This window comes from Cricetulus griseus, chromosome 2, assembly GCF_003668045.3.
Source record: "Cricetulus griseus strain 17A/GY chromosome 2, alternate assembly CriGri-PICRH-1.0, whole genome shotgun sequence".
NCBI lineage: Eukaryota > Metazoa > Chordata > Mammalia > Rodentia > Cricetidae > Cricetulus > Cricetulus griseus.
Genome location: NC_048595.1, coordinates 232,972,741 through 233,116,919, shown reverse-complemented (window position 1 = coordinate 233,116,919; position 144,179 = coordinate 232,972,741). Strand labels below are relative to the sequence as shown.

The following is a 144,179-nucleotide window of genomic DNA, read 5'->3' as shown; positions in this document are numbered from 1 at the left end:
AAATACTGATCCACTACCAGAGGCCCCATAAATTGTCCAGAACTCCAAACTGACATCCACATTCAGGGGGTCTGAATCAGTCCTATGCTGGTTTCTCAGCTATCAGTCTGCAGCCTACCTTCATATAGAACCCAGGACCAGCAGCACAGGGATGGCACCACCCATCATGGTCTGGGCCCACCCCCATTGATCACTAATTGAGAAAATGCCTTATAGCTTAATCTCATGGAGGCATTTCCTCAGTTGAGGCTCCTTCCTCTCTGATGACTCTAGCTTATGTCAAGTTCACACACAAGATCAGCCAGTACAAAAGGCAACACACTTGGCTAAAGAGTGAGTGAAAACACACCCCAAGGAAAAGGAACACAGATCATAGTTCTAAGTGAATGGGGGGATGGCTCCTGATATGTTTCTACACTGCTCTTAAAAGTTAATCATATTTGATGTATTTGCTAGATTATTCATTTATTTTTGAAAGGCATCTCATTATGTAACCCGATGACAAACTTTTTCATTGCTGTTTCCAAGAGGACAACTCAATGAATCAAGACAGGGTTCATCAGAAATGACAAGTACAAGGAGCTTTGTCAGGCCCTTCCGCTTAATAGCTCCGTGTCAGCCCCTGCTTCCTACAGGACCAGCCTTCTCATCTGTCCCAGGAAGGAAGGAAGAAAAGATTGCTGCCTCCAGAAACATTTTAATTTGTCTAGCTACAATAATTAGATCTTTATTCATGGGCGTATGTAGCTAATCACAATGGCATGCACTTGAATTGGGTTAAGGAGGTATCTTTGAAATGTCATTTGTGAAGTTCATTTGTAATTTGTAATATTCCCCTGGTCTGACAGTAATGAGGTTTGGGGTCATCCAGTTATTAACTCTTCTCCTCCTCTTCAATGTTCATTTGGAGCTGTGGTCCATGACACGTGGCTCTCCACCTTGGCTTCATGTGAAGTCTCCAGGGAGGCTTGAAACTCAAACAATGACAGCACGTATGATGCCTGGCCTGTCTGCACGAGGTGAGGCCCCTAAGCAAGGGCACGCCACTTGCTTTTGTTCTTAGCATTTGTCTTCTTATGTTGTGGTGCGAAGTATGGCTAAGGAAATACTGTGCATTGTTGAAGATGGAGCAGGTGTGTGCATTTTAAGATTGAAAATGGGGGAGCAATAAATGCAATTATTGAATTTACACTGCAGGCTGGTGGTGGAGCTCAGAGGTAGAGCACCTTTAGGTGTTGCCAGTGGGAGGATGTCCTAGGGCTCAGATTCTGACAGTGTGGGTCACAAGCCCACAGGGAGTCCTAACTGAAGGCAGGAAGGGGGTCAAGAAAAATAGGGTAGTAGTAAAAGGTTTCTGTTTGCACAATAACCAAAGCTAATTAAAACTCAGAGTCCACAGTGTTCCCATGGGGGCTCATGCATGTGTTGTCCTGTGACTATACTGTGCCCTCTGAACATGCAGCATGAGTCCTTTGCACGATGCACGTTCTTACAACAAGCAAGAACCCTATCTGGAATCCTTCCCCTCAGATTAGAGACTATTGTTTATTTTGAATCACAATGGTTCTTAGCATCACATAGAGCTTCTACTCTTATAAAAAACATAGTGTTTTAAATACAGAGAAAGACGCTTAATACTTTCCTACCTTCCCATCTCCACACACATCAAATCAGTATTTGTGAATTGTATTGGTTGGAATGTTTGGTTTTTAAAACTGCTATTTGAAGGCTCAAGAGATAGCTCAATTGGAAAAACTGGCATGGGGACCTGGGTTCAACTCCCAGAATACATATAAAAAGCCAGTCATGATGGTATGTGTTATAATCCAGTGCCAGGGAAGCAGAGGCAGGCAGATCCCTGTGGTTCTCTGTCGAGCAAGCCTAATCTACTTGGTAACTTTCCAGCAAGTGAGAGACCCTGTCCCCAAACAATTGAGCAAACAAGAAGCAGGCCAAAGCTGAGAATGACAGAAACAACTGGCTGTGACTGCTGGGTGATACAAGCTGAGGCACACAGTCTTATGGTTTCTTTCATAATCCATAGCATGTAAAGACTTTTAAAAATTATAACACTTCAGTTAAAATGAATAGGCTAATAAATGGCAGGCTCCATAGAGTTAGTATCAATTTTGTCACCAATCTATGCTGTAAACAAGAGCTGTAGAGACTACAGTGAGAGGAAACACTTCAGCAATCAAGAGCATAAGCACTTGGCTGTGGCCTTGTAAAAAGTACCACCACCCAAGCTGTTGTCATGGTTTCACAGATAACAATGGTCAGGAGAAGAGATGAAGAGTTGGTGTTCAAGATCCAATTATGGCACCCAGAAACAATGAGCTTCACAGGTAGCTTAAATGGAAGGTGATGAGAAAATGTCATCTAAATCTTCAGGCTTCTTAGAGTGGGCTTACAGGGAGTGTCCACGGCTGAGCGGGCATGTTCCAGAAAGAATGGGTCTCTGCAGTTCTCATTAGAAACATGGACAAGCTGTGGGGAGCATTCTGGTAGCCTGCTTTTCTGTGTAGGCAGAACATGGGCATTAGCACATGTATCTCACACCAAACCACAGCCATCCACAAGTCCCACACTCCCAAATGTCCAGAACCATCCGTCTCTTCCATCATAGCCCTCACACCCTTATGCCTTCATGTATGTACGTATGTATGTATGTATATCATGAACAGAGACACATGCACACTGAAACATACAAGCACACATGCACTTGTGCACACTGTTCAGCCATCTCTGATGCAGGCAATGGCAAACTGACCCATGGGCTACAGCCCACCACCTCATTTCATCTTACATAGCTGGGGAAAGGCAGAAAGGGGGCATGTTGTTGCTGAGTAGGGCCAACTCTCAGACCGCCAGGGTGTTGCTGCTTGGTCCATAAGACTGATCAGTGGCATGGGGCCACTGCTGCTGCTGCTCATGCTGCTTGTCGTACTGGGAGGAGGAGAGCTTGGAACCTGGGGACTGCCCACTGGCTGCAAACATGATGGCTGTGCCCAGGGTACCAGCAGGGCTGCTGGAGCCCAGAACTGGGTGGTGTACAAAAGCCTGGAGCTTTCACAGGTCCTGCCCCCAGACTCTGAACAACAACAAGATATCTAAGATGGAGAATGGTTCGTTTTTTGGCTTAAGTGTCCTCGAAAGACTTTTTCGGTCCTTGCTGCCACTGGGGGCAGAGTTAGTGGCCATGGTTCTTGTTGATGCTGGAAACCAGGTTGATGTCCATGGTCCATGCTGCCAACAGAGACCGTGTTAATATCCATGGTCCATGCTACAACTGGAAATCTTGTGGAAGTGTACGATCCATGCTCCATGCTGCTGCCGGCTGCTACGGGCAAGGAAGCTTCTTTTGCAGTGGCATTGATGACTGCAGAGTCAGAACTGAGAATGAGAGACATTGAAGATTCTATGACAACTGCCCCCAGCAAAAAAGAAAGAGAGAGAGAGAGAGAGAGAGAGAGAGAGAGAGAGAGAGAGAGAGGGAAAGAAAGGGAAAGGAAAAAAAGAAAAGAAAAGAAAAAGAAACAGTCCAGGCAGGAATCTATTAAAGAGAGTCTTTAAAATTGTGATAACAATGCAAAGTGTAGCTCTTTACACTTGATGGCTTCTGGTGGGAGGTAGGGAAGGACTCAGTTTTCTTTAAGAGCTGGCAACTGGGAGTTTGACCATGCTCCAATGAGTATATGGCCAACACAAATTGGATTTGTTGGGAAGGTTTTTAGAGGGGACAAAGGTGGGAGGGTAGACCTGGGAGAAATAGGAAGTAAGTGTGATCTAGGTGTATTGTATGAAATTCCCAAATAATTAATAAACATATTATATTGGGGAAAAATTAAAAGCTGAATGACATTTTAAGGCACATAACATTTTGGTTTCCATAGCTGAACACAGAGTTGTAGTGCCACAGTCACACCTATTTGGTGGCATACTCTCTCTCTAGCCTTCATATCACAGTGGCTGGCGTGTCCCAGCACCACCCCTCCAGGAGACAGAGGATTGGAGCAATCATACCATTCCTGCAGGAGCTATGCTACACCTCTGGGGTTCCAGAGCAGACGGGATTCCATTATTCGCTCAGTTCTGAAGCACTTTGCAAACCCATTGAAGATCTGGTATTTTATGATGATAGACACAGGTCCAGAACTCAGGGGAGATTTAAAGGGAATATAACTTTTGGGTTGTGCTCCAGAGGGGCCTCTGGGAAAGGAAAGCCATGGTGCAGAATATCACAAAGAGCTATAGGGAGAAGAGTTGCAACAGGGGCTGTGGTGACTGGCATTACTCAGGCTGCACTTGTCCTATGATACAGGGTGTTTTCCCCACCTACCTCAAAGGTACAGAAGAGCTTCCAACGTCTGTGATCATCCCTGGGCAACAAGTCTGTGGGACCAAAAGAGTTCCATTCTTTGCAAGTACCTCCAGCTCCCATGAAGGGATGTTGGCCTCATTTGCTCATATGTTCAGGATGCTGCTGAAGGGGGAGCAGTAGCTTAAATTTAAAAGACATTTGCCAGGCGTTAGTGGTGCACACCTTTAATCCCAACACTCGGGAGACAGAAGCAGGCCAATCTTTGTGAGTTCGAGGCCAGCCTGGTCTCCAGAGCGAGTGCCAGGATAGGCTCCAAAGCTACACAGAGAAACCCTGTCTCAAAAAAAATTAAAAGACATTTGAGTTCAGACTGTAACTATTCAGATGGACTCGATCATAACAGTTGGCTCTCTGAACTTGGACTTTCCCATAGTAAGCAAACACCATTGCATGCCTGTCTAATTACAGAGAGATATCATTGCTGTCACTGCTGTTATTAATATGGTCATTATTTCCATTGATTATACTCATTTCCCACTGTAGATATGATTTATTATCACAGTACAGTTAAAACACACTAAGAACCTAATATTTTCATTGTCTCATTAAATCACCACAAAACCCTATCATCTGAACACTTTTGTTAAGTTAAAGTATGTTATGTGGGTCTCTTCTTTTCATGTGTATGTGTATTTTGCCTACATGTATGTCTGCACACCATGTGAGGGCAATGCCCACAAAGGGTCTCTTCTTTTCATGTGTATGTGTATTTTGCCTACATGTATGTCTGCACACCATGTGAGGGCAATGCCCACAAAGACCAAAAGAGGGTGTTAGACTCCCTAGGACTGAAGCTCCAGATGTATCACCCTGAGGATGCTGGGAACCAAACCTGTGTCCTCTGGAAGAGCAACCAGTGTTCTTAACCACTGAGCCACCTTTCCAAGTGGGCCTATTTTTAGTTTAATTGGAATAAATATGTCATTGGGTTGGAATACGTTGATTTCCAAGACAGGCATGTGCGGATAGAGTCCCTATGTATGTAGCCGCTGCTCACTTTGGCTCTGGTTAAACATTCTATGTGCAAGTGGAATCACTATGGCAACGACCAGTATCACCCTTGGAGAACCAGCCTGGGAGACTTCCCATACTAACACTGCAGATGAGACCTTTGCGCCCAGAAGTCCTGGGGCCTGGTACTGCTCAGTGAAGTGGTTAATTGACTTGCTGGATCACAGACCATTTCCTGCTGAACTGTCACTCTCCTCCAGGACCTGGTCATCCCCTTGTCACAGTACATAACCCCTTCAGAACTTTACAGTTGAGAACCAAGCCTGGGGCTCTGCAGGGAGTGACAATGCAGCCATAACATATCCAAGAGTGACTTCACCTGGGGCATCAGCATCTCCTGAGGGACGCGGTGTAAAGTCAGCAGGCCCATGGCTTCTGGAACTCATAGATGAGGCACTGACATCTTATAGATGTGGACCAAGATGCTGCCACTGTCCTACATTATCTAGGATAACCGCCTCCGCAGAGGGAAATCCAGGAGGCCTGCCTTCAAGAGCCCGTCCCTGAAGCACCATTTAAGCCAGTGTTTCTCAACCTCTGGGTCTTGACCCCTTTGGAGATCAAATGGCCCTTTCACAGGGATTGCCTAAGACCATTGGAAAACACAGACATTTACATTATGAATTATAACAGCAGAAAAATTACATTTATGAAGTAGCAACGAAAATAATTTTATTAGGGGGGGGTCATCACCACACCATGAGGAACTGTAGTAAAGGCTCGCAGCACTAGGAAGGTTGAGAACCGCTCATCTAAGACATCCACTCACTGACTTCTGAGGGGAGGGGCTTTCAGAACATACCCTGAAGAGTTTGGAACCCCGTATCCTGTAGTCTGTAGTAATGTACCCCATAGCACAATTCCTTTTATAGCAGAGATATTTGATCATTATATGGATGAAACAGGGGAGTATCATATTAAGTAAATCAAGCCATGACCAGAAAGGCAATATCACATTTTCTCTCATATATGAATTCTATATTATATATATGACATACATTTTACATAGTCATATATGAAATCATATATATTATATATATATATGACATATATTTATAGCCATATAACATGAAAGTGGAAATGAAGACTACCTAGGAAAAGGAAGGGGACAAATGGAGACAGAGGAGGACATGAGGCTGAATACTGTCAAAGGATTTAATGCAAATGAATGCAATGTCATAATGAAATGGTGACTACATAACAATAAAAAGAGGCAAGAATACAGTAGATCCCAGGTGATTGCCCAAGTGATGTTTCCAAGCACATATTCATACAGTTAACAACATTGTAAGGTCTTTATCCAATGGTAAAGTGACATGTCCATGACAGGGACAAAATCTGAAGTAATGCTAAAATAAAACTGCCAATACTTCTACCCCCAAAGCAGGAGCTTGAACTAGCAACACAATTTTTTTAATTAAAAACAACCAAAACAGCTGAGGTCATTTGAATGCAAACAGCCCCCATAAGCTCTTGGGGAATTGCATTATTTGGAAGGATTATGACGTGTGGCCTTGTTGTCACCAGGGATGGGCTTTGTGGTTCCAAAATCTCAAGTCAGACCCAGTGGCTCACTCTCTCTGCCTGATGCTGCCAATCCAGGTGTAGAATTCTCAGCTACCTCTCCAGCTCCATGTCTGCCTAAGTGTTGCTATGCTTCCTACCATGATGAATATGGACTAAGCCTCTGAATTGAAAGCCAGCTTTCAATAAGAGTTGTTGTGGTCATGGTGCCTCTTCACAGCAATAGAAACCCTAAGACGGCAACCTAGAGAGTTATCTGTCATTGACACACTGAGAGTTAAATAACATCAAGGACCTCACTGGCCAAGTGTAAGATGGGCACAGCAGCCCTTAAGACAGCATGTACTGGTATCCCTGGCCATGCTGTATCTTGAGAGTTATCTTTCTCATGAATCACTCACACTGCTCAGTTCCTCTTATGGCCCCTAGAAGGTGCTAAGAACTGAGAACAAACATTTGAAATAGTCCCTGCCCCGGGGTAGGAATGAGAAGTATAAAACACCAGTATCTTTTCAAGTAGACAAGAAACATATGGGTAAAGGAAAAGCTGTGCAGTCCCAGCCCTGAGCAAGGAGGCCTGACTTCATTATTTTTCCATTGGGCGGGGGATGGCAAAGCATGTGTCAACTGAAACCAGGAAGAAGACAGTAGCATCACTGGTGAGAAGCACTCAGGGTAGAGGTCTGTTTGAGTGTTCAGTCATCACAGGCTTAGCTAACCATGGTACAGGGCCCAGGGGAGTCACGGGGGACTCCTCCCAAGGCATGTGAAGCTGGGAGGGCAAGGGGTGGAGAGTAGGGCCTGCGATCCAGATGTAGAAACACCTCCCACTTCTGTGTCCTTGCAGTGAGAGGGGACCAGGGCACTATCCTGCTTGACTCTCCCGACAACTAAGTGCTCAGTTTGAGATGACTGGGCTACACAGGACTCCCTTCTGGGTCCTTCCTTAACACTGGAGAGAACAATGATACCTGGCAGGTTCAGACTGCTGCCACCTGCTGGCCACTTGAATTTGCACTTCCTCTGATGAGCTCCCATGTACGCCAGGCCGGCCGTTCTCCCATCAGAACTAAATGAGCCCCTGACCACCTGGGAAAGATGCAGGATTCCACAGTAGTTGTTATTAATACCTTGCAAGCAGGAAAAGTCTACCAGATTTATCATTTTCAAGATCACAGGCATGTTGACAAGAGAAGCAGCAATCGGAAGACAGGACATGTCCGGGAGTTTTCAACTTGTTGACTCAGAAACCAGGTGGCTCTGAAGCCACAACTGGTTTTGTCTACAGCTCCCGTCAGTTTCTCTGACCTATGTGCTTCCCTACAGAACTGGTTGTTCAGAGGAAGAAGGACCACATGTGCATGTCACCAAGCTCACTGGCTGGCACCTGAAGACCCTCACAAAGACTAGCTATGCCTGAGGCTGTCTCACTATCTTGGCCATAGTTATTGTGACTAAGGAATAAAGGTATTGCAAAGCCTGGGGCTTCCTCACCTGTAAAAGAGAAACAAACTTCCTAGTAGATGAAGCTAACAATGGCAAGTTCTGCTGTGATGTCACCAGGGATCCTGTCAAGGAGATTGCTCATGAAGTCTGATACTAAGTCAAAGACTTTGAGAGTCCTGTTCTGATCCTGTGCGTCACCTTTGCCAAGGAATCTCTTTTTGAAGCAGTTCTTCTAGGCTTGGAGAACCTGGCATGGTTCCTAGGAAGATCAGGACTTTATCCTTCAGCTTCTACAGGAACTATTCCTTTAACACAAACAAATGTTTCTTATAACTACCAATGGAGATTTCTAAGAAGGGCTCTGGCTGCTGAGCCTGGTTCCCACATACCTTGAAATACACACTGGAGTCAGAGATGGCACCCCAGGGTTGAGGCAGCAGAACCCCACACTGTCAGCTCAGTCCCAAGCAGCCCGAGGCACAAGCATGCATAACCAGAAAGGCTAAACCCAGGGAAACAAGGGACTACATGGGAGAAAGTTGAGTTCTCTGAGGGATAGTGGGAGGGGCTGAGAGAAAGCTCACACCACTTTCACTCGCAAGGCACCCAGCTCCCTGTGTTCAGTTTAATCAAAAGGTGTCTACAGCTGTGGAATATTGCTAAATCTGTCCCTGAGAATAATGAACATCTGGGCAGAGACCCCTCTGTCAACCCTTTCTTCCAGGACACTCAGAAGTCCCTGGACAGATAAAGTAATTCAGTTTTGAGCATTTAAGCGGAAGAAACTGTCTATTTCTTCATGTTGTGTGTGTATGTGCTGTAAGCAAGGACACAGTAAAGAGTGTGGCTGAAATGGCCACTCTGTGGGTGGGGAGAAGGTTTTTGTTATAGGTAAGAGAGGCGTCTTGGGGTGTCTCAGCCAGAGGCATCTGGGAGAGCCAGACAAGAGCAGGAAAGCAGCAGACTGGCCATGGCCATGGCTACAGAAGTGGGGTGTGGAAGAATCATGAGGGCTTTAAGGAGGAAGAGTGGGGGGAGGGAGGCCTGTGAACTAGACCCACCTGGGAGTTTAGGGTAGAAGAGGAGGTGAGAAGCGCCAGGATGCTACATGGACTTTGAAATGCAAACAGTACATGTGAATAGAGGCCAGGGAGTCTGGAAAACTATAGTATGCAACCCAGGTCTAGCCAAGGGGACTGGCCCATGGGCAGGCAAGATGTCCTTTCACAGATCCCCAAAGAGTGCTGCTCCTGTGGACCAGCTTGGACTGAGCAAAGACTGGCATCCTAGGATTATCCACTGCCTTCGGGCAAGCTGGGGTTCCCTTTGGACCTGACATGTGTACGTCACACATTTGCGTTTGTACAATGGCCATGTATGTGCAAGCACATATATGCATGTGACCATGGGTGTGTATGGACACCAGAGGACAACCTTGGGTGTCTTTCCTTGGATGTTACCCATCTATTATTTTTTTGTTGGCACAAGGCTTCTCAGTAACCTGGGACTCACCAAGTAAGCTAGTAGCTGGCCCACCTGACTATTTCCTCACCCTTGGGCTTACAAGCAGGCAAAACCATCTCTGGCATTTTCTACATTGGTTCTGGGGCTGGAATTCAGGGTCATGCTTGTACTGCAGGCACTCCACCAATTAGTTAGCTCCCTGGCCCTATTTCTGTAGAATGTCTCCTCACCACATGAGAAAACAAGGATACACATAATTTTTAATGTCATTGTGCTTGGCTACAACTAAGCAAAACATTGGCTTGGAATATCTGTGTGGTGATATCTTGCTTGTACAAATAAAGTCTGTCTGAAGTTCAGAGAACAGAGCTTGCCACTAGCTAACCATAGAGGTCTGGAGGTCTGTACAAACAGACAGGAAGTATACTTTAATCAAATGAAGTACTCATTTGATTAAAATATTGCTTGATTCAGGAGGGAAGGGATATTATGTGTGGAGGAGAAGCCATAGTCAGCCCTCATACACAAACACCCCTCGGTGTCTTCCTGTTCACCGTGGGATGGAGGGGAAACTTCAGGAAAGCAATTATGTCGCACAACCTGAAAGCATTTTCTACTAAACACTTACAGGGGCAACCTATATTTTATCTAGGAAAAAAATGTAGAACAGCTCCAGTCATTAGATACAGAAAAATGAAGCTCCGTGTGTGAAAATTTCACTTCACCCTTTGTTGTTGTTTGAGTGTGAAGTGTTCCCTCTGGGATCCTGTATTTGAATACTTGACTCCCAGGTGTGGTGTGCTTTGATACATTTTGGAACCTTTGGGGAGGGCTTGGCTGGCAGGTGTGGGGCCAGTGGGTGAGATGCCAGCTCTGCTCCCAGCCTGAGTTCTCTCTGCTTTCTGATCTCTCTACATGCGAGGGTGCAGCCTCAAGCTTCCCTCTGCCACCACAGACCCTCTAATCCAAAGTCTTCCCTTTGGGGAAGCAAAGAGCACAGCCCAGACCATCAATAAGAAGCTCTAGGGGACTGGATTGATGGCTCAGAGGTTAAGAGCACTGACTGCTTTTCCTGAGGTCCTGAGTTCAATTCCCAGCAACCACATGGTGGCTCACAACTATCTATAATGGGATCCAGTGCCCTCTTCTGCCGTGCAGGCATACATGCAGGCAGAACACAGTATATTAAATAAATAAAATCAAAAAAAAGGAGAAGAAGAAGAAGCTTTGTAGCTAATTTGGCAACACCATCCATAGCGCAAATGTGCTCACATGGGGCCCTTCCTAGTTACAACCTGTAACTATTCTAACCCAGTGGTCGTGAATCATGGGAGTGGGCACAGGTAAGCAAAGAGGAGAACACAGCAAGATCAACTGGAACACTTCGTTCGCAGTTGCACAAGGCACCCATCCATCCACAGAGGTTGTGTGGTGGTCAGAACAGAAGCCCCGGGAACACAGCATTGAGCACTGGCTTGGTTCCAAACAGAGCTCTCCACAGGCTGACCTGTACCCAGGGATGAAAGTCATACTAACCAAACATAACCCCCAAACACGGGTCAGAGTGTGCTCACCTTCCTGGGTAAGGAAATGTGGAACCCAGAGCGCAGGCCCCTCCTGCTGTTCATTCCGCTGCTGAGGACCTTGGCAGCCCCTAGATGGCGATTGTGAGCAGGCAAAGGAAAGCTGGGTGGGTGGATGAGCACTTATCCAAGCCCTGAGAGCTGGAGCCTGCTGCTCCAGGCTTTAAATGGCTCTGTTTTAGGTCTCTGAGCTTTAACCACCTGAGTCCTAGGTACACAGACTGGCATGACCACTCTAAGGTGTGTGTGTGGTGTCGGGGGTGGGGGGGCGGGGATATTGTAATATGAGAGGAAGTACAGCCAGAGGCATCTGAAAGAGTCCAGAGCAGAGATAGAAAGTAGTACACTGAGCATGGCCAGTAGACTGCTCTTGGCCACGAGAAGAAGCTGGGAGCAAGAGAGGAAGACAAAGGAGATCGATCGATCGGTAGAGAAGGGACCAGGAGAGCACATAGTCAAGATAGCAGGGTTATAGGGGAATGAGAATTCAGGGGAGGGAAGCCAATGAGCTGGAGAAGTTTAGGGTCGTGGGGAAAAAGCCAGGATGCGGGCATGGACTCTGTAACAGCTGCTTGTGACAGGAGAGAGCCTGGAGTCCAGTATAAACTCTGGTCTGCTAATAGACACCACAGATAGCCATTTGTCAGAAGTTTCTTTTGGATATAACATTAGTCCTGTAGCAGCTATAGTAATCCTGGTCTCTCAGCATTAGTGCAGTGAACAGTAGTGAGCAGCACTGTGTAGTACTGAGCTGCAGTGAGCAGTAGTGAGCAGCAGTGTGTAGCACTGAGCTGCAGTGGGCAGCAGTGGGCAGCAGTGAGCAGCACTGAGCTGCAGTGAGCAGCAGTGGGCAGTAGTGAGCAGCACTGTGTTGTACTGAGCTGCAGTGAACAGCAGTGGGCAGCAGTGAGCAGCAGTGTGCTGCACTGAGCTGCAGTGAGCAGCAGTGGGCAGCAGTGAGCAGCAGTGTGCTGCACTGAGCTGCAGTGAGCAGCAGTGGGCAGCAGTGAGCAGCAGTGTGTTGCACTGAGCTGCAGTGAGCAGCAGTGGGCAGCAGTGTGTTGCACTGAGCTGCAGTGAGCAGCAGTGGGCAGCAGTGGGCAGCAGTGAGCATCACTGTGTTGCACTGAGCTGCAGTGAGCAGCAGTGGGCAGCAGTGGGCAGCAGTGAGCTCTGCAGACAGCACTGCCTAGACTAACTTACACAAGCACCCAAAGTGCCAGCCTGGCGCATGGCCTGTAGCTTCTGTACTAAGGGAGGTCTCAAGTCACATGATCTCAGCCCTTAAAACAGACTGTTTCATATGCACATAGATACACCGGTAGATAACTACACAGTTGCCTGTTTGGGGGTACTTTAGAGATGTATTTGTTTTGGTGTACTCTAGAGATAGAGAAGTGCCTGTTGTGGGGTACTCTAGAGATAGAGAAGTGCCTGTTTTGGGGTACTCTAGAGATAGAGAACTGATGGACTGGATATGGACTACAAAAGGGGGTTAATGAACCATTCCACCTTCTTAAACTCTTTCTATCCATGACCCCTTTTCTCCTGAGAAATTTTGGCACAATCCCAGATTTATAAGCAAATAAAACAGATATACTTTCCAAGCATCAATTTATAAGAAATTATAAAGTGACTCATATAGCAGGCAGAGAAAAGACTTGTTTTCAACAAAATATCAGTCACTCAATTTTACCAATAAAGACTCGGGAGCCAGATGCTGGGGTGGAAACCTGCTAGCTCAGAGAAGCAGAAAAAGCAACTGGCTGACCTTCCTCTTCTGTTGATGTCCCAGAAAGAGAGCTTGCTCTTACACCATCTCAATCAAAACTCTTCAAACTCAATGTTCCTCCCTTCTACCTCTGGGTATCTCTCTATCTGTCCACCTGACTTCCTCTTACTCTGTATGTTTTTTTTTTTCTGTCACCTGGTTGTTTGCTCCATCTCTTAACCTATGGTTGATTTTATTTAATCCTGTTTACAATATCCAAACAGAAAGCTCTTGGATTAAAGGTGTGTGCTAGGGCTGAGCCACACCACAATTGGAAACAGGTTCTTCCAGTAAATAATATAATCTCAGGGTCACAACAACAGAAAACCTTTTAAATGTTTTCCTTCCTTGTCTATCAGGCTTCTTAGAGCCATGGCCCCTGCAACTCCAGACATAGTCCATGATTCACAGGGTCTCCTGTCCTGGGCCCACCGCGTTCTCATACATCTGATAGCCACAGTCTGCTCACTACCCAAAGGCCTGCTATTCAGAGTTCTCAGGAAAAAATCACACACACACACACACACACACACACACACACACACACACACACACCCCAAAACCAAAATCCACCCTGTAATCCAGATCCATATATAGTTACTGGGCTATAATCTCCATGTACAGAGACTGAGGCAGGAGAATTGCCACAAGATTATAGGCAATCTGGGCTACAGAATAAGAGCATCTCAACATAAGAAGTAAAAAGTGGGATAGAGGGGCACGGGGAGGTGGCTTACTTAAAAGTACAAGGAGCCATGCATGATAAATCCCCAGAATCTAAGTAAAGGGGCCAGGTATGGTCTGCCACGGACCACCCCAGCCGGGAGTCCCTGAGATGAGGGTCCTCGAAGAATAGGTGGGTAAGGATTTGGCGGTGACAAACAGAAACAAACACAGAGGCAGTTTGAATCTGAGTGTATTTTTCAGTTCTCAAACAAGGCTTTTTTTATAGAGATATTTTCTCAGAGGATGTTTTTGTTAAACAAATCCAAACATATGACATTATTTGCCACACCAAATCCAGTAGATTCTGTGTGACAAGTTCCACAGACTGAGGCAATAACTTCAAAAGAAGAAGGTCTCCTGGAAACAGTTGTGGAACTCCCAGCCAGAGAAAAATATTGAGCTATGAAACTCGTGGCAATTTCTGTTTGTTCTTCTATTCATATTTTTCACATTAATGAAATGTTCCTAAAAGTCTATGCTGACATTCTAAACAAAAGAAACAGACAAGAAGCCATCCCCTGGTCCTGCAGCAGGCACCCGAGCCTCATGTGAGTCTGGGCACTGCTCTGCCTCCCCCAACTCCCCCTTCAACCCCTGCTCACTTCTGCCTGAGCCCACCCGGACAAGAGTGGACCTGCCCAGACCAGAAGGCCCACCCTGAGTGGACACACCCCACCCTTGTCCAACCACCGCCCTATGCCATCAGGATGCAGCTAGAGGCTGGGCCCTCTGCCTGCCACCAGAGAGAGGGAGAGAACCCACCTGCACTCACTGGAAGAAGGGATGGGAAGAAGACAGAGTAAAAACACACTCAACAACAGAAAGACCAATATGACACCACCAGAATCTAGGGACTCCACACCAGCAAGATCTGAAAAGCCCAACACAGAGGATGAACAAGAGATGGACCTCAAAAATTATCTCAGCAAGGTGATAGAGACCTTTAAAGAGGAAACAAGAAAATCCCTTAAAGAAATAGAAGAAAAAAACAAGCAAAATTTACATGAAATGGAGAAAAAGACAAACCAAAAAATTCAAGAGGTAAACAAATATCTTAAAGAATCTAAAGAAAGCCAAGAAAAAATAACCAAACAAGTGAAGGAAGCACTCGAAACAGTTCAAGGCATGAAAGCTGAAATATACACAATAAAGAAAACACAGAATAAGGGGATGCTGGAAATAGAAAGGCTGGATAAACAATCAGGAACTAAAGATGTGAGTATAACCAATAGAATTCAAGAAATGGAAGAGAGAATCTCAGTTTTTGAAGACTCACTAGAGGAAATACAATCATCAACCAAAGAAAATCTCAAGTCCAACAAATCCCTAACACAAAATATCGAGGAAATATGGGACACCATGAAAAGACCAAACCTAAGAATAATAGGTATAGAAGAAGGTGAAGAAATACAGCTCAAAGGTACAGAAAACATATTCAACAAAATCATAGAAGAAAACTTCCCCAATCTACAGAAGGATATGCCTATGAAAGTACAAGAAGCTTACAGAATACAAAACAGACTGGACCACAAAAAGAAATCCCCCCCGACACATAATAATCAAAACACCAAACCTAAGGAATAAAGAGAAAATATTAAGAGCAGCAAAGGAAAAAGGCCAAGTAACATATAAAGGCAGACCTATCAGAATCACACCTGACTTCTCAATGGAAACTTTGAAAGCCAGAAGGTCCTGGAATAGATATCCTACAAACACTAAGGGAGCATGGATGCCAGCCCAGACTGTACCCAGCAAAGCTTTCAATCAGTATAGATGGAGAAAACAAGATATTCCAATGACAAAACCAGACTTAAACAATACATATCCACAAATCCAGCACTACAGAAAGTTCTGGAAAGAAAACTCCAACCCAACAAAGATAACTACACTCACAAAAACATAGGCAATAGGTAATCCAATTTCACCAAGCACGAAAAGAAACAGGAGGACAAAATACACACACAATGACACCACCAACAATAAATCCAAAACAAACAAGAACCAACAATTAATGGATGTTAATATCCCTAAATTTCAATGGTCTTAACCTGCCCATAAAAAGATACAGACTAACAGAATGGATATGAAGACAAAATCCATCCTTCTGCTGTATACAAGAAACACACCTCAACTTCAAAGACAGCCATTACCTCAGAGTAAAGGGTTGGGAAAAGATTTTCTAATCAAATGGACCCAAGAAACAAGCTGGTGTAGCAATCCTAATATATAACAAATTAGACTTTAAACTAAAATCAATCAAAGAGAGAAGAAGGGCATTTCATACTCATCACAGGTAAAGTCCATCAAGATGAAGTCTCAATCCTAAACATCTATGCCCCAAATACGAAAGCACCCACATTTGTAAAAGAAACATTACTAAAGTTCAAACCACACATAAAACCACACACACTTATAGTAGGAGACTTCAACACCCCCCTTACACCACTAGACAGGACCACCAGACAGAAACTTAACAAAGAAACAAAGGATCTAACAGAAGTTATGACCCAGCTGGGTTTAACAGGTATCTATAGAACATTCCATCCAAAACACAAAAGAATATACCTTCTTCTCAGCACCACATGGCCCCTTCTCTAAAATTGACCACATAGTTGGCAACAAAGTAAACCTCCACAGATACAAAAGAATTGAAATACCCCCTGTATCTTATCAGATCACCATGCTATAAAGCTAGAATTCAACAGCAATAAAAATTGCAGAAAACTTACAAACTCGTGGAAATTGAATAACACCCAATTGCACCATTCCTGGGTTGAGGAAGAAATAAAAAAAAGAAATTAAAGACTTCTTAGAATTTAATGAGAATGTAGACACAACATACCCAAACTTTGGGATACTCTGAAAGCAGTGCTAAGAGGAAAGTTCATAGCACTAAGTGCCCACATGAAGAAACTGGAGAAAAGTCACACTAGAGATTTGACAGAACAACTGAAAGCTTTAGAGCAAAAACAAACAAACTCACCACGAAGGAGTAGATGCCAGGAAATAATAAAACTGAGGGCTGAAATCAATAAAGTAGAAACTAGGAAAACATTTCAAAGAATCAATGAAACAGAGTTGGTTCTTTGAAAAAATCAACAAGATAGACAAATCTCTATCCAAACTAACCAAAAAAGCAGAGAGAGAGCATGCTAATTAACAAAATCAGAAATGAAAAGGGGAATAGAACAACAGACACTGAGGAAATCCAGAGAATCATCAGGTCATATTTTGAAAACCTGTACTCCACAAAATTCAAAAATCTAAAGGAAATGGACAATTTTCTGGATAGATATCACTTATCAAAATTAAACCAAGAACAGATAAGCACTTTAAATAGACCTATAACCCCTAATGAAATAGAAGCAGTCATCAAAAGCCTTCCAACCAAAAAAAGCCCAGGGCCAGATGGCTTCACTGCAGAATTCTACCAGAAATTCAAACAAGAACTAATACCAGTACTCCTCAAATTATTCCACACAATAGAAGCAGAAGGGACATTGTCAAACTCTTTTTATGAGGCTACAATCACTTTGATACCCAAGCCACACAAAGATACAACTAAAAAACAGAACTACAGACCAATATCCATCATGAATATCGATGCTAAAATACTCAACAAAATATTGGCGAATCGAATCCAAGAAGACATCAGAAAAATCATCCACTATGATAGAGTATGCTTCATCCCAGGGATGAAAGAATGGTTCAACATACGAAAATCCATCAATGTAATCCACCATATAAACAAGCTGAAAAAGAAAAACCACATGAGCATCTCACTAGATGCTGAAAAAGCCTTTGACAAAATCCAACATCCCTATTGATAAAGATCTTGGAGATAAAAGGAATAACAGGAACATATCTAAACATGATAAAAGCAATATACACCAAACCAACAGCCAACATTAAACTAAATGGAGAAAAACACAAAGTGATTCCTCTAAAATCAGGAACAAGACAAGACTGTCCACTCTCTCCATATCTCTTCAATATAGTACTTGAAATTCTAGCTAGAGCAATAAGACAAGGAGATCAAAGGGATACAAATTGGAAAGGAAGAAGTCAAACTTTCACTATGATATGATAGTCTACATAAGTTGTTAGATTTTTGTATAAATTAAAGATAAAGAAGAAAAGAGGCAGATGAGACATAAGACTAAGAGACATATTAGACATATTAACCAGTTTATTATAGGCCCGGCAGAGTAGAGAGACTAAGAGAGAAGAGAAACAGGGTTAATGGCTGACCGCCATGGCCAGTCACCATAGAGAGAGAGAAGAGAAGCAGAAGCAGACAGAGAAGAGGGGAAGAGCATGTAGAGAGAGAAGTGTAGAGAGTGAGTGTAGAGAGTGTAGGGAGAGCATAAATGGGCAGGGATCTGTCTTTTAAAGGGGTCCTCTGCACCTGCATGCAAACTTAGTTCCCATGGAACCTTGGGCTGACCAGGGTAGTGCCTAATCCACCAGGTAACACAGGCAGGCCAGCATAATGCCTGAACCTTTCATAAGTGACCCAAAAATCTCTACCCCTACAGCTGATAAACACCTTCAGCAAAGTGGCAGGATACAAAATTAACTCCAAAAGTCAGTAGCCCTACTATATACAGATGATAAATCCAATGAGAAAGAAATCAGAGAAACATCCCCTTCACAATATCCACAAGCAACATAAAATATCTTGGGATAACACTAATCAAAAAAAGTGAAAGACCTGTACAGTAAGAACTTTGAGTCTTTAAAGAAAGAAATTAAAGAAGATACCAGAAAATGGAAAGATCTCCCATGCTCTTGGATAGGTAGAATCAACATAGTAAAAATGGCAATCCTGCCAAAAGCAATCTACAGATTCAACGCAATCCCCATCAAAATCCCAACACAGTTCTTCACGACCTTGAAAGAACAATACTCAACTTTATATGGAAAAACAAAAAACCCAGGATAGCCAAAACAACTCTGTATAATAAAGGATCTTCTGGAGGCATCATCATCCCTAACTTCAAGTTCTATTATAGAGCCATAGTTCTGAAAATAGTTTGGTATTGGCACAAAAATAGACAGATAGACCAATGGAATCAAATCGAAAACCCTGATATTAACCCACACACCTATGACCACCTTATTTTTGACAAGAATGTTAAATCTATACAATGGAAGAAAAATAGCATCTTCAACAAATGGTGCTGGCACAAATGGATTCAGACATGCAGAAGATTATAGATAGATCCATACCTGTCACCATGCACAAAACTTAAGGGCAAATGGATCAATGATCTCACCATAAATCCAGCCACACTGAATCTTCTAGAAAAGAAAGTGGGAATTATCCTTGAACAAATTGGCACAGGAGACCAATTCCTGAACATTACACCAGTAGCACAGACATTGAGATCTGCAATTAATAAATGGGACCTCCTGAAACTGAGAAGCTTCTGTAAGGCAAAGTACACAGTCAGTAAGACAAAATGTCAGCCCACAGAATGGGAAAAGATATTCACCAACTACACATCGGACAGAGGGCTGATTTACAAAATATACAATGAACTCAAGAAGCTAGCCATCAAAACACCAAACAATGAAATTAAAAAGTAGGGTGCAGAACTAACTAGAGAATTCTCAACAGAGGAATCTGAAGTTGCTGAAAGACACTTAAGAAAGTGCTCAAAAGGGCTGGAGAGATGGCTCAGAGGTTAAGAGCACTGACTGCTCTTCCAGAGGTCCCGAGTTCAATTTCCAGCAACCACACGGTGGCTCACAACCATCCGTTATGAGATCTGGTGCCTCTTTTTGTGTGCAGATATACATGGAAGCAGAATGTTGTATACATAATAAATAAATAAAATCTTTTTAAAAATTAAAAAAAAATCCTTGGCCATCAGAGAAATACAACTCAAAACAACTCTGAGATACCACCTCACACCTGTCAGAATGGCTAAAATCAAAAACACCAAAGACAATCAATGCTGGAGAGGATGTGGAGAAAAAGGAACACTCATCCATTGCTGGTGGGAGTGCAAACTTGTAAGACCACTTTGGAAATCAATATGGTGGTTGCTCAGAAAAATGGGAATCAGTCTACCTCAAGATCCGGCTGGATTCCTCTCTTGGCATATACCCAAATAATGCATGCCCATACAACAAAGACATATGTTCAACCATGTTCATAGCATCATTGTTTGTAATAGTCAGAACCTGGAAGCAACCTAGATGCCCCTCAACTGAAGAATGGATAAAGAAAATGTGGTACATTTATACAATGGAGTACTACTCAGCAGAAAAAAGCAATGGAATCTTGAAATGGCAAATGATGGAACTAGAAGAAACCATCCTGAGTGAGGTAACCCAGTCACAAAAAGACAAACATGGTATGTACTCACTCATATATGAATTTTAGACATAGAGCAAAGGATCACCAGCCTACAATCCTCTTCACCAAAGAAACTAGGAAACAAGAAGGACTCTAAGGGAAAAATGCATGGACCTCAAGAATGGGAAGGGGCATGAACTCCTGATCTAATTTGGAGCATGAGCTGCCAGAATGAGAGGAGGAGTAGAGGAGAGGAGAGGAGGAAATGGAGGAGCAGAAATATTGAGTTGGGGGAAGAATAGAGGCGAGCAGGATGAGAAATACCATAGGAGCCATTATAGGTCTGAGGAGAGATCTCGCACTAGGGAGATTTCGTGCCTACAAGGATGGCACGAACTGACAATCTAGGCAGTTGTGGAGAGGATAACCTAAATGCCCTTCCCCTATAATGAGACTGATGACTTGACGACTACTTTTTATGCCATCCTAGAGCCCTCATCCAGTGGCTGATGGAAGCAGAGGCAGACACCCACAGCTAAACACTGAACTGAACTCTGGAACTTAGTTGCAGAGAGGGAGGAATGAAGATCAAAGAGGTCGGTACCAGGCTGGTAAAAAACACAGAAACAGCTGGCCTGTACAAGGGGGATCACATGGACCCCAGACTTCTGTCTGGGAGGCCAGTACAAGACTGATCCAGACCCCTGAACATGGATGTCAATTAGGAGACCTCTGCACTCTAGGGAGCCCTGGTAGTGGATTAGTATTTTTCCCTGGTGTAAAAAGGGACTTTGAGAACCCATTCCAAATGAAGGGATGCACTCTCAGCCTGGACACATCAGGGAGGGCTTAGGCCTGGCCCAGGATGATGTGGTGGACTTGGGGGAGCCCCCATCGAGGGCCCTACCACACCAGGGGAGTGGAGGGTGGATGGGGTGCAGGGTAGGTTGAGAGTGGGGGAAGGGGGAGGGTAGAGAGAGGGAGAAGGGATTGACATGTGAAACAAGCTTGTTCCTAATTTGAACTAATAAAAAAAATGAAAGAAACCATCCCCGATGGTCACTAGCCATGACCTCATCTCAGGAAAAACCAGCGCTTTCCAAATCATTCATGTCAAATAGTAAAAACTTTCCCAGCAATAAAATTTTATGTGACTGTACATGTGTCATCAAAAGTGAGATTAAGTGTCTAGTAATGAAAGCTTTTAATAAGAAAGAGTTAAAATAGTTAAAATATCTCAATACTTCAAAAATTCACAAGAACTAGGTAGTAGATGTTAAACAATAACTGACCATAAAAATATATTAATTTGATTTAAGAAATATGTGGACAGCCCTATGTTTTAATTAATCAAGGACAATTTTGTGTTTTGATTAACCTTGGGTGATTCTGTTTTGGATTCCTGTGTCACTGTGCCAAGTAAGAATAATGTCGTATGTTTGGGTTTGTTTAACAAAAACATTCCCTAAGAAAATATCTCTATAAAAAACCTTGCTTGAGAACTGTAAAATACACTCAGATTCAAATTGCCCCCATGTTTGTTTCTGTTTGTCACCGTCAAATCCTTACCCACCTGTTCTTTGAGGACCCTCATCCCAGGGACTCCCATACCTAGCTGGAGTAGTCTGTGGCAATTATTGTTACTTGGCACAGTGACACAGAAATCCAAAACATAGAACCATCCAGGGTTAATCAAAACACAAAATTGTCCTTGGTTGATCAAAACACAGGGCTGTCCTTGATTAACATAGGATCATCCAAAGCAAACCGAATATTTATTAAATCAAATTAATATATTTTATGGTCAGTTATTGTTTAACATCTATTACCTAGTTCTTGTGAGTATTTGAAATATTGAGCTATTTTAACTATTTTAACTCTTTCTTATTAAAATCTTTCTTTACCAAACACTTAAGCCCACTTTCACTGACACATGTACAGCCATATGAAATTCTATTATTGGGAAAGGTTTTCATTATTTGTACTTATGTGAATGACATGAATGATTTGGAAAGCTCTGGTTTTTCCTGAGATGAGGTCATGGCTAGTGACCCCATCTCAGGGGATGGTTTCTCATCTATTTCTTTTGTTTAAAATGTCAGCATAGGCTGTTAGGAACATTTCATTGATGTGAAAAAAAAGGAATAGAAGAACAAACAGAAATTGCCATGAGTTTAACAACCCAATATTTTTCTCTGGTTGAAAGTTCCACAACTGTTTCCAGGAGACCTCCTTCTTTTGAAGTTATCGCCTCAGTCTGTGGAACTTGTCACACAGAATCTACCAGATTTGGTGTGGCAATGGTCACACATGCTTGTGATCCAGCTGGTTCCCTGGGCTTTCTGGCCAGTTTTGTGTGCTAGGGAGTTCTCAACAAGTGAGAAGACCTGTCCAGAAAAACAAAAAATAGTGGATGACACTCGTGAGGAGTGACACTATGTAGTAGTCTTCTGGCCAGCACACATACATGTATACCCATAAGTATGCACAAATTAAAAAGATGGATGGGAAAATATTTAAATGGTAGAGTGTTTATCTGGCATACACAAGGCCCCAGGTATAATACCAATCCTGAATAAAAAAAATCCTGGGGAAGCAATCATCCTCCAAAAGTCTTCCTCCAGCAGAGACCCCACAGCCAAACATAAAGAGGAGAGAGAGCCTAAATTGGAGATCTCCATCAGGTTCCTTCCCTCAGAGCTTGGGGAAACCCCATGGAAAAAGGGGAGGAAGAATTATAGGAGTGAGAGAAGTTGAGGACAGTGGAGAACACAGCCCACAGAATCAACTAACCTGGGCTCATAGGGGCTCACAGAGACTGTAGCAACCATCAGGGACCCTGCATGACTCTGTTGGGTCTTCTGCATACACATTATGTTTGTGTAGCTTGGAGTTCCTGTGGAACTTCCAACTGTGGAAGGGGGATGTCTCTGACTCTTTAGCCTGCTCTTGGTACCCTTTTCCTTCTACTGGGTTGGCTCATCCAGCCCTGATATGAGGATTTATGCCTAGACTTATTGCTACTTGTCACACAGTGTTGGGCTGATATCCCTGGGAGGCCTGCTCTTTTCTAAAGAGAAATGGAAGAGGAATGGATCTGGGGTGGGGAACTGAGAGGAGAGGCGATAGGGGAAACTGTGGTCAAGATGTATTGTGTGAGAGAAGAATGAAAAAATCTGGGGGAAGGGAAGACTGCTCTTGCACAAACCCAACCACATTGCATTACCATGGAGACAAGGTAAGTTACACAGTGTGTGGCTGCTGCTATTTCTCAGTTATTTTAGTAACTTCGTGGTTAGAGAGATAGAGTCCACTTTCTTAACCCAAGTTAAATCTTTTGCTAGCCATATGAGTAGTTTTATATATGAACCTTCACCCCCAGAAACAGGAATGGCATGTGGATGAGCCAAACAACATCCAATGCCCTTCACTTGCATCAGATTCTTTAAGAGTGACACAGGTAAAAGCCAAAATAATCTCTAGGTTCTTGGTTTGGGGTATAGGTCAGTGGTAGGTAGAGCTGTGGCCTAGCACATGTGAGGCCTATACTGCTTTCCAGCACTATGTGTGTGCACACTCACACACTACCGGCTACCATTTGACTTGAATAATCTAGCTGTGTGTTTATAATTAGGTGTTTTATAAAATTCACTCCAACACATATCCTGAAGACTAATGGTGTTTTCTGGATGTCATACAGCCTCACTCTTTTTCCTTTGCAGCATGGAGAATTAAGATTGATTGCTTGACCCAAGAAGATGCGTGCAAATGTATGGACAGGGAAAAATCAACCTCATTCTCCAATTGGCTTTTTTGTTCCATTGGTTAGTTGATGGGTTTTCTTTGCTAATTTTGTGCTTCCAAGACCACAGAGACACACAAGACATACAGAAGAAAGTGAAGAACACTGAAGTCCCATCCAATGCTGGCTGATCATCAGATTACTCTGCGTGTCCTCTGCCCTGAACCCTGTCCCCAAACTTGAACTGTCCTCCAAACGGCATGACTTAAGTAGCCTGAATTGACATACCTGTCCTCCAGAGGGCGCATAAGCCCCACAGACTGGGTCCCATGTCTCTATAACAAGGTGAATTTAGGTAATGTTCCTACTGACAGCCCAGACTTCTGATCTTAGATCTGTTTGTAAGTGGTGTGGATAACTGCCAGGAAAATGAGCAAGCCTCAACACAACCTCAGAGTTGGTCGGCCTGGGCTGTGGAAAGAGCCCAGCCACATGGTAAGGAAGCAGTTGTCACTAAACCGCACATGGTGAGCCTGTGGCTCAGAGAGGCACAGACCTTCCCTTGAAGTCACACAGCCTTCAGCTACCCTGGCATGGCTCACAAAGGTAAAGTTGTCCACTGATGCAGAGAGAAGACATGGCACATCAGGCCAGAGGGCCTGAACAAAGAAACAGGGTGGGAGTGAGGAAGAGTGAAGGACCTGAACAGGATGCCACGCCCCACTGTTTGGTTAATCCTCTCACCACCTCTCTTAGACACCTCAATGCACAGCACACCTAAGCTTGATGGACTTAAGTAACAACCATTGCACTGGGCTGACCTCACGGCTTCTGTGGGTCAGGACTTGGGAGTACAAGGGGCAGGTAGCTTCTCTCTGCTCTGTGTGGTCAAAGCTCAGCTTAGAGGGATCAGAAGAGGGTGACCCCAAGGCAGGCTTCCTGGAAGGGTTGTCCCCTCACAGACGGTAGGATTTCACACAGCTGTCAGGCAGAGGTACTCACGTGGCTGCTCCACGATTCTGTCCAGGCTGCACCAAAGCCTGGTGGCCAGGTTCCAAGCATGGCAGCTCAACTGAGAAAGGGCAACCTTGGCGGCATTGCCGTGATGCAGCCTCCAAAGCGCAGAGCCTGGACACTGAGGATGTGGCTCCGTGATAGGGCGTTTGCCTCAAGTTCAGAGAATTGCCTATTGGGGGAAGAAATTACAGAGCTTCTCCAAGGTTCAAGAAGAGGAAACAGACACTGCACCCCCACAGCATGAGTGCCAAAGTCACACAGGAAGAAGACAGTGAGACTGGAGATGGTATTGAGGAAATAAATCACCATACCAACTTTAACTTAAAGTGACCACTTGTGAGTACAAAGAGGCACAGGGGATTACACAGGCATCCTGAAAAGCATCAAACACAGTTGGGTATCACACTGAAAAATCCAGGGGGGGGAATGGACAAATACTTTAAACAACAGTACAGCACCTGTAGAAAGTATAAACACATAGACTAGTCCACGGGTTTCTATAAGTCATCGAGAGCCTTCAAGCCCCATAGACAACTAGATGATTTTTATCTTGTCAACAAAAATGTGAAGCTATAATTTAATGAAAATATTATGTGGTTTATACTTTGTAAAAGTTTATTTAAAAAAATAACAGATTGATGGCAGGAACTGTAAAATTAGGAGCCTGCCCTAATTTTCCATGAAGAGAAGCACCAGAGTCAGGGAAGCATGTGGCTTGGGTGCACAGACCCAGGTGCTTTCCTTCTTCACATCAGGTCTCTCTCAGGCTGAATGGTCTGCAAGTCACTCACTTAATGTGCTGGCAGTCTGTGAGCACAGCTGATCACACTTAGCCCACACCCAAGTCCATTTTTGCTTCAAGAAGACCTCAAACAAAATAATAAATAAATAAATAAATAAATAAATAAATAAATAAATGAAGACCTCAAGCAAAGTGCAAATCACAGACCAGAGGTGAGAATGAAATCTAGTCCTTTCATAATCGAAACAACTATAAATGCAATTCTGAAAAGAAAAATGGAAAATTGAAAATATGAGCATCCTGAGAAATGCTTATATCAGGCTTCTGTGTACATGTGCAGTGTATACATTTTTGTGCACATATTGATATGTGCATATATATGCCAGAGGAGAACATCAGATGTCTTCCTCTACTGCTCTCCACTTATTCCCTTGAGACTGAGTCTCTCACTGAACCAGAAACTCCATGATTTAACTAAGCTGGCTGGCTGGAGAACTCACCTGGCTCCTCCTCCTCCACTGCTGGGACTACTGGCATCTGTGATCACACCTAGCTTTTGCATGACTAGGGAGGCCTCAAACTCAGGCCCTCAGGCTTGCATAGCAAGCATTCTAATCCAACAAACTCTCCGAAGTCCTAATTTGCATCTTACTTTATCTCCGTGCATTTGGAGTCTGACTCAGCAAGCATATGCTAAGGGCAGAAGGCATAAGGCTGACAGGGCTGTGCATTCTACCCTCTGGTGGACTGAGGTTTAGTGAGAGAAGGAGGCAACTACATCATGGTTTCTTAAAAATGCCAAAGACAACAGGAGGCATTGTTACCACTTGTCAAAAGGTTATTTTCCGTCTCACACTAAGGGCTGAGTCTCAGCCCTCTTACTAAGGGCTACAGTCTTTGGGTAAGAGTTGACTCTATAGTGAGACTTGTTTCATGACCTCTGGTCCATGGGTCTTTTGTCCTTTCACTAGTCAGCAAGGCAGGAAGCTGCTAAACATGACCCTCAAATACTGGCCAGTGGCCTTATTCAATAGCCTAATCCACACTCATGTCTTTCTTGAAAAGTCTTGATGGAGTTTGATAGTCTGGCTGTCTATCTGCAGCAGGCTTTCTTTTGGGCCACCAATCAGCTCCCAAATCATGACACAGAGACTTATCTGTTATGAATGTTCAGCTTTATCTTATGCTTGTTCCACTAGCTCTTATAACTTAATCTGTTTCTCTTTATCTACATTTTGCCTCAGGTCTTTTTACCTTTCTTTCATTCTGTATGTCCTACTCCGCGCCAGGCAGCTCCCTCTTTTTCTCCCTCATTCTCTCCTCTCTTGGGCCTAGATACCTCCTCCTACTTATTTTCTCTGCCCAACCAGCCCTGCCTATTCCTCTACTAACTATTGGCTGTTCAACTTTTTATTAGAGCAATCAGATGCCTTAGGTAGGCAAAGCAACACATATTTCCATAGCTAAACAAATGCAACATAAGCAAATGTAAGGAACCTTTACATAGTTTAAAAATACAGCATATACAAATGTAACTCATTGTTACATAGTTAAACAAATGCAACATAAACAAATGTAACACATGTTTACATAGTTAAATGCAGCATAAACAAATGTAACACATCTTTGCTTATTTAAGATTATATTCCACACCTATTACACAAGCATTGTATCCCTACAAACAATGTAAGCAACATTTCGCAAATTCTTTTCAAAGAGTCTAATTGGATCAGCCATACCTGCCACTGGGAAGGAAACCTGTTGTTCCTGGGAATCAACAGAAGCCTTGGAGGGCATGAGGCTGTTGTTCCCACTGTGGCTAGGCAGCTCCCAGATTCACTGACACCTGCAGGGCAGGGACATTGGGACACATCTGTCTCCTGGCTGCTGACATTGAGTTTTGATGCCTGGAATGGGACCCAAAGTTCTAACATTCTCTGATGTCCTGAGCATCAAGCCAGCTGTGAGCACTGGACATCCCTGTCCTGGGTGGCCCTCTTGCTTCAAACAGGCTTAAAGTCACTCCATCTTAGGTTGGACCAGGACCTTTCCCCTGCTTTTCTATCCTTACCTCCAAATCCCAGGACCTACATCCTCTCCGACTCCCCCTCGTATACCATAGCTCCTAGGTGCACGGACTAGTTAGGTGTCTCTACACTACTGTGAAAATAGTTGTCTTAGAAAGACTGGCATTTGGAAATAGTCACAAGATCCTCCACCTTCCATGAGGAGGTGAAACGCCTGGAAACTCCCTAGGAGCCAGCTCTGAGACTTCCTGTCCTCTGTTCTTTGCATGCATAGTGTGTGTCCCTAGGTTGTCTGATTGATACCCTCATAATGTTTATCTCACGAAGAACTAGAGACTTACTCAGCGTGGTCCCCTTCCACTAGTTCCTCCCACCTACCCTGAGTCAGGCTGATGGAGTCAAAAGATCCATGTGGCAGCAGGGAACCTGTGTTCAAGTAAGCACAGTGGGGTCCTCAGTGGCAGAAAGGGAAATTTCCTTGCTGGAGTCACTAGCCTCCTTCGTGACAACAGACGTCCTGGGCCCTCTAGCCAGCACCTGCGGTCTCAGCTCCAGCTTCAGGCCCAGAACACAAAAACTACCTCGGGTCCGGCTGACCTTCTCATCCGGAACAGGTGCCAGGGATCAAGGTAACCCATGGTACAGGGCGAGCGATGCCAATTAGACCTCTCTTCCGAGCTCCCGCTGTCCAGGCTTCTGAAGCAGGAAAGGTTCCGAGAGCAGCGGTGCGGAGCGTAGGGCGGTGACGAGCAAAGCCCCGCCCCGCGGCTCGCAGGGCTGCCCTGCCCCTGGGTCCCCGCTTGTCCTCCGCCCTCCCAGTGGCGCGCATTTACCTGCTTGCAGGCAGAGGGAGGCGGGGCGGGAGCGGGGTGCGCGCCCGTCCCCGGAGCAGCCGCTGTCAGTCACCGCTGCTGAGCGCCAGCGAGGACGAGCCTCTGGCCCAGGCGGCCCGCGCCTGGCGACCCGAAACACAGTACCCGCGGCCCAGCGACCCCGAGCCCAGCGTCGGGCCCCTCCTGCCGGGCTCCCGGGCGCCCATTGGCTTCCAAGGCGCAGGCAGCACTGGTGAGTGATCGTCATCAGGGACGCGCGGGGCGGCCCTGGAGCCTTTGTCTCCGCGCCCCTAAGAGCGGGAGACCTCGGCACCGAGCCTGACTCTCAAAGAGACGAAGGGAAGGGTGCTCGGTACTGGCACCAGAACTCTGATCCCTCCCCAGGCCAGGAGCGCCCGGGTCACAACTGACCAGAGGAGCAGGTGTCCCCGCAGGTGGCAGCTGGGCGACCTCTCGGACCGAAACCACGTCGGCAGCCCCATCTTTCTTGGCAAGTGGTGGACGCAAGTGTAGACTCAGGTCCACAGCGGTGGGGACTAGGAGCCTGCAGGATAGCCCGGAGTGGTCTCCGGCCAGGCCTGGGGACCCCGGGGTCGCTGAAACTCGAGCGGCCTAAAAATGGTGAGGGGAGGAGTTTAGAGGTGGGAGGTGACCTCGGTCTAGAGAGACAGCCGTCCGCGTGCGGAGAGGGGTCCTGATGGGCTCCGAGGGCGCCCAGGGGCCCACCTAAGCCTGCCTTGCCTGCTAACCACACACCTGCTGGCCCTCGTGCGAGCCCTGCCCTGCTCTGCCCTTCCCCACAAGGAGAAGCAGTTCCTCTTCGAGCAGAGGGCGGCGACAGGCACTTGTCCAGGCTTCCGCCTTCTCCGGGCCTGTCTCGGGCTCCTAGGCCCTCTCCCACCCTGCCCACCTGCTGGCCCCCGCGCTGTGTCCAGCCCGGCCCCGTCTTCCCGCCCTAACTTGATCTCTTGGTCCTGCTGAAGCGCCGGGTCCCAGTAGCCCCCGGGGGACAGTCCTCGTGTTCATGTTCTGCTTTGGTGTGTTGTAAACGCCTCTGGTTTTTAGGGGATGTGCGTACCCTGTGTGGGATTTTGAGGTGTTTCTCTAGTCCCCTGATTTGGGAGGTGGAGCGAGGCTTGGACAAGGGTTTGTGATTCTCTGAGGAATCAGTTCTGACACTTGACGCTTGCCAGCAGGACAGCTGCTGAGCCACACAGCACACCACACCACATGAGAGTGGATCTGTGCCGTTGGGGACAGTCTTGGAGCAGGGCGTGAGAGCCTGTCGGGTGGGAGGCATCAGACACTGGACAGGCATCGCCTCTGCCTGCGCAGGACACCGGGCATGCAACTAGAACATTTCTTTAGAAGAAGGCAACCTTAGGGAGGTCTCATTTAAGACCTGTGGCTTTGGAGATTATGTCTAGATGAGCTCAAAGGACCACTCACTCACTACTCATGGCTCTCCCAGAAGAGCTTCCCCTGCCACCGGCACCTCTGGGATGGGTGGGGGCACCCGTGTTAGAGGATGGGATCCTGGGAAGAGGCCAACCCAAGTTGGAGTGCAGGATAACCACATAACAGGTGCACAGCCCCCCAGCTCGTGTAGACATTCCCAGATTCTCGGTTGGATAAACAGAAACCTGAGAGAGAAAATAACAGTTTAAAATAATCGTGAATGTGAGGTGCAACGCCTAAGAATTTAATTGTTCTGAAATGCGTACTTTTATCGACTTGAGATTTTTTTAAAAATGTGTCAAATCCACTTTTGATGTCTGTCTAGATATGAAGTGTTGGTTCTTGGTGGAAATGGTGTGTGTGATTTTTTTAAAAAAAATCTGTGAACACAGAAAAAGAACATAGCCCCATCTTTCAAGGATGTTCCAGTTTAGCCTGGATTTTGGAGTGCTAAAGCTTATTTTGTTTGAATCTTGGTTTCCTCTTCAGGCTCTTTATGTTTTTAATGCTTAGATTATATTTATTTACTTATGGGTATAGGTGGGTGAACAAGTGTGGAGGTCAAAGGATAACTTGCAAGGGGTCAGCTTTCGCCTTCCACCATGTGGGTTTCGCCCCTCTCCAGGTTCTTTCCAATGTCAGCAGCTTCCCCTGCCTTCCCAATAGCAGGTGGCATTGACTGACCACTCACCAAACACCAGGCTCGATACTGAAAACTGTTGACTCCTGCATTTAAGTTTTAACTGAAGTGGGAGAGCTTCATCCCCCCCCCCTTCCTTTCTTCTTAAATGTCCACCATTAGGGGATGGAGAGATGGCTCAGTGGTTAAAGATGCTCCCCTGTCCTTGTAGGGGGCCCTAGTTAAGTTCCCAGCACCCACATCAGTTGGCTCATCACTGCTTGTAACTCTAGCTCCTAGGAATCCGACACAGTCTTCTGGACTCTGAGGGTACCAGCTTTTACAACATGCAAATACCCCCACCCAGATATACATATGACCAAAAGTAAAATTTTAAGGCCACAACTAGCTAGTGGCCATGCCTATTAAAACATCCAGGTTCCATCCCCCAGGTGGCCTGACCATAGAGACACCCATCTTAGTTGGTATCCTTTGCTTAGCTTTCTTTATTGATAAGGAAGAAAAGCAAGTGTCCCTGTGACCCAGCGTCACATTAATAAGCTATTGCTTGCAAAGACAGGTTCTTACCAGTCCCCCAGAGCACACTAAAGGAATCTGGGAGGTCCTATGCTGCAACAAAGAGATAACACATCAGAAGTCCCTGTGCCTCCCAAGCACATGGGAAAACTGCTAGAACATTCTTCCATGAAGGCTTTAAGTCTCTATTGAAATCTGTGGTGGGCAAATTTTAGCCTAGAAACAAAGTCCATAGGAGATGCTTGTTAGCGATTCTGAAGCTACCAGGAGCTACACTCAGGAGGTGTAAAGATTAAAGATGCCGCACTGTGGCTCTGAAAGTTCTTTTGCTCTGGGCTTTGTGAGCTCTAGGGGAGGAGAGAAAGGGCAGGGGAGTGGATGGTTGGGACGTAGGTAGTAGAGCACTTGCTTAGCGTGCCCAAGGTCCTGAGTTCGATCTTCAGCATCACATGAAATCTGGCAGCCCGGTACATGCCTGTCACCCTCTAATTGTGAGATGGATGCAGGAAGATAAAAAATTCAAGGTCAGCCTCTGCCACATAGAGTTTCAGGCCAGCTGAACAACATGAGACATGAAACCCTGTCTCAAAAAAAAAAAAAAAATGGGAAGAATGGAATCAGCTCAGTCTCTGGGACATAAGGAGTTAAATGTGTGACAGAAAACTCTCTAAGAGATGAACCAGCAATGGATTAATAAATAAGATATGAAAAGAATTTCAACAATTAAAGCAAGGATAAGATGCAGTTTCACATTTCTTATGCCAGTGAAAATTCTCAAATCCTGACTGTGCCAAGGACGAAGAGGTGGGGAAAGGAGAACTCACTTTATTGAGTGGGAGTGCTAGCAAGAAATTAACATTTTACCTGAAGGATAGATATCCATAATATCCCTAACGCTATCCCCAAACCCAACCCTAACCCCCTAACCCAGCCTTCAAGGGAACTTCCGGGATGATGCATATGACCATGGATGTTGACTGAAACAATCTGCTGTTTGGGGATAAGAGAAACCTTATTGCAACTACAAGATCCCATGTTCAGAGTGGGGGTGGGGTAGGTGGGTATGATTACAGCACTCAGGAGGATGGTGAGTGTGTGGCCAGCCTGAGCTACATAGTGAGATTCTGTCAGAAAAAGGGGGAGGATGAGAGAGGTAGGAAGAAGGAAGGGAGGGAGGAAGAGAAGGAGGGAGGGAAACGAAGGAGAAAAGGAAGGAAAGAATGGAGGAGAGAAGGGAGAAGAAGAAAAATAATAACAGAGATCACCCACACATGCGCCCTTCACCTAGTCTCCCCAATAACACCTTCCAGACTACAACATAGCATTGTAACCAGAAATTTAACCATAATACCAACCGTTAACTGTGCTCAGATTATACACTTCACCAGTATCCACCCCGACATCCCTATGCCTGTCTCTGTGCATCTAGGTGTGTCCCTAAGATCCTCTCTCTCTCTCTCTCTCTCTCTCTCTCTCTCTCTGTCTCTGTCTCTGTCTCTCTCTCTGTCTCTCTCTCTGTCTCTCTCTCTGTGTGTCTCTCTCTCTGTCTGTCTCTCTCTGTCTCTCTCTCTGTCTCTGTCTCTCTCTCTCTGTGTCTCTGTCTCTCTCTGTCTCTGTCTCTGTCTCTGTCTCTCTCTCTGTCTCTCTCTCTCTGTCTCTCTCTCTGTCTCTGTCTCTCTCTCTGTCTCTCTCTCTGTCTCTCTCTGTGTGTCTCTCTCTCTGTCTGTCTCTCTGTCTCTCTCTCTGTCTCTGTCTCTCTCTCTGTGTGTCTCTGTCTCTCTCTCTCTGTGTCTCTGTCTCTCTCTGTCTCTGTCTCTCTCTCTGTCTCTCTGTCTCTGTCTCTCTCTCTGTCTCTCTCTCTGTCTCTGTCTCTCTCTCTCTGTGTCTCTGTCTCTCTCTGTCTCTCTCTCTGTGTCTCTCTCTCCTCTCGTGTGTGTGTGTGTGTGTGTGTGTGTGTGTGTGTGTGTGTGTGTGTGTGTCTGATATCACCTGACAGCTAACACAATCAAGGATGAGGCACTTTGCCGTCTCAGCATGCCTTATGCTACCCTTCATAGCTGTAGCCAACTTCCTCCATTCCCCTCCCTGAGTGCAGGCCACCGGCATTCTGTTCTCTCTGGTGCTGTCATCCCTGACAAACTGATGGGGCACCTCCTGCTCTCGGCACCTTTCCTCTGTTCGGGTTCAAGTTCTGCCATCACACAGGTGGTTGAGTGCACATGCTGTGGTTTATTCTGTGCTGTTTCTGTGGCCTTGCATGGTGTAGAAGCTCCCGGAAAGAGTACTTGGGCCCTTTCAGAGTGGAGCTATTGCACTCAAAGCTGCTATGAACGTCCACCATCAATTGTGTGAACATAGTTTTCATATCTCTGGGATAGACACCCAAGAGCGCAGTTGCTGAAGCTCACGGTAGGCACTTGTTTAATTTTATGAGGAGCTGGCATCGAATTCCCAGGGTGCTGCAACACTCCACCTTCCCCCGCCCCCAGTACTGCCTGTGAGGCCTGATGGCACATGCTTTCAGGACTGTCACTGGTTTGGGTTTTGGTTTGCTGTTCTGACATAAGCATGGGGACAGTTCTTGGTGGTTTTGATGGTGTGAAAGATTTCGTGTACTCATTTGCCACCAGCAAGTCCTCCCCAGTGAAAAAGCTACTTGTTTCTTTCACTTTTGATTTGGATAAGTTGTTTTTTTTTTTTTTTTTTTTTTTTTTTTTTTTTTTTTTTTTTTTTTTTTTATCAGTATTTACCTTTGTTCATTCTTCTACCCTGTCTTCTGGCTCCTTCCTGCTTAGCCTGTGTTTTCATCATCTCCATGGGATTGTTCAGAGAAAAAGTTGGTTTTAATTCATTATTTTGGTGCATTTCAAGGTTTTCATTGTCCCTTTAATGGATTGTGGGTTTGGGTTTTTTGCTTATTTGTTTTTGTTTTTTTTTTTTGTTTATTTGTTTGTTTTCTTGTATTTGTTTGTTTGGTTGGTTTTGTTGTTTTTTATTTCGTTTGTTTTGTTTTGGTTTTGGTGTAAAGTCTTAAGAAGTATTTATCTAGCAGGGCATGGTATTGCATGACTTTAATCCCAGCACTTGGGATGCAGAGGCAGGCAGATAGATCTCTGTGTGTTCAAGGACAGCCTAGTCTACAGAGTGAATTCCAGGAAAGTCAGAGGTACATAGTAAGACCCCATCTCCTAAAAAGCAAACAAAAGGAAAAAAAGAAAAACAAAGAAAACCCAAGAATTCCTCACCTAATGTCCTGAAGAGTACTGCTGTTTTGTTTTTCTTTTTGTTTCCTGACCACTTTTAGTTTTTCATTTCACAAATCAGCCTGTGATCTATTTTTAGTAACTTTTGTGTAAAGTATGAAGCTTAGACTGGGCCTTTTTGTTATACTTTCGGAGTTTGATGAAAGACTATTGGAAATAGTTCATGGAATTGCTTTGGCCACTGTCAAAAATCATTTCCACGTGTTTTTGTTGTTGTTTGTTTGGGTTTTTGTTTGTTTTTGATGGTTTAGTCTGGACTCTCTGCCCTGTGTGGCTGCACCTCCATCAGGACCAGGGCGATGTCTTCATCACTGACTCCATGTGTGGGTTTGAGTCCTGCAGAGACAGCTCCTTCACTTCCTCCTGTCTCCTTCTCCTCCTTCTGTTCCTCCTCTTTCTCCTTCTCTTCTTGCCACACCGACTACTTTTCATCCCTTTCTCCTTCTTCATAAAAGCCATATGGATGGGAGAGTGCGAAGATACTGGCTCAGTAACTGGAAGCATTTGTTCCTTGTCTTTAAGAGGATCCAGGTGCAGCTTCCAGTGCCCATGTGATGACTCTGATCTCCGAGAGCAACACACACACACTCACACACTCACACACACACTCACACACTCACACACACACTCACACACTCACACACACACTCACACACTCACACACCACATACACACACACACACACTCACACACCACATACACACACACACACACACACACACTCACACACACACACACCACATACACACACACACACACTCACACACCACATACACACACACACACACACACACTCACACACACACACTCACACACACACTCAGAGAGAGAGAGAGAGAGAGAGAGAGAGAGAGAGAGAGAGAGAGAGCTTACCTTCCTAGCAGGGGTGCTATTGTCATTCTCAACTCCAGCGAAGTCCTGCTCTGGTCATCCAGTCCTGTCTTCTCAAGAGGAAGGGACCAACCTGCTAGCTTGCATTTTTCTCTTATGGTTGTCTGTAACCACCTGCACTCCTTTCCCTGAAAATTCTTATTGAATGCATCATCCTTGGCCTTGTCCCTGGCGGCCCTTGCATAGTCCTGGAGACTGATTCAGGAATGTAGTCTTTGGACTTCTGGTTTAACAAAAAGAAGGAAATGCACAGTGATGACCCACACATCTAGCTCTACTCAACTCATCTGAATGCATTTACACATGCATACAAACACATGCGTCATTGTCGTCAAGATACCCGTGCATATCCCTATCAAGCTGAATTTTTGTAGAAAGAACTCCAGGAGTTGTTGATAAAGTTTTATGTTCACAACGTATTTGCATTTTGGTCATTAATGTCTAATTCTTCATGCATACTAAGTCATATTTCTGTCTACCCATGCCCTGCTGTATTTCATGGAGCATACTCTGGATACTCACATGCTTTCGTTCTTCACACACCTGAAGTCTAAGTAAACTTGCTAGCCAGAAATTATAGAGATAAGTGTCGGTTTCTTCCATATGGCAAAGGCACAGTTCTTTCATGGACGTTCAGTTATCTTCTCAGCACAAGATACTGTACAGTGTGTCTCAGGCTACAGCAAGAGAAAGTAGATGGAGTTCTTGCCTTCATGTGACTATGGTTTCCTTAGGAATTTCAGAAGCTCATGAATAAATTTCCTAATGCAAAGTACTTGCTAAGTGCCCTGCAATGTGCTCAGTCACAGAGTTTCTGAAGCAGAGAGACTGCACATGGCAGCAGAAGAGACCCAACTGCCTGGCTTCTCAGGGGCCTGGAAACCCTTGGCAGGCCTAAGCCACAGGTCCAGCTCTCAGCAGACATTAACTGATGATAAACTGCAGGTGGTCTTTGTTTACTCCATTCACTCTGCAGCTCTGTTAGCCTCTGCTCTCCTAGGGCCTCCTGCATCCTCCCAGAGTTCCTGGGTGGATGTCCTCACAACTCATGCTGGACTCCTCGTTCATCTCTGGCAGAGATTCGGTGGTGTTGGTGGAGGTGTGGTGTCCTTTCCCTGTTGCTAGGCTGCACTAAAAGGGAGCTCTCAAGGTCGAGAATGTAGATCAATTGGGAGAGTGCTTACCTTGCATACATGAGGTTCTCTCCCCAGCACCACATGCACTGTTTACTGCGCTCCAGGTTTGTATTCCATCACTCAGCAGAAGGATGCAGGAGGATCAGGAGTTCAAGGTCATACTCTGCTACATGGCAGTTTCAAGGCCAGCCTGGCATACATGAAACACTGTGCCCCCAAAGGAAGCCAGGACTGTGGCTATCTACCACATACACACCTTTTTGATAGAATGGACACAAGCACTCCATTCTGTGCTTACATTCTGGAATAGTCAATATGTTTTATTCACTACAACAGCTACCACAACAGAGTCCTAGTGTCTGGTGCATAAGCAAGTGGGCTTTACTACCAACTGATCTCATCCTACAGTAGGTGGCCAGCAAAGCCTGCACTGTGTAGAAACCAGGCATCTAAACCTGCTTCCTGCTCCAGAAGCCAGATGAAGGGTTAGGGCGTGGTTTGTTCAGTCTAAAGTGTTGACTTAAAAGACCAGGCAAATTAAAGGAAGCCAGTAGCACAGGAAACAAAAGAAAAAACGATTCTCACATATTTTAGGAGTTAGACTTCCTTTGTTGTTGTTGTTGTTGTTGTTGTCTTGGAGTTTTTGTGGTGGTGATAGTGGTAGTGTGTGTGTGTGTGTGTGTGTGTGTGTGTGTGTGTGTGTGTGTGTGTGTGTTTGAGATTGGCTCTCATGTAGCCCAGGGTGGCCTCAAACCCATTGTGGAAGCCAGGATGGCCTTGACCTCCTGATTCTCCTACCTCCAACTCTCAAATGCTGGAATTATAGGCTTGTATTACCACTAGGCTTCTCTTGTGTGCACATTTGCATTGTATGTGTGTGTATGTGTGCACATGTGTGGTGGGCAGGGACAACATGTAGGGGGTGTGCATTTGTGTGGGAGAGGGCAAAGGTTTGGAGGGTGTGCATTCACACATGTATTTGTAGGGGGTAAATGGGGTGCATATTTTCAGAGGCAGACAGCATGTGTTGGCTGTTATTCCTTATTCTGGTTCCTTCAGTTGTCTGGTGACATATACCCTTGGAGTATCCTGAAGTGTGGTTGTGGACATTAGTCAAAGTTGTCCTAGAAACAGCAAGAATACACACCATATTCAGAAACAGGCATGGTGTATACACTGTACTATATGTCACTGTACATTGCCATGTTTGATAAGGGAGATAGATGATGGTCTTAATCACATCATTATCTTCATGTGTCCAGACCTATTGCTGCTGAGAGAAAGATTTAAAGCAGATGCTAAAAGCCAGCCCTGTTTTCTCCAGACTGCTTGTTGGGAATCGTTTTAGAAGGGGAGATAGAACACAGAAATGCAAAGATCAGTATAAGGCCTGATAGCAAATAATTGGATTAGATGGATAGATAGATGATAAATACACAGATACAAAGATGGGAGGAAGGATGGCTAGAGCATAGAGAACTCATAGGAAAGTAGGTAGAAAGAAAGAGGGGTGAGAAAAAGAAGGAAGAGAGAATAGATTGGTGACAGGGAGATGGATAAGAGGTAGAGATACATACATAGCTGACCAGAGAGATAGATAAGTAGCTAGAAATAGATGATTGATAAGTAATATAAAGAGAGAATGATGATAGATACATACATACATACATACATACATACATACATACATACATACATAGCAGATCAGAGAGATGGTTAAATAGCAGAAATAGATGATTGAGATGATTGATAAGTAATGTAAAGAGATAGATAGATAGATAGATAGATAGATAGATAGATAGATAGACATATATGCACACATACATAGTAGAACAGACAGATGAATAAGTAGCTAGAAATAGATGATTGATAGGTAATATAAAGAGAATGATAGAAGATAGATAGATAGATATCACACACACACACACACACACACACACACACACAAACTGATACCTCCCTGAGCCCCAGTCTCCAGGACCTAGTGGAATGGTCCTCCCCACACAGGTAGAGTCTGCAAGACTTAACCTGCACTCCACATTCAGAGGTTGACATCTGACCTCTTTCTATTGGGCTAACTTGAGTATTGGGTGTGTAGATGGGGGAGGGAGCCCTGAAGCGTGAAGGTCTGCCCTCCAAGCCCCACCATCTACCCAGCTTCCTCTGGGGAGTTTCTTTCCAGGCACTGACTGCCTCTTTGAGGTATTCAGTGATTATACCATTTCCTAACACAGAGTTCCTGTACTCACATTGGGTTACCTCCAGATAAACCTGAGGAAAACTGAAAAATCCCTGAAGCTGTCTGTAGCTCATACAGTGTGCCGGGCCTCCAGAACAGCCAGGTCTGCCTTTATTCTATGATAAGGTGGTAGAAAGCTCATAGAACTTGCTGAGAGTGAAAAACAGACAGACCGTGCAGGCCTGCATTTCCACCATTCAGTGGTCAGACTGTACAGGGACTCATCAGGAGGAATGGCTGCCTGTACAAGACAGTTCCAGAGACGGAGAATCGGGGAGAATGAGCCTTAGACCAGCAGTGTTAGTAGACTTCATGAAATAATGAAAAGCAGCAACAGCTGTGGCAGCTGCAGGCTGCACCTTGCTCCACGTCACAGCCTGCCTCCTTGTGAAAGTGATCACATGTCTCCCTGGTGTCACTGGTCACAGCTGCGCCAGATGCTCTGTGGACTGACCTAATTTTGGATGCTTCTGCTTTAGCGAAGTCTGGCTGGAGTCTCAGGGGAGTGTGCTCCCTCCACTAACTAGGAGGGGGAAAGTAATTCATAGATGCATCCTTCCCCCACAGCTGTGAGTGAATTAACATATGTTGACTGAGAGACACTGGGACTGGGACTTTGCTGAGTGCAGACATTTTAAATCACAAGGGATCCTTTTTCAGAAGGCACTGGCCATCTATGGAGAAGGGGGCTCTCCTTGTAGCGCTGTACTTAGGGGTCTAAGCCTAACCCTGACAGTGGCCACCAGTTAGCACATCTGAGGTGCCAGCCTCCTGCTCCTTCCCTCCTCCTCCTCCTCCTCCCCCTCCTTCTCCTCCTCCTCCTCCTCCTCTTCTTCCTCCTCCTCCTTCCTTCTTCCCTCCCTCCCTCCCTCCCTCCCTCCTTCCCTCCCTCCTTCTCCTCTGCCTCACTGGGATCTGGCATTTAAGGTTGTCAGCCCAATGTGAGGGAAGGCAGGTTTGTCTGCCTTGGAGACACCTGGAACGTGTCTCCTTTGTACTGGCACCTCTGTGACAAGTCTTGTTTCCTGGGGGGAGGCTCCCTTAGGAAGAGGGTGTGCACTGAGGTGCAACTCCTTAAACAGAGGTCCCTGCATCAGACAGGTCTCCAACCCTCAGCTCCTGCTCTCTCCCCTGCTGTGTGTAAGGTTGCATGGATCACAGCTGCCCCTGTTGTCCCTAGTCCTTATGGCACTTGTCCCTGGTCCTCAAAGTACCCAGACCTTAGTTGTCACAGTTCCAAACCCCAGGTTCTCACAGTACCCAGACTCTGGTCTTCACACCCAACCCCTCTCGCCTACACATTGTTTAGGTCTAATGCCATGCCACAACCCAAGGGATAGTCTAAGACCCATAAAACATGTAGATATTCTCTCTCTCTCTCTCTCTCTCTCTCTCTCTCTCTCTCTGTGACTGTGTATATGTGTGTGAGTGTGTATATGTGTATATGTGTGACTGTGTATATATGTGTAAGTGTGTGAGTGTCTATGTGTGACTGTGCATATGTGTGTGCGAGCATGTATGTGAGTGTATATATATGTGTGAGGGTGTGTGTGTGTGTGACTATGTATATGTGTGTGTATGAGTGTGTGTATATGTGTGTGAGTGTGTATTGTGAGTGTGTATATATGTGTGTATGTGTGTATATGTATGTTAGTATGTATATGTGTGTGAGGGTGTGTGTGTGTGTGTGACTGTGTATATGAGTGTATGAGTGTGTGTGTGTATGTGAGTATATATGAGTGTGTGTGTGTGTATGTATGTGAGTATATATGAGTGTGTGTGTGAGTGTGTGTATGTATGTGAGTATATATGAGTGTGTGTGTGAGTATATATGAGTGTGTATGTGTGTGAGTGTGTGTGTGAGTGTGTGTGTGTGAGTGTGTATGTGTGTATGTATGTGTGTGAGTGTGTGTGTGAGTGTGTGTGTGAGTGTGTGTGTGAGTGTGTGTGTGTGAGTGTGTGTGAGTGTGTGTGTGTATGTGAGTATATATGAGTGTGTGTGTGAGTGTATGTGTGTGTGAGTCTATATGAGTGTGTGTGTGAGTGTGTGTGTGTGAGTGTGTGTGTGTATGTATGTGTGTGAGTGTGTGTGTGTGAGTGTGTGTGTGTATGTATGTGTGTGAGTGTGTGTGTGTGAGTGTGTGTGAGTGTGTGTGTATGTGAGTATATATGAGTGTGTGTGTGTGAGTGTGTGTGTGTCTATATGAGTGTGTGTGTGTGAGTGTGTGTGTGAGTGTGTGTGTGTGAGTCTATATGAGTGTGTGTGTGTGAGTGTGTGTGTGTGTATGTGAGTATATATGAGTGTGTGTGTGTGTGAGTCTATATGAGTGTGTGTGTGTGTGTGTGTGTGTGTGTGTGTGTGTGTGTGTGTTAGAACTCTGCTCACCTATCTGCTTTCACAGCTGTCTCTATCACTGATCACTTGGTGGACACTGTGACATTGAGTGTTATTGTCTCTCACCTTGTACTTGGCCTCCAGCCTCATGAATCCCATGTCAGCACTGACAACATGCAGACAGCTTTGCTGACACCTCCTCAGGAAACGCTATGTTTCTAAAGATACCCCTGTCCCTCAGCATTCTCTGCAAGTTCACACCTATCCTTACCGAAATCAGAGCACTGTGAAGGCACTGGGAGCTGAGCCTCCCAAACCCAGTCCCCATGTGCCAGGAAGATAATCGGACCACACTCAGAGAGGCCAGGAGCTACCAGGGATGAAAACAGGCCTCTCTCTAGACCATTTCCTCCTGCTCGGTCACTTACCCCTTTAAGTGGATTCTGTTGTCTTTACAACACAGACACATACACACACATGCGCACACACATGCACACGCATATGCATTCACACACATGAACACACACGAACCTCATTTGGATCCTATGACTGGGATCAAAGGGCATGTACAGATTTTGTAATTTGGAGAAACACATGATCACAGTTTACGAAAGTCACAAGATTAACAGTTCACCCTGCCAAGATGCTTGCATTTCTCAGACTATTTCCGTTGCTATGAAAGGCATTTCTTCATCATCTTGATTTCATCATAGCAGTAAGATCATAAAACTTCAGTATCCTGACATTCAGTTCAGCCTTCTAAAGTATCTCCACCCATTTAGGCTCAAAGACATTATTTAAACCTCACATGGCACACAGAAAATACTCAAGAAGCTTAGATTCATGGCACCAGGCACACATAGGGTACACAAACATACATGTATACAAACACTCATACACATAAAACCAATTTTCTAAAAATAAAATGTTTCCTTCTTGTTGACATCTTTCGGTGATTTTTCCTGTGAAGGAGAGCATGCTGTGAGTGGGTGTGAAATGCAGAAGCAGTCCCTCAATTTGTCAGAGTTCTTTTCCTAAGTCAGTCCAAGGCTCGAACCCATCCAGACCCCTCTTTTTTGTTAACACCAAGTTGTTTGGTCTGTCTGTGAACTTGAACAAAATCCACGAAGGCAGCACACTGCACGGGAGTCAGGCACGGGGGCCCAGCTGGGCTGAACAATCCTTCTGCCCAGCTCTGCCTATGATGAGTGACATGTGGACTTCGGTCACTCAGTGTCACTAACTTCACCCGTTTCATGCCTAAAAAGTAGGCTGCATAAGAAAGTGCCTTTCAGAGCTGGGCGGTGGTGGTGCACGCCTTTAATCCCAGCACTCGGGAGGCAGAGGCAGAGGCAGGCAGATCTCTCTGAGTTCAAGGCCAGCCTGGTCTACAAGAGCTAGTTCCAGGACAGCCTCCAAAGCCACAAAGAAACCCTGTCTTGGGGGAAAAAAAAAAGAAAGAAAGAAAGAAAAGAAAGAAAGAAAGAAAGAAAGAAAGTGCCTTTCTGGGAGTTCAGCTAGCCCAGTACATGGTAAGTGAGGTCAAGGTGAGGTCCACCCAGAGTTCTCTGCTTCATATCTTACTGCCCCTTCTTTCCTTTAAATGCCACTGTCACTTGCTGCACTTTTGTGTATTATGTATGTATATGTATGTGCATGTATGCATGTATGCATAGGTGTTTGTGTGTGTGCATGTGCAGAGGCCCAGAGCCCATCACGGAGTGCCTTCCCCAGTACCTGTCCCCCTTATGTTTGGAGACACATTCCCCCATGGAGCACAAAGCTTACTAATTCAGCTAGCCAGTGAACACTTGCATCTTAGCCTTCCCAGCACTGGTATTGTAGGTGCACAGTGCCACACCAGAGCTCTCTAAGTGAGTGCTTGGCCTCCAAACCCAGCCCCTCATGCTTGTGCAGTCAGCTTCTGCCCACTGAGCTGTCTCCCAAGTCCACTTGCAGCATTCCTAAGCCACATCTTAGGAAGAGCGGCTCCCAAGTAAGTTGCATGCCTTTGTGACAGACTCTCGGGAGACAGGCTGAGCCATTTCTTCTCCAAGGTCGCTGTGGGGTTTGATGGCTTCTTACTGCATTCTTTTCCCTGATTGTGATCTGAAAGCCTCTGGAAACTTCCAGAGAATTCTGGAGGGAAGTCACTCAGTAAAATGCCACATGCACTTGTAAAGACATGGCACCCATTAGGAGATAGAGGCTCCAGGCCAGGTCTCCCATGAGACTCTGGTGACATCATGTTGTGGCATTCCTTCCTCTGATTAGAATCAGGAGATTTAGATAAACAACTCTGGGATGCAGTTGTCTTGTTTCAGAAAAGACAAGTTTATGTTCATCATTGAGGCTCAGACTATAGCCCTCTTGAGGTCACTATAAGCTGTGACGAGTGCATGGGCCAGCATATTAATGGCCACGAGTGCTGATGTTGAGGAGGCTAGGCTAGAGGAGGGCTGAGGCCACAGACAAACAGCTGTATTGGTTGTCACTGGTTCACCGTGCCCAGGGTGTGCGTGGCTCTTGTAATTACCCTGCTGTGTCTCAGTCATGCTGGACAAATGCCCATAGTCATAGCAATGGTGTGACTACCCACCATTTGGAGAGAGAAATGCCTGAAGATAAAGTTGGGGCTGGCATGGAAGGGAGAGCCCAAGCCAGTGCCCTGTGTATCTCTGTGCCTGCAAACATTACCAGCACTCCAAGGCACCACCAGGAAGTATAGTGCCGTCTGGGCTTTTATAGATAAGGAGAAACAGGTGCTGAGTCCCCAGAGCAAGTCAGGAAAGGTGGGACCAGAGGGCGCTGCCCTGGCATGTCTGTTCCTGGAGCCTCAGGTGCTTCCTCTTAGCTCCTTCTCAACCCAGGGTGGGGCATCCGTGCAGCACATGCCTGGGATGCAAAGCATACCTGTCACCCAGGTGGCAGGGTGGGACAGCTCTTCCTCATGAGCAATTCAGACAAATATGACTTAGGAACTACCAGAGATGGCATGGGCCAAAGAGGAAGGAAGCATAGAAGCAGACACCTGAGTGAGGTGCCCTTCCCAGTTCAGATATCAGGCCCCCAGGGGTGCTGTCCCAGCTTGTCTGGTCTCACAGACCTAGAAGCTTCTAGGGGACCCTGTTATTTTCTCCTGGAGAGCTCTATATCTTCCCATAAAAGCTGCCGAAGCTAGAGCATCCTCTCTAACCACAGACTTGAGGGTAGGCAGGTACAGAAATCTCAAGCTGTAGTCTATTGAGGTGGCTTAGGGTGTGAAGAAGTCCTGAATTCCATCTCCAGAGCTCACGGCATGATGGTGTGCACATGTAATCCCAGCGCTGGATCCCTAGGGCTCACTGAAGAGTCAGACTAGCCGAATCAGTGAGCCGAAGGTCCTAGAGGGACCCAGTCTCCAAAAACAAGGTGATTGTGCCTGAGGAATGATGTCTGAAGTCTATCTCTGACCCCCACACACAGATACATGAACATGCACACACGCTTGCACACACACACACACACACACACACACACACACACACACACACACACACACACACAGCCCTCGAGCTGACCCAGCCTGAGCAGGAGGGAGCTGCCATGTGGTCTCTATTGAGCTACTGCACTATGGAGGCTGTCCTGAGGGCAAGCCTGCAGCCTCGGGACCCGGAAGCCTGCTGCCTCACTATGGTGATAGTTCACTGCAATCACATGATGCTCTTAAGTTGGAGACCCAAGGAATGAAGTGAAGCAGATTTTCAACAACTTGCACTTTTCTGAGTGGAACTTTCCTCTGCAATGAACTTCGATGACCTTCAGACAGCGTTCTGTGCTGTAGATGTACTTCAACCTAACAGGTCTCAAAGACAGGCTAGCGATGCAGGTGTTAATACCCTGACACTCCAAAGCAGAAATCAATCCCTGCATCGAGAACCTGGAAGAGAAGCCATCACTGAGACATAACTCTCAGGTGGGAGGTGTCAGCCAAGGATGTGAGGGAGTCACATAGGAAGCACCTTGGATCCATGTGCATGCAGAGAGAGAGAGAGAGAGAGAGAGAGAGAGAGAGAGAGGAGGAAGAGAGGGAGAGAGGGAGGGAGGAGGGAGGAGAGAGAGGAGGGAGGGAGGGAGGGAGGGAGGGAGGGAGGGAGGGAAGGAGGGAGATAGAGAAAGGGGAGGGAGGGAGGGAGGGAGGGAGGAGGAAGGAGGGAGATAGAGAAAGGGAGGAGGGAGGGAGGGGAGGGAGGGAGGGAGGGAGGGAGGGAGGGAGGGAGGAGGGAGGGAGGGAGGGAGGGAGGAGGAAGACTAAGCTTGCCCCTGCATGGGATGATGAGGCAGAGCTAGAACCAGCCAGAGAGGCAGAGATATGACCTACCCTGGCTGCTGCTACCCAGTGGGAAGCAGTCTCCAGTCCAAAGAGATGGAGACAGGGTTGCTAAAGAGGAAGATTCAGGGAAAGAAGAGCCAACTGTCCCCAACACAGTAGGACTCAGCTCCCTCTCTAGGGAGCCTTAAATGGATGCAGGTTTCTGACCCTCACACAGCTTGAGGCTGTGTGGTGTGGTGTGTGTGTTTGTGTTTGTGTCTGTGTGTGCATCTGTGTATCTGTGTATCTGTGTATGTTTATGTATGTATGGACATAGTATATGTGTGACTATACGTTTCTCTGTGTGTGTCTTTTTGTATGTGCATATGTGAGTGTATAGCTGTGTGTGTGTATCTGTGTATGTGCATGTGTTATATGTTTTTGAATATGTGGCTATATGTCTGTGTATGTTTGTGTATATCTCTGTATGGCCTGCATACAGTGGTGTTTAGCTAAAGTTCGGGTGATGCTGTTAGCTATTTTCTATGTTCTAAGCACAGGGTGTTTCAAGAATGTGCATGATAGAGAATGATTTCAGAAGTGCTGACAAGATTGTGAGGAAGAGGAAGGGATGGGACACAAAGAAAGAAAGAGACGAAGACAGAGTGAGACAGACTTAGAGAGGACGGGGACACTGAGGAATGAGCCCGGTCACTCAGCATTTGTTCCCTCTGAGATCTTTTATTTTATGTGTGTCCCCTGCCCTATTAGGTTTCTTCCCCGTTTTTCTTTTCAAGTCAAGGAAACAGAGCCGCTTGCACCCTCCATGTGTGGCTATCTGTATCCTCATTCTGGGTGGGGCTTATTTTATCTGCAAGAGGACAGGCATGCCAACCAAGGTATCAGCTGAGAAAATGCCCCATTAGTCCAGGCACAATGTCAGTCCATGGCTCTGGGGCTTCTGGAGGGGAGATAGGAATTTCCAGGGCAAGGGCCTGCTTAGCCTAATAGCATAGGGGATGGAGACTTCTTGCTGTAGACTCTGGGAGGAAACCTCTTGTCCTGCATCCATCCTTCCTGCAAAGGGACATGATACCGCCCTTCTGAAATGTTTCCTCTCTACTTGTATTTCCTTTAGTCAGATCTTCCTATTTCTGAGGCATTAGTCTCTCTTTCCAACTAGACTCTGCCCAGTATTTCCTCCAATGAAATCTTCTGACCCATACAGTCTACAGTACCTATCCTTCAGTGGAATTCTTCTAGATTAGGTGTCTGTCACCTCCCACATACCGCAGCATCACAGGAGTGTGCCATGGTTCCACCCTTGGCGCTGGGCACTTTTAATCCAGAGGATCCATGCATTAATTCTCTTGTCAAGCATGGATTCCTTTGGTGCCCAGCAAAACAGTCTCTAGGAGCATGTGGTCTAGGGAAACAAAGCAGAGTTGCTGGGCAGAACAGATACCTACAGGTAGCTAAATCTACAAGGCCTGGCAACCACCAGTCTCTAGAGACAAAGTGCAGGAGATGTTGAAGTCACAGTTTCAAGGACTTGAACAAGCAGAGAAAGGAACCCCTGCAAAGGGATTTTAAGCTTTTGCCAATGTTGACTCTCTAGGTTTCTCAATAATAAAGAGATGTGGAATGGATTAGTCTACAGATACAGAGAGAAGTTGTGTTTATTCGGTGACTAGTTGGGACCTAAAACAGTACTTGATAAAAGCAGAAAGCCCCTTGCCTGGACATGACCACATACAACTGCAAGGGATGCTGGGAAATGGTCTCCACTTGGATTCCTGTGTTGGCAGATAACCACAGTTCTTTGTCTCAAATAATAAGAAAGGGGTAAAGGACTGGGAGAAATTCCCTTCCATGTATGCATACCTAGAGCTAGTATATATTTGTTTACTTATTGTGTGTCCATGCACACGTGCGTTATGTGTGCATGCATGTGCACATGTGGGACTCAGAGGGCAGCTAACAGGAACTGGTTCTCTTCTTCTACAATGTGGATCACAGGGATGGAATTCAGATTCCCCACCATGGTGGCCAGTGCTTTTTACCCACCGAACTATCTCAGATGGTACCAGGATCTGTTCTTTGAAAACATCCACAAGAGCAGCTTTCTTGGGAAACCTAAGAGTGCTGTCTTTTACATCACTGATGGGGAAACTCCTTTCTGTAGAGACAGACTGGAAGTGTTTTAGGCCAGAGGTCTCCATTCCAACTTTTCAGCTCAGCCACAGCAGTGAGAGAGTGTGGAAGGCAAGCTAAGCAAAGACTCCAGCCAGGAAGATTTAGGGATGTCAGATGCATGAGTCATGACTTGTTGACCCTTTATCTCCAGGGATTATCTATAGGAAGAAAGACAGGATTACTCAGGAATTTAGCTTAAGTAAAATGAAATGATGTAAAGAATTAGACCTGCTAAACCTCAGACCAGCTGTCCACCTCCGGTTAGACACCTTCTCAACTATGACACCAACAGTGATAAGCAAAATTCTCAAAAGTCACTCCAGGTTTTGAGCGTGATGTGACTAGAAAGATGACCGCAAACTTGCTCTCCCAAGTGTGACTTCCTCAGCCCTGAGAACAGAGCTGGCAGGGCTACTGATGCAAGATTTCCCAGTTCCAAAGGTTTACAGAAATGTGAAAGATAAAGCATATTGTGGCAAAAATAATCCCAATAGCTCCATGGAAACACCTATTTTAGGACTGCTTTCTTGAACATGAACTCAGAAAGAAAAACACATTGTGCAATCAACAGCATGTCATTTAAAAAAAAAAAAGGAGCTAAAAACACTTGAAATGTGTGAAATAAATACAGCTGTTGATGTCCAGCAATGCACAGGACATCTATGTCCTGCCACATACACAAGTATGCTCTACAGAATCTCAGCACACCCTGACATGCAATGGACACTGTACAATACACATGAGTAGCTCCTGGCCATTGTATATTTGCTATCTGGAGCAGCTTTGGGGAGGACAGACAAGATGGTGTGGATGGCCAGTCTGCTGACCACCTGTCTAGAACTGATCCCAGTGAGGTCATTTCTTATAATAAACCTGTTTCTGGGAGGTTCTCATGGAGTCCCCTTTGCTAGTATGATTATGTTAATCCCACAGGTGTGAGGACAAAGACCACCGACCCAAATCTTGGCCAAATTAATTAAAGCAAGTAATGAATTAAAGCAAACCTTTTTATTCATGTATACAGGCTGTCTCTCCCTAAAAGTGGGGTTCAAGAGATCAGCACTGGACATGGGTAAGATAAGGGTTTTTATAGTTCAAGAGTAGGCGGTTCCCAAATAGGGGATTTGGCAGATAGATACCTGGGGCTACAGAAGCTGAGCATACGCTTAACAGGTTGATCATAACCAACACCTGAAACGTAGACATGGTTGCAAGGCCATCGCAACAAGGTGGACATAGCAAGATGGTCACAGTAACCTTTTGAAACAAAATCATTGTTGCCGTTATCTGAAAAAGGCAGTACAGAGCCATTTGTAGTTAAGGTTACAGGTGGGGCATAGCCCAATCCTTGAGAAACAAGAGATTTAATCAAAAACAGGAGTGAACCTAGTTTGTCTTTACTATAAGATGGCTCTCAAGCCCCAAACGGAGGCATGCTGGTTGAGCAACTGCACTCTTTCGTTATTTCAGGAAGAGCCCTATGCACATTTTTGTAAGACTCAAAGGTCCCTTGGAAGTTCGACAGTTCTTCCCATCTCTCCTTCCTCACCCCCCCATCCCCAGCACTCAGTGGGCCTCCCCGCTGCTCTTCCCTGCTCTTCAGCAGGCTTTGTCTCTTGCCTGATGGCATTATGTAATGCCAGAGTTCCACAGTGTACCAGCATTTCTGCCCTTCATCCCTGCCTGTGGCCATGGCAGCTGGAAAGCTATGTCTCAGCCTCAGCAATATGCTAAAAGCAGAAAGAAGACAGTGACCCAGGAGGCTAGGCCTGAGCACCAGAGGCAGACAGGAGCACATTGCCCCTCATACATCCTTACCCTGACTCCAGCCTGATCACTCCCACGGCTCCTGGGTTTTCCAGGGCAGGAAGGGAGCATGGATCACTTCAACTACACAGGAAAGTGAGGCTCAAAGGGGTGGATCACACCCAAAGACACCCACTTGGAGGCTCAATCAAGACCCGGTCTCCCTTTTCCTACTTGTCCTTCAGAAAGTCCAAGCCCCTTGCAAAACATAGGTGGGTAAATACTGAGGAGTCTGGTACCCAGATCATTAATGCCTCCTACAGACTGGCCAGTGGCTCCCCTCCTGCTTGCTCCTCTAGGGTAAGTTCAGATACAGAGCTGATTGGGGAGCACATAATTTGAAAGAGAAGCCACAGTTGAGACTGGGCTGTCTCCTACCATACTGGGGTGACTGACTGTCCCAAAGGGTTTGTGTCAGCCTCCACTTGACAGGGGAGACAATCCTAGTATAAACACTATTCAAGACTGCCCAAAGTCCTGAGGCTGAAAGCTGACCAAGGTAGAATAATATCACAGTCTCCATGTTATCTGGAGGTCCCATTCATCCCTGTTCTCTATGTAGAATGTCCTTAATTATCCAAGTTATCTTAGTTATGCTCAAGCCTGAACATCCACCAGGCTTCCTGCAGAGTCTATGCTTTCACCAGTTTTTCTCTTTCTCCAATAATTACATTCACTGCAAAATTAAACCTAGAATAAAGCTGACTGCAGACATAGTTGGCTCGTCCCAGTGGCACTGTGGTGGCAGCAGCTGTTGGTTCAAATTCCCAGTCCCAGTGAGGAACCCACAACAGTCTTTAGTAGCTGAGCATGGCCTAAAGGCAGCCATGGAATTTAACCGGGCTGTCAGTGAAAGACCCCAACTCAAGCCTAGCCTGATACCCACCAGCATGTATTTAAAAATCACTCTGGTCACACACAGCTCTGGGACAAAGAACACATGAAATGGTCAGTCATGATGACCAGTCTCTGGAAATTGTTATTATTACTAGTTTCTATTATCTTCAACAACTGTCTGGTTTCTAAAAATTGTCATGGATTACCCTGCTCCAGAGCACCCAAGTTTTGAAAATAAGTATAAGTCACCCTGTTCTCAGAAAAACCACTAGCTGTCCCATGGCCTTGCAGGTGTAAAAACCAAAATAACATTCCAAACCCCTTGTGGGCAAAATTGTAAGTTCAGTTCCCACCCAATCAGTAAATGACTCATGTATGTTACAGCCAATCAATATGTTGTCACACTCCTGCCTAGTGACCAAAAAGACATAAAAACTGCCTGCTTTGGAAACTCGGAGCCGTTCTCTTCCCAGGGAATAACCCCAATGCGTTGGAATAGAATCCTTTTGCTTTTGCATTGAACTTGTGTCCTGTGAGTGACTCTGTGGGGTGCGTCTCCTGGAGTTGGACTTCACTTTGGGGTCCAACACCAATCATCCAGACCAAAAAGCAAAGGGCCTGCAGGCTTCATTGTCACCACACTCTAAGCAAGGACACAACCCTGGAGGCCAAGTCTCATGAGGTCACCAGACGCCTGTAGTCACTTTATGTCACTTGTCTTTCTTCTCCTATCTCGTATGCTATGCAAGGAAGGCTAGTCTAATCTAACCAGTTTTATTTATTACTGTTGCTGTTGCTTTAAAGACAGACCCTTACAATGTAACCCTGGCTATTCTGGAACTTACCATGTAGCCTAAGCTGGCCTCGGGCTCTTAGAAGTCTCCCGCAACCTCCCAAGTATGCCACCACTCCTAGCTATAATTAAGTTTATTTAAAAGTCTGGTTTCTGATTTTGTTATTTCAGTAGTGTTTGTGTCTGGCAGCTTTGGGATCTTGAAATATTGGTCCCATCATCATCCCAGGTATCAGTTAGAGTCTCACTATGATAGAGCTTTGGCTTGATGGGACAACAGCTAAGCTTGCAGGGTCTGTGCCAAAGCAGTTCTCCTTTGTCTAGAATATGTAGGTGGCTCCACAGTTCCAATTTGAGACAAATCTTAGAGGCTTGCTCTTGGAAGAAGGAAGCATCACAATTAGGTTTAGCTGACCCAGTATATATGTGGAGGGAAAAGTGATGGAATGAGAAAATGGGGATAGCTGATGGACAGAGACCAAGAGTGGAGGATCTCAGGGTGGTTTAAGATGAGGCCCACTGGGAGGATCACGTGGGTTTGGCAGACAGTCCATAGCTTTTCTATACCTGGGTCTGGGCAGAACAGAGCCTGGCAATGCTAGTGAAGGTTGCTCTGTTTAGTTCTGAATAGACCCATCCTAGTCCCTAGGTAGGAAAGTAGATCCAGACATGTCTATTGCACTGTTACTTTATTTATTATGTTTTTGATGTTACTTTTTTTAATTGCACGGAATTACAGGTCAAAGTTCAGAAAGACAGTTTTGACAGTGCATAAATTTGCTTGGGTCAGGCCCCAGGAAATGGAAGATTCATTTTTCCCCCATTTTTCCTCTCCATCCGTTTTAAGTGCCCCAAAGTCCCAAGTCTCAGATCTCCATTTCTCAAAGAGAGGGTTTCTTCAAGAAAGTTTTTCCAGTTTAAATCAAGAATATTGATAGATAGACTTGAATGCTGAAATCACCTACCAAGGCAGCCTTGCATTTTAAAGACCACACACACCAAATGCAGAAGTCACCTGATTCTTCCTAATTGGTAATCATTTCCAAGACTGAGTCTTTCATTTCACCAGCACATTGGCCACCTCCACTGAAGTGGCCTCAAATGAACCCTTTAAAAGCCCACTCAGAGCCATCTGGAGCTGCTAACGTCCTATACACCAGAGGTTCTCAACCTTGCTAATGCTGCAACCCTTTAATACAAACAGTTACTCATGTTGTGGTGACCCCAACCATAAAATTATTTTTGTTGCTATGTCATGCCTGTAATTTTGCTACTGTTATGAATTGGAATATAGACATCTGATATGTAGGTATCTGGTGTGACCCCTGTGGAAAGGGCTGTGACCCACAGGTTGAGAGCCACTGATCTGCACCCGATCCTGAGTGGCTTTTCTTTTGTACCTGGCTCTGTTACCACCACACCTGTGGGTCCTGTACCCCAAGGTGACTGCTGCCCTGTAGACAGAATTGTAGCATAAGTTCTTGGTGTTCTGTTTGGTTGTATAGTTGAGCAATGCTTTATTCCATAAATTAGAGTAAGTGTTCCGAGGGACCCACAGAGATAGGTGCAAGGGCAGATTCAGGACAGTCATGTTTTAGTTACACTCTGTAAGACAGTCAGGGAGCCAGACAGCCCCAGGCTGTTTGTGTTGTGCTTTTACAAGGAGTTAAAGGACTGGGGGATGCTGCAACCACTCACCAAGTGCAAGCTGCTAAGATGGAGAATCTGCCCCATTGTCTCTCTTTCCACAGAGGTCAGAAAACAGCTCCCTTTAGGCTGGGACACTGGAGCTCCAGCCTAGTGACTCCATCTCAGCACTAATCCAGGCTGTGGGACCACTGAGGAGACACGTCCCAATCTGCAATGGCGTCAACATCAGCTTCTTTTCCTCCTTCCTCTCCCTTCCCTCTTCCTCCCCACTTTTTTTTGTTTTGGGGGTTTCTGCATGTTTTTGTTTCTGTATAATTGAGGAAGGAATTCATAGGACACATGTGAGCTATGTAGCTGAGGACAGTCTTGAACTGCTAATGCTCCTGCCTCCACATCCCAAGTGCTGAGGTTACATCTGTTCCTACCATTCGTGGCTTAGCCTCTTTAGTTGCCAAAGCGCTCCAGGTGTGGAGCAGAGGTAGAGTCGGGTGCTGGGCCCTTAACCTTCATGAAACGAGTGAGTTTTAAAGAGTGAATATGCCTTTCACTCAGGCTGTACTACATTAGACTGCCTTCCTACTTTGACTCCTTTTGCCACCTTTCTTGGGTTTGACAGCAGAGTGAGAACTTGAGTGCTCATAGCTTTAAATGACCCTTAACTGATTTCCTGGAAGAATCAGGTCACAGTCTGAACAAGTGACACTCTGCTGGAGGGAGGGAGGGGTTACCCGTGGACAGAAATTTTTTTGTTGGGGATGGATTTGACCAAATTCTTCAGCTCTGTGCATCCTTTGAAAGAGTATGTTTGCTGCTGAAGCCAGGACTAGAGGACGCACTTGTCTTTATCCAACTTTATCTTCCCTGCAAACTCTGTTCATCCTTTGGATACTAGTACAAGGAACAGCCTCACTCTGGCCCTGCCATCCATGGCCATCCTGCTCTCCAGGGGGAAGCATGAATGTCTGTCCATCTCCTTCCATTTGCAGAGCATTTTCTGACATCTCAGCTGATCTCCGCACCCGCCCCCACCCTCCTCCCCACTCCCACCCCACCTCCACCCCGTGTTATACTCAAGCATGAGATGGAGCTCTGGGTATGTGCACTTGCGTTTGAATAGTCAGCAGGGTTTCTTGAGTGGGCAGACATCTTTATAGATGATCACACACTCAAATGTTGGTCATAGGGCAGAGTTGACGAGTTGGTGTCATTTTTTTTCTAGACCTTTCTGTGAAATCCCAAGAATAGCATTTGTTGACAACTTCGATGTGTCTCTTGAATTCTCAGTGACTGTGGGATGTTTCTCTGGTTAAAGAACAATGTGAAAACTCCAGAAGTGTTAGCCCTCCAGCTGACTAACACCTTTTCTTTCTTTCTTTCTTTTCTTTTTTTAAGCTCTTGAGGATACCGCTGAGTGACTATGGGAAACCACGCTGGAAAGAGAGAGCTAATGATTGAAAAGGCCAGTAAGGTAAGACCGGCTGAGGCCAGCCCTCCTGCCCTGTGGCTTTGGTCCAAACAAAGATAAAGTGCAGTTTTAACAAGAACAGTTCCCGAATGGCTTGGTGAAGGCTGGGTCCTTGCTGTTCTGTTGTTATAGATGTTGTTACTCATCTATTCAGGATTGCTGTCAGTGGGTACATGGTGGCCTGGAAAGACGATGGAGGAAAGGAATACAGTCGCACAGAAAGTGGGAGGGAAAACAGAAAGGGAGAGGAGAAGGATGCACCTGGGAGCCATTGGGCTCACTCTAGGCTCAGATAGTGTAGCTGTAGTTTAGTGAAGGCAGGGTTGGAGCCAAGGGGCACCACAAAGTCACACCATACAACAGAACTCACGGTTTACAGGGGGAGGTGCAGAAATGGCCTCTGCGGGAGAGCTGAAGGAAAAGAGGAAGCAGGGGCAAGAAGGGCTTGCTCCAGCTGACTAACTGAAGCACATGCGCACAGGAAGTGCCCTACTTAGTGGCTGACGCTGATGGCCGTGTCCTGTTAGGTCCCTGAGAGCAGGCCAGTGTAAATGCCTGAATGCTAACAGCGGGGTCCTTGCTTCCTTGAAAAAAGTGTTCTTGTCTTTCAACATACCTTTGTCAGTAGTATTCCCAAATTCCACTCTCTCCTTCACCTCAGTGTTGAAATCGTGAACATTTAGACCCGTTCGCAATCTGTGTTAGTGTACATACAGCACCTGCCTGTTCCGTGGAGCCCTGACATCGGCTTGGGAAGCTCGACCTGAGTCTGGGGGTGGGCAAAGGAGAAGTAATTGGGCTGTTTCCTCAGCCGGGTGCTAACTCAGACACCTGCCTTCCGAATTCAGCTGTCGGAAATGTGGGTAGATCGGGGCCTTTGCCCGCGGAATAGCAACATCCCTCCCTCCCAGTTCCCTCCCAGGGTCTTGCTCTGCCCTGGCTGTGCCTCTCAGTCTCTCAGCGGTCCACACGCAGATACTCAGCTGGGACGTGCAAGGCTCCTGTGTCCACCACATATCCCACTCTTGTATGACCCAGGTTTTCCCTGAAATTGGGGTTGTCCCTCTGCCTTCAGAAGTTCACGCTGTCCATGGCACACCAGCTGCTGGCAGCCCAGCCGCAGTTTTCAGTTCTGTGTCTTCCCCACACCTTCTACAGCTTGTCACAGAACGTTTGGAAAGCACAGATAGGCAAGACAGAAGAAAAAGAAATTAGGAACTATACCCTTCTTCCAGCCAGACAAACTTAATTGGGCACACCAACTTCCTCTCCCAGGTGGGGTCCCCGTCATGCTCTTTCCTGGGGGAGTTTGACCAGTGCTGTCACTGGTATCTCTGAGTCCCTCCCTGCTCTAGATCGTCAAACAGATTCCCAAGTGGCCACAGAGTACACTGGCCTACATTTCTGTTCATTCTTCATCCTTGAAGAATCTTTGTGAGTCCCAGGTAATATATTCTCTTTGTTACCTTTTCATTGTTCTGATAAAGCATGACCGAGGCAACTTGCAGAAGGAAGGGTTTATTTGGCTGATATTTCCAGAGGGTTAAGAGTCCATGATGGCGGAAAGTGTGGTTGCAAGCATCGGGCACGCAAGCAGGAACCGGATGCTGGGAGCTCACACTGAACACAAACACAAAGCAGAAATGAACTGGAAATGGTGTGGGGCCTTTAAACTCTCAAAGCCCACGTCCTGTGCCCCACCTCCAGTGCTCACCTCCAGTGTCTCACCTCCAGTGTCTCACCTCCAGTGTCATTGTCATCAAAACTACCCCAAATGTCCACTTGCCAGTTTTCTGAGCCCCCTCCCCTGCCCCCACCACCTAATTCACAGGGGAAGAAAAACCATTCAAATTCTTTTTCATCAATCTTATCTCCAACATTAATGTCCCTACCACTTGGAACAAAACATGGTATGGCCGTCACACAGAAGCTCTTTTCAAACGCTCACCGCCTCTCTCCTGTAAGCCCGAGCAGCATTTATTTAATAACAGTAAATGGTAAGCCATCTCTGCCTGACTCCACTTCAAATTCCATTTCCATATCAGCCAGGGGGCAGTCACACACGACTGGATGAGCTCACCCCCAGAAACGGAGTGCCAAGTTCTGTGCTGCCCTGCTAGCACGTCACCTGAAAGTTTCAAACAGGATTCTCTAGCTTCTCCACTACTAACTTATATAAATGAGTCGAGTTAAGGTGACTCGTCACTATAACACAGTTAGCATGCTTACGGGTTCTGTGGCTGCCACTGCCTGTAATGCCCGGCCCTCACGGGTTTTAGGAACTCACTTTGGCCAAGCCAGCTTAATTAGAATCTGCTCTCACTAAAATCGAAAGTGGAAAGACAAGTAAGTGCTCACACAGTGCCAGGTTGTCACAGCCTGACATAGCCAACTGCTCAGAATGACTGATTTGAAACCCCAGCTTCAAAAAAACTCTGTATCTCCTTGTTGACTGACACTGCTAAATAACACGGTATACCTTGGATTTGCTCCAGTCTGTCAAAGGGAGATGGATGAGTCGATGAGGCCTTTTCGTGGGCTTCTTTTGAAGCCCTTACTTTTAAAGTTCTGATGACTTAAAAACCACAGACCCTTAAAACTACGGTCTCCATGTGTGTTTTCATATGTAAGAGTTCTTTCCCAATTAAGCTTAGGCTTTTGTAGTGCTTCAGAGTCCATGGAAAAGGCCCTCTGCTTCAGGGTCCTGAGCTGTGTTCCCATGGAGGGAGGGCCCTGAAGGGAGAAGGAACTACTCCCATTCATCAACCACTCACTGATCTGGAGCTGTGAACTGGGACTGGCCCCAGGAAGCTCCAGACCCCTCTGTCCCATGAAGAATTCCCCTCCTCCCACATTGAGACACTGGGGCAACCCAACAGCTCTTCCATGACTCTCCTTACACCTTCCGCCACACAGCCAGATGCCAACAATCATGCCAGTTTGTCTCTGACTGGCCCCACAATAGCAGACTCCCTCAGGTTCTCCAGTGTGAAGACCCCCTATGTCTCCAAGGCTTAAACACCCCAGTACAGCAAGCCCTCAAGTGTCTGGCAGATAAAACCCCTTTTAGCATTCCTCTGCTACACAGAGTGTCTTCTCTTAGACTCCAGGCATCACTGGTCATGGGGAAGAAAGCCAGGGTTCTCAGTCTCTTCTCTTCATCCACCATATTCAAGTCTCTCAGGCCAAGTTTTCCCAGAGGGAAACACAGCCTAGAAATGTAATCACCAACTTCTCCTGCTGAGGAAGAGCTCTAGGAAGTTAGGGCAAGGTGAAATGTGCCATGCTGTGATATTGGCGAGGCCCTACCTAAGACACTGCCATCCAGCTGGAGAGGAGGGCTCTGGAGTCCTATAGGGGACCAGAGAACACTAGTTAGGGGGGCTGGGGACTAGCCTCCTGAGACATGTCACAGTCTCACAGACTGGGTGTCAGTTCCTCCCAGTGTCATTCCTGCTTTCAGAATTGGGGGCATCCCCATCTTCTGAGTCTTCAGTCATAAACAGCTGTCCCTCACTAATTCACCAAATTTTTACCACTCTGTCCTTCTATGCCCAGTTTCCATCTCTGTTATAGCAGTTTGGAAAACCAGGGAATGAGATGACTCCAATTGCCCTGGGTAGTTTAGGGGATATGCCCAGGAAAAAGTTGGGGTGACCACACTCCTGAAAGCTTCTGGGGGAGGCAGGCTGGTCCCATGAGCTAAAAGCAGCCTCCTGATAGGGGTGTCCTGTGCTCAGCTCTCATGGGTATTAGAGAAGGCTAACCCCTCCATCATTTTCTTTCTCACAGGTCACAGGGCAGATGTCTGGGATCCAGCAATCCATGGGGTGGGTCTCCTGTCAGGCCTTGTAGGTTTCACCTTCTCCATGTGTCTCCTGTTGTCCCCTGTAGGTCGCCATGTCTTAACTTCCCTTTCTCATGTTGGAGCGGGGCCCATGCTAAGAGCTGAAGTTTAACTGGGCTTCCTCCTTGATGGCCCATTTTTAAACAGTTATTTTCTGAGGTGCTGGGGATGGATTTGGAAGTAGAAAACTCAGTTCTCAAGCTATGTATTATTTGATAAGTCCTGGCAAAGACGGGACAGTTGAGACATTAGGAAAGAGAACTCTCTAGGTCTAGCTTGGCACTTGGTCTCGGCATCTGAGCCTTTCCCCAGGAAGCTATCAATACCTCCTTTTGGACAGATGCCACAGCACAACCCAAGCTATCATTCTGTCCCTCTCCAGAAAGACCCTATCTCAGTGCAGGCTCTGTTATACAAGATACATCCAGACCTGTTCTAACCCACAGGGCAGACTCCTGAATTCTTCCTTACATCTTCTGGCCTGACAGGAACTTGTAATTCCTAAGTGGTTACATCCCTTCAACTCCCAGATATATACTTGGGGTTGGATTAGTCCATTCATGCTTTATGCCATGCATCCATGAGTGTCTTTGTAAACACCCAGTGTGTGCCCAACACTGATTGACTCTGATGAAAATCCCAATTTATGGCACCAGCCACTTAGATGACATTGGGCTGCAGCCACCTCAGGACCATGGAGGAAGCTATACTCTGAACAGCAGAACAGTAGCACAGTGATACAAAGTATATCTGATCCATCCTCAAGATGACTCACTGCCTAAAGAGGTCCAGTGAGATTTTGACACTCACAGCATCTGGAGGCATGATGGGATGCAAATGCTGGTTAGCATAGAGCTAGCTAACTGTCAAGTTGGCAGACCATAGAATCACCTGGGAGAGGGAACCTCGGTTGAGGAATTGCCTTGATCAGAGTGGCCTGTGGTCATGTTTATGAGATTGAGTTGTGAGGACCCAGACCACTGAGGGCGGCGCCATCCCTAGTCAGGCGATCCTGCACTATGTAAGAAAGCTAGTTGAACATGAATTGACAAGCCAGTCAACAAGTAGCATTCCTCCGTGGTTTCTGCTTCAGTTTCTTCTTGAGTCCCTCCCCTGACTTCCATTGATGGTGAGCTGTCACCTGGAAGTCAATATGAACTTGCATTGTGGCCAGAACATTTTCTCATGTCAACAGAAAGATAACTAGAGTGGCACCGCAGAACAGGACATCAGAGCAAGCCTGAAAGAGCCTCAGACCTTAGAGAAGAGACACGGCACCTATGCACATCTGTGGATTGGTCCGAGCATGTTAAAATACCACCAAAAGAAAGAAGAGGCTTTTGTACTCACAAAAGCATCCTTTCCCACAAATCTCTTGGCAATGTTGGAGGGCGTGGCTTCTTTGACTCAACTATATGCCAGCTTGCTATACAGGGGCAGCCCATGTCCTTAAAGATCCTGGCTCTATTTGGTCATCATGATACTTGTCATAGAGGCTGCTGGGAACCTGAGTCCATTTTTCAGGATTGCTGTTATTGAGAGGGAGGCTAGCTTCTTCACACCCCCTGGAATCTCCATTTTTTTTGTTTGTTTGTTTTTTGTTTTTTTGTTTTTTTGTTTTTTTTTTTTTTTGAGCGTTAGGGTGTTAGTGGCACTGTCTCTCAGCACATAGGGTAAGGGTGACTCTGCTGCTGAGAAGACAGCCTGGGTGACATCCCAAAAGACAGTTGCTTCCTGGAGGGCACAGAGACATGAGTGCCATTGTTCCTTACAGCATTGCCCAGATCAGCACCCTAAGGAGAAGAGCTGCCACCCTGGGAAGTGCAGAGTGCAGATTCATCACTAAGGATAGATGAGGGAAGGCAGGAGGAAGAGGCTGTGATCTAGGCAGGACAGCACAAGTCCCTTAGCTCACCTCTGCCTTCAAGGGAGGAGTCTGACTCTTGGCCAAACTGACCAGAGCCCTTGGGGAGCCACCACCACCACCACCACCACCACCACCAGAGCTCAGAATATTCTGTCCATATCAACAGAGTTCACCAGCTTTGCTCTGTTGATGGGGGAAAGGCACTGGGAAGTTCTGGCCTTTGGAGTCCTTTGGGTCCTCCCTCAGCTTTCTGTGTGGCCTCCTTTCCCACCTATGTGAACAACTGTTCTGGAACTTTTGTTGGGCATTAGAATTCTCTAAGGTTACTTTTGGATGAAGAGGGGTTTGGTCCTTCCCCTGGGGTAACCCCATCTTTGGCAAATCATGTGTATGCTTAGTGATTGTTCCAACCCCAGTCTCTCTCATTGAGACTGATACTAAACTGACATTCTGAGAATGAGACATGTTTGCAAATATAGGCAGCTTTGTCAAAGCAACACAAAGCTTTCCACTGAGATGAAAACAGCATCTTTCACTCTGATGGGGAAAAATCTGTTGCCATGAGAACACTGGCACCCCAGTGAGGGCTGTGAGGGGTGTGCTGACTGCTCTCAAGGACACTCTATATGGAGCTTCACACCATGCGGCACGCATCACCCGGGTAGCATGTTGTCAGATCTATAGCTTTCCAGAAAGTTCTGTTCCTTCCCTCATGACTGCCTCAGCAATGAGAAGTGGCTGGCTTCAAACTGTTGGACCCAAAAGTGAAGTCCAACTCCAGGAGACGCACCCCACAGAGTCACTCACAGGACACAAGTTCAATGCAAAAGCAAAAGGATTCTATTCCAACGCATTGGGGTTATTCCCTGGGAAGAGAAAGGCCCCGAGTTTCCAAAGCAGGCAGTTTTTATGTCTTTTTGGTCACTAGGCAGGAGTGTGACAACATATTGATTGGCTGTAACATACATTAGTCATTTACTGATTGGGTGGGAACTGAACTTACAATTTTGCCCACAAGGGGTTTGGAATGTTATTTTGGTTTTTACACCTGCAAGGCCATGGGACAGCTAGTGGTTTTTCTGGGAACAGAGTGACTTATACTTATTTTCAAAACTTGGGTGCTCTGGAGCAGGGTAATCCATGACAATTTTTAGAAACCAGACAGTTGTTGAAGATAATAGAAACTAGTAATAATAACAATTTCCAGAGACTGGTCATCATGACTGACCATTTCATGTGTTCTTTGTCCCAGAGCTGTGTGTGACCAGAGTGATTTTCAAATACATGCTGGTGGGTATCAGGCTAGGCTTGAATTAGGGTCTTTCAAAACCAGCTTGGCTCACCACTGCTCTGGAGTCTTCTCCTCCCCACAGATGTTCAGTCCAGGCAGAGCAGCCATGATTGCCAGTCTCTGCTGGTGTCCAGGCACGGCTTGCTGAATGAACTGTTCAAACGCTAACTCACCAAGCTGTCTGGAGTGTTCCAGGAGATGCTGTGCCATCACACACAGGCAGGTGGCAACAAGTGATGTCTGAAGACAGTGTGACAAGGGCAAGGACTCTCCATCCTCAGTGCCCAGAGGATACTGGGATAGGAGACAGAAGCCTGACATTCCTGAACTGCCTGGCAATGCTATTTTTTTTCCTTTTTTCTTTTTTGTTTCTGCTCAGCTTTCAGTCTTCCATACCCTATCACAGAATAGGAGCAGGAAGTGCCAAGCCCCATCCCTTCCAAACTGACCCACAGTGTGGTGAGAAGGCCACACTTGGTGGACACCAAATCTGCTGGTGAATTTTACCTTTCTGATTTGAGTGCAGTGCAGGGTGTGGGCAGGATGGATCCATCCATGTGTAATTTCCATCTTTTGGATAAGCCACATAAACAGGTAGAATGTTGGATTGAGATCTTCGGGCACTGGAAAACATGGACTAGGAAGACACACATACAGAAGAACCAGGCAGTGCCCAGAAGATTCTCAGTGGAAAGGTTCCTGGGTGTGTGGAGTCACAAGTGCTTTTCCTCCACGAAGAATTCAGAGCAGAAGTCTTTTCTCACAGCTTCTTGTTCAAAGTATGACCACGGGGTTGGCTCTGACATGTGCCAGGTGTTCCGCTTCTCTGAGAATTGGGGAGCACAGACAGCTTTGTAAACCAAGGTTGGTCACAGGTCTCACCAAAGGGAATGTAATTATTAACAACCTGCTGTGTAATTAGCAAGCATATCCAAGGCCTCCACACCCCTAGTGAGAATGATGCCGGCCGCTGGTTATGAATTGGTCTCCAGCCCAGTGGAACTGAAGCTGCAACCCGATCACATGGTCTGTAATCAGTTCCAACTGGCCATTAGGGAGCTCCAGCTGGCCATTAGGGAGCTCCGAGCCTCTTCACACTTTCTCTCTGACTTCACCCTGTGCACTCAATGCTCAGCAGAGCCAGGTCTGTGAATCTTGGTATGACATCAACATGCAGAAAAGCTCTCAGCTCCACCGTAGGCCAGGAACATTAGAGGGCTGAAGGCTGAGAGAGCCCTAGGCCACTCAGAGCCCAGGGGAGATAACATCTGTTCTTTCACCCACATTGTAGGAATTTGGCTGGCTGGCTATTTTGTTTAGTTGATAAGTTGGTTGGTTTTGTTTGATTGGTTGCTTAGTTGGTTGGTTGGTCGGCTGACTGCTTGGTTGGTTGGTTGCATGGTTGATAACTGGCTGGTTTTGGTTAGTTAGTTGATTGGTTTTGATTGTTCGTTGGTTACCTGGTTAATTAACTGACTGATTTTGGTTGGTTGACTTATTAGTCAATTGGTTGGTTTTTGGTTGGTTTGTGTCAGTTGATTGGCTATTTGACTTCATAGTTTGTTTTTATTAGAAACTGTGTCACTGTACATATCTGTCACAGAACTTCTACGACACAACAGTTGTTAAATATAAATGGTCTGCTTCACACTGGCTGTTAAATGTGAAAGCAGCATAGAGCACAAACAGATTTGAACCCTGGGGGGGGGGGGGGCTTGGGATACAAATGAAAGAGGGTTGTAGCCAAGAATCCAGAGCCCAAAGGTCTGAGGGTCCCCCATGCTCACCTGCAGGAGCCCTGATAAAAGGCAGGAACAGATGTCAAAGACAAAACTGTCATCAGAGATAGGATGCCCCACCCAGAGCAGGATGTCTGGTGCCTTCTGAACCAGAGTAATTGCGTTTGTGAGGGACTTATTTTACATCGTTTCCCATTCAAACTTGGGTTCACACTTGACTGACAGCAGGAAGGCAACAAGGTAGAGCAGATGATCATCCAGAGTCCTTAGTGACTTCCCCAAAAGTGCCACCATGCCAGTTCAGGAGGGTAGGGCTTGTCCTGCTGACAATGGGAGCATATTCATCGTCCCCTTAAGATGTCACAGGATGAGAGGGGTGTGGTTGAATGCAAGCTGCTTCCATGCCACTTGTCCTGCTCACCCATCCCCGTGCTTGTGAACCTCACTGGGCCACCACTTATTTTCCCATGCCAGGACAGTCCAGAAGTGCCACTGGTAACTATACCTTTGAGGACATGTTTGCTTCAGACTCTGAACATGCAGAACATGTCCTTCAGAAGCCCCTTTCTCTCTCACAGCCTTGTTGGTAAAGCTTTACATTTGGAAACAAGAGAGACGTCTACAGATGATTTTTAAGAGTGTGTCTGCATGTGTGCGCATGAGGACAGGTGCCACAGAGGGCCTAGGTCTTCGATCCCCTGGAGCTGGAATTACAGGCAGTTATGAGCCACCTGATGTGGGTGCTGGGAACTGGACTTTGGTCTTCTACAAGGTCAGAGTGCTATCTCAACCCCTGAGCCATTATCTCACCAGTCTCAGGAGCAAGAGAATTAATATGACAGAGGACACTTGTGAAAAAGTGTCTCTTGTTTGTGACTCTGCATATGTGATGGAGGGGGTGAGTGAGAGGTGGCCTGCATTGTGTACATATGTGATGGTGTATGTCTGTGTGTGCGTGTAGAACATGTCTGCCTGAGTATGTATGCTCTGTACTGTATGTATATGTGTATATCTGTGATGTGATATTTATACATATATATACATATATATACATATATATGCCGTATGTATATGCGTATGCATGTGTATAGCAAGAAAAAGACCAGAGACAAATATTTGGGCTCCAACTTCAAGCTGAAGATCAGAAAAGCAAAGCGCTGGTCATTAGCACTTACTCTACCTCAGCCTGAAAGGGGATCCTGTCTCCACCAATCCTCAGACTGTAACCTTTCCTCAGCGTGGCTGGAGAATCCTGAGACTTCAATGTCTATCCTCAGTGTGGCTGGAGAATGAATGCCAGCTCTGAGACCCTGCTCCTGTCTTAAATACCTCTCATGAGTCCTGTGTGACCCCAAGTGCTGAGATCAAAGGCATGAGCTCTGTTACTCTTCACTCCTGTGTAGGCCAGGGTGGCCTTGAACTCAAAGAGATCTGTCTACCTCCACCTCCCAAGTGGTAAGAGTAAAGGTGTGGGCCACCACTCTCTGGCTTCTATAGCTTCAGGCTGACTTTGCATTCTGAATCCTCAGGCAAGCTTTAATAAGTCATAAAAATATATTACCATACATGTGTGTGCTGTAGGTGCACGTGTGTGCAAGTATGAGTGCTGTGTCCATGGTATGCTATGTGTATATATGAATGCTGTGTAGTTGTGTGTAAGTGTGCTATGTGTGCATGTGTGTGCTGTGTGTGTGTTTGTGTGTGTGTGTGTGTGTACTGTGTGTGTGTGTGTGTGTGTGTGTGTGTGTGTACACATTGAGGGTATGATTGCATAGATGTGGACTGGCAGGACTCCCTCACAGACACCAGCCCTGAACCTCTAGCCACCACTGCAGGAATGGCTTCTTAGTCTCGCTTCTCAGTTCTGCATCTGGATGGTTCAAACACACTTCCCTGTTGCCATTTGATGCCTGCATTAATCTAAGAATCATACTTTCAAAATGTAATCACCAGGTAGTTACAGAGAAAGTTCAACTTTATGCATCTGCCTCTGACACTTGGAACAGAGGAGTCCTCTTTTTTAATGCCTCCTGATTATACTTCATAAGTCCTAAGCAGCCAAACAAGCCTTAGTCAATAAACAAGGCGGGCTCAACCATGCAAACCGCCCATGGTGATTTAGGATCCTTGCCACACAGATTATTCACCTTGTACCAGTTCATAGCTGTACTGAGGCAAGTGACAAGAAAAGCATACAGGTGAGTGGGGGTGGGAGGCTGGGCAAGGTTAGGAAGTGTTGAGAGGACTCTCCTCTGGCAATCCCCGTAAGGAGGGAAGAACAGTGTCATCCCAACTCTGAGCTCCCTCTCTCTCATCCTCTGGAGTTGGGCTCTGGTCCCAAAAGCTTATTGCTGCTGCTTGGGCTTTTGGCCTGTGCTGTAATGAGTAATGGCATTCCAGCATTTGGAATTCATCAGCTTCACTCTGGTTTGATCCCAGGATAGAGGAACCCCTTCCACACATTCAGTGGTACAGAAAGGTGTGGAGTTCTTCAGCCCTTCCTCCAGTGTCATGGTTTTACATTGCACTTTTAGCCCTGAGTATTATATGCCTTTCCCACTTACCTGCAGCAGTCATGATTCCATTCTTTTTTTAACAAAAGACCATGCTGGTTGAGGTAGCATTTATATTTAATCTTTCAAATAACACAAATTAAAACAATTGGAGGTCGATTTTGTTTAAAGTAGAATATTTAGAATATTTCAAAAGGAAATATGACATAGAGTTTAGAGATGCTTTTGACAAGGCCTTCTACAAGTGGGCTCTTTCTGATTCACTGCTGGAATCTACCATACCTCACCACCCTGAACAGGGACAGCCCAGCCCAAGCCTTACTAGACACTTCAATGTTCACAAAATAGCCAGCCTTCTGTGTTTCACTCCTGAGCACAAAGGACCTAGGGTTAAACCAAATGGTGGAGACTGGCTGCTGTTTTTAAAATCACGATTCTCTTGGTGCTTAAAAGTCTTACTTCAGGGCTAGCTCAGGAAACCCCATGTGTATGCTTCCTGGGTCGCCATGTGACCTGTGTGGACAAGTAGAAAGCTCTAGAAGATTTTTCATAAGCTTTTTACAACTAGGATCATCTGTTAACCACTTTGCGGCTTGATTTCTTATCAGCACCTGTGAGCCAAGAGACATCTGGGCTTCCTCTGAGTGCATTTTTGCAAAGAACACCATGCTCAGATGGCTGGTGAGTGAAGAGCTGGCCTCAGTTGATCTTGGTGATCAGCAGCTTTTTGCTGTGTGCAGAAAATTCCCCACCCATAGTCCATTCCTTTCCAAAGCTCAAGTGATTTGCTCTGCCATGGATTGTATGGACATGGCGCCAGCCTGGTGTGTTTCCCCAGCCCTCTCAGCAAACTAAACTTGGCTTGCTATTCCCACAATTCACCCTGAGGCTGCAGTACCACAGAGATGGCTTTGAAGGATGCCCTGCTGCTGAGATAAAATGGAAAGTCCATTTCACAACCTGGGTGTGGCTCTTTGAGGCAAATTGTAGCTGCAATGACAAAGTCCGAGGAGTTTGTCTCTCCAGGTCTCTGTGTCTCTCTGTCCTTAATCTTGCTGCATAGATGCATTCAAACTCGTTTTTTTTTTTTTTCCTAAGCAGCTTGTATTTTCACCTTTCCAAAGACATAGTAGTTCAAAATCAGTGAGGAGGCAATAACCATGGATACCTAGCAATGATGCCCACGTTGACTGTTCTGGGTTTGCCCACGTTGACTTGCAAGTGGGAAGGCACACTGGGAGGTCCCATGTATTGGAGATCAATGTATATTCAGAAGACATCTGCACTCTTGATATATTGGTGTTATTATTTAATCAGAGTGGGTCTTACCTCCAAGACAGGCCTTGACTTAAAGCCATTAAATAAGGGACCACTCAGAAGCATAGAGAGCTGTTGTAAAAGAGGTAAGCCAAGACAGTTTTCTATTTTCATATTGCACAAAACTAAAGCATTTGCCTTCAGAAAGAGATAGGAGGTTTTGATCACTTTATTCTATTAAAAAAATGTGGGTCACTTTTAACTGAATAAATGTCCTTGCATGAGTTATTTTTTTTAATTATCATTCTGGCTTATACAAGCATCTTCCTGCAAGTCCTTGCCATGCCCCTCTGTCCTCTGGTATCTCACCCCCATTTCCTTCCATCCCCTTAACGCCCTAGACAGTCTTGCTTCTGTTTCATGTCATCTGTATAATTCTGTGTATTTGCATAAAACCTAGGACCTACAAAAGGGAGAAAGTGTATGGTATTTGTCTTTCTGACTTAAATCGCTTAGTGATGAGTTCCTTCTAACGCTCACGTCAGTCGTGAAATTCACTGAGCATCAGACTGCAGTTGACAGCACAAGGATGAACCAGTATACATCCCTTTCTCTCCTGCCCTCCTCATGGGAACAACCTTCCCATGCCCTTAACCAGCTGAGGCAGCAGTAGCATCCAGGGATAAACAGCCAGGTAGCTGTGCTCCTAAAATAGAAGCCTGATTGTCCGGTTGCGTAACAGACCTCAATAAGCAGTTTCAGTGCCACACTGAGTAATGTTTATCCTGCTGTGACTTCTCAAAGCCAGCGCTTAAACAAAATCCCCAGCACATTTCTTCGCATTCATTAGTTAAAGATCTGTACACTCTTAACCGAGCCCCAATTGATCTCCTGAGCCTTGTGCTTTAAGCTGAGGTGTCACAGGTCTCAGCTACAGTGTTTCTACATGACAGTGGCTTCAGAGCCGCACAAAGCCAGACTGTTTTGCATGGTGCATGGTACATTAAAGCTTTCACTGCACACAGACCTGCAAACAGACCCTTTACAAGTGTGGGCCGTTTTTCCTCTATTCTTTTCCTTTTCCTTTTTCAGCGCTGGAGGTGAAATCTGGGTCCTCTTATTCTAGACAAATGCTCACTACTGAGTAGCCCAGTCCTTTAGGGGTATGTTGTGGGGGTGCATGTAGGGGGGGCAGGGGCTGTGCATGGGTGTTTAACACCTTTGCTAAGATGTAGTTCATACGCGTACAGACTGAAAATGTTCAGTGCCATTTAACGTATTCACGGCTCTGCGTGATGCGTCACAGCGTCCCATTTTAGAACACTGACTCACACAAATCACATTTGCCCCTCAACTGTAACCCCACTCCTTCCCTCAGAGGCTGCTGGTCCTCTGTCCCTATGCTTCCCTAGTACAGTAAATCACATGGATGGAATTATATTGGTGGCCTTTTGTGTGTGGCTTCTAACCCAAAGCATTATATTTTGAAGGTTCGTCTATGCTATCCCCCCCATCTCCTGTCTACAGTTTCGTTGTTGAGAAATCTTATTCTTATGTTTTAATTACCTGCTCATGGGTTTCTGGGTATGTGGAATCTTCCTCCTTCAAGTTATTGCAGATAATGCTTCTGTAGATATTTACACTTGTTTCATTTCTGTCAAGAATACACCTAGGAATACATTGTTCATCTGTGTTTAACTTTTTGAGAAACTGTAAAAATCTTTCCACAGCATCTGCACCATCTGATGTTCACACCAGATGGGGCTGAGGTCCCATGTGATATGTCTACCAGCTAGGTCTGGGGGTGCAGTTTCACCACACAACCACAGCCATCTCACTGTGTGAGACAGAGTCTCACTGTGGCTTTGATATTAATCCGACAGGGATAACAGTATTGAGTATCTTTTCATAGTCTACTGGCCAGATACGTTATCTGCTTTGAGAAAACAGCCCCTACCATCATTTTAAATCAGACATCTTTATGTTGTTGACTTGTGGGAGTTTTGTACAATCTAGATGCTTGATCCGTATTAGATAAAAGATTTCCAATATTCTCTCCCATTATATACATTGTCTTTCCCTTTCTTGCGTGTATGTGTGTGTGTGTGTGTGTGTGTGTGTGTGTGTGTATGTGTTTATATAAGTGGTTGCATGTGCACTTGTGTGTGTGAGTGTGTGTGTGTATGTGTTCATATGAGTGGTTGCATGTCACTTGTATGTGTGTGTGTGCATGAGTGTGTGCATGTGTGTACGTGTGTGTGTGTGTGTGTGTGTGTGTGTGTGTTCATATGAGTGGTTGCATGTGCACTTGTGTGCGTGTGTGTGCGTGTGTGTGTGTGTGTGTGTGTGTGTGTGTGTGTGTGTGTGTGTGAATGTGAAGGTGAGGGGACAGCCTCAAGTGTACTTGTTTTTGAGACAGGGTCTTAACTCACCTGGAACTCACCAGGGAGGCCGGACTGGGGGCCAGCAAGCCCCAGGTATCTTCTTGTCTCCACTCCCCAGCACTAGGGCTACAGCACCCTGCTTGTTATCCTTTCTGTCTTTCATCTTTCACAGTATTTATTTTATTTTTAGTTTCAATGGAGTCCTACTTATCCAAAATTTCTAACTCTGCCCTTGTTTTGCAGATTAAGAATCTCACCCAAGTGGCCTTTGTTTTAGTCTCTGATGTTGTCACTTCAGGAACACTAACTACTACCAGTATGTTAGAAAATGAACACAGTCTCACTGTCTATTCTTCTTTTTCTAGACTGAGCTCCTTGAAGGAGGTTGGCTCATCTCTGAGGAATATTTGCCCCTAATTGTGACAGTTGGAGGTGACACAGACAGGTGAAGGGCAGAGGACAGAGCAGCTGCTGAGCCTATACATCCCCATGGCAGAGCTGTTCCACCCAAAAATGTCACCTGTGCCTGATGTGGGCACCCTGGCCCGGGGAGGATCATGTGGCCTTCTCTGTCCTCAGTGTCTGCCTGACGGGGGTGGGGCCTAACTAACCCTGTTGATGTAGACCCAAGTCTTTTTAAAATATTAATTATTTATCTTTATTATTGGTGTGTGCATGTGTGTGCACATTTGTGATGTGTGTGTGTGTGTGTGTGTGTGCGCGCGCGCACGCTCACACCTGTGTATGCTTTTGCATGTGTGCACAAGCACATATGCGTTTCTGTGTGTGCCATGGCACAGAAGTAGAAGTCAGAGGTTAATTTTCAAGATATTGGTCTCTCCCTTGATCTCAGGACCCAGGATTCAAACTCCTATCATCTGAGCCAACTTGCTAGCCCTTAGCTAGTACCTTTGTAATTTATCATAACTCATTGTAGAGCCAGAGTGAGAACAGAATCTGCTTTAGAGGAAGTAAAGTCTGCTGTGGTGGCAGAAGCTTGTAATCTTGGCATTTTGTGGAGGTAGGAGCAGCAAGCATTCAAGGTCACCCTCAGCTATATACAGCATTTGAGGCCAGCCTGGAATACATGGGACCTTCTATTTGAGAAAGAAAGAAGGGGAGAGGCTGAACAATAAATTCAACCCTTTTCTTTCCTTTTTTCTTTTCTTTTTTTTTTTTTAAGCTTTTGACTAGCATGCACAGGATTTTTCCTTGTTCTGATATTTCAGTACTTTAATGACTTCTGCCAGTTTGTCACCAGATTAAAATTTTCAAGTCTTTCCATCACACAATACCCCAGCAGGCATACATTTGCTGCACACGTGGGCTGTGGGAGGTGCTGCACCCTGTCTGGGTCATATGAGACTCAAGGAGCTACTTCCTCATGGAATCTAGAGCAGCCGAGACCCATAGGTGTCCCCAGGGAGGCTGGAGTGTGAATTTAGACTATGCCATGTGAAGGAGGAAGGCAGAGGCAAGAAAGAGACACACTCCCCTGGACTTCAGTGTGTCCTAGAAGGGAGAAACGGCTCTGCTTCCTGGTGTCTGATACCCACAGCTCACCATAGTGGACACTAAATTCTGTCTACCACAGTGGGTATGAATGTGGCCTTAGGCCACCTGGTCCCCACTGTGCCATGATGACTGACACCTCACTTCCCAGCATTGTCATAGGATTACCCGCAGCAGCTCAGCAGCCCTTCAGCCTCAGGGCCCCAGGGTGGCAACCCTTTAGTGACATCTGTTCTCACCTAAACAGCCCTAGGCCTTAGCCATTTGTCTGTGAGACCCTGTGTTGGCTTACCTGGACACATTGGAACCTCTCTTCTTCTCCCTCCACTCAAGCTGGGCTTGGAAGTCAGGAGTGGCAGGTTTCCTCCAGGGCTGCAGAGTGTACACCCTCTGCAGGCATTGGGTTCCAAATCTGTAGCTCTGCAGGTTTCAGCAATGGCTCTGGGCCTCTGACTCACCTGTTGACTCACCCCGGAAAGCAATGGCAGGGTGCCCTGGCACAGTCCAGGTCCCACAGCCCTATGGCTGAGCACATGTCAGAGTCCCCAGCTCTCAGTCTTGGCAAGACTAGGAGCCAAGAGGACCGAGATGAGTGCATGCTTGAGGGCTATGGCCCACCCAGAGTTCCAGACAAGGTACCAAGTGACCACTGGAGAGGGGATAACAACACCTGCCAGCCAGAACCTCCTGAACAGAAAAAGCAAGAGTGGGAAGTTTTACTACTGTTCTGCAAAGAACACCACACCCTCCTTACCCCAGGGCCAGTAGATGGGTCCCTGCTTACAGATACTTGTGAGAGGACCCTCCCGTATCCTCCTTATCCCAGACATAGACAGGAAGGGTACAAATCTTACAAGCTCTGATGAATAGTCTTCATATATTTTAATGCTTATTCCCCCCAACCCCTGAAAAAAAATCTTAGACACTCATGTCTGTTTAGGCATTATTTGTTTACAGACAGGATCTCATGTGGCCCGGAACTCACTGTGTGTGTAGCCAAAGACAGTCTTGAATCTTTGACCCTCCTGCCTGTACCTCCTCAGTCTCAGAGTACACGTGTGCACTACCACACCCTGTTTGTGTGGTACTAGGGATCAAACTCAGGGTTTCATGCAAACACTTGGCCACACTCCAGCTTCCTAACATTTGTTTCTACGTGAAGTGGCATTGTCAGGACACATACACAAGCTATGCTTGTCTGCCCTATGGGATGAAAGTGTGTGGCTGTCTGTCCAGCCTCTGAGGCCTCTAAGTGAATGCCCCCACTTCGAATGCTAGCTGCTGCTTTGGAGCTTAGGTGTTAGACATAGATGCCTCAGGGTAGTCAAAGTCTTGGGCATCCTAGACTTCACTTCTGTCCAGAACCTGCTCCTTATTGACCCATAGGGTTTGCAGGATTTAAAACTCTCAAAAATTCATTCTTACATGTGCTTTCTAAGTTAGGGAGTCTGTAATGGCCGTGGCTCAGAGTTCAGCACACACTGGTTCTTCAGTCCACCACTCTGTGACATAGCTTGACATCATCACTCTCCTGAGTCAGAATGTTGTATCATCCTCTCCTCCCAGAACTTTATACAGTATGTAGAATCATGTCTTCTGACCAGTCCCCAAAAACTTGTCACCACCAGGCCATTAATCCTCCAAAAATTCGAGGAAAACAACCTGCTGCTGGTGAGTGTCCATAGTGTGTGAGTGTATGCATGAATTTACGTGCACAGGTATGTGTGCACCTCCATGGTATGCTAGCCGCTATGCCAACTAGATATCTTTGAATGGCAGGTGACATTCCTCTGTGGTGGGTGTGTCACCTGGATGTCTGGACACTGATTACTGAGGAGCATGTCACCAGGTGACCGGTCTGGAGTCACACCAGGATTACTCCACTGTGCTTGGCAGCTCTAGGTCCTTCTCCTTTATTCCTTGCCTGGGGTCTCATGAAGACCCATAGTGTACAGCAGGTCTGGGGAGAACAAAGTAGAGGGTGGGGATGAGGCTTCAAGCCCTGGTCCCACCTGCTAGGCCTCCTTCCAGGCGCCCTCAGAGCCCCATGGGAAGCTGCTGCCTAACATTTGAAGGTCAAAGTTCATCGAAGTTCCTTTTTTCCGTGCTTTCCTCACAGAGAAAATGAGACTGTTCACTGACTCATGATATGTTAGAAGTGTAGAAATTCCTTAGTACCCAAGCTTGTTTCTCCTATCTCACCGCCTTTGGTTGTGTGCCAGCATTTGCCTGAGGCTGGCTGTAAGGATGAGTTAGCTTCCTGTGGCTTCAACAACAGTTACAGAAGTCAGATACTTCCACACCAGACTTTGATCTTACCAAAGGGTTAAGGCACTTGCTGCTGTTCTGAAAGGCAAGAAGGAATGTCTCTCTGCCTCCGCTGGCTCCGGGTGGCCCCATTGTCTTTCAAGTGTCCTGGCTTGTGTCTGTATCACCACCATTTCTCCTGCATGGTCCAATGTGCTTTCCCTATGACAAGGATGGCCAGCTACCAGACGAGGCCCACACTGGTTCATTGTGATCCCCCTTAACTTTCTCATCTCCTCGAAAGGCCCAATTTCCATGCAACATCAGAGTCCCAGACCTCAGAGGTTAGAACACAGACATATAATTTAAGGGACATAAAACTCACAGAAGGGAGTGAAATTTAGCAGTTAACAGAGTTGGAGAGAATTTGGGGAAGGTAACAGATGCCATAGACCCTAAGAATAAAGTTTGTCGAAAACCAAAAGAGAGGTAAGACTTGTTACCAAGGGAGGCAGGAAGTATAATGGATGTGACTATAGGCAGATAACTTCAGCAGTCACATGGGAACGCTGGCGTCTAGAATGTAGGTTAACCACTTAGACAACGTCAGCTTGTGGGATGGTTGCTGTGAGCAGGCTTGCAGGTGTGCTTTACCTGCTATGTAATTCCTACTGTGAGCACTCAGAGCCTTGGCCATGACTGTCAGTCATCTCATCCATGACCAGTCAGATGCTACAACTGAACCATAAATGAACCACCTGGCTGCTGTGGGATGTTAGCATCCTGCCACCCTGACCTGTATCACCACCCACCCAGAACACATTCCTACCACAACCAACGGAGCCCTGTGGGTCTGAATCTGACTTTAGGTTCACACTTTGTCAAGCCCATCTTCATTGCATGCATCAAATGCAGTTCCCACTACCAAGAGGTCTTGTGTGGGTGGGGTGGGGGAGTCCCAGGGACAGGAAATAGCAGGTGATTTGCCGGCAGTCACTCATACACAGCCAAGGACGCTAGAACCCCGCCTCTGCTTCTGCAGTCTCGTTTGCTCCTCTAGACAGTAGCCCATGCGTTCTGAAGCTGGGGTGTGTTCATGACTGGCTGTGTAGCCTTTGGAGGTGGGAGCAGTTCTTGGACATGCTCTCTGGTCTCACGGAATCAGTTCACCCTCACTGGACACCTGCCAGAGCAAAGGAAGAGAAGACCAAGAAAGGGGAGCCAGGCAACAGCATCCCCACTCCACCCCCAACCCACACTCAAAGGAAAAAACATGGAGCCAAGCTGACAGGAGCAACAGGCACCCAGGGCAGGGTGCTAGGGAGATGCCCACCTCTAGTCCATCTCATTGAAGAGAGCAACAGTTTCTAAGCACTTTTGTGTAGAATTCTGCTAATTCTCATGTATAAATACCATGCTCAGCAACATTAGCATTTTCTTTCTTTTACAGCAAAGGCCCCTGAGGCACAGAGAGGTTAAGTATATGCTCAAGGTAGTGTGGTTAATACACAAGTCAGCATATACCTAGCATCTGACCATAGAGCCTGTTATCATAATAATAGTGAGACTATGTAGCTAACATAAACTCTTAAGAAAGGAGCAGCTGACCTGAGAAAGAGCACTCTGAAAGAACATAGAGTACAGGTACTGTGTCTTGGCAGCAGATGACAACCACACAGGGGCCTGGTGATACTGGGTCTGGAAAGGGTGGTAGCCTATTCTCTCAGCTGCAGGAGCTTCCCTGCCCATAGGCACTGTGGCTGTGAGATGCCACTCAGAGTTGGCCCAGCACCAGTTAAGATTCAAGACACCATATGGGAATGATCAGAAGGGTCTCCAGGGAAGCTGAGCAGGGCCATCATTGTGACAGACAAGGGCCACAGAGGTGGTTCCAGGCTCGGGGAAGCCATCCCAGGGAGTCACTTTCTGAGGACTGTAGGGAGATGGAAGGGGAGCAGGATTCAGTGCTACACAACTGCCAGCCTGGGTCTGAATTTGATACACTGTGTGAATATGACACATTAAAATTAACCAGTGAGATGATTGCATACACATAAAGAAATGGAATCCTGGCTGCTCCCCACACTTGTGAGTAAACTGCACACTAAACATTTAAACTCAAAGACAAAAGTTCAAAATCCAAGCATGGGGTGAATGTCAGTTATCTGATACTTGAGAGGCCTGAGGTGGGAGGGTGGCCACAAGCTCAAGACCTGCCTACAAGTTCCTGACCAACCAGGGCTGGACAGTGAAACTCTGTCTCAAAATATTTTTTTAAAAGGCAAGTAATGGTGCACCTGTTGTAATCTCAGTGCTGGAGAGGTGGAAATAGTGGATCCCTAGTGCTTGCTGGCCAGCCTGGCTAGCCTAATGGGCAGGCTTCTAGCCAGTGAGAGACACTGACTCAAAGATTGAGGTAGATTGTTCCTGAGAAAGGACATCCAAAGGTGACATCTGGACCGTTGCACACATACATGTACACCCACACAGATGCACGCACACACACAAATAAAACAATATAGTAAATATTAAATAATATAATAAGCCTCATATCCATGCTTGCATCAAAAGCTTCAACAGGATCCCAAAGAAAGGACAGAAAAGCTGCCCCAACCCCCCTTTATCCCATCATCCCCAGGAGTACCAGGGCACCAAGTCAGGGGCAACTGAACCCTCCCACAGTAGGTTGTTCCCTGCCTCGCAGAAACACAAGGAATCACTGAATGTTAGTATTTGTACTGTCCCCAGAGTCCCAACAGGCTCCTGTTTAGTCTTACCTAGAATTCAAAGCTATGTAAGCCGTTTGAAATCTAAGATTACCCACACAGGCAACCCGTCTGCAGATAGGAATTGCCTGGCTACTGTATTCTATCCAAGCTGACACTGGCACCCTCTCATGTGAAACCATCTACCCAGACCCAGAGCGCATGTGCTTGGCTAGGCAGAGCAATAACCCTGAGCTATCTCACCCGAGTCCAACCCTGAGCTCTGCCGCATCTCCCACTTGAAGACAAAGCATTAAGATCATTTTGTTGCCAAAAATGTATCGATATGTGTGCAACTGTGTTCATCGGTTTGTTATTTTCTTCCAGGATGGTGAGATTCACCAAGGAGAGGCTGAAAAAAAGAGAAGCGTGGGCAAACTTTCTCAGACAGCCTCGGAAGACAGCGATGTGTTTGGTATGTAGCGGACAGAGGGTATGACCCCCTTTCCTGCTTGGACTGTGAGCCCACGCCTTCTCACTGGGGAATTCTTGTCCTTGTCTTTGGGTTTTTGTTATTGCTGTTGTGGTTTTGTTTTGTTTTGTTTTTGTTACCATATGAGAATACAAGCTTGCACATGACACAGTGCACGTGTGGAAGTCAGAGGACAACCTCACCCCCCACTTTTTGTGAAACAGGTTATCTTGTTCACCACTGCATACCCCAAGATAACTGGTCTTTGAGCTTCCAATGGCTGGCTCCACCCATACCCTTCTCTTGACACTGGAATTACAGATGTGCACTATTGTGTGTGGTTTTACATGGATTCCAGGGATCCACACTGAGGTCCTCACGTTTATGCAGCAAGTCATTTACCCACTGGACTATGTCCCCATGCTCTGTCTTCATTTTTAAATATCTGTGCAATGGTGTGGTAAACAGGCCTCCTTACTGCCCTCCTGCAGACTCTCTCCCACTTTGTGTTCATGTTTGCTCTCTGTAGCCCTAAGGCTCCTCTCAGTCTCCCTCTCTGCCAGATGGTGGGGACATCAGCAAGCCAGCCCCACAGTGTCATAACAATGCTGACAAGGAAGTAAGCTTGCCAAAGTTTGTGCACTGCTTTCCTTGGGCTGGCTGCAGACGGTGACTCAGCTGTTGTTGGGAGTAAGTGTGGTCTTCGAAATGTTACCTTCCTGGTGCCTCAAGAATACACACTGCCCTGTGCATGGGTTTTCTGTTTCTTCCTACTTATCAGAGTGGACAAACATCCTCACCTGAGTCTTGTGGAATTGTGGTAGAGTTACCTTTTCCATGACTTCCCTCCGATGTGGGCTCCCACAACTGACCAGAATCTGAGGGACACTGCTGTCTTCTTTCTTCCACTTAGGGAGACAGGAGAAGGGAAGCGTGGTAGAGAACAAGCCCAAGTGGTAAGAGCCCACTGTCCTGAGAGGAAACAGCAGCCAGGCCCTGCCACTGCAGGTCATAGCCTAAGTTTCAGTCACTCAAAGCCTGCAACCCTTGGCCACTCCCTGATCGGGCCTCTGCTTGCTTATGCAAAGGTCTTTCTCCATCCTTCTCCCCTAGGCAGTGCCATCTACCCTGGTGTTTCTCAGGGTATTATTCTTTTTTACTAACTTAGTTTCTTCAAAATTCCTTCCTTCTGTGCTTTGTCCTTCTTGAGCAAGCACCTGTGGTTGAAAAGTCTGGGAATAGTGGTACCCTAAAATTGAAAACCATGACTGTGAGCTGAAAGTATGGTAGATCCAGGGCAGTGGGGGAGGGGCTCTTCCAGTTCCTCTAACTATGTCCATTTTCACTGGAATTTTCTTGGGGCATTTCTGTCTTTAGGAAGTGGGGTATTCTTTTTTTTAGTTGCCCCTGGGGCCTGAGCCTGGGGGAAGAGTAGAAGACAGCATTGTGACAGCAAAGTACAAAATTTAAAATACCCAGGGCAAGGCACAGTACAGAACTCAATGTCTGCCTGTGTGGTGTTTAGGGGGGAAAGCAAGTCTTTGGCCATGGTTTTTTTACTTGTGATTCCCAAGTACAGACATATAACTAATGCACATCTGTACACACAGAAGCATATTAGAGGTGCCAAAGAAAATGCAAAATATGTGTGTCTGGGTTTACATTTTCTTTAAGGAAGTGTTGTCTTTAGATTCAGTTGGGTTGTATTGTTGTTCTAGGGATGGATTTCAGGAGCTGAGTACATGCTAGGCAAGTGCCTTACCACTGAACTACGGTCCTAGTCCTATTTAATTGCTTTTTAGCTTATTTATAATCATAGTAACTTGTACCTACCATTATGTGTGTGAATGGTGTGTATACACACAGAGAAAATGGATGTAACACATGAACTATAGCACATAAAAGGCTCTCTGAGTTCCCTCTGTGAATTGTGTAAATGCCCTTACTCCTGAAGCTGTGAGGTGGCCCAGGAGACAGCTTCCTGACTGGAAGGTGGAAGCCAATGGCAATACAGAAGTTACAGGTCTCTCCATAATAAATGCAGTTGCTCCCGGGACCCGGGACAGGAATGCATTCATGCCTATGGCATGAAGGCACTTCCCAGCTCTTGCACTGCAGCCTGCAGTAGGATCCGAGTCACCCTCAAGCATGCACAGCTCATTCTGGTCCTGGCTGAGTCAGAGCCCAGGGGCATGTGAGGAAGCTGCCACCTGCAGATGTTCCAGGCTCACACAACACTGAGTCAGGCCAGCTGGGAGGGCTTGCATACTCTGGGTTGGGTACTCGGCAAGCCTGTGTGAGCTGCAGAGCCCCTGCCCTTGAACTTGATAACCTTGCCCTTCTCTGGCATCTACGGAAGTCCCAGGCTATAGATGAAAAATGACAAATGGAAAAGGAAAGCTCAAATGACCTTGGCTTGGTTGGTTGTTTGTTTGGGGCTTCTGTTTTTGTTGTGGTGTGTGTGTGTGTGTGTGTGTGTGGTATAGGTCAGGGGTGTGAGTAAGTGTGTGTGTGTGTGTGTGTGTGTGTGTGTGTGTGTGTGTGTGGTGTAGGTCAGGTGTGTGTGTATGGTGTAGGTCAGGTGTGTATGTGTGTGGTATAGGTCAGGTGTGTGTGGTATGTGCGTGTATAGTGTAGGTTAGGGTTGTGTGTGTATATATATTATGTGGTGTAGGTCAGGTGTGTGTATGTCTGCATGTCCTGGTAAATGTCAGAGGAAAGCAACCTTTGGAAGTTGATTCTCTTTCCTGACATGTGGGTCCCAGGGATCTAACTCAAGCTGTCAGGCTTAGCATTGGCTGTGACCAATTGAGCCATCTCTGGCTCAACTGGTACTTTTCCAACTGGTACTATTTCCATTAAGAAGAAGCTCCTGGATGGGATCACCTGGCCACCTGGAGAAGTTCACAGGCAGGGTTGATTAGGCATCTGTGCTGCACCTAATCAATGGCTCTAAACCACAAGCTAAGATAGTTAACTGGATCCAGACACTCTTCCTCTGCGAGGCAATCCTTGCTTAAACAGTAGCATACAGGCCTTGAGACTTTATGTTAATTGCAAAATATCACTGAAAGCTTGCTTCAGTCTCAAGGGAGTCTTGCACCAGGCACAACACTAAATTTCTCTGTCCCCTTCCTCTGACTACACTGTGGTTACACCTCAGGCCTGGTTGCCTGGCTACACGGGAGGAAGGAAATATTGCAGGGCACAGTAGCCTAGGGAACTATGTTGTCCTCAGTTTGAGGAACCAGGCTATTTTTCAACTGGCCAGGTTTAATCTTTGTTGAGTCACACACCCAAACAAACTTCAAGAACTATCCTGTCATTTGAGGGTCATGAGAAGGAAGGCAACAGAGCTCTTAAAACTTATCTGCTCCTGGGCAGGCCCTCCTGGAGAAGAGCAAGTTCAACATCCATGATTTACTCTAGCTGTATAACAGCCACCAGAAGAGGGTGCCACTGCTCTGCAGGAGTGATGGGTTCAGGGCTGAGGCGCTGTTTGACGTTCTCACAAGCTGCTCAAGCTTGGCGGGTGGAGTGGGCAAGGATAGCTTAACTACAGGGCCACACCTTCTTCCGCTGCTGTCCTTTTCATTTCATGTGTCTGTCAGAGACATGCACAGGGGAGGGCAAATCCTACTGAAAGTTACAAGGATGTTCAGGAAATGGAGATGGACCAGACTGTTTTCGGTGTGGAAGGAAAACACACTCATCCGAGACTTCCATGCCGTTGCTGCTCCTTTTCCTATAGCTCGAGTCAGTCTGCAGTGAGGAGGCACATACAAAGCAATAGGCTACCAGAGACTCTGTGTCTAGTTCACATGAAGATGAGCTATGGCAATTGTGACTGCTGTGGAGGAGTGTCCCCTTTAAAGAGGAGATGTGGCCACCTGCATGGGTAATCAGATGTCTTATGTCTCATGGGATATGACAGAATGTTGTTTGTTTTGTGTTCTTTGCTTACTCTTTTGCTCTTTTGGGAGCCTGCCACACAGCTCCCAGATAAATACACACATGGAAGCTTATTGCTACTTATGAATGTCCAGCGTTAGCTTGGCTTGTTTCTTGCCAGCTTTTCTAAAATCACCCCATCTAACTTTTTCCTCTGGGCTTTTTCCTTTTCTTACTTCTCTACAGTTACTTTCACTCTGACTCTGTGGCTGCTATGTGACTGAGTGGCTGGCCCCTGACATCTTCTCTCCTTGTCCTCTCTCGCTCCTTCCTCTTCTTCCAGATTTCTTCTTCTGTTTGTACTCTCTGCCTGCCAGCCCCTCCCATCCTTTTTCCTGCCTTGCTATTGGCCATTCAGCTCTTCATTAGACCATCAGGTATTTCAGACAGGCACTTGAGAAGGCAGAGGAGTACTTAAGATCCCCTGGAACTGGAGTTATAGATGGTTGTGAGCCACTATGTAAGTGCGAGGAAGCAAACTCGGGTCCTCTAGAAGAGCAACAAGAGCTCTTAACCATTGGGCCATCTTTCCAGCCTCCTGAATATGGCTTTGGATATCCATGAGGCAAGGGCCGGCACTCCTCTACCAGTATCCATTCACTGCCCCCCTCACAGTTCCTTTTCCCAGGTTAGAAGTGCAATCACAACAGGACATGTAAGCTATGCCCAGCAGCCACATGGCCAGTGGGCGTGGGCACCCCCACCCACATCCTTGCCATTTGCAACCCACATGGCTGCTTTCCTGGGCTGTTTGCCTGTGCCCTTAGAAGATGTGCCACCATTCTTGGAACCTCTAAGTTCTTGGGTCTCTGTTGCATCTTTCAGTTCATCCTCAGGCTTTCCCATGGAGATCCTGACCCTGTCACACGTTGTCCGACCTCCTAGACCTTCTTCTGAAAAGTCTCCATAATCCTATAGCTCTTACATTCTGCGTGGCTGCAAAATGTAAGCAGAGGGTGGGGCAGAGGGTGTGTCCTCCCAGCACAATGCAGCTGCTGCCAATGTCTGTCTCCAGTTCAAGCAGTAGCCAGGCTTAACTTCCACTGAAGCTAAACTGCAGAAAGTGGCCTGAGTGTGCCTGAACATGTGTAAGCGAACCCCTAGAGGGCACTGTACAAGCAGACTAACCTTAACACTCTCTCTGGCATCCATGAGGAGACCCCCTACAAGCCTCTGCTCAGTGTCCCTTTTCTGAGACCTGTCTTGGATGGAGACAGCTGAGCCACACCAATCTGTCATATAAACTCCTAAATCTTAGAAGCTTAAAATCCCAACTGCTTTTGTGTTTCGGCTCAGAGGTCAAAACAGAGAGTATCCGGGAAGAGAAAGGAAGGGTGGCACTCCAGCTGGAGACTCCAGTGCCAAGCAAAATGGCATTCATCGTTTCCTCCCAGGTCCTCTGGTCAGGAGTGTCAGACAGTCCCTCCTCCATACAAAGCAGCAAGAAGAAGGGCACCGAGAGTGGGCACTCTCCCCCACCTCCAGTGCTCACTGTCTCTCATTTACTTAGTTGTTGCTTGGTCCCTGCCTGATAGAAGGTGAGCCCATGGGAGAGAGAGAACACTTGGCAGTCTGTTCACTACTAAATCTCAAAAGGGTATGGGTCGTAGGTGCAGCTTTCTCTTTCTGTTGTTGTTGTTTATTTGGTTGGTTGGTTTGGGGAGTTTTCTGTTGTTTTGGTTTGGTTTTTTGTTTGGGTTTGTTTTTGTCTTTTTAATGGGGTTTCTCTGTAGCCTTGGGTATCCTGGAACTATGTAGACCAGGCTGGATTCAAACTCACAGAAATCAGCCTGCCTCTGTTTCTCAAGTGCTGGGATTAAAGGCGGGCATCACTATGCCCAGTGAGGAGAGCTTTTTCAATACTGAGAGCCTGATGGGAGGGCACGTCCTCTGCCCCACCCTCTGCTTTCTGCTCCCCTCTTTCCTCTGACACCTCCTCTCTCTGTCATCTCCTCTCTCTGTCATCTCCTCTCTCTGTCATCTCCTCTCTCTGTCATCTCCTCTCTCTGTCATCTCCTCTCTTGGGCACAGCTTCTGCAGACCTCTGAAGTCCACCAAATTCCCTGTTCTCTACATTTTAGGGCCTGGGCTATTGTGGTTACATGAGTGGTATGTATATATATGACGAGTGCATACCAGTATGTATGTGTGTTTGGCATGTGCATCAGGGTGTGTGTGTGTGTGTGTGTGTGTGTGTGTGTGTGCAACATGTGCATACAGGGATGTGGTGTGTGTGTGTGTGTGGTGTGTGTGTGTGCAACATGTGCATACAGGGATGTGGTGTGTGTGTGTGTGTGTGTGTGTGTGTGTGTGTGTGTAGGACCCCTTCCACAGAAGCTGAGTTGCCTCTGCAGTGGAAGGTCACATGTAGGACAGGAAAGTGTGTGAGTGAAAGTGTCCAGGGACACTGTGCTTTCCCCATTGTTAAAGCCTTCTCACAGGGAGCTGAAATTCCCCAGGACAGGCCAGCAGCTCTAGCCTAGCAGTGCCATTCCTGACAGGAGGATGAGGGAGAGAGAGCTGACTAATAATTCCTGGGAGCTCATGGCTGTGCAGGCTGACCTCCACAGAACAGCCATGGTTGTCTGTGCCCACAAGGCTCAGATGGCCTGCCCATAGAGAGCCCCACCTTAGAAATGTCTCAGAGTCACTCAGGGTCAGCAGAGCCACAATAGGACAGCAAGCAGATAGTGAGAACAAAGAGGGAACACAGTCAGCCAGGGCACAAATAGCAGATGTGATGGGCTTCGGCCAGTTGGGGAGCAGTGTGCCTTGCCTGAGACCCTGGAATGCTGAGTCTCTTCCCCAGTCAAAGGCCCATGGGAGACATGTGTGCCCACTGTGATCCCTTTGAGTGTTCAGCATCTTGGGTGAGGTCGCGATTCTAAAGCACCTCCATTTGGTGTTCACCAGTAAAGCAACCGCTTCACGTTTCGTCTCACCCTTGTCTGAATTTGTCACTAGACTTGGGAGCTCCAGTGTCCTCTAGGAAGATCCTTATTCTTTAGGGACCTAAGGTCTCCTGTGGACTAGACACACGCAGGAAGGTCCTTGTCCTTGGTGAAGCGGTGGGCCACGCCCTTCCAGTTAACTTCCTTGTACAAGGAAGTGATGCTCTGTGTGGGGCCACCACCAGAATGAGACCCGAGATGTCTTTGATTTTCCAAAAGGAAGTAGGTGTCACTTCTCTCAAGGCACATCCATGTCAGCATCTTACACATGTTAGAAATAAAGTGTCAAGAAGGAAAACACATGCCTTGGGATTCAGGAAGTGTTCCTGTCCCCCATCTCCTCTTCCCTGTTTCACCCCAAAGCCCATCATCCTCCCTTCTGGAGCTCCCATGGTTTTTCTACATCCTCTATCCTGCTGTGGCTTAAATGTGACACCTTTGGAAAGCTGTTGATAATTATCACTCCCAACCTTCCTGCCCTCTACATGGATGCTGAAGACAGCTACAGCCACTTATCAACTAAGTCAGGCTTGGCGCTATCCATATTACATCCTTTCTCGCTCATATCTTCTGAGAAGGGTGGTTGGGTATCCTAGAATGTGACCTCTTGTTAACTGAGCCGGGTCAACAGTGGCAGGTGAACTGTTAGACAGAGTCCGTTATGATGGATGGAAAGGACAATTGGAGATGCCAGCAAGTGAAACCAGGGTAACTTCTGTGACCTACAGTCCTTAGAATCAGAATGGACCATGGGTTGGCTCCTCCTGCCCTGACCACTGTTATTCATGACTACTGCCTAGGTACTCACAAACTAACTACAACTTAACTAAGAAAGCACTCCATCTTTCTCCCTAACTTGGGGGATTTTATTGATCTTTTTTAAAGCTTTCCTCTAGCTAAAAACTTTTTGTTGAAATGAACAGACTACACCTTCATGTTCCATTCATTTTTCCTGGCATCTTCATAAGATCTAAGCACATTGTAGACAAGCTTAGCAGGGTCCCCTCCCAGACCTGTTTTGTTGCTAGAACAAGAATAGCAAGCACTTTCCTGGGGGTCTTTGAGATGATGATCATAATATATTAATAGCTTTCCCCTCCAAAGGAATACTGTGAGTGATGACATCATTTATTTGCTGAAGACAGTGCAGTTCCCACCCCAGTGACACACACTCCCACCTCCCGCCCCACTGGCTGTCACTCAAGGCTCAGAGACCATGCTGCAAGGAGGCCACTTGTCTGTACTGACATTGGCCTTTACCTGGCCCTAGGAAGGTCGGTAGCAACAGTGACAGTGGGGAGGAGGCTCCATTGTGGTTCCCCTCTGGTGGTTCATGGTTATCTAATGGCACAAGGACTTTGAAGTTGTCTATGAGGTTAAGAGAAGGAGAGATGTCTTCCAGGGCATTGGTTGGTGGCCCAAGCTTCTACGCTTTGTCATTCCATGGATGTGGCTGAAAGAACAATGGGGACAGAGAGGATGTGGATTCAGCCACATCCCGCTTTTCCTCTAGAGCAATGGTACAGAGGGTCTGCCCAGTTGTTTCAGGGATGCAGGGATGCTAACATATCTTCAAAGTCTCTCTCTCACTTCCCCTATGTGTGTGCGTGTGTGATATATGTGTGTGTGTCTACACATACATGTGTGTATGCTTATACATATTTATCCAAGATCACATAGAGGTGGGGAGCTTTCAATGGTCTCTAACAAAGAGCTTGCAAAAAGTGGGAGGCTCCAGGGCATTGAGAGCTTCCTCACCATGACGACAGATGCACAGGGAAATGTGTGAGTGAGCTCAAACCACCTGGCCACACTCATGGCCACAGGCCCACATCATTTTTAAAAGCTTAGACACCTGGGACAGTCAGCAGCAGCCTTTGGCTCATAAACAGACATCCGTGTGGATTTAGTACCAAATTGATGTCATTTGGTCAAATTAGACACTCTACTTTCTCAGCTGTCCCTGTAGTACAGAGCTCCGGTCGCTGTCAGAGTGTCTCCCTTTGTCAGTGGAGGGGCAGAGGGGGAGCTATGTCTGCCCTGGGCTCCAATGTTCCAGCATGGCAGTTCACATTTATAAGTCTTTCAGAATTTTGACAGTCTTCAGTGTTCAAGGCTTCCAAATCTTTCTCCTTTTCCTTTCTTCCTCATTTTGTTTTGTTTTGTTTTGTTGTGACAAAGTATAGCTATGTAGATCAGGCTAGCCTCAAACTCCTGGTGCTCCTCCTGCCTCTGCCTCCTGAATGCAGAGATGACAAGTCGGTACCAGCACCTCTGGCTTCTTTCTTATTTCTTCATTTGTGTCTCTGCAGCCAGATCCTGGGGTCAGGCAGGAACGTCTTTGTCCTGCGTCCCAGTGAGTCAGTAATTCACTTGTCAGGGGATTTCCCAGGAGATGGTCAGGATGTCTGGACCAGAAACTTCTTGAAGTCAAGAAATGAACAAGGATGTGAGAGTGGTGTGCCCAGGAAAACCCTATGATATTTACTGTTTGGTTTGCTACTCTTTGGAAAACATCAGCAGTGAACTCTGACAGAGCCCAAAATTAAAGGGCGCTTGTTTCCGTAGCATCCCACACTTCTCTTGGGGAGTTTAGGGTGAATGCTAGTTACCCAGTGGTGAATGCAGAAGTAAATTGCGTGTGACTATCAGTTGTGACCCAGAAGGACAGACTTATAGACGCACCTTCCCTCTCCTTTTAGTCCAAACAGATATCTGCAAAGAGGTAGAATATTCCTTTCCAGCCACCGATGCATGTCTTCTCTTGAACCAATTCAGGTTCTTTTCAACTAATTGTGTAAGAATGTGCTGTAAAAATGAAACCAGGGTCTGGGACAATGGCTCAGTTGGTAAAGTGGTAGCCTCACAAGCATGAAGACCTCAGGTGCATCCCCAGAACACATGCCAAAAACAGCTGGGCACAGTGGCACCTTCTTGTAATCCCAGTGCTGGGGAGAGAAAGACAGGTGGGTCCCTGGGGCTCCCTGACTGGCAGGACCAGCCTACCTAGTGACCTCTAGGTCAGTGAAAGACTCTGTTTCAAGCAATGGAAGAGGGCACTGAGAACCAGTCATCCACTGGTTTCCATGTGGGTGCTCACACAGGTGGACACACAGTACGAATGGCTTTTCTAGTGAAGTGATGCAGGCTGGAGAAAAAAAATGCAGCTATTGAGATGCTCACACAGCCTTCATCTTCATTTTATGTTGAGAAAATGTTTCCTTTTATTGTTTTGAAATAAAGTGTATTCCTCCTCCTACAGCTACTTCTAGAATGGCTTGTTTGCATCAGCCATCATTCTCCCCGCCAGCATAGAGGTTATCTTTTTCCTGGGTTCAGATTCTGGTTTCACTGAATAAACACAAACTGGTTGTTTTACTGCTGACCCTAGGAGCCTCCGGTTTTATAGCAGTAAAATGGAGACGATAGTGTCCACAAGACAGGAACCATCTGTTAGCCAGACTTTAGCTCTCTCCCTCTTCTTCCAGCCAGACATTTTCCCCACCTCTGCCTCCTTGATCATGAATCTAACCACTTCCTGTAACAATGTTCCTGTTTTTAGGTCTCTGAGGAACCCTCATAATCCCCCCCCAGTACCTGCAGAAACTAAAAACATGTCGTTTCTCTGGACTTTAAGATGGAAGTGCAACAGGGCCCAAAGTCAAAGGACAGGAGGCCTGGGAAACAGCGGTGCCTTTGTTCTTGCTGAGCCACCCATCTGCCCGGCTCTTCCCAGGATTGGTCAGTGGCCTGGGGTTCAGAACATTAATCTCTAACTTTTTGGTTAATGGCTGTTGATGAGGTGTAATTTGGGGACAGACCTTTCCTCTGAAGATGCGGAGGTCTGGTCTCTTTTCTGTGTGGCACGTGCATGGCTCACTGGATGTCCAAAGGATACAGTCTCTGGTGTGTTTAAAAGCATTAAGTATGCCTGTGGTTCTTCAAGTGGCCACAGACCCTGTTTACACACATCCTCTTTTATGTTCTGATTTATTTCCTGTTTGTGGAAATGGTAACTGAAGCAACAAAGCAGCGAAATGGAAACTCAATTGCTCTTATTTTCAGAGCACTCTGCCTCCCCAGAAAGAGTGCTTGGGCCATTTACAGTCACTGTCCACCTCCCCACCCCAGCTCCAGCCTCTAAAACCACAAAACTGCCATCTGCATTGGAGAATTTGGGATCTCTGCACAATCGTGTAAATGGTTGTGCATGTGTGGTCTTAAGTGACCATCATCTTCAGGTGGCATGCTGTCCTGAGGGTCATCCATACTCTGTTCCTTTTCTTGGCTCAATAGTTTCCTGTTGTGTGGCTAGACACCCATGAGAGCAGGGACATTGGCAATATTTCTATCCTGGCTGCCATGAGTCATGTGCCTATGAGCCTTGGTTTTAGGGTTTCATGTGGGTTTTCTGGACTCCCTGGCAGATGTCTGACAGTGAGGTTTCCCTGTGATGCTATGTTCTGAGGGGTAGAGATGATTCATCTCCACTTATACTCGTGTATCTGTCCTTTGCAGTCAAGTTACTGTTAAACCCCATTCTCTAAAGTTCCTTAAATGGTGTGAGGCTGTGGCAGGCAGCTGAAGGAGCCCTGTGGTGCTTCCTAAGGTCAGAGGTCTCCTGTCTCCCAATGGTCTCTCTGTGTATGGACTTCTCAGCCAGTAGCAGTTCTGCATCAGTCTCCTTGTGGGGAAGGAAGAATGGCCCATAGTAAGAGAGATCCTGGGTTCCAGAGGCTGTGAAACAACATTTAAAATTTCAGGCACTAAGCTGCCCCAAGCACAGTGGGAAGGTTCTGGCCTACCCTAACACAGCTGCCAACTGAAACAGCCCTCAGGGACTGGGCAGTGGGGAGATGGGGAGATGATGGGGGACCACGTGACAGGTCCTAAGAGCACTTTTCATAGTACCTAGCTCCGAAAGCCTGCATAGGCTTTGGCCCAAATAGATGCTAAGGAGAGAAAAAATGGCAGCTTCAGACATAGCAGCTTGGTCCACAGATTAGCAGTTTCTTCACACAGACCGTGATGGTTTACTTAGGTGAGCTCCAGACAGTCAGGGTGGACCAGGGTGATGGTTCAAGTCTCTGGAACACTGTTTTATAGGAACCTGGTGTTTGGCCATCACTATGAGCTAGTGCAGAATGACCCCATAGTCAGATCCATGACTGTCCTGGCAGGAACTCAGAGCAAGGACCCCTGCATGAGGAATCAAGGCAGCCACCATCCAAAAAGAGGTTCCAAGAGCCAGGCAAAGGCAAAGGAGGAAGCCTGAGTGGTGCCACAGCTGTAGGCGCTCAGCCCTGCTTCAGTTGCCAGGCCCCTGTGGCTCTAGTAACATAAGTCACTTTCTAAGACACAGATTAAGCTGGAGCCCTGGGCTGCCCCTGGCCTTCCAAACTCCTTGCTGACTGCCCTGCTGTCATTCTGTTCAATGGTGGGCACATCCACTTCTCAGGGACTTGTGAGACAAACTTCCTCCAAGGAGGAGCCCTCAGCAAGTGGTCAGAAATGACAGTGACACTGTCTCTGAATTCGCTGGCCCAGGGGATGGCATGCAGATGGTGTGGTGGGTGGCAGCAGAGGGAAGAGAGAACACATCACATCACGGAGAGAACAGCATTGCAAGCCTAGAGGCAGGAAAGAAGAGTGGCAGGACTGGGCATGTGCAAAGCAGGCTCACGGGTGGGCAGAGGCCCTGGGCCATTGAAGGAGTTGGTCAGGAAACTATTCAGGGAGAGGTACTGGGACAAGATCTAATAGGGCCAAGTAGAGCCGTTGTGTGATGTCCCTGCTTGGGTGTAGGTGGTAAGCAGCCTGCGTTAGACTGTGTTCATATCCGTGGGTGTGCAGAATCCCGGCTGTTCTGCCGTGGGTGTGCACAGACTTCCGGATGTTCTACACACTATCCTCAGTCTGTTCTGGGCCTCCTGAGAAGCTGGTGATAAAAGCTAATGCCTGCCACACACTAGAGATCGGTGCCAGGCAGCACATGAGCAATGATGCCACAAAGTGCAGGCCAGTAACCCGATCCATTCCAGTTCACAGAGCATCCACCAGAGCCTTATCCCCAGTAAGCCACCTCCTAGTGGCTCCAGTACTACATTTGAACATGTGCAGAGATTCAAGGAGAAGAATTTTTTCTTGGCCCACAGGAGCTCTGCATTGAAATAGCAACACTGACCTGGGGGGCTCGCCATACAGCCCCAGCCTGGGCCCTGAACTCGCTGCCAAGCCACCAGGGAGAAGCACAGCCTAGGTGTTGCCAAAGCAAGCACAAGAAATGAACGCTGCTATTCACACCATCCACTGCCATGGCGAGCAGGCCCGTGCAGGAGGTGACACTAGGTATTTCTGATGAGACCAGAAAGCAACACAGGAAGAGTGGTGGCAGCCATTTCAACCTCTGTGGTGGAGAGCTCTTGAGTGAATTCATTTTCATAACCTAGAGACATTGAATTTCTACCTGTGCTCATTTCCTGTGACTGTCAACTTATTCAAGGCTCACACATGATGACAATGGTCCGTTACAGGCATCACTGTCATGTGGTCAGAATTTCCACAAGTAATTTAAAGTGCCTTTGCCTGTATTCGCTACAGATGGAGGATAGTTTCCAGTTCTCCATGTTGGTATCCATGGTAGCTAAATGGGAATGATGGTGAAGTTGCCTCAGAATGTCTAACAAAAGAGCAAACAAAACCTGTTAACAGTTAGGATGCGTTCCAGGACTAGGGAGGTGGCCCAGTGGGCTAAGTGCCTGCTATTCAAGCATGAGGACCTGAGTGTAGATCCCCAGCACCCATATAAAAAGCCAGACATGGAAGCTCACATCTGTAACTGCATCCCTGAATGGTGGAAACCAGCAGATCCCTGCTGACCAGACAACCCAGCAGGACTCATGAGCACCAGGGCCAGTGGGAAGTGCTTGTAGAATGATGTCCGGGCATGCATGGTCAAAAGCACCTTCACACATAGGTGCACACACACACACACACACACACACACACACACACACACACACACACACCATACATACATATACCACACACATACCACATACACCATATATACATACACCACACACCCAAACACCATATACACATACACACACATACACCATACACATACACACACACATATACACACATACCACATATACCATACACATATACACCACACATATACCATACACACATATATCACACACACATACACACATCACATACACCACACACCCATACACCATATACACATACACATATACACATACACACACAACACACATACACCATAAAGATACACCACACACACAACACACACACACATACATACATACCATATACACCATGCACACATAGACCACACTCACACATACACTACACACACACAGCACACACACATACACACACACCACATACACCATACACACATACACCACACATATATATACACCATACATATATACACTACACACACATACATCCCCACACACACACACCACACACACCACATATATACATACATACATACAACACTCATACACACACACACACACACACACACACACACACACACACACACACACCTTCTTATATGAACACAGTCTGTACCTGGGATTTCAACAGGCAAGAACTGGACCGGCCTTTGCCTGAGGCCATTTTTCTAACTGCTCTCTGTCCCACTAATTGTCTGGCTTTCTGATCCAGAAAGGGCCTGTTCTATTGCCCAAAGGTTTTCAAAACTTTCACCACCTCTTCTCTCACTTGAAGGGACTATTTTTATCCTTAAAACCCAGCAGGGGCTAACACAAGCTGGCACAGAGATGGTACCACAGGGCACTCCCTTGATGGTGGATCGTGAACACTGAAAGGAAGGCTTTGTATAGGGCCTGATTGCTGTGCTGTGCCAGACATTTGACACCATTGTCCCTGTAGTATCCAAGCACAATAAGTGCCACACACAGATCTGCTACTGTCCCCAGAATTACTTAAAAATAACTCAGAAATACCCAGTAATCCTACAGGCCTCCGTTTTGTTTCATGGTATGAGCCCACATTCCATGAAGAGTGCAAACCCTTTCTGTTTTTGTCATATTTACAAATGATTAAAACAAAATACTCCCTGACTATGTACAAAATAACATGGCTGTCTTAAGAAGGCAGGTGGTTGAGCTCCCATCTGTTTAGTAGGAAGGAAGCAGGGAGGCCAGTCCCACTGATTGAATTGCTGCTCCCCTCCCTGGCCAGTGAAGGCCAGGTACCCAGAGGTCAGTACCGGAGCTTTTGGCATAGCAAGATCACGGTTTCTAAAAGGGGACACTTGGGTGAAAGGCAAGAAAAGACATCAGCATCCTGCTCCTCCCAGTCTGGACAGTGGTGGGAGATGCTGGATATGCACATAGTCAGAAGACTTAAGAGAAGCCCACAAAGTGGCCAGCATGTCCACTCTCTCTGGGCTGTGGAGTTCTCTTTCTCTTTATGTTGGATTACTCCTCTCTCTCTTCCTCTCTCTCTCTCTCTCTCTCTCTCTCTCTCTCTCTCTCTCTCTCTCTCCTCTCTCTCTCTCTCTCTCTCTCTCTCTCTCTCTCTCTCCTCTCTCTCTCTCTCTCTCTCTCTCTCTCTCTCTCTCTCTCTCCTCTCTCTCTCTCTCTCTCTCTCTCTCTCTCTCCCTCTCTCTCTCCTCTCTCTCTCTCTCTCTCTCCTCTCTCTCTCTCTCTCTCTCTCTCTCTCTCTCTCTCTCTCTCTCTCTCTCTCTCTCTCTCTCTCTCTCTCTCTCTCTCTCTCTCTCTCTCCCATCTCTCTTCTCTCCCCCCTCCTCTCTCTCTTTCCTCTCCTCCTCTTTCTCCCCCTCTCTCCTCCCCTTCCTCTCTCTGTCTCTGTTGGCTTCTCTTCTCTCTCTCTTCACATTGGATCACTCCTGTCTGACTCCTGTTCCCTCTCTCCACCTCTCCTCCCCTTCTTTTTCCTCTCTCTTCTCTCTCTGTCTCTCCCCTTCGTATTATTCATTGTACAAGATTCTGGGTTTCATAAAGACACTTTCTTTTCAAGTCCACTTTAACTGTATGCATTCCCCGTGCCTTCCCCTTTCTCCCTACTTGCCTCTCTCCCTCTCAGTGGTCTCCTTTATACTTTCATGTCATTCATATTACATATGCATATTCATAAATGTGTATTATGTATAGTGTCTACAAATGAGAAAATCATTCAGTATCTATCTTGTCAGATTTATTTTGACTAATATAATCTTCAATTGCATCCATTTTCCAGCAAACAACATAATTTCAATCTTTTAATGACTAAGATTCCATTGTGTATATATACCACATTTTCTTCAGCCATTCCTCTGTCGAAGGACACCTAAGCTAATCCTGTAACTTGGCTACTGGGAATTGTGAGGCAGTAAGCATGAAAACGCAAGTTCATATGTGGCTCTTTGTCTTCAAGTATGTACACCCAGGAGTGGCATACCTTGTCTTCAAGTATGTACACCCAGGTATGGCATACCTGGGTCATAGGGCAGTTCTGTTTTCAGTTTGTAAGGACCCTCCACCCTGATTTCCGTATCGACCGTGCTGGTTTTCATTTCCATCAGCAATGTACAAAGAGTCCATTCTTCATCAGCATCAGTCCTCATCAGCATCAGGGTTTGCTGTTGTTTATATTCTTGATGCTGGTTAGTCAGGCAAAGCAGTTTTGATTTGCATTTCCCTGATGGCTAAGAATGCTGCACATTTTTCATGTTTATTGGCCATTCGTACTTCACTTAGAGGAACTATCAGGCAAAAGATGTTGGTATAAAATAGGCAGAGACTCTCTGAAAAGGACTCTAGTGGTTCTGTGTGTCTAACAGCTTGGTCAGGTTCTGCCTGACACCCTCCCCTCTCACACCCACTCTCTCACCATTCCCTCCCAAGTTTGGGAGCTAGTCCACCCCCACCACCCCTGGGCCCTTCAAAGGTTCTCCAGTGACCCTGGGGGTAGGAATTAAGTGTGAGTTATCCCAGAGCCCAAACTGACATAATTACACATGTATCTTCTGGTTTGAAAATAATATCATTAATTTAACTCATGAAATTAAAATCAAATATGTCTTTAAATCTGCCTTACTTTCCAAGCCACCATGTGTCTTCCTTCCTTTCTTTCTTTCTATTTTTTTCTATTTTATTTTTGAGACAGTATCTCATATTGCTTAGTGAGTCTGACCTATGACTCCTTATGTAATCAAGTATAACTCTGAACTTCCAAACCTCTTGCCTCCAGCTCCAAGTACTAGGATTACAGGAGATTCCCACCACGTCTGTACTGTGTGGTGTTGGAGATCATGCATGCTAGGCCAACTACACCAGCTAAGCTACACTCCAAAGCCACAAGGTGTGAATGGCTTCTCCTCTTGGGCTTACCCCTTAACATCACACATATCCTAGGACTGAGTTGTCCTGTAGCTTCTGCTGACCCTGTGTGGTGTTTCACATTATCTATAGATAGATAGGCCACTGCCCTCTGCCTGGAGACGGTGAACAGTGGCGGCATCCCATCACCAGTCTTGCTCAGCTCTGTCATGGAGCACAACCACAGCAGACAATTCTGTCACCAAACAGTTGTGACTGGTCCAATACACTTTTGTTTATGAGAGCTAAAAACTGTATATCACATGCTTTTTCTGTGTCACAAAATACTGTTTTTCTTAGTCATTTAAGAAGTTGGCACACTTCTGGGCTTCCAAACTCAACAAACTCAAGGGAGGGCCGGGTGTCATGCAGGGCAGTGTGCACCTGTCCCTGGAAGCCTCTGCTTGGTGTGACATGCAAAGGAGAGGACTTCAGTCATACAATTTCATGTGCTCTAGAAATACGCCACAGAAATCTAGCAGCAGCACCATGTAATCGCTAATAGGAAGGTTCTTTGCTAGGCATTTGATGTTTGTGTGCATGCACACACACACACACACACACACACACACACACACACACACACACACACACACACACATCTGTGTGCATGTGTCATCCACACGTTAGCAGATATATACAAAGCTGTGCACACACTTCAGTACACAGCAAATGCTCCATGCCTTGCTCCAGGCAGGAACTAGAAGAACCACAGACAGTCACAGATCTGGATTCCTTTTACCAATTCTCAGGAACCAGTAAACAAAGGAGGAGGAGAGAAAAGTGAGGGGATTGACAGTAGGAATGGGCTGGTGCTCTGCCTTCTGCATGCCATGAGCAGGATCCCTGGCCTGAAGCTTGGCTCCCTCATGCTCACATGGTACAGCACAGAGCATGTGTGAAGATTTACAGAAAGTTCTCTGCTGTAGCATCTGTCCCTGTTCTTCTGGGCCAGGCTCTTCCAGTTCCTCGATGCTAGTCCAGAGCTTGCCCCTAGCCTGTCACTTGACAATCCAGTTGTTTTCCTTCACACTAAGACAATGTTCTGATTCCATTAGCCTGGCACAGAGCCTTCTCGGTTTCCATGCCAACCACATGCAGATGTGATGGGTCCTTGGGTAGTATGTGGAAGGGTCTTCTAAATGGAAGCAGCAAGTTGTAAAACTATTGGCCTTGGAACTGACTGAAGCAATTACTGTTACCCACAAGAATAGCTTTTAGTACTACATTTGCAGTGTGTCCCCAGGGTTTCAGTGTCAATCACCCTGTACCTCCCAACTGACACTCTGAGCTTGTATGGAAGGAACCTACTGTTGTAGGTACAACTTTGTTGAATCAAAGTCATGAGCTTCTTTGTGGTGGCCAAGGTGCCACAGACTCAAGGCACCCCTCACAGATCTATGGGCTGCCTGACTCCAGTATGCCCTCCTGGTGGTCAAGTGTCTGTGAGATGGAGGATAAAAGGGCTTCTTCACTACAAGATCTGAAGTCTAGTTACACCAGTACATTGCAGAATCTAAAACTATCCTCTGGCTCCAGTCCCTACCCATGCCAGTCGTGTACCCCCAGAGAACCATGGAGCCAGTTCCCAAATCCTATGGCGTGACCTCAACTTACAGAATGGGTAGTGATGCTGTGCCTGCCATCAAAGCAGCATTTCCAGCCACCTCCATGCTTCCAAAGCTGGCCACACACCTAGACATCCATATTCCTGCAGAATGTGGCCCTGATAACAAGTACACAGACCTGTATGACATATGACCTGTATGACAAGTGGGCAGGACCTGATGACAAATGGGTGGGTGCTGTCCTATTGCTCTTGTCTTCCCTACATTTGTAGTAAAAGCTGGTGCTTTGTAGGCAGAACAAACATTTCAACCCCTGGAAGGAGCTTGTCCTAGCAAATTCTCCACCAATACAATGGGGTGGGGGTTATTTTCTGGCACAAAAGTCTATCAGAGCTGAGTCTAGAGGCACACGCCTATAATCCCAGCTACTCAGGCAGTTGAGGAAGGAAGATGGTTGAGATAGGTTCAAGGCATATCTATGCTGCAGAATGAGTTCAAAGTCAGCCCAAACAAATTAATGAAATATAATATGTAAACATAATAAAAAACAAACCTTGTCTCAAATTCCAAAATGAAAAGAGGGTTAAGATGTAGACCAGTGGTTGAACACTTGTCTCACATATGAGGGCATGGGTTTCAACCCAGCACTGGGGGAAAAACAAAACAAAACAAAAATTAGAGCCCATAGCATTCTGAAGAAATTCTGGAGCAGTGCTTACCATGTAATGCTTTCATTACACCTGCTAATTCTAAGTCTCTTTCTCAGTAGTTTGGTCATTTGTTTACTGTCAGATATCCTTTCTCAGAAACTTCCTGTAGACCTAGGCCTACCTGTGTTAATTCATGTCAGGGTCAATGGAAGTTTCATATGTGACACCACAGATCTTGGCTTGACTCGCTTAGGGGTCTGGGGTTTGGACCTCTTTGCCATGGGTGCCTTTCTTAGTAGGATGCTTCCCCGAGTGTCTCTGAGCTGCAGGCTCAAGAGCCACTACAGTGATGAAGGCAGCCATACTTCCTTCTTCTGACAGCCCTGGTCACTCATTTCCAATGGCATCAGAATGCTGGGCTGGGGCTCGGGGGTCTGCATTAGTGTCATCGCTCCTAGAACCACTCAAAAGGCAGATTTTTGTAGACAACATATTTCTTCTTTCAGTGAAGAGACGGTGGATGGCCACAGGACTGACAACTGGGTAGAAGGAAGGTGCAGAAAGTCAAACAAGAGCAGTCAAATCTGACGAAGAGTAGTTGAAAACATTCACTGTTTGAACTCCTTACAGCTAGGGCTTCCTCTGCTCTGCCCTCAGCAGCATCCTGGGAGAACAATGCCCTGGCAGATAAACTTGGGAAATGCATCCTTCAACTCAGGGTTCTCTGAACTCAGAGCCTCTGAGGGGTCTGGGGATGCAGAACTGTCTCCCTACCACTTAGCCACGGAGCCGTGTTTGCATAGATCACCAGCGCTGCAGGAAACGGAGAGGGGAGAGCTGAGAGGGCAAGGGACACAGCCATGGAGTGAGAGCAGCAGAGGCAGAAGCTGAAGTCCCCAGAAGCCTCCATGAGATGAAGAGGCCTGGGCAAGGAAGGGCTGGGGTCCCACACACGACAGGAGGAAGCAGGGAGAAGCAAGAAGGGAGGAGCCAGTGGGCTTGCCAACATGGCAAGTGTCAGAGAAGTCGTGGTGAGGCCCCTATCACCACCAACATCACTCTTTCAATGTGGGGGGGGGGGCAGATGGCTGAGAGGGAAGGTTGCTGAGGCAGCAGAGAGAGCCCATCCACATGGGCTCTGTGAATGGAAACGAGGAGACTGTGGGTCAGAAAGCCGCTAACTTCCTGGAGCACACCTGGAGGGGCCAAGAATAAAGAACACGTGCAGTCCCAAAGTAGACATGTCCAAAAGCCACAAATAATCCCCCCCCAGGAGTCTGGAAGTGGTGGGCTGCATCCTCACTACCTCCAGCTTCTGGTGTTGCCAACAACACATGCATCCCTGAACCTGAGGCAAATGACTGCAGCTGATGTCAGCTAAGGTCTGTGCTGGTGTCCTCTGTGTACACGAGCCTCTTTCTTCTCACAAAGACTCCTCTGTTAGATACTCCAGTGAAGGTTCCTCTTGACTTGATTATACCTTTACAGACCCTATTTTTCAAAGTCACGTTGACTAGTGGACAAGCATGATGTCTGGCGGATGCTGTCATCAGGAAATCACTTTATGTCTCAAGAAAGGTGGGCACAGAGGTATGCAACAGATCTGTTGCCCTAAGGAAACCAAGTGATGGACAGTCATGGGGAAGGCGGGGTGCAAGGAGCCAGACAAAATAAGTCTTCAGCATCAAAATCAATAGAGGAAGCGTTTGGACTTGGGTTGTACTTTTATTTATGGTGACAGTGGCTTCAGGGATAGCGGTGATGGCTCTTGAGTTGGACACTGAAGACAAAAGGACCTTTGGAGCCTAGGGAAGCTGGGGGTGGGGGTAGTGCCATCTAAGACTGGATGCTATCCTGGGGCCACACAATCCAGGGCTCAGTTTTTCTGTGGGACTAGAAACCAGCATCTCGGGGATGAAAATCAATGACACTTGAAGAAGAAAGGGAAATGAAGGCCTAAAAGACAGTGGGCCAAGGTGGAAGGTGTCTAATAGATAGGTGGCGGACAAGTGAATGGATAGATGGGGAGGATAGATAGTGGCTAAATGGATAGATAGGCCAGATAGTGGATGATAGATGAATGGATGGATGGAATAGGTGGTATGTGGATGGATGGATGGATGGATGGATGGATGGATGGATGGATAGATGGATGGATGGATGGATGGATGGATGGATGGATGGGTGGATGGATGGGTGGATGGATGCATGCATGGGTGGATGGGTGGGTGGTTTGTTGAGTGGATGGATGTGTAGATGGATGAGTGAGGGGTAGATAGTGAATGTATGACAGATAGATAGATAGATAGATAGATAGATAGATAGATAGACAGACACATGTGAATGGATGAATGGGCAGATAAATGAATATATGGGTAGAATGGATAAATGGTAGATGTGTATTTGCTCCAGGATTAAGAATGTATTAAGACCTAATGCTGTAATAACTTGTCAACACCAGACTGTTTGGGAACCCTGGGAGCTCAGATGATTTTGTCCATGAGGTAGCCAGGCCTTAAAGCCATGAAATCACATGCTAAAGACAATGGAACCAAGGGCAACTCTCTTATTCCAGACCTCTGGCCCATGTGTTCACTCAATTGAACTCAGCTGAGGACTGGCTCTATAAGGCTGACAAGATCTGGCTATCACCTGCAGCTGCAGGCTACCTGGGATGCTGCAGTCTGGGATGGTGATGCAGGAATGCCCTTCGGCTGTGGGCTACCTGGATTGCTGCTGTCTGGGATGGGCTCTACTCTGGTTCTGCTTGTCATTACAGAGCTATTGCATCCTTGAAGCTTGTATTAGGAGAGGAAACTGAATATGGGACTCCTTTTTTATTTCTCATGTCTACACAGGCTGCGTTAGGGCAGCTGGATGGTGGGCTATGGCCCTCATTGTGCACAGGAAACTCTCACTCAGCAAGACTCAGCCTGGCCAAATGTGTGGGTTGGACCAAGAAGTATAGTCCAGCCCTTGCCTGAGGCTCCCCAGTTATTGTGACCCCTTTCTTGATGTGGGAGGGTCCCTGAGTGAGCTATTTAGAGTACATAAAAACTATATGTTCTGGGCACACAAAAGAGGCATTGGTGTGTTATGGGTGGGTTGACAAGATCTGTTTGTGGAAGTGCTTAAAGCTATCCCCTCAGGCAGCCTGGCGGGCAGCCACATGCCTTTCATAGATGCAAAATTTCTGTCATAGCACATCCACAGGCCACACCATGGGCCTTTTTGTTTCCTATGACCTCCCAGGTGACCCTGAGCACAGCCTGCCAGTGGCAGAATTATTCCATAAACAAGGAAGGTCCTCTCCAGCCTGGCCCACACTTCCAGATTCCACAGCTCCTCTGCAGGCCTAGGCTACCTCTCAAGAAGGCCAAGTGGTTAGAGTCCTGTAGGTGTCTCCACTCCCCGCTTCTCCAGGTAGGAGCAGGGCTAGATGCAGCTATGTTCTTGCAGCTTGCCCCAAATCACATATTTATGTGATGGTGATTGGGGACTTAATTGTTCCCTGGCCTCAGACCTCCCCTCTTCACCTGCTGACAGTATTTGAGAGCATAGCAGGAGGCCCTGCTGCCCAGACCAGCGGAACCCATATCCAGAGAGGCCGGAACCTGCAGGTCAGCACCCCAGGGAATCACCTGCAGGCCCCTTTATAACCAACACCCACTCACCTATCCATGGTCACTGAATAGGGAGTCTGTGAACCCTATCTTCTTGGCTACAGGGCTCTGGGCAGCCTCCCCCAAGACATCCAGACTGCCAGTCTCCAGATATATCTGCTTATCTGTGCAGCTGCTGTAGCTAAAATTCCCACAGATTGGAGCAAACAATTGAGCTTTAGAAGGGTCCCAGAGGAAGTTGTCCTAGCTTCTTTCACATTAGTGTCCTGCACCCTCCTCATCAGTGTCCTGTACCCTCCTCATCAGTGTCCTGTACCCTCCTCATCAGTGTCCTGCACCCTCCTCATCAGTGTCCTGTACCCTCCTCATCAGTGTCCTGCACCCTCCTCATCAGTGTCCTGCACCCTCCTCATCAGTGTCCTGCACCCTCCATATCTGTGCCTTGTACCCCACCTCTATCTTGTGACCCCTTTCTTGATGTTAGAGGGTCCCTGAGTGAGCTATTTAGAGTACATAGAATTCTGGGATCTCAACCAAGCAGCCACATCCAAGGACAGGGGTTAGTGAGTGGCTGGGGGCGGGGGTGGGGGGTGGGGGTGGCAGAGTCTCACTATTGTCACTGTGCTGTGATGACAAAGGCTCATGTAAGAGAAAGGGAGAAACAGGCCTGTATGCTAATGTGCACCATATGGTAGGAATCTTTAACCTGTCCCCTGACCAAAAATATGAAAAGAGGCCACATGCTTTCAAGCATGAGTCTAAAAAAAACAAATCTCTATCCAATCATGACACTTTCTCCTATTCTCAGATTACACAATAATAGTCTGTCCAACCCAGAGTTAGCAACTAGGGATTGTCTGAACAGTTACGAAAGTGGACTGATCTGGCATGTTTAGACAGATGGGCCTACTGGGGGCAGCATTTCTGGAAGCGACCATTGGCTAGATGCCAAAATCACCTCAAGGGAGAAACTGCAACAAACACCCATCCAGAGGAGTCCAGCTGTTGATCATGACGCTGTGGTGAACATAACCATCTAAAGCTGCAAAGGGTTTGAGCTCCGAAGGCAGCTGACACTGACCAAGGTCTTCAATGTGGTATCCCATGACCGCATTGCCTATGTCCCAGAATTCCTTCAGGTGTGCGTGTGCATGGAACCATGTAGCAGAATCAGCATACCCAGAAATGAAGGAAAGGAAATGCACACCCACCTACCACACCCCTAGCTTTTGAACTCCCTCTGGGAACCTAGCATCTCAGGCTTGTGTTCACACTTTTTAAACGCCCACATTTCCTTAGAGAGGAGTCTACATTGGAGGCCCTGGGAAGACATCTGGAAGGACTTGTGGGGTGCGTGGGAAAGCAAAGAGCTCCTTGTGGCTTATGATTTCCATGGATGCAATAGGCTAAAGCTGAAGAAGTGTACACTTAGCACCAACTTCTGACCCCTGTGGACAGCAGAGTTATCTGAGGACATCACTGAGTGAGACCCCCATGCTAGACTGCAGCTAGAGGAACTTAAAACACTCCAGATTCGACTGGTGGCACTACTGTTCATTTGCAAATACAAATACGTTGCTATGCAACTCAGCCCAATAACTTAACCAAGGATGGATTGTGAGCAGGAAGACAAGGTCAGCCTCAGAGGCTACCCCTGCTGGCCTCTGCAGACCCCCAGAAGCAGCACATGGCTGTATAATGATGTCTGTTCTCTGTTACTCCTTTGTGCTGCTTTGCATGTACCTCCTAGCACACATGGGCAGAGGACTCGTCAGACCCCAGGACTGTGAAATGGTTTGTTTTTCATGGCTAAGCATTGTGCTGAACTCATTATCTTGGTACTTCAGTGGCAGGTGAATGATTCTCCCTACAGAGCCTTCCACACATAGCCACAAAGGGTTCCATAACTGGTGTTGATTTCGAAAGCAAATTTAAGAGACATTCACACCTAAAAATAACTCATTAGCTGGATATGATGATGTGTGTCTGAGGTCCCAGAACACAGAAAGCTGAGATAGGAGTATCAGGAGTTCAAGGCCAAACTAGAGCTACATAGAGAAACTTTGTCTCAAAAAACAAAGGACACAGAGTTGGGAAGATGGCTCCGTAGAGAAGGCGCTTATTTGCCATGCAAACATGAGGGCTTGAGTTTAGAACCCAGAGTCCACCAATAAAGCCTGACCTGGTAGATGCATGTGATCTGCAGCAGCATGTGAGTGCCCCAGGGAAGAGAGATGGAGGTGAAGACAGGAAAATTCCCAGAAGCCAGCTAGCCTGGTATAGTCAGCAATAAACGAAAGATCCTGTCTGGAGGAAGAGTGCAAGAACCAACATCCAAATTATCTCCTGATCTCCAGACACATGCCGTGGCACACATGCTCGCTCCCATGTCCACATACATGCTGTGGCACAGATGTTCCCATGCCCATGCACATGCTGTGGCAGGCAAACACCCATACACACACACAAAGCCTTTTAATTATAATAAAGGACATAGGAATGATAACAATAAAATAGTCAGAGGAACAGTGTGAAGCCAAGTCGAGGAAAAGGTAGGCCCTGAAGTGCTCGCTGACCACAAAGAGGAGTTGCATCCAGGCAAGCATGCCAGTTTGGAAATGTGATGGGGAGGCCTACCACAGTGGGCTTTGGTGCCAGGATTCCAAGCTGGCACTAAAAGAACATGGGCCATGTGGTGTCCTGTTGGGGAACAAGAGGAAAAGCAAGTGGAGAGGCTGTCCTCTGTGTAGAGGGTACAGAGGACTTGAAAGGATCCATGAGCTTGAGCCTAGTGTTGCCACGCTGCTTTTGTGGATCACTCAACAGTCAAGTGTGTCCTGGACTCCTGTGACAGGAAACCAAAGGATACAGAGTAGCAACAGAAATCAGCCAAAACCTCAGCACGGGGTATGGGGGCAGGATGGAGAAGAGGGGGAGGTCAGGAAAGGAAGAAGGAAGAGGAGAGGGAGGAGGAGGGGAGAATAAAAGAACGGGGAGGGAAAAGAGAAGGGGAGGAAAGGAAGAAGAGGAGGGGAGAAGAGGAGACAGGTGACTGTTGTCACACACAAAAGATTCTGAAGGAAGAATCAACAGGCACAAGAAAGCTCTGGGGAGGAGATAATTGGATGGAACGCCAAGGACACACAGAACATGGGCCACGGTGACCTTTGGCTGGCCCGATCAGCAGAAGATGAGCCTCCTAGAGTCATAACTCCAGGGATCTTTAAATAGTAAATGTCACCCCAAATGTCAGAGCCCTGTGAGTTTCTGGTACCCCTAGACTGCTCAGATGTGTGCCCCCCTCCACCCCTCTGAAGGTCAGGCTGTCTTCCCACCTAAGCCGCAGACAAGAGTTTTTAGTAATACTCTCCATGCCCATTTTGTTTAGATCAGATCCAAGCGTGTCAATAAGTGTGACACACATCCATCCTGTAAGTGGAATCCGGATGAAGAGCCTCTCTGGCTTTAGTTTGATCTAGGCAGTGTTCCTGGGCATGCTGAACTGTACTCTGCCTGCCTGTGGAGCTGTGTCCTGCAGGTTTAGACTCCCCACCACACTCCTTTCAGGAAGGGAGGAGCCACTCTGGGAACACAGAGGCCTTTCTGCATCTCACAAACAACAGTATTCAAGGACACAAAGCCCAACTGTTGTAAAATATTAGTGTTCAGATGCTCTTGTGTTTTGTTAATGTTTAATTCCTCACAGTATAGCTGTTGTCTTCCCCCCTCATTTGCTTTCGTTCCTATCAGCTACAGAATTTATAGCACAAGTTCCAGAACCAGGCTTCTAGGTGTGCCTGCCGCCCCCTCCACCTGGAAATCAACTGCTGCACCCCTGCAAACTCCACCCCTCCAAAGCATCCACACACACAGAGTGCTGTGTGTACCTATCAGACACTGTGCAGCGATCCAGTTGAAGTACTGTTAACAATAACCATGTTCCTTGTTACTCATGCAGAGCCAGTGGTCATTAGAGACTGTGCCAGCAGGCATCTCCACCCACTTGGTCTTGCCCTATTCCCAGTCACCCTAAACTGAGTGGCCCATTTCCACAGCACCCATCATGACGGCACGCATTATCCAATAGAGGCCTGAGTGAGACCGCAGCCATCCTGGTGACCAGAGTTTGCCTGGCCCTTTGTCATCAGCAAATATTTAGACTGCAAGATGGGATTGTGGCCCAGTTTTGGAATAAGGCCCCAGTTAGCAGCTTTACAATGGTCATCAATGTTGTTAGTGGGTCAGTTTCTATTTTATGAGTTTGGAAGCCTTTGGGGAATGGGTATATGCAAACTCCTGTTACTATGCACAACCAAGGGCACCACCTGCCTCTCACCTCCTATCAGCTGTCCCAGAACCCACCGACCTATCATCCATGTGGTCACAACCCACATCTGATCAGAGGAGCCCTCATAAACTCAGGTAGCTGCAGAACGTTTGGTCATTTCAGTTCACCCTAGAAACCTTTGGACAGTAACACGCTAAGAAATAAGAGAGCCACGCTGTAGTCAGAAGTCTTCTGATGTTTCCATTTTATATATGTTCCATTTTTTCTCCATTATCTGGGACATTGGAACCAGGAGACCAGCACTGTGTCATCCTGGTCCTGTGAGCAGCTCCAGTAGTGCAGGGCAGTTCCTTCCTGTGTGAGCTCTTTACACAAAGCACAGATGGCGAAGCAGAAAGCCTGTGGTATTCTCCCCACCTCAGTGAAGGCGTGTGTGTGTGAGTGTGTGTGCGTGTGTCTGTGTGTGTGTGTGTGTGTGTGTGTGTGTGTGTGTGTGTGTGTGTGTGCGCACATGAGTTTAACCCTCTCCAAGTCTACTCGTGACTGGTGTGAAACACATCATCTATGCTGGCCCCAAAGAACAGCTGCTCAGAGCCAATGGGATAACCCACCAAGGAGAGCCTGCTACAGGCTTGCCTTGGGTACCAGCACCCAGATTTTAAAGAGTGCAAATGCAGAGTATTTTCTTAGGAAGTGCGGCTCTTCCACAATTCATTTAAAACTTCAGTATGTCCCAGATTGCCTTCTGCAGTGGTTAGTCTTCTTGTTGCCAGGACAAAATACCTGACCAAGGCAGCTGAAGGAAGAGGAGGTTTATTCTGGCCCACACTTTGAAGATACAGTCCATCATACTGGGCAGTAAGAGTGCGAGTCGATGGGTCACCTTCTGTACACAATCAGGAAAGAGAGAGACACATTCAGCTGCGTGGCTTACTTTCTCCTGGGTACACTCATTCCAGGCCCCTGGCTGGTGGATGATACCATCCACATCTAGAGTGGGGTCTTCCTGCTGCAATTAGCCTCATTTAGAAACTCATACATGCATGCCTAGAAGCCCATCTCCTAGGTGATTCTAATTGTCTCCCGGGTGAGTCTAGCTGTCTCCCGGGTGAGTCTAGTTATCCCCTAAGTGACTCTGGTTGTCTCTGGTGATTCTGTCAGGCTGATATTATTAGCCATCCATCTCAACGCCAAGAAAGACCCTGACAAGGACTGTTGAGTATGAAGCCTTGTTGGTCTTTTTCTCACTAGTATATTCTTTATTATCTACATTACAGAAGTTGTGCATCAAGGCTGTTGGTGCTTCAGCGGGCCTGAAGCCATCTATCTCTAGAAGTTCTGCTGGCTAGCGAGGCCCTGTGAGGTGGACTAGGAGATGGCGCATCAAGGGTGCTCATTGCAGCATCCCCTCCTTGGAGTTGGTCCTCCAAAGCTGACTGTGAACACCCAGTGTGGCTGGGGTGAACACCCTCATTCCTGGGAACCTAGAATCTCTATCCTCACCAGACAGGGAGTCTCAGGGACAACCTCTCCAGTACCCCGAGGACAAACCACCAAGCAAATGACATTGCACATGGGTGTCATGAGCTGGCTGTAGGATGGGATGTGACCCCCTGGGATTATGCCTACTTTTTCTTGATAGGTGGGCTCCATCGTCTATGTGATGTACCATGGCTGCCAATGGAACTGTCCAGGTCCTGGGGATGGTTCTGATGAGTCAGGGAAGCCTGACGGTCATGATGTCTCTGACTCAGTCACCAGAAAACACCTACAACAAAACTGTCCCCACCCACAGACACCTTGTTTCATCCCTCTTCGCTTCTTCCTTGTGTCTCTCTGGAGTATAAACCTGGAGAGTCTTTGGCATTGCCTATCCCCTCAGCGTGGCCCAGGTACCATCACTGTCATGAGGGTCTCCAGAGTCTGAACTCTGGATAAGATGGGTGGATGATTCTTGGATAGACTGGAGGGAGGGTTGATAGAGGATGGGTATGAGTAAATGAATGGGTGTTACTATAGGAGTGTCTGACTAAACCAAATTTCTACAGGTAAGTAATGGACTTGAGGGAGGAAGTGACAGTCATTTACCCCTAACACTGTAACCTGGAAAAAGATTGGACTTGTTGCCCTGAGTAAGCAGTTTCCAGAGCCAGAGGCCTCCTGTGGAATCTGGGAGGGAGGAATGCTCCATGCCCTGCTTCCCTAGGCTGTGAGCTACAGAAAAATGTGTGGAGTTCTATTCTCTACTGAGAACACTAAAACCACCTTTCGTCAAACAATGGCTTCAATATTTCAATACATCAGTGGCCTCTTAGACAGTAGACACAAGATACCTACAATAGGGAGTTCTCTAGTGCAATGAGTAACACAGGGGATGTTTTGGGTGCTCAGGCCGCCCCCCAGGGGTTTTTTTTGATGAGGTCATGAAGATGGCCTCCTACACCGAGCAAGCTCAATCCAGGTTAGCTACCTCCAGTCGAGCCAATCCAAGGTGCTGTGAGGCTCCCTGCGTCCTGCACTTATCTTGGGTTTTATAGGAGTCAGCCAGCTCAAGACCCCAGGAAGAAAGCAGCTTTGTCCCCCTCTAGTCCGTGTACAGGGCCCACATTCATGTCTCATTGTTGTCGCAGGGGAGGCAGATGTGATCCAGAACAATGGGACCTCGGCTGAGGACACAGCGGTGACAGACTCCAAGCACACAGCAGACCCAAAGAATAACTGGCAGGGCGCCCACCCAGCTGACCCAGGGAGCCGCCCCCACTTGGTCCGCCTCTTTTCCCGAGATGCCCCGGGAAGGGAGGACAACACCTTCAAAGACAGGTCCTCAGAGTCCGACGAGCTCCAGACCATCCAAGAAGACCCCACAGCAGCTTCCGAAGGCCTGGATGTGATGGCATCGCAGAAGAGACCCTCACAGCGACACGGATCCAAGTACCTGGCCACAGCAAGTACCATGGACCATGCCAGGCATGGCTTCCTCCCAAGGCACAGAGACACGGGCATCCTTGACTCCATTGGGCGCTTCTTTAGCGGTGACAGGGGTGCGCCCAAGCGGGGCTCTGGCAAGGTGAGCTCCGAGGAGTAGAGGTACTGTGGGGCTAACTGCAGAAAGGAAGGAGAGGTGGGCAAGTGAACTGGGCACATGTCCCTAAGTCTGAGATACTGGTCCTGGTCGGACTATGGTGATGGCCCCGGGAGTGGGCTTGGTCACCACTTAGCCTATTTCTACTTGTTTTGCTCCCTTTGTCCTCCTTACAAGGAACCGTGGCTGGGGTGTCGCTCAGGAATGCAAGGGCCTTCTGCATCCTGGATTTTGGGGCACCCTGGTCGTGGCATTGAGCGAACCGTCCTTAGTCCTTAGGTGCACATGCCTTCTGCCTGGGGCTTCGGCTGATGCTGATGCTGCCTTTGCAAAGTGCTTCTGGTTTCAACCCTGATTTGTGCTCATTCTCTGCTGGGTTCAGGCTGCTAACTTCTTGCCACTGTCAAACAATGGTCCAATTGAGATGAAGGAGGTCTGCAGGGCGAACCCCTCCTTCTGCAGGCAACTTTCCCCTTTGTCTTAAGTAGTCTGTTGGGGGAGGGCGGTTCGTGAGTCAGAACTTTATTATTTTGTGATTCCATTAATTTAAATATAAATTGTGTTTCATGATGTTTTAAAAGCAAATGTTCTGTGGATAAAAAAAAAAAAAGAAAATGCATCAGAAGATAAAACAGTGCAGGTAGTCCAGTTTCCAAAAACAACACCTGGCGTGGGTTAGGCATTAGGCTGTGATTCAGGTTTGTCTAGCTGCTAGTGACAGACGGCTGTCACCCTGCAAGTGTATGGCATTTTCTGTGATCTGTTGGATGGCTGGGCAACCTTGGGGAGAGGTGCCAGTGGGAACATTCAAACCAAACCCTGGTTTTGCAGCACCCCCTGTGGCCTGTGAGCTGAGACAGCTCTCAAAGCCTTGCAGAACTCAAGCAGCTTTGACTGAAGTGTGAGACTGAGGCCTCTTCATGGCTCTAGGGCCATTGGCAGTACAGATTTTCTGGAATTCTGTGGTCTCCAGCCACACTGCTGAAAGTGAACTCAATAGCAGGTCTCCTGCTCTGTGGCCACCAGAGACCCTTGGTGTCTCAACAGCAGTTTGGTCCTCCTTAGGATGCCACCACAACTTGCTTGCCATTAACACTGGGTGTGTCTTACCTACTGAGTGAATCCGGGTGCACCTGGCTCCTTCAGGCCTGTGCTAGGCATTGCTCTTCCTTGCTTGCAGACCTCTTAGCCTGATACATCCGTCTCGGTGCTTTTTCAAATGCTAACTACATTACAGTGGCTTTCCACTCATTCTTCTCAAGGCACATCAAGTCTGGAGGGTCCCAACTGCCCCCTGAGGCCCATTTGTGTAACCAAGCCCCCACATGGGCACAGCCTCTCCAGCCTAGAACTCTTAACCCTGTCTGAGCTGCTGTGGACAGACCTGCTATGCAGGAAAGGGAAGTAGCTGGAGGGCACAAATTCTAGAAGTAGCTTTGTGGTCATGGTTCAAGTTGAAACCCCATAGCACATTCACAGATAGTGTAATGGCCCTCCCAGAGTGCACAGATGCATCTCTCTCTACACTGTTTTAAAATCACATGCTCTTCAGTCTTTTCAAAGAAGAAATTCAAAGCTCAGAGGCAATCCTAGTATTTGCAGATACTGCCTCTTTTATCATCAGGGATCCTGGGGTTGAGAAAGTATTTTCACAGGATTAATATATATGTATACACATATATTTATAATTTTTTAAATAATTGGATTTTCTAAACTTGAGGTGTTAATTCATTGCACCATTGCTGTGCATTTTGGATATGAAAGATTTTTTAAAATGAATAACCTTCATACTAAAAAGAAAAGTCCCTTGGTGTTTGTGTATGTGATCCTTGTTTTCTCATTATTTATTAGTTTTTTTTTTTAACTCAAATACAAAAAAAATAGGGTTATGGCATTTCCATAGAGTTTGTTTGTGTTGGCCTTCCCCTGTACCCTCTTGCAGCTTGTCCCAAGCATAGCCAGAGGCACTTGACTCTGCTGAAAGCTGCTGCCCAGGCACACACAGCAGGGGCCTGGTCATGGTGTCCAAAGCCTATTTGATTGTGATTCTTGGTTGTCTATAACATTGGAGGTAGAAACTTGGCTCACTCTACACCTGGCTGTAAATCACAGTCACCCTAGAAGCCAGGGACAACTAGTGGAGTGTTTGTTGCTATTTGTATTTTGATGTTTGTAGATTGGGGGGCTTGTTTTCCTATGCTACAAAGGTCCCTAAGGAAGTTGCAAAGTAGAGAGCCAAAGGCTAGCTGGCTGTCACTGGTGACAAAAGCCAGCGACCTCACTGTCATTCTAAGATATGTATCTAACACATATGCAGGATACTCAGGGAGGACTACAGGTGCCACCACCTGCCACTTGGAGATGCAGCTATGTGGCCTGCCTGTTTGGAACCAGGGAGACTCCGAACACCCTCCCTGACCCTGCCTGCCCTTTGAAAGGGCTACTGGTCCTGTGGCCTCCTGCATCCTCCCTCCCCAGGCACGTGGCTCCTCCGTGCCATGCAGAGCCACCACCCCCAGCTCACAGAGTGCAGCGACAACACCCAGCCTTTGTGTATTTGCTGGGCTGACATTCAAAGAGGGCACATGAAGAATGCCCTGAGAAGGCATATTCTTCTGAGATCCATGGTCAAAAGTCCATTTACAGAGAACATTCTCTTTTGTCCTGGGAAGAAAGGGAGGCTGTGCTGGGACCTCCCTCTCAGGAACAGGTTTCCCAGCCCATAGGGTGTCCAGGCCTTACAAGGGGGTGAGGACATAGGTGGCTTTGAGGAAAAGAACCTAGGCACCTGCTCTGACCCCTTTACCTCTTACCTACTGCTAAGCCCACCAGCCAGCCCCCAGTCCTGGGGCAGTCCTCAGGTGGTCCACCTGCTATCATCTCAGAACACAAATCATAGAGAGATTCCTTCCCATTCATAGCAAGCATCTCACAGGGGACTTAAGCTGACCGTGCAACGTCACATCCAGACAGCACACACACACACACACACACACACACACACACACACACACACACACAGGTGCCACAAGGAGGGAGCAGCTCATCCTCCATTCTTCCAACAGGGGGAGGGATGGTCTAAGCTAAGCCACTATACTCGTGGCTTCCCCTATATTTTTTTGTTATCTATTTAATATGAAATCTCCATTTCTAACCTGCTAGCACAGGCATTTCATCGTTTAGTCCTCATATGGCTGCTCTGCCTCTAATTTTGATGTGATGGGATTAAGATCATTCCCACTGCCAAGTACTGCTAGCCATGATCACCCTTGTAAATTAGCTAGAAAGTCTGTTTCCTGATATTTTCTTTGGCATTTGCATTTTATTAAGCATATCTCCATTCTCCGTAACTTTAGTCTTCACTGTTAACACTGGCATCCAAAGGTTGCAGATATACTTGCCATCCTGTGGAAAGATAGCATGAGGAGTCACGCGAAGGACACAGTGGAAGTGCCTGTGTGATACCCCCAGGGTTCCAGTAGAGCCACTGTCAGAGAGAGAGAATTTGTCATTGCCGTCGGCTAATAGAGCACTCAGGGGTCCAGGCAGAAGCAAAGAGAACTTCCCTGTACGCCACTAGGCATGGGCATACCACACACTGCCTCCCACCCACTCCACAGAGTCTCTTAGAGACTATCCAGAAAAAGTCTGCCTATAATGGACACTCTAGCATCTGCAGCCAAGTTCATACTTTGGAGATTTCTTGTATGAGTTGCTTTATGGAGTAGCCTCACCTTGGTCAGTTATCGGTCCCTGGTGTCTAACTCTGCCTTTTTTTTGACTTGGTGGCCACAGCCATCCACTGCTACTTAAGTGGGTGGCAGCCATACTGAAATTTGATGGCCATTTTACCCTCTGTAAAAGTGGGATGTTTGCAAATTGTGTTTGTATTTAATGGTGATACCCTTAGATGGTTGTATTACAATTTGATTTTGTTGTAAACTTCTGAGTAATGTATATTTCTGCCTTTGTATGCACTCATTAAACATTTTAACAGACCAAAGATGGTGTACTAATTGCATGTGGACTTTTTAAGTTTTTTTTTTTTTAATTAATGGCACTATGTGACTGGCATTTCCATGGCTTTAAGAAACACCCACAGGTAAGTCTGGGCACTCAAGCTCTTGCCACCTCTGACAATGGAACAGTCCCCAGTCCTCACATCTCTACAACAGATGCAGCTCAGTCTCTCATCATGACAATGTGGTATCTAACTGTTTCCCTTCCCACTGCAGAACTTACCAGGGTGTCCTGTGGATGTTAAGAGATGAGTGGGCACAAAGAGACTGACCCAGGAAAGCCAACAGCTACTGAGTATCTAACTTTTCTGTCACTGTGAAAAAGTCCCCTGACAAAGCAACTTGCAGAAGGAAGGGCCTATTTTAGCCCATGGTTTGGTACACCAGGGGGGCAGCAGGAGCTTAACATTGCTTCCATCTGCAGATAGGAAACAGGGAGACGCTGCTGCGCTGAGTTCTTTTGATTCAGTCCAGAATCCCAGCCCAGTAAGGAGTATGCTAGGGTGTGTCTTCTCATCACGATAATCCCTTATAAGCCCAGAGGCGTGTCTTTAGTGAGTCCAGTGCCTGTGAGGTTGACAGTCAGTGTTAGCCATCACGCTTACTGAACACACCAGGACTGCCCTCCTGGACTCCCTAAGGAGGAGGCTCCTGCAGTGCAACCAGAGGTAGGCACGCTACTCTTGAGGATGGTGCTGGATAAAACTGATGGCTGATAAACGAGAGAGAGAAGCAAAGCCAGCTGAGGAAATTAGACTGTGATCTGTGTGACACATACTCCCTGAGGGACCCTGATCCTGACCCTCACCTCCTCCTAAACCCATGTCCACTTTAAGTGATTCTTTTCCCAATCAATGGTATTTCTTTCAGTTAAAAAAAAGATTAGCCGGATAGTGACGAGCAGTTGTGACTGGCTGGTGGAGAGCACAGTTTGACATCTGAAGGACAGGATCATTATAGGGAAACAATCCCTCTCTGAGCTCATGGTGAAAGTCACCAGGGTGCCAAGATACTGACTTCGTCTCTAAGAACCGTCAGACATCCCCATCAAACTATGGCTTAGTATTTTATCTTGAAGTTGTTTTGTGTTGTTGTTGCTGTTGTTGTTTCTCTGTTGTCTATTGCCACAGTCTCAAATGGGCTAGAACCATTCTGTTTTGTTTGTTTGTTTGTTTGTTTATTAATAGAAAAAGCTCAGGTAAAGTGAAGTATCGCCGGGGAACTCCTCATGTGAGCTTAATGCCTGTGATTGTCCCTAACGGGTGTTCCTGCCACACACACTCACACTCACTCACACACACACACACACACACACACACACACACTCACACAACATACACACACACAACATACACACACACACTCACACACACACACACACACACACCACACACACACACACTCACACTCACACAACACACACACACACACTCACACAACATACACACACACTCACACTCACACAACATACACACACACTCACACAACATACACACACACACACACTCACACACACACTCACACTCACACAACATACACACACACACTCACACACACACACACACTCACACTCACACAACACACACACACACTCACACACACACACTCACACAACATACACACACACACACACACTCACACACACACACACTCACACAACATACACACACACACTCACACAACATACACACACACACTCACACACACACACTCACACAACATACACACTCACACTCACACACACACACACACACACACTCACACACACACTCACACACACACACACTCACTCACACACACACACACACACTCACACACACACACACACACACTCACAACACACACACCAGCCTTCCAACTTCACCCTGCAGGTACACCTTAGGCTTGGAAGCGCTTGCTTCCCAGTTAGTCAGCTGATGACATTTTGCTTCTTGTCACTTCACGTGAAACACAAGCCATGCACAGAAAGGAAAAGGCTTGCTATCCTTTGTCTAACCCTGTTTGGGAGTAGTGATGTCAGGGTACAGATTACACTTCCATAAGTATCACCAGGTCATACTTTCTCAGAGCCACAATTTTGCTCAGAGCCGTCTGCACACCCTGTGTGTGGATGTCAGACCATCGGGGATGCAGGAAGCTCATGGTGACTTTTATGGAGAAAGTTGTCCAGTTCTACATAGGAGACACTAACAGGCTCCTCCTTCACCTTTTGCCCACATGTGTAGCCTGGGTTTGCTCAGTCACCTGCCCTTGCTCAATTGAGGGGTCACTCTGGGCACAGCTAAGGCTTCCCCAGGAGGATTACTCCAACATGAATACCAGAGTTTCTGACTCTTCAGCTCCTGATATAGGGAATTTAAGTCACCAGGATAGAAATAGCCTGTCTTGTATGGATGAGGACTCTTGTTCATGAGCTATGCCATTGAGCACAGGTCACCTCAGACTCTCCTCTTCGAACCCTGGTGCTTTGACTTTCAGTGACACTGCTAGGGGGACTAGAGAGTCACACTACAGTCACCTTCTTGCACGACACTCCTGTCCACCATTGACAAGACCATCTGCAGCAGAGCAAGAGCCTGGAACCCACTGGATTGATGCTCTCCCTTGGCTGGCCACTCTAAGCAGCCCTCCCACATCCTTCCTTCCTTCCTTCCTTCCTTCCTTCCTTCCTTCCTCTTCCTGTTTCCCCCTCCATTTCTCCCCCTTCCCAGCATCCCTCTCTTACCCCCTCCGCCTTATTATTTTACTGTGAACAGCCAAAAGGGCAGAGATGCCTCCAGAAGGCCGTTTACTCAGCTATTCTGATTCTGTTCTTTGAAGCCCGCTTGAACTTCCTTGATGTCAACATACTCTCTCATAACTGATACTCTAAACTAGAATACTCTAAATCAGGAATAAACTCCACATCACAAAATGTACAGCAGTGGAGTTAAGAGTGACATGGCTCGTGCCAGGCGAAGGGTATGTAAGTGTACCGAATCCCTGAGCTTTACCAACAGAGAATGTGGGCAGAAAATGCCACTCCATGTGACCTCAAGAGTGACCCTGAACACTGAAGGTCCTGAAGTCATCTAGAACTCTGTAGAAGCCTTGAAAAGGTGAGAAAGTACCACCCATGGCTGATTCCTACTTGGAAATCTGGCACAAAGGCTACCACACTTGCCACTAGAGAATAAAGGCCTGAAAATAAAATTGAACATAAAATGAGGCCATTCCATTGCAATTCAATAGTAGGTTTCCAAAAACCTTCACAACACCAGAAAAGAAAGCATGTCATTGCCTGCTGGAGGTTGGCTCCACCGATCCTAAAGATTTGTGGAGGACTGTGGAGCTCTGCAGGCAGTGCCCACACTGGTCTCACCCAGCCCACTCTGTCCTCCTCGGCAGGTACCCTGGCTAAAGCAGAGCCGGAGCCCTCTGGCCCACAGCCGTCCTGGGCTGTGCAACCTGTACAAGGTAAGCTGCCGGCACTGTCCCTCCAGCCAAGGGGCACCTGTTTATGAAAATGCTCTCAGATCTATGGGCAAGTCTTGAGAGAGTCTCATAGGTTAGGGCATGCCTCCTTCAGGGGCTCACTGTGTCCCAGGGGTCCAACCGGTTTTCAGGCATCTGTGAGGCCCTAAGGGGACACAGCAAAGAAGAAATTTCAAAACAAAAAACAAAACAAAACAAAACAAAAAACATGCAGCAGGTAGAGTCTGTCTTTGAGGCTGCAGGGTAAAAATCTCAAAGGAGCAAGCAGGACATGGTATGGCTGTCAGGTCATCGTAATGGAGACAGCCATGGGAACAAGCTGTGGGCCTGTGTTGTCGCCTTCTGTAATGCCACACAGGATGAAGAGCCACTGAGAGGACTGTCCTAGAAGGACCAGCCTCGACCAGGTCATTGTCTGCCTATATTCCCTAACTACTCTGAAAGCAAGCTCCAATCAGATGTCAAGCATTCCCCGAATACCAGCTGAGTTAACTCAAATGGCAAGTGTCCCTCTTAAGTCTAGTCCTCTGGTATCTGTCCCTCTCAGTATATCAGAGACAGTGTGGCTGAGATCTGCCCTCACTGCCCACTGTGGGAACTGCCACACTAGCATATTCTGGATAATGCTGGGGAAGGCAGAGACAAGCGGGGACCCTTTAGTCAGCCAGGTGTGACTACTCCTCATGTAAGCTGAGTGTCACAAATCGTGTGTCCAGCAGTGACCATTTCACATAGATGTACACACCATCTGAACCCTGTCACGTGTCTTTTACAAAGAGAGAAGTTGAAAGGGTGAGAAGAGCGGCTCAGAGACCTAAAAACTCTCTCTACTCCACTGAGCACCTAGCAGTGGGGAGGGATTTGGTTACCCTACAATTCTGCCATGTATTAAACATAAGCCAGAAAGGGGGCTCACCATGTTTGAGGCAGGCAGCAGGAAGGGTGTCCACAATGTAGGGGCTTTGGACTCCCTGAGACAGATGCTTCACAATGAGACATGGAAGCTTGATCATGAATCTGCTTGAGGCAGCCCCGCCCCCCTCAAGTGCTTGATCCGGGCACTGTCCATGTCTTGCCACAGAGATGTGAAGAATAAAGAAGAGTCTCAATGGCATCTAAGATGGCCAGTTAGGGGCCACAGATGGAGGGCAGCAGGGAAAAGCAAGGTTAGACTGCTGAAGGGCCTTGGATGTGATTCCATGCCAGGCCGGGTCTGGTGTGTCAGACTCCTGCTCAGTTTTAGCTGTGCCTGGCTTCAGGGCTGTTTCAACTCTTTAAAATGCACCACTTTCCCTGAGTAGTCTGTAAGGGCCCACTGTCCCTCCATAATTCATCTTTCTGGAACCTGCTGGGGCTTTCCTAAACTGGCAAAGATGTGGGACAACAGTGCCTGCCCAGCCCCACAGCTTCAGGGCTTAGCATGTAGCCAGTGCAACAGGTGTGAATCCTATAGCAATGTCAAGTGCTTCACTTAAGGGCAACACGAGGCACATGGTACCCAGGGCTGGGTGACTGAAAAAAACCATAGGGCGCTTGGCTCATCTCGAGCAATGCTGACACTGTCTACCCTGTCCTCCCCTAGCCTTGAGACACACTGCTCCAGAAGGCAGACCCTGAGTGGAGTGGAGATTCTGACCAGAGCCCCAGGGTTTCCCACAGTGGACCACAGCAAGGAACTATCACGAGAATATTTGCTTTTGCTCCTTTAAAAATTACTTAGCAGAGAGAATCCAGCCTCGCCTATTCTCTTCATCCCAATTGTATAGATTTAAAACTTCCTGTGCATATATTTTAAAGGTTGACCAAACCTCAAGTCAGCTATACATGGCATCCTTGCATAGTCACAGAGTCCAGTCTCTTGTGGACATGTGTTTAGGATGCTAAAAATGCCATAGGTTCCCAGTATGAGGTTTGTTGCATCTATTATCTGTGAGTTCCCGTTTTCATTCAAACAGGGTTTGAACTGACTGGCTTGAACCCACATTAGGACCAAAGTAAAACAGACAGGGCTTATTAGGGCTGGGTATATCTCCATGTCTACTGTGAGGTAAAACAGATGTAAGCCAAATCTAAAGGCTAGAGACTGATGTGTTCTACCAGGCAACACAGAACTCTCCTAAGCCCCATATGCTGAAGCTACCCAAGCTTCCCAGATCCATCAGGGAAGGTGTGGTCATGGTTCTGGGGCTGTCCCCATTGCAGGTAAGCACAGAGGCAAGTGTCTGTCCTGACAGCCTGGGAGTTTCCCTCTCACAGTTGTAAGCCCATGGACCTTTCCTAATGACTGTCCCGAGTCTCCTCTCTAGGTATGGTCCATGTCTTCCTCCAGCACTATGGTTGTCTTCATTGTGTTAAGAAAGTGGTGATGAGTCACAGGACATGGATCATACAGCATCAGCCACAGGGAAAGCCCAGCCAGGGCTGCCCCACTAATGGTTTCAGAAAGACTCATGTCCTGCAGGATTTGGTGACTTGAAATGAGCTTGCCAAGGAGATAAAGGCACTAGGTAGAAGATGCAAGCTGGACAGCAACTTAAGGGATTAGGAGCTTTCCCCATAAGTCAAAAGCTCAGAGGACACAGATGAGCACTGCTGAGCTGGTAGCCTGTGCTCTGAGTAGTTGCAAAGAATGCTTCTTCCCTGCTTTGCAGCTGTGGGATATCCTGCTTAGTATGCTAACAAGGCACCTCTGTGTGTGTGTCGTCCATGGAGAGACAGGTATGCGTGCATGCCACTCTGTTATGTGTTCCGTCTCCCGCCTCCACCTCTCTGTCAGCTTCCACACCTGCAGGCCCTGGAACAAAACCAACCTTCTGTGAAGGAGGTCACACAGAGTTGGTCCCAGCACTGCTAATGGCCTCCTCAAGTACCACACTCTCCACTAGGCATTCTTCAGTTCCAAGAGACCCAGTCATTTTCCTGGGGCTGGCCATGCTCATTCTTTGATTCCTGGGGGGTGGCAATTGGGAAGGAACAGAAAGAGACAAATAGAAGAGCTTTTGAGGACAAAAAGCAAATATTCCAGAGAGGGGGAAATGTGTGGAGTTCAGGGTGATGAGCAGCTCCCCAGAAATTCACAGACGCGTCTCATGTGTCCCGTCTGGGCAGCCTTCTTCTCCCTTCCTGCATTGTGGATTGCTGGACTCAGGGTTGGCATGTACTGGCACCAGGCAGCAGCATTCTTTGCTGAAGGGGATACAATGAACAAAACTAGGAGGAGACTCTATCCACAAGGATGGCTTTTCACTGCTTCTCTGTGTGGTTTGGCAAGAACACTGGGGGGGCAGTGGAGAGGAAGGGCCGTCTCCACTGACCTCATCACCAGGTGTTTTGTCTCTGCTTCATCTGGAAGTCTTTTCAGCCTCTCCTGCCAGCCTTGTGTGTATCATCCAGCTATTCCCAAAAGGCCCACACTGCACCTTACCCACCAGCTCTGGGATTCTGGCTTTTTTTTTTTTTTCATAAAGTAAGAATCAGAGACCTGAGGGTTAGGTCTCAGTCTAAAAGTCTACAGAGGAATGTCCCTTGGCTGTGGCCTTCTCAGAGCTGGCTTGCTCATTTGTGAAGTGATGTGGAGAGGCCTGTTATCTGTGGAGGGAGGACTTGGTGCTAATCAAGTGAGAAAGATGTGTTTGCTCAGAGCAGACTTCCTGATGTGGGCCGTCTCACCTCTGGGGACTCCATTCCCAACCTGTTCTAGAGAGGACCAAGGTCACAGTGAGAGGACATGTTGGACCCAAAGGTTCCAGAGGCTCCATATGCCCTATGCTAATAAGCCTTCAGGCAGTTTGTTTCTGTCCTTTAGTCTGTTTCCTCAGTTGATAAATTGTGAGTTAAGTAGAATGTACTACAGATATTGTTTGAAGACTCCCAGCGCACTGGTCACCTGTCTCCAGGAGAGGTTCGTATCAGGTGATAAGGAGGCAGGGCCTGAGCAGGTGACAGGCTCCTTAGGTCTCCATCCATCCCAGGAATTGTAGCCTGTAGATCCAGGTGCTGTCCACACAGAGGGGCTCCCCAAGCACCAAGAGCCCACCTTGCTGTTTGATGAATCTGACTTCCTCCAGATTGCTCCATACGTGGCTCTGGGTAGATTTGGATGGTTTTTGTGGCTGCACATGGGCGTGGGTCCTTACTGTTTGTCTTTGGAGCAACTGCTGGCCAGGACAGGAGGTCAACTCCCTATCTGAAAGCCCAACCTTCTAGCACAGGGATGTTTGTGCAGCACCCAGTACCTGCTTTGAGCTCAAGGCCTTGGCTTGCTGAAAAACCTGTCATTGTTTCATTTATCCTTCCAAAGAAACCTCCCCAAACCCCAATCCTGTGTGCTGCCCACACATTGTGCAAATGGATCCAAAGTTCCAAAGCTGCAAAACCGGGCACATCCTACAATGCCAGCACTAGGGAAGTGAAGGGCAATCACAAGGTCAGCCAGGGTTACATAGCATGACCTTGTCCCCCCAAAAAAGGCCCCATATCATCAGTGTTTGGTTTATACTTCTAGTGAGCCTTCTGTTTGCTATTTTTATTAAATCTTACACTTTGGACACATTGGGATCTTAAAACAATGGATTCTTGGAAGCACTGGAGAGATGGGAGTATTAAGATCAATACCCATTCTGCTTCCCACCGTGTTTAGAAGGAAGCATGGATGAACCCTCAGGAACTAAAGGGTGCTGGGACAGGGTGCCACCAAGCTGCTGATCTACTCAAGGAGGAGAGGTGAAGAGGTCAGGTCTGTGACTTCCGCCTGAGTCTAACAACCTGCAGCCCCCACAGGGCCCTTTGCCCACCTCTGTCACTCTTCTTCTGTGGAGCCACTGGCAGAAAGAGGCCTGGAAGCAGGCATCAGAGCTGGACCCCTCTGAAGCCTGGAAAACCCCAGCCTGGAGAGCACCCATTTAACCCCGGAAGTGCTTGGGGTTTCCTGGACTTTCTGTCTGTCTTTCTGGTCAAGGCTGAATCTCAATTCACATCCCTGAGGATTCTGAAGTGAATCCTTATGCTGCCAAAGAAGGGGTGAAGTCGCCAGAAAAGCCAAGGTATCTTTGTCTTCCATGTCCTGAAGCAACATGAGGGACCCGGTGCACCACAACTTTACAGCAGTATCAAAATAGCTTTCATTTCACAACTGGCTAAAGATGAAATCTTCCACTCAGGAACCAGACACTGGAATGTGTGGCAAAACACCATCCTCCACCAGGGACACATGGATGGACACTGGTGTCCCCAGTTGTCTCCACAGCAGATAGCATGCCCACCTTGGAGGGAAGTGCAGTCAGGGGGCATCCTGAAGTTTCCACCTACACAGGAAGTCTATTCACACCTGTCCACAAAGTGAGAAATGCTGCTTGGCTTTCTGAGAAGAAAGGGGCTCTTTTTCATCAGAGTCCCAGCATCGGTGACATGAAACACAAGTTCTGACACCTGGCAAAGACCCAAAACAGGGAAAACCACACATCACCCCCCAGACCCTAAAATTTAAAATGCATGGATTTTGCTAGGGGAAAAAGAGTTAGAGCACTCTCTCCTGATATATATTAGAAGCAGTTTGTTTGATCACAAATGATGTCTTAGCTTCTTCTGTGAATGTAAACAGGCTAGAACTGGGACCAGCCAGCAGTGACAGGGACACACATGCTGCAATGTCTTAAAACAACCATAGCATCGAGGTAGCGGCGGGGTCAGAAATGGAGAGAGACCACCTCCCACTGCGCACTTCTCCACACAGATCACCACCCCAGACGTCGTCAGAAGTTGCCTATGGCCCTCATTTCATCCTTGACCTGAAATGGTTCATAGATAGGTTAGATGTTGACCCCTGCCACTGACTCACAAATAGAAAACAAGTGTGACAATCAGACCATGGAAGAAGGAAGCCAGCCATGGCCTTATTCCTCAGCGTTAAAGAGGAGAGCCGTTCACAAGATTTCCAAGGCACGAGAGGGAGACTGTGAACCAATGCAACAGCTTTAAGGCAAGAGAGGCAGCAGAAACCAGTCCTGCCAGAGAAAGGCTCTGTGGGTGTCAGACATGGGGAGTGGAGATGGGAGGAAAGACAGTTTGTTTTACTTTCACCTGCATGGGAGAGAAAAATCTTTTCTCAAAACCTCGAGCTGCCCACCAGGCCTCACAGAGCAGCCTCTGAGGCCTGGCCTCTGAGTTCAATTAAAGACAGTTCAATGCAAATTAATTTGCTCACTCCCTCACTCGGGAAGCACTAATGAGAGCTCTGTGGACTGTAGTGGTGTCCTGATGCCACCATGTGGTGAAGTTGTTTGCAGCAGTCTATGAGGTTAGGTAGCAGAGTCCTTAGTCAGTGTGTGTGTGTGTGTGTGTGTGTGTGTGTGTGTGTGTGTGTGTGTGTGTATGTGTGTGTGTGTCTATGGCTTAAAATTAAATTTAAAGGAAAGAAAGGAACATGTATCAGAAGATAACTTGGTTTAGTTTTTTCTCCCGTGGCAGAATAGAATATTCCTAACTGCTGGTGTTGAGCCTAGTTTTTCCTTTGACAGAAACTAACAGGGTCCTACATTTTAATTACATGGAAATGAAACCATCTCGATGATAATGACATGGGAAATGCTCCCATCATTAACCTTAACTGAGATCTCATTTGCAAATCCAACTTAATTAGGAACTGATTTCTCTGGGCCCAGTGGACTCCATCCATCCACAAAACTCAGCTCTTTTCCTCAGATGGAAACAATTTCTTTCTGACCCACAGAACTTAATATAAGTCTGCAAACTTTGAAAAATAAGTAAAAACCCATGATTTTAAACTCTGTTCTTCTCCCTCAGCTTACCCTTTTGCCTTATGACAAGCCACCAGCCTCCTGTACCTGCTGCCTATAGTATGACCTCACATGCTCTCTAGGCCAACTGTACCAAGTTTACTGCCATAGTCTCCAGCACTGGGCCTAGACCACTGAGGGACCTCAGCCACTCTGCATCTCAGTTTCACCCAACAAATGATCAGAGCAGAGCAGTGGTGCTGGGTGATGGTTTGGATTCAGGTCAGTGAGGGACATAGCACGCCCTGTGTAAGTGTTCTTAAGTGTTTACATCAATCTGTGTGGACATAGGAGAAGGAAGAAAGCAGAACCCCAGAACCTGGGTGATACTGGCCGTGCTTCCAGGCAAAAGGGGCATGGGAAGACGCATTTCTCAAGCCAGAAATTGGAATCTTTCTTTTTCCCTGACAATAAAGCCTGAGGCCCTGCTGCCTTGTGAAATGGCTTTACTGATGGGGAGTCACTCGTGACCTGTAATGAACTTCGGGGTGAGGATGTGTCTCATGATGTCTTCAGGGGAACAAGCTGACAGCCAGTCTGATGGCCACTGACTCCTGACAAAACATCCAAGCTTAGACATCCCCAGATACCACCTACAAGAAACTGGAAAAACCTGAAAAACCCTTTCTGGATCTCTGCAGAGAATGTGTCTGAGTACCCCCTGCTAGTGACAGGCATTGTTTCCAGCAGAGGAAACATGCAACTTTGCTAAAACAGACTAATGGAGAAAATACTCAGCTTAAAGACCAATGACCTGGTTGGTTGGGGAATCCCTTCCATGTTTCCAGAACGATTCATCATCATTTTGCTTTATGTCATCTCAAAAAGTTTGTTGTCATCTTTGCTGGTTAATATAATGCAAAGCTCAACAGAAGCAAAATGGGGCTCCTGATGTAATACCAAGAAAAAAGACAAAAAAATAGACTAAGAGAAGACGGTGTGTAATAGGATCCCATTTACAGCCATTTGCAGCACAAAGCCTGGACTGTTGCACAGTAAGTGTATCAATTATTTATCACCTTCTTGTAAGTCTGCACCATTGTCCAAACAATGGATTTTTTTATTTTTAAGTCAAGACTAGTTTTGCCACCTCTCACTTGTTCCAAATGTTCAGCTCCAAACACCACCACGGGGTTCAGGTGGGCCAGGTGGCAAGACTCCTAACCCACTCAGATTCCAGGAGGCCCTGGCAGGCAGCAGTGGCCTTGGCCATGTGGTCCTTCTTGCTGGTGGTGAGCTGACCTTGTTACAATGCCTGTTAGTAACCTACAATAACTCACAATGAACTAACAGACCAAAGATGCCAGTTCACCAGATTGTAGGTGACTTTGGCCATCACCATGCCCTTGGGCAGACACTCAGAAAATTTGGAATATTCCTACAAGGAATATGGAGTGAGTCCTACAGCAGTTTTACCTATGATGAATCTCATTTTCACAAAAAGAAGGGGCAACTCAACAGAAAAATGATGATGCTTTCAACAAGTGGTCTTGGAATGATTGGGCACCCACCTGCCAAATACCACCAACAAAATGTTCCTCAACGCAACCCTCACCCATATAAAAGTCACTGAAACTGATCATAAATCTCTACTGACACTGAAAAGTTCTAAAATTTTAGAACCCGTGGCAGACAAGGGTTTCCTAGACCTGACATTAAAAGCTGGTTCATGAAGAAAATAGGTAAATCAGACCCCATCAGAGCTCAATCTTCATGAAACACTGTTAGGAGTGTGAACAAATAAGCTACAGAATGAGAGAAATTATTTGCATTTTGTGGAGTCTGAAAGTACAGTAGTGGTCCTGAGACCAGAGAGAGAAAGGGGTAAGGGGCCAGGGCCTAACTAGGACAATTCTGCTAAAGAACAAAGGGTTGGGGCCAGGTGGTGATGGATGCACAGTTGCCACTGAACTGATTCCTCAAAAATGATTAGAATGTGACCCTGTGTCCTGTGCATTTTAAGAGCTCAGATACACACCTGGTCTGGCCCATGTAGCCTCTTGCCCTAGCCCAGGATGTTGCAGCTATGGCAACTAGGGTGGCCTCTTGTCTTTTGCTAGAGTCACCACAAAGCTAGGTCTAGAGTAGGGGTATGTCCCAAGGTGTGACTGTCACCAAAGAATTGCCACCCTTTGTGTCTGTTCCCAACTGCACTTCAGGCCCATGCTGCACTTGAGGAAGCCAAAGCCTGGTCCACCCAGCAGCTTGCCAAGGGCTTCTAGGGTTCTGGCATCAGGTCCTGATGAGTGTCTCCCTACTGGGTTCTGTTTCTAGCTCTTCCTGCACACTGCTGTAGGAGGAGGGTTTTGCTATTGCCCTCCTTCACCCTCTCTCTAGCTGCAGAGTGCCACCATGCGAGTCCAACAGTTAGCACTCTGGGGCCTGCACAGGCCTGTCTTTTTTTCCTATGAAATAGTAAAACCAGATGAAGGCATGAGGTGCTCTGGAAGACTCGGACGGGCAATCCATCATGGCAGTACGTGCTACCTGGGTCAGGAGGCAGTGGCATGTGTGGAAGGGAGGCCATCCTAACTAAGCAAGAATGATGTGTTAGGAACACTCCAGGGTGGAAGCCGAGGCCCCAGCCACCTTCCCACGAAGGTTCTGGTGGGAAAACTCACAGAACAGTGTGATGGTCCCGTGCATACTGTGCAATCATAACCCACATTAAATGGCCTTATTGTGTTTTCTAAACTAACATATAGCAAAATGGGCTTGCCTTGTGTAGAGTTCTATGTTTTAACAGATGTATAAGCTTGTGTAGCTACTACAATAGATATATATCAACCTAAGACCCTTCCTTGTGCACTCAAAATTCCCCTTTCTTTCATCTCCTAACTACAGCCATGCCTACTCTAGTCTCCCTCACCATAGGATGGGCGTCTCAAGAATGTCACATAAAAAGAGGATACATGTAAACATGGGGTGTTATTGTGTGTTTCTAAACATTGTTTTATAGCTAACTAGCATTCCGATGAATAAGCATACTGTAGTGTGTTGATTCTCTTGATGAAGATTTGAGTTGCTGATAGTTTGCAGGAATTAAAAAGTTCTACAAACCTTCATGTACAGGCTTTGAGTGGATATAAGTTCTTCATTTAAGATCTAAATTATTTTCCTTCAAATAATTAGTGACCAATACAATCATTTAAAATCATTTTCAAAATACAGCATTTCTCTCTCATCCTTCAAAGCATGGAATGGGACTGCAGGGCCATCCAGGCAACATGCAGTGGGTGCTGTAAGAAACTGCTGAGTTGTTTTTCCCAGTGACTGTGCTGTTTTGTGTTCCCAAAGTAATGCATGGAGTTCCACTTGCTCCCTGTGCTAGCTAGCCAACACTTGGTATTGGCATTTATTCTTAGATATCTGAATAGGTGAGTAATAGCATCTCATGGCTCCTGTTTGTGTGGTCTCAGTGACTGCTGGTATGGAGCAGCTGTTGCTCTTGTGCTAATTTGTTTGCCACACATCCTTGGTGAAATGTTTGTTGAAGTGTTTGGTCCAGTTTTTTTGTTTATTTGTTTTTTGTTTTGTTTTGTTTTTTGGGTTTTTTTGTTTGTTTGTTTTGTTTTGTTTTGTTTTTTTGAGACAGGGTTTCTCTGTGTAGCTTTAGAGCCTATCCTGGCACTCACTCTAGAGACCAGGCTGGCCTCAAACTCACAGAGATCTGGCTGCCTCTGCCTCCCGAGTGCTGGGATTAAAGGCATGAGCCACCAATGCCCAGCACTTCAGTCCAGTTTTTAACCATTTTATTTTCTTACTGAGTTTTGTGTTTCTGAAAAAACTAGTTTGTGTTTAATTTTTTCCTCACATGTTATTTGTAAGTAATTTTCTTCAGTCTGTCAGTTGTCTGTTCACTCCTAAGAGTGTTTCATGTAAACAGTGTTGAGCTCTGATGGGGTCTGATTTAACTATTTTCTTGATGAACCAGCTTTTGGTGTCATTCTAGGAAACCTTGCTTGATTACTATAGTTATGTAATAAAACATGAAAATAAAACCATGTGATTTGGGTAACTTCTATATTGTTACAGTGTTTTAGCTATTTTGATTCTTTTGCATTCCCATTTAGGTCAAGATTAGTTTGTCAGTACTTAATCAAAATCCTACTTACAATTGCATTAAATAGGTAGATAGCTTTGACATCTCTGCTGTTTGGGTCTTCCAATCCATGAATATAGACTGTCTCTCCACTTAACTCTTCTTTGGTCTCTTTTCTAGTTTCTAAACTAAACATTCCCTATATGTCACTATTGTGTTTTGTTCTGGGGTACCAGAGGCTGATCCCAGGACTTTTCACAGGCCAGGCAAGTGTTCTATGGCTATGATATAACTCAGGCCAAATGCTATTAGTGCTTTGTAGGTTCTGTCCTGTCCCTGGATCTAGTGGCATTTAAATTTTGTGTTTGTGTTTTGCTGTTTATTACTATTATATAGGAATATGATTGCCTAAATACCTTTTGATTCAAAAAATCTGCAGATATAATATAGAAAAGCAGATCTAATTACATTGCTACTTCAAATTATCTGTGGAACAGTGTAGACCCAAAAACCCAAGTCAGTGCCCTAGTCACTGTTCTTCCTCAGTATATATGCCATCCATGTGCATGACCCTTAGCATGTAGACTGCTTCATGCTTAGGTACTATATTAAAAGAGATCTGTGCAGGCCACACAGTAATCACCCATAGCAGATGCTTCTTGCAAAGTCTATTCCCTGACCCCAGATTCCATAGCTCTACCTACAAAACTCTTAAAATATTTAAATTACTTTTCTCCCAAAAGTTTGATGCCTGTGTATTTGTTTTGGCAGCACTAAAATTGGAGTGATACAAAGAAGATTAGCATGGCCCCGCCCCAAATGTTAGCTGTCTTAGGGTTTCTATTGCTGTGAAGAAACACCATGACCACAGCAACTCTTATAAAGAAAACATTTAATTGGGGGTGGCTTTCAGTTTCAGAGGTTCAGTTATTGTCATCATGGCAGGACATGGCAGCATGCAGGCAGACATGGTTCTGGAGAAGGAGCTGAGAGTAGAGAAGGAGTTACATTTTGATCCCCAGGAGACAGGAAGTGAACTGAAACACTGGTTTTGGCTTGAGCATATATGAGACCTCAAAGCCCACCTCCACAGTGACATACTTCCTCCAACAAGGCCATGACGACTCCAACAGAGCCATGCCTACTAATGATGCCACTCCCTATGAGCTTATGAGGACCAATTACATCCAAACTACCACACTAGTGAACAATGTTTTCACTATAGGAACAAGTAACAAAACTGTAACCTTTCTTTAACAGCCAGAGCAGAAGTATCTTATTTCCACTATGTTTCTCCAAATCTCTCAGTGCAACCATGCTTCCCCAGCATGAAGTCTGTGACTTGAGTGAGCAGCGGCTCCTTCAAAAACTGAACACATGTTTAAGCATTTCTTCCAGTTTAAGACAGAATCTTTTCTGTGGCTTGAAAACTAACATAAAGCAAGAACCTGGATAAAGGCTGGGTTAGTGGCGGCGGGCGGCGCTTAACCGTTTCAGACTGACAACACATGCCTAGAAGTAATGCCACCTGGTACCCCACATTAGGCAGAGGCTTCTCCAAACTGGTGATCTACTGCTGTGACACCGCCAAGGGCCAGCTGGTAAGGGGATGGCAGAGGACATGTGTGGTAGTTGGCAAAGCTCAGACTCCTCACAGCCACTAAGTTAGAGCAAATGGCATTCTCTGTCCACAGCAGGCCACTGGACACAAGTGGCATGAAGGAGAATGGGCCTTAGAGTGTTGCAGGGCATGAGCTGACTGTCAGGGTGGGAAGAATGGGAAGGAGAGGAAAACAGAGAAGCCACTTAGGTAGCACCAGCTGGAGGTGGGCTGGGAACACAGAGTTGGGCCTTGAAGAGTAAGTGAGCAGATTTGGCATGTGGTCATTGGGAAACAGTGAGCTCTGTGCAATAGAGGGAGGGGAGAGGGAGGGCAAGAACTGTGCTGAAGTCAGGAGTGGATGAACAGGGGTAAGGTGACTGGGAACAAACCTTGAAGTGCGGAAACCCACAGCTAGGATCACATAACTACTAACAAGTGCTCTGTCTTTTGTTGTCTATAATGAAGGGTATGGAGTAGACATTTGTCCATGCCCTCAGGGTGAACAACACAGAAGGTGAAACTATGTTAGCTGTTTAGTTCATCTCAAAGAGGACCATGACTTAACAGACCCAGAGAAAAGCTGAGTGTTTGGCAAATGGTTTCCAATGCAACCTTAGTTATCACCCACGGTGTTTCACCCATTACATACACCCTCATAGGTTCCAGAGAAGCAGCACTTGGCTTTCTAGTGACAAACTCCTCAAGGGAGCAACACACATACAGAGAGACAGGATACTGCTAGGGACCAGACTGCCATCTCAGAATCTGTCGCTGTGACCTCTGCAGACAGGCTACATATATCACTCCTGTTGTCATTCTTGCTGCTGGATGAGGTTCTCCCAGGCACAACGGTGACTCTGCATATGTGCAGCAGAGAGAGAGACGAGGGAATGTATGCAGTCTCCTCCTGGACTCCTGTTATTTTCTGAGAACTGTGGTGTTGTGAAGTCTCTTTGCAGGCTTCTTCCCAAGGGTGCCTAGTTGGATGTAGACTCTTCCTGTGTCACTGTGCATTTCACTGAGTTGAGCACAGATGTTGAGTGGCATCAAGGACAGCATCAGGCAAAAGCAGAGCCAGCTCAGCCTCCCCTCCGAGCTTGTGCTCACTTGGGATAAATCACTGCTGCAATGTTTGCTAGAGAGTCTTATTGGCTGTATTCACTGACCTAGAACCTTCTGGTTCTGTGGACTATGAATGCTGAGACCAGACAGACACTCACACCAGGTATCACTCTTTACTTCCATCTTACTCAAGATGGAGAAGTGAGAGTAGCAGACTCAGGACCCTAGCTCATGACACCGCCACTCCAAAGCTAACAGACTCCCTCTGCCAGGGACGACTTCAGAAATAGAGAGTAGCCACTTGACAAGCTGTGGTTGTGCCACCAAGCGTGCTCCACTAAGCTGTCTGGTAACACGCCAGCAGCTTCCCAGTCACCAGGATGCACAGAGTAGAGACCCACCTTCCTCAGGCATCATTATTCCTTCTGCATATGGAAGGAACTTCTAAACTTCTACAGACCTTCTACATGTCCTCTTCATCCTAAGCTGCATGCTTCTCTTTCAGGACTCACACACATCAAGAACTACCCACTATGGCTCCCTGCCCCAGAAGTCGCAGCACGGCCGCACCCAAGATGAAAACCCAGTAGTTCACTTCTTCAAGAACATTGTAAGTGACCATGCACAAGGGCACCAAGAAATCATCAAAGGAAGGGCTGCTGGATCCAGAGAGGCCTTAGCTCACCCGTGGCTTCCTGGGATCCTTCTCAGGGTGCAGCTGGCCTGAGAGACAACAGTAGGAACTTGGTCACAAGGATTCCAAGTCCCAAAGAGCACTCTTAGCTGCATCTGCCATGTAACAAACTGTGTATTCTAATAAGAATTCAATCTTCCTAAAACCAGACAGCTAGTTGATGCTTAAGTAAAAATATAGGCTTTGTGACCCTGAGAAGGAATAATGATGCCAGTGGCATTGCCCAGGAGGATTGAAGGGTGAGCAGAGAAATGCAGAGAGTTTTACGCCAACAAAACTGTTTTGTGTGGCATTGTAATATAGGACACAGGACATTCACCTATAAACGTAGGTTGCAAACCATATAGGGGAATCCTAATGTATCTAACTGATAACAATAATACTCCAGTATTTGTCAGTTACAACAAATCATATTAATACTGATGTTAAATAGCAGAAACTAAGCAGATAGGTGGGGATGCCATGTGGGTAAAGGGGAAAAAATGAATGATTTCATTACAATTTCTCTGTAAACATAAACTCCTCCACAAAACAAATGTCTTAGTTACCTTTCTATTGTTTGATAAGACACTATGACCAAGGTAACTTATAGAAGAGAGAGTCTATTTTGGGTTTACAGGTTAGAGGGTGAGCCAATGACCGTCATGGCAGGGGGGGCAGGCAGGCCTGGCACTGAGACAATAGCTGATAGATCACGTTTGAGACATATCATGAGGCAAAAACGGGGTAGAGGGGGAGATAGAAATAGATAGATGATGATAGCTAATAGGATAGAGAGAGCTGATAGATAGATAAATAGACAGACAGACAGACAGACAGACAGACAGACAGATAGAACAATAAGTGGTAATGACCCAACCCACCAACCCAGTGACACACCTCTTCCAACAAGGCCACATTTCTAATCCTTCCCTAACAGTTCCACCAACTGGGGACCAAGCACTCACATATACCAGCCTATGGGGGTCATTCTCATTCAAACCACCAAAGTAAAGTTTATGAAAAACTAATGATAAGGAGCTGGATAGACAGCTTAGTAATTAACAGAGCATACTACCTGTCTTAGTTATATTTTCCATTGCAATAAAGCACCATGGCCAAAGACAAAGGGAGGAAAGGGTTTATTTCATTCACACTTCTGTATCACAGTCCATCCTGGAGGCAGTCAGCGCAGGAACCTGGAGGCAGGAGCTGAAGCTGAAGCTGTTTACTGATTTGCTCAGCCTGCTTTCTTATGCACCACAGGACCGCCTCCCCAGGGTTGGCGCTGATCACAATTGCCTGGGCCTTCACACATCAATCATTAATTAAGAAAATACACTTCGCGTTTGCTTACAGACAAATCACATGGAAGAATTTTCTCAGTTAAGACTGCCTCTTCCCAAATGACTCTATTTGTGTCAGGCTGACATAAAACTAGCCAGCACACTGCTCTTACGAAGGATCTAAGTTCAGTTCCTATCATCCATGCTGGGTGGCTCGTGACTGCCTATAACTAACTCCAGCCCCAATACCATCTCTAACCTCCATGGGCACCTGCACTCACGTAGACAACCCACACACGGACCCGTAAACCAGACACATTAAAATGAGGCATCGTGTTAAAGGTACCAGCGGGTGCACCACTTCCTGCCCCAGGAAGGGCATGATACAGAGGCATGTGTTAGCTTCCGATGCCTCACAGACTGGAGCCATGTCTGTGGACATAAACTAGTGGAACCCTCTGAGAGACGGTGGGACTGCCTACAGAAGAGTAACTGCAGCCCACCCCCTCTGTCTTCCAGGTAACACCTCGCACGCCACCTCCATCCCAAGGAAAGGTAAGACCTTAAATGTTTTGATCAATTGTCGATCAATACATATACTAACCCTGAAGTCCAAACTTCCTTCTGAATGGAACTGGGCTCAGGGCTCCCTGAATCCATCCCAGTCTTGCCCCCAGAGGTTCCCAGTGGGACACAGCGGCAGTGGGTCTCCAGCTGTGTACACAAGGCCCGTGCATCTCTGCCTTGCTCCCTGAGGCAGGATCTGTTGGAGCTTCAGGTGACCCTGCCAACCTCTGGATGTGGGACACTTGAGGGAGTCTGCTCCTACCTGGGGGAGGCATGCCATTTTGGTTGTTCCCGTTGGTTTCAGGACTTTGCCATGGGTGATCAACACCACATCGTCACTGTTTCTTTCGTCACTGTTTCTTTCTCTTCCTCACAGGGGAGAGGCCTGTCCCTCAGCAGATTTAGCTGGGTAGGTGACAACTGTGTTTCCTCTGCTTCCTCCTCCTCTGCAGCCTGCATAGCCCGCTGAGTTCTAAGTTCTTTCAGTTGCTTAACACTGGCCTTTTCTTTCCCTGCCCAGCCCAGCTCGCCAACCACAGATAACAGGCTGTTTATCTGTTCTAGGGCAGGGACGAAGCCTTTCAGCGTTGATTGCTGCCAGGCTGAGACCTGGGCACTGCCAAGCCCTATGCTTCCTCCCCACAAGGGTTCTGAGCACCTTCCCAGGGAAGGACCATATCACACTGGAGTGAATCCCTAATTCCTCTCCAGTGGTTGTGATGCGAAAAGCTAGTCCCAACAAAACAAACACAGAACGATGCTGGCCACCCCTTAAATCAGTAGTGCAGACGCGATGGAAAAGATACTAAACTCTGTTGTTTCATTTCTAATACCCCTTCTCCCTGTTAGTCCAGGAGATTTGGGGTTTTGTTTGTGTCTTAGTAGTGACTAACACCTCGGAAATAAACCACCAAGAAAGATCCCTTAGGGGTTTTAGATTTTTAGACACAAAAGCAAAGTTCCAATGAAGATTTTAATTGACTGAATGGCTTGGCTTCTTAATATTAGCAACTTTTGATGTTTGTGCCAATTTTAAGTGCTTACTGATAAATCCTAACCAAATGTATTGACCCCAGCTGCTAGCATATACTAGATATGGCTCTTTCCCTTGTAAATAGCTATAATTCTCAGGGCTACACAGATGCACAAACACCAGCCTGTTAGCCAGAGGTGGGGGCAGGGTGAGAGGGTGTTGGTCTGTGAACAGTGAGTATAGAGGTCACCTGTGCCCGCCAAACAACACACAGGAGAATGGAGAGGAGGAGGGAAGAGGGAGAGAAAAGAAAGAGGGACCAGTAGAAACAGCAGTAAAAAGAGAACAGGAGTGGAGTGTGGGGCACACATCTGTAACGCCAGAACGCAGTAAGCAGAGGCAGGAGGATCGCTGAAAGATCAAAGTGAGCGTTTATAGTGGACACAACAGAGTTGCCCCGTCTCAAAAAATAAAAATAAAAAAGGGAGGTGTACAGGAGGAAGGATTACTTGAAAGACAGGAGATTCCGTGGAACTCCAGCACTTTCTCACATTGAACTACGAACCATTTGCTGGAAGATTTTATGCGAATGCACATTGGCCCTGATGTTTTTCCTCACACGGTAAATTTTCAAAACCAATGATAGTAAGGCAGGCATCTACCTAGATCCCTCTGGTAGCCTCTTTTTGTTTTTAATTTTGTGTGCCATCAGGAGACAAGAATGTTGTTGAAGAATGACATCTGTTTCCAGCCAGAATTCTTACTTTAGCTCCTGCTGTTTATGTCTTAATTGTCTAGGTGTGAGTTGCCAGGGCATTGTGCAAAGACTGGATGTGAAGGGGTGGAAGGAAAACACTTCATCCTGGCCCTGGGGAAGCCCTTTGACCCACCAGCAACGATCTCTGAGTTCTCTGGTTATGGTCTATTAAGGGCCCCTGGGTCTCTCTTTGTCCAAAGTTCTTCCAGGTTTTCATTGTCTGTTTTCAGGATGGCCTTCTTGTCTGGCGTTTCAGAAACTTCCCTCTTGCTTTCTGATTTCTCTGCTGTATGTATCCTGATGATGTCTAGGCTTTCCAAGGTAAAAGCGCCTGGGAAAGTTCCACACTGGTCTGGAAGTTCAGCTGAAATCAGGTCTCAGAAGCTCTTGGTTTGGGAGAGAAGCCATACCCTAGAACAAAGGGACCCAGCATTCACCCAGAGAAGCCTGTTCTTCTGTCTCTTAGCTGCCTGGGTGTTTGGTGCCACACTCCCCAACTGCCACAACCCCTCTATGTGGCGTGCAGGGGTCCGTGTGTCCAAGATGCCTCCAGGATGTATGAGTGGCTCTAGCTGACCCCAAGGGTCCAGCTTAGACCTTCCCTTCCATTTGCCCCCATCCCTTACCTCATCCAACCACCTGGAAATGAAAGGGATCCCTGGCAGCCAGGGGGCCTCTATCTGTCCCAAACATATGCTGAAGAGAAAAGTTTACAAGTAGCTGGCGTAGGGGAGAATGTTAGATCATATGTCCTGGGTCCTAGCTTCCATCCTGCCCCAAGCAAACCTTCTCAGAAGTGCCTGGAATTCAAGATGGCAGGTAGCTGGATTGCTCTCAAGATCCTCCTTGCCTAAAACACTTTCATGACTCAGCAAGGCTAGTATGCTGAGGCTGAGGGTTGCTTCTGATGCTGGAGCTATTAGCATTTAGCAGGTTAGCAATAACTAGTTTCCAGCTTCCTTTTGTCAAAACCCAAGGCAAAACCTTGGGGTAGAATTCTGTGAGGCAGAGAGAGTCTTTCTGGTCAACCTCCAGGCGTGCACACTGAGACTGGGTAAACACCTTATCCAGAAAGCTGGTATCTTCACTCAAGATTACCTCGGGTGCTCTTCTTTGTGAATAAGCCAGTGCTGGGACCCAGAGAGTCTTGTACTCTAGTCCTCACTGTCCATGGCTGCAACCCACAAGGGGTGACCCTCTCAACAGAGTTACTGTGGGGGTGGGGGTCTGTGGACCAATGGAGGCAGGAAAGGGTGCCTGTCCTCCTTAGTGGTCACTTTCATAAGGACAAAGTGCTGCCCCTCCTGTGAATGAAAGTACAGTACTAATACCACTGTGCCCGAAAATGAGGCTCACAGAGGCCCACACCTGCCCAAGGTCACCCACCTAGAAAAGGAGAGGAGCTGCTACTAGGTGCAGCTTGCTTCCTGCACAGTGTCAGCTGCCCATGGCACCAAATAGAAACCTGACTCTAGGTCTCACCATGGCCATCATAGAGAGGCTACCCTGGGCCAGAGCCTGGGAAATCAGTCTTTTACTTTAGGAAAGGTAAATCTCACAGAGTCCAGAGACTTCTCCTTCTCCCAGGCCCCAGAGGCAGCAGAGTGTGGGTAAGCAGAATCTGAACCGTGTAAGAATAGCAGAAACGAACTTGAGGGCCAGGCACAGGGTGACCCTCCTAGCCCCTGAGCGCCAGCACCTTTGGGGTGCTTCTTCCACTGATGAGGGTGGGAGGCCCTTTGTGGGAATTTGAGAAATGTTCATCTTTTTCTCACGAAGACGCCCTGGATGGAGCGCAGCAACTGCCTGTAAAATGGGGCAGGGGCTTGTGCCTCACCACACACAGCATCACCTGGCCCAGGCCAGAGCCTTTTCTTTGTTCTCCAGCAACACCCACTGATGGACTTGGGGACAGGCACTTCTCCAGGCCCTCCCCATCAGAGCTCCGTGCTGCTCTGGCTCCTGAATGACTCACCAATGCTACCTGGTGGCTCTTGTTCCCCTGGTGGCAACTGTGAGCTGGACACTGAGCTCTGGTCTTTTCTTGCAGGGGGCCGAGGGGCAGAAGCCAGGATTTGGCTATGGAGGCAGAGCTTCCGACTATAAATCGGCTCACAAGGGATTCAAGGGGGTCCACGACGCCCAGGGCACGCTTTCCAAAATCTTTAAGCTGGTAATGTAACATTTCGACCATGGGGAACACCTGGGCACCTCTGTGGGAAGTGGGGGCCTGGAGCCATGCTCTGGGTTCACTGTGCCCCACTCCTCCAGGCACAACCATGACCCCAGAGTGATGCCAGGGGTCAGGAAGAACATTAGTGAAAGACAAATTCCAGAATCCCCAGCTAAGCTTAGCTAAAGGTTCAGTCATTTCCTCCACCACCTACAACTTGCCTTCCCTTGCTCTTAGCCAACATAGCTGGGCCTTCCTTCTCGGTTTCCTAGGAAACTAATGTGGAGCCAAGAGCCTTTTTAAGGATGCCACTGTGCGATGCACACTGTACCTCTTTTCTCCCTAGAGGTGGAAGTCAGGTGGGCCACTGACCTGGATCCCCAACCAAGAGCCTAGGTATAAATTGTAGCCCCTGTATGTGGGAGTGGCTGACAGGAGCCCCCTGATGGAGGTTCACTAGAATTACTCAAGGGGACCCAGGAAGAACCAAGGAGAGGCCTGTTATTGGCTGCATCGGTACCAGAATCATACAGACCCAGGAATAAATGCCAGGGCCACTGGTTGTTAGTCTGTGACCTCAGCTCATGACTTCTCTGAGACACAATTTCCTCATCCATAGTGTAGGGGGCCATGTGCCAATTTATGTCATATCTGTTGAGGTGGTGGTGAAGGTCCTAGCAAGCAGTAGCTGTTAGACAAAGCAGTGCTGGCCTGGCACAGAAAACCTCAGAGTGTAGCTCCTAAAAGGTCACCTGGAAGTGAAAACTAGTGCTTGGAGGTGTCCTGTCTCCTCCCTAGGGAGCTCCAAGGTGAGGTCTTTCGTGGAGGAACATGGGCACCCAGGCCAGGCTTTGACTCTGAACCAAGTCCCGAGTTTACCCCAATGAAAGCTACCCTCTCAACAATTCTCTAGCACTCTACATCCCCAGTGGCCAAGGTGACCACCGTCAGGACAGCCAGGATACTCTGGGCCAGGGCTGCCTTCCTAAGAGGAGGACCTAGAGAGCTAGCAGGCAGGGTCAAGATCTCTTGAATCTGAGAAGCCAATTCAGGTGTCCTGGGACTCAGCAGTTCAAGGGAAGACATTCTGTACAAGACAGAGGCCAAGGTGCCAGGGAAGCGTGTGTAGGGGGTGCTGTATCTCTAGAGTGGGGATGTGATACTTTGATAAATTACAAAAGAGGTGTCATCATACATGTAGGAAAAGCGCTAAAGGCAGCGGAATGTATGGAGGGGCCTCAGAGGGTTCTAGGAGAATGATACAACCAGCCAAGCCGCCTTTGACATGCTGGGCCAGAAGGAGAGAAGGAGCCCCTAGAAGGAGATGCTTGAGTCTGATCCTGATTGAGGGTGTTCCAGGGACCTGACGGCAGATGAGGCCGCATTCAGGTGTAAGGTAATGGTGGCATGTCTCGACAGAAATGAGGAAGAGTGGCACCTGGGTTGCAGAATCTCTGGCTGGATGGTAGAGAAGAAACTGGGGATCTGGTACCATGGCTGAATCTCCAGTTATGAGTTCACGTCATGGGGCCTCTAGGCTGGAAGGAAGCAGGGTGCAACACATCAGTGTCTTTCCTAGCAGCTGTTAGAGTGGCTTCCCGTGCTAACTTAAGTCTCTGAGGCACTTGTTATCCCTGAGCCCATGGCTCCTGATGGTCCTGGCACTAAGAGCCACTGTCTAAGAAGGCCCCTTGGTTCTTAGGATGGCATCCAAAGCTACCATTCTCTCTTGTTTGTCCCTGTGCTCTGATGTCACAGGGGCAGATAGCAAGCACAGTCAGTCAGTTATTCTCTGCCCTCCACGGCCAGTTTCTTTTCTGATGCAAAGACAAACAACAGGGAACACAGAGGCCTGCAAACCAGAGCCCGCACTGCAGGGATAAACCTGTAGGACAGTATTCAGGCAGAGGTAGCCAATGGTTCAAGGAAAAGAACAAGAAGCTGTGCTGATTCCCAGACAATAGTGTGTACACCAGCTGCACCACAGCGTCCCAACCAGCTGTGCCAGCCCCACAGACTGGCCTTGGGTGGTGGGTTGAAGCTGTACTGTTCCCACAGACTGGTCTTGGGAGGTAGGTTGTAGCTGTACTGTTCCCACAGACTGGCTTTTGGATGGTGGACTGGAGATGTCCTCCTGGATTCTCATTCCACCTCTCCTGTTTCATGACTGAGGAGGCTGCATATTTGGGAGAAAGAGTCTCATGTTTAGACTCTGGTGTCTTTGCTTCTAATAAGAATGGGGTCATGACCTCTATTCTCAGACCATCTGTCAAACCATGGCTGACAATGTGGTGTGCAAAGATTCTGATCTGAGGTGTATATTTCCTAAGAGACTCACCACTGAAAGGTTTCACAGTTTGTGGCTGCTTGGGTCTGTGACACCATCTCGTTGACTTAATTCCCAAGTCATTCATTGCACAGATTTGCTAGTAGGGTGTGTCTATGGTCAGCACACACAGAGGGCAGGGACAGGCTTCTGAGTCCTCATTAAGCAGGTTCGTGAGTATCTGAGTCCAGACACCAAGGTGTATGGACTACACATTGCAATGTGCAACGAGACCCACATGCCTAAGGAAAGTTAGTCAGCAAGAAAGCTCCACACCTGTGATGTGAGCAGAAAGCCAACAAGTGACCACCCACTTTCTGTGTCAGGCAAAGGGTAGTTATTTCCCAGTCCCCAAAGAAGATCTGAGTAAGAAAATAAATTCTATCCCAGACATTCAAGTAAAAGGCCTTCTTGATCCACCTCCTGGGTTCTGAAAGTTGAGGATTCGGAAAGGTAGTTTCTCCAGCGACCTCTGAATGACCTCAAAGCCAATCTGGAGCTAGGTTCCCTAGACTTCCTGCTCCAGATGTTAGCATCTGCCATGGCAGCTGCATTCACCTGGGAGGCACAGATTCTCCCGCTACATAACTAGTCCCTTCACTCTGGGTTCTGAGTGTTAGACACACGGAGTGTGGCAGAATGGGCCTAGTGTGGGAGAATTGGCCTGCTCTGAGGTGAGATGCATGGCCATGGCTCATGGTGAAGGTGAAGGTGAAGTGGGCACTGTCCCATAGCTCTACTCAGGTCCTGTGTTCCTTGTGTGAGTGTGAGACAGCATTTCTTAAATAGGTCTGATAGCTTCCCTGGCTTTCTTTCTGTACACAACTTTGTGAATTGCTTTAAATGTCTATGTAGATCAAAGAAGACTGACAATTTCCAGTGCATGTGGTTATAATCAAAACGTATTACGTAGACAGCTCATGGTGGGCTGACAGGCTGCGTGGCCCGGCTGGAAGCAGGCTCAAAGGGTTCCCTGGCTCTTAACATCACTGCTGACACTGCTCCCTGCTTGTCATCCCCCCCCCCCCACTTTTAGCAGCTGGCTCTGAGGGAGGGGCTCAGAGCTACCAGTTTGGTGTGGCCTTTAGCACCTGGCTGGAGAGTCGGTGGTTCTCCCTGTGTTTGGGACCCACTCCTTATTTCCAGGTGCACAAAGAAATCTTTGCCTCTGTAGTGTGCCCATGAGGTTGTAGGGTCTCATGGGTACAAAGGTAACCAGACTCTCAGCAGATAATGCTCTCTTCATCTTCAGGGACAAGTCAACCTCTAGCTGGTGAGCACAGAGGTGTCAATCATGGGGCCTAAAGCCCACCAAAGACAGATTCAGTGGCACAGAGACAAAACAAAACAAAACAAACATAACAGAGAACATGGAGGCAAAGGTACCCACCTTGCTGGCTATAGTCCTCACTCCCCTCCTCTAGCTGGCCGACCTTGGGCAAATGACTCTACTTCTCTGATCTTCTGACTTACATAAAAAAAGAAGTGTGTACTCAGGGTCGGCTCCAAGTCCAAGAAGGAAATCAGGTCGAAGGACCTCTGCTGGAGGCAGGTGCTCTGCCAACTGAGTTTCGAAAAAGAAGCCAAAACGACTCCCACACAAATCATCTGAGGCCTGGCTGGACGGCTTGTGATTGGACAACCACAGAACCAGCGCTGTGGAGGGGAAGTGACATCCCACAGGCCACACAGCCTCTTGCCTAACTCCTGTCTTTTCCTTTTCCCAGGGAGGAAGAGACAGCCGCTCCGGATCTCCCATGGCCAGACGCTGAAAGCTCCACCAGCTCAGCCTTCCCGAATCATACCCTCGGCTTCCTAATATAACCGCCTTAAACTTTTATTCTACCTGCACCAATGAGCTAGTTAGAGCAGACCCGCTGCTAATCCCGTGGAGCCACGCGCACGTGGTGGGGCCAGGCCCGTGGCACCCCGGTTGGTTAAAACTGTCCCTTTTCATTTGAAGATTGAGTGTCCTCTTCTTTGCCCTGCCTTGTTCCCTGTGTACCTTGGTCGACTCCGGAGATCCAAGTGCACGGAAACCCTTCCAAGTTCACCCCTACTCCGTCCTCAGACTTTCTTTTCACGGTGAGACGCACCCTTCCAGCTTCCGTGGGCACTGCGGATAGACAGGAACACCGCCAAGGAGCCAGAGAGCGTGGCGCAGGGGACTGTGTGGTCCAGGCTTCCTTTGTTTTCTTTCCCCTAAAGAGCCTTGTTTTTCCTAACAGGATCAGACAGTCTTGGAGTGGCTTATACACCGGGGGCTTGTGGTATGTGAGCGCAGGCTGGGCAGCTGTGAGAGTCCAGAGTGGGGTGACCCTGGGGACGCTTCCAGGCCAGCGGTTCCCTGCACCCCACCAGCTGATTTCGAGCGTGGCAGAGGGAAGGAAAGGGGCGAGCGGGCTGGGCAATGGCCCCAACAGGAAATGGGGACTTAGGGAAACACGCTGGAGATGTCATGTGTGGCTGCAGGATGTCACCATCTCTCCTCAGTGGCTCCTCAGGGCAGTTGCTTTTAAAAACCCCATTTCCTCTCAGAGCCCAGGGAGAGTCCAAGGACATGGCGCATCTCAAAGTGGGAATGCAGGAGTTCTCTGGAGGCCTCGCGGTGTCCCTCTGGCCACCACTCCCGTTGGGATGGCCAGCGGTAGCTCGCCATGGCAGTGCCCATTGGTACATACTAACCTCAGTGAAAAATAACATTCCCCTGCCTCCTAGAAACGACTGACTCATAGCTGATTTAGGAGTGTGCCTGTCACTGAGTCCCTACCCCGCATGCAGGGCTGGCCTGGGAGACCCCTCAGGGATGAGGAGCTCAGAATCCCACTCCTCTAATGTCCATGGACACCTCCCCATCCCTCTAACCTACTGACTATGTCTTTTGATTTAGCATGTCTCTTCTAGACCTTCCAAAGAGCCCCACACTGGCCTGTCGTCCTTGGAAGGAAGGTGGTGTTGATGTAGACCAACATGCATCTTGTTAATCTGTTCTAATTCTGAGTATCACGTGGGTTTAAGATAACACTCGTTAATACGTAGCCTCAATAGTGTGAGGGTAAGAGAAAAGCAGGGAAGAAAATTCCAGAAGTAAACCCTCTAGATCGTTCCACAGGAGCACTCTGCCTCCGATGTGACTGAACGTCCTTGCTCATGGCTTCATCCAGACAGCAGACACTGCAGAATGGCTGGACAGAAGCACCCACTGTTCTTGAATATTGAAATAAAATAATAAACTCGCAATGATCTTTGCGTAGATGTCTCATTTTGCATCCTGGCATGTAGAAACGAGCCCATATAGAGTGTGGCCTCATCACAGGACAGAGTATCTCCCTTTAGTCAGGAGTATAGGGTTGTTTCTCACTGACCTTAGGGGAACACCTCAGGGGCCGTGTTGAGGAGGTCATGCATTAAAAAGCCAAGTGGATAGAGTAGAGGCGACATGGGACAGTGATCCTCGGCACACAAGGGGAAGGATTTTCACTCACTCTAAGGACCATCTCCAAAGTCATTGTGCTAGGCAACACCCTGCAGAAGAGCAGGCTACATATGCTAACCCTGACAGATACAGTATCTCCAAAGTCATTGTGCTAGGCAACACCCTGCAGAAGAGCAGGCTACATGTTAACCCTGACAGATACAGTATCTCCAAAGTCATTGTGCTAGACAACACCCTGCAGAAGAGCAGGCTACATGTTAACCCTGACAGATACAGTATCTCCAAAGTCATTGTGCTAGACAACACCCTGCAGAAGAGCAGGCTACATACCTTAACCCTGACAGATACAGTATTAAGTCATTAATTCTGCCCATCCTCCTCTCTCCTCTCTCTCCCTCCCTCCCCTTTTTGGTGTGTGTGTGTGTGTGTGTGTGTGTGTGTGTGTGTGTGTGTTCCCTTGCATTTGCTTTATGTTACAAGAATGCTTTTTCTGAAGGATTACCCCAAATCCCATTTCATGTTGCTTTTGAGAAAGCTACTGGCTCATTTCTGAGCTATCCAAGATAGGCTATGGAATACCATCACATTTGTAAGCTGTAGGAAAGAAAGCTTGTTCTGGACCAAGCACAGCATTACAGTCTGGTTCTTGGGGCATGTTGTCCAGCATAAGGGGCCAAGTACAAAGAACTTGAAGATGGTGAATGTACCATTCAGTGTTCAGGCCCCAGGGCTTTGCAAGCAGGAGTCCCCTGACTCAAAACTTTACATCCAGGTCGGGCATAGGAGCTAGTGTCTATAATTCTGACCCTTGGAAGGTGAAGGCAGGAAGATTACAATGAGTTTGAGGCCATCAAGGGTTACATAGTGAGTTCTAATTTAGAGTGAGATGCTGTTTCAAAAACCCAAACACCAGGCTCTGGAGAGTTGGTCATTAGTTAAGTGCACTTGCTGCTCTTGCAGAAGATCTGGGCTTTGTTTCTAGCAACCGTGTGGAGGGGCAGCATAGTCTGCAACTTCAGTTTCAGAGAATCTGATGCCCTCTTTTGTCCTCCACAGGCAACAGGCATTTACAAGGTGGACATACATACACGCAGGCAATTGCTCATACACATAAAATTTTAAGTCTTAAAAACAAATGAAAATAAAAGGCTGATGCTCACTCACCTCCTTGTCCATTTTCCTAACAAAACCCTCCCAAATAAGGGATTTGGGAAAGCAAAGATGTTTACACTATTTAAAATTGTAGTGCTGCCACAATCGCTGTGAATTCGTAGTTGCAGCCATCCTGCAATATTCACCCACCGCCTTGGCTCTTTAGGTCTCTCCATCACCTCTTCTGCAATGATTCTTGAATGGTGGGAGGGAGAGTTGTGAGACTGACCTCCATTTATGGCTGGGTATCCTCCAGTCTTTTAATCCGCACCTTGGCCAGTTTTTGGTCTCTGTATTAATCACCCTGTGCTGGTTGGGTTTTATCAACCTAGACATGTCTGGGAAAAGAGAATCTTGAGCAAATATCTCCCTAAGATTGATCTGTAGACAAGTCTGTAGGACACTTTCTTGGTTAATGATTGATATGGATGAGTTCATCTACTGTGCGCAGGTGGTCCTTGGTGGTGTAAGAAAGCAGCTTGAACAAGCCCTTGCAAGCCAGCCAGTAAGTGGCATCCCTCCATGGCTTCTATTCCCGCCTCCAGCCAGGTTCCTGCCCTGACTTCCCTCACTGAGGGGCTGACAGGTTAGGTTATATGGTGAAATAAACCCTTTCCTCCCCAAGGTTTTTGTTGGTTTGTTTTTTGGTCATGGTGTTTTATCATAGCAAGAGAAATCACGCTGAGATGCCATCTACTGCAAATAGAAGCTTAACATATGCATTAATGTATGGGTCTAAATGTAAGACCTGTGCAAACTCAAGCCAGAAAATCTCCCAGCATGGAGAAGTTCATCCCTAGTCTAGGAGATTTTGACAACTGATAGCTGCTGGGAAAGGGAGAGTCCGTTTCCTTTAAGTGTGGGTCCTGGTAAGCTGACCGTGCTCCAGTGAAAGGCCACATATCCAAGAACACGTGAAAAGCATATATTGGACTTGCGTTAAAAAAGACACGAATTTGCATGGGTAGATTTCCAGAAGGGGGGTGGAGATGGATGGTGGGGGGAGGGTGAATGTGATCAAAATACATTGTTTGACATTCTCAAAGACCAAATTAAAAAAATAAATAAATAACTGCGCTGCTTCAGTTGGCAAGACCATTTTAATGTCACATGTGTAGGCATTACGTCAAGTGCTGACCTAAAAGCACACCATGGCACATTTACCACAACAGTGCAGCATTCAACTCGCTATTTTAAAATAAAATACATCAAAGCATAACCCACACCACAGAACCGTGTTCTCACACTTCCCCGGTTACAGGGTAAGTTATTTCCACAAGAGGGGCTGATGGAACCCATGTCACAGACACAGAAGCTCCTTTGCATGTCACTGCTGGTTCTGAAGACAGTGGTTGATGTCATGGGGGCCATGGAGTTGAACTTGGAGAACCCAGTGCACCTGCAGGCAGTACTGCGTCCTACCAGTGCACAGCCACCGTCTACCCAGTGCAGGCTGAGAGGGTGAATCTCCCTGTGACTTGGGGCAGCCCACCACACCCTAGGAGTGGGCTTGGAGGTCAGCAGGGCTGGAGGCGAGCGCTGCATGGACAGTGGACCTAGTACAACGCACTGGAATTGGGAGACTGAAGAGACAGAACTGGAGGTTAACTGAGGCTGACTAACATAGTGAATGAAAAGTTGTCTCTTAGCAACTTACAGAGAGGAGAGAGAGAGAGAGAGAGAGAGAGAGAGAGAGAGAGAGAGAGAGAGAGAGAGAGAGAGAGAGAGGAGAGAGAGAGAGAGAGAGAGAGAGAGAGAGAGAGAGAGAGGAGAGAGAGAGAGAGAGAGAGAGAGGAGAGAGAGAGAGAGAGAGAGAGAGAGAGAGAGAGAGAGAGAGAGAGAGAGAGAGAGCACTAAGCAGTGCATTCATTTTAGTCTTCTGGAAATGCCAAATGAAATGCAGACTGAGAGGCCGAGTGTAGTGAGATATCCACCCCGCCCGCACCTGTAGCGCTGACCACGCCCATTTGAGCATGGTCCCAGGTGCGGGGCGTGGGTTTAGGTCTGGGGTCAGGACAGGTGGCACTCTCTTGCTTCTGCTCAGGTCACCAAGAGCAACCTGTGTAGATCCTTAGAGCAGAAACTTGCGGCGGTCATCTGCTTCTTGTGTAAGAGCCTTCTCCCCGAATAAAATTATGTTTAACCTACAATATAATATATTTTGTAATATAACATTTATAATATAATATAAAATTTTGTAATATAAAATATAATAAATTTATAATATAAAATTATACTTAAGCCTAGTCCCGTGAATTTTGATGCGTGCATGCACCTCTGGCGCCCACAGGGACATTCACGGGACCTGGGGACTAGGTTTCACCCAGCCGGCCGGCAGGGCGTCTGCTAACCCCTCAATTGCAGTCCCCGCCATCTAGATCTGCTCCTCTGTCCTGCAGCTCGCACAATGCTAGCTCCTTTGAACGAGTCCGCGGCCGCTGCGCACATGCCGCCAGCTACGCTGCGGAACTATTCGCACAGTTCCCGGTACCTGTTACCTCTACGGGTTCCAGCGAGTCGCACGGGACTCGTTCTCCTCCTTCTTTTAACAAAACCTCTCTCGTTTAAAATTTGTTAAAAGTTGCTTAGAATTCACAGATTCTACTTGGGACCCAGGGACCGCGGCCGGACTCTATTTGGTGGTACACCTGCACCACTGCTGGCCAAATGTAGTTACTACAAGTTGAGACCTACAAATAAAAAGGAAACCTTGAGGGCACCAGGACTCTACTCAAGTAAAAACTTCATCCTTTGTATTTTAAGCTAATAATAATAAATAAGATTAACTACTCTATACCAACGGCGGGTAGTCTTAAAATTCAGAACGTTAGGAAGCTTTTTGTTTCTTGTATGGATGGGATTTTAGAAGATGATTATACTTATTCTTAGTGACGGCAATTAGTTTCATAATCCGTGTAATATCCTTAAAGAAAGGGCTTGAGAATAGAACAAAGAATAAGGAATTTATAGAAACCACACAATTTTTACAGACAAATAATGAGAACTTTAAAAAAGGATTCAAAATATTAAAAATGACAATAGAGATCTGACAAAATACAAACTATGAAACATAAAAATGACCAACTAACAGAAAAATTTTGTACAATGTCTAATAACTCGACACACAAAATAAAAAGGGGGGTTAATTGTTTAGGGTTGGATATGGAAGGTGATGCTCAGGCTTGGGTATCTCTTTTAGATAAGTCTAAGGGTATGGTTAGGTGGAAGGAAAGGTATGGTTAGGACAACATATAGGTAGATTAACATTTTCTAGTGAAGTAACTTTAGCAACTGTTAGCTATAGATAATGTAAATTGTTAGGTTCTTGTATGTTTACAATGCTTTGCCCGCAAATATAAAACTATCTTGATAAACTTTGTATATTGATACGACTTAGGATATCTTATCATTTTGCAC

At 46.9% G+C, this 144,179-nt stretch overlaps 1 protein-coding gene and 2 long non-coding RNA genes across 8 annotated transcripts; 1 reads left to right on the top strand and 2 right to left on the bottom strand.

The window, feature by feature from the left end:
* Positions 1-28,676: 28,676 nt before the first annotated feature.
* Mbp (myelin basic protein) lies at positions 28,677-139,417 on the top strand. Of its 6 annotated transcripts, none has more exons than XM_027403695.2 (9): positions 28,677-28,806; positions 54,018-54,093; positions 75,840-75,927; positions 105,974-106,410; positions 127,925-128,029; positions 129,898-129,933; positions 130,322-130,354; positions 133,726-133,848; positions 137,902-139,417. In XM_027403695.2, the coding sequence occupies exons 2-9, from the start codon at positions 54,043-54,045 to the stop codon at positions 137,944-137,946; spliced, it is 918 nt and encodes a 305-aa protein (XP_027259496.1). In that variant the 5' UTR covers positions 28,677-28,806; positions 54,018-54,042; the 3' UTR covers positions 137,947-139,417. The 6 variants fall into 6 exon arrangements, with proteins under 6 accessions (XP_027259496.1, XP_035296198.1, XP_027259498.1 ...); XM_035440305.1 differs by lacking the exon at positions 28,677-28,806 and adding an exon at positions 28,938-29,064; XM_035440306.1 differs by lacking the exon at positions 28,677-28,806 and adding an exon at positions 29,071-29,195.
* Positions 47,005-50,213, bottom strand: LOC113834481. Its single transcript, XR_003483021.2, has 2 exons — positions 48,679-50,213; positions 47,005-47,697 (listed from the first exon to the last, which is right to left on the bottom strand). It is a non-coding gene; the product is annotated as an uncharacterized LOC113834481 (long non-coding RNA).
* Positions 64,299-71,389, bottom strand: LOC107979615. Its single transcript, XR_004768389.1, has 3 exons — positions 70,793-71,389; positions 68,171-68,273; positions 64,299-66,461 (listed from the first exon to the last, which is right to left on the bottom strand). It is a non-coding gene; the product is annotated as an uncharacterized LOC107979615 (long non-coding RNA).
* Positions 139,418-144,179: the final 4,762 nt, after the last annotated feature.

Excerpts from the sequence above, each read along its gene's own strand:
- Mbp (XM_027403695.2), top strand. The coding sequence starts at position 54,043 with ATGGGAAACCACGCTGGAAAGAGAGAGCTAATGATTGAAAAGGCCAGT. Across the intron at positions 54,094-75,839 it reads TGATTGAAAAGGCCAGTAAG|GATGGTGAGATTCACCAAGG; the intron begins GTAAGACCGGCT and ends ATTTTCTTCCAG. Across the intron at positions 133,849-137,901 it reads TTTCCAAAATCTTTAAGCTG|GGAGGAAGAGACAGCCGCTC; the intron begins GTAATGTAACAT and ends TCCTTTTCCCAG.